At 28.6% G+C, this 114,337-nt stretch overlaps 23 protein-coding genes across 23 annotated transcripts; 10 read left to right on the top strand and 13 right to left on the bottom strand.

Annotated features, from left to right (window-relative positions):
• Positions 1–3,023: 3,023 nt before the first annotated feature.
• GO595_007326 (uncharacterized protein) lies at positions 3,024–3,800 on the bottom strand (the record flags this gene model as incomplete). Its single annotated transcript, XM_067920778.1, has 1 exon — positions 3,024–3,800. One exon carries the CDS (start codon positions 3,798–3,800, stop codon positions 3,024–3,026), a length of 777 nt encoding a protein of 258 aa, XP_067772845.1.
• Positions 3,801–4,701: 901 nt separating this feature from the next.
• On the bottom strand, positions 4,702–6,024 carry GO595_007325 (uncharacterized protein; the record flags this gene model as incomplete). The annotated part of the gene is made up of 1 exon (XM_067920777.1): positions 4,702–6,024. One exon carries the CDS (start codon positions 6,022–6,024, stop codon positions 4,702–4,704), a length of 1,323 nt encoding a protein of 440 aa, XP_067772844.1.
• A 4,067-nt stretch (positions 6,025–10,091) lies between these two features.
• GO595_007324 (uncharacterized protein) lies at positions 10,092–11,387 on the bottom strand (the record flags this gene model as incomplete). The annotated part of the gene is made up of 1 exon (XM_067920776.1): positions 10,092–11,387. The coding sequence occupies one exon, from the start codon at positions 11,385–11,387 to the stop codon at positions 10,092–10,094; it is 1,296 nt and encodes a 431-aa protein (XP_067772843.1).
• A 1,012-nt stretch (positions 11,388–12,399) lies between these two features.
• Positions 12,400–15,741, bottom strand: GO595_007323 (uncharacterized protein; the record flags this gene model as incomplete). Its single annotated transcript, XM_067920775.1, has 1 exon — positions 12,400–15,741. The coding sequence occupies one exon, from the start codon at positions 15,739–15,741 to the stop codon at positions 12,400–12,402; it is 3,342 nt and encodes a 1,113-aa protein (XP_067772842.1).
• Positions 15,742–17,231: 1,490 nt separating this feature from the next.
• On the top strand, positions 17,232–18,893 carry GO595_007322 (LIM homeobox transcription factor 1-alpha; the record flags this gene model as incomplete). Its single annotated transcript, XM_067920774.1, has 1 exon — positions 17,232–18,893. One exon carries the CDS (start codon positions 17,232–17,234, stop codon positions 18,891–18,893), a length of 1,662 nt encoding a protein of 553 aa, XP_067772841.1.
• Positions 18,894–19,049: 156 nt separating this feature from the next.
• On the top strand, positions 19,050–20,021 carry GO595_007321 (Serine/threonine protein phosphatase PP1 isozyme 3; the record flags this gene model as incomplete). Its single annotated transcript, XM_067920773.1, has 1 exon — positions 19,050–20,021. One exon carries the CDS (start codon positions 19,050–19,052, stop codon positions 20,019–20,021), a length of 972 nt encoding a protein of 323 aa, XP_067772840.1.
• A 9,100-nt stretch (positions 20,022–29,121) lies between these two features.
• GO595_007320 (CAMK family protein kinase) lies at positions 29,122–30,948 on the bottom strand (the record flags this gene model as incomplete). The annotated part of the gene is made up of 1 exon (XM_067920771.1): positions 29,122–30,948. One exon carries the CDS (start codon positions 30,946–30,948, stop codon positions 29,122–29,124), a length of 1,827 nt encoding a protein of 608 aa, XP_067772839.1.
• A 939-nt stretch (positions 30,949–31,887) lies between these two features.
• Positions 31,888–33,534, bottom strand: GO595_007319 (katanin p80 WD40 repeat-containing subunit B1; the record flags this gene model as incomplete). The annotated part of the gene is made up of 1 exon (XM_067920770.1): positions 31,888–33,534. One exon carries the CDS (start codon positions 33,532–33,534, stop codon positions 31,888–31,890), a length of 1,647 nt encoding a protein of 548 aa, XP_067772838.1.
• Positions 33,535–34,177: 643 nt separating this feature from the next.
• On the bottom strand, positions 34,178–35,395 carry GO595_007318 (diaminopimelate decarboxylase; the record flags this gene model as incomplete). The annotated part of the gene is made up of 1 exon (XM_067920769.1): positions 34,178–35,395. One exon carries the CDS (start codon positions 35,393–35,395, stop codon positions 34,178–34,180), a length of 1,218 nt encoding a protein of 405 aa, XP_067772837.1.
• Positions 35,396–35,950: 555 nt separating this feature from the next.
• Positions 35,951–37,003, top strand: GO595_007317 (uncharacterized protein; the record flags this gene model as incomplete). The annotated part of the gene is made up of 1 exon (XM_067920768.1): positions 35,951–37,003. One exon carries the CDS (start codon positions 35,951–35,953, stop codon positions 37,001–37,003), a length of 1,053 nt encoding a protein of 350 aa, XP_067772836.1.
• Positions 37,004–37,596: 593 nt separating this feature from the next.
• Positions 37,597–39,015, bottom strand: GO595_007316 (uncharacterized protein; the record flags this gene model as incomplete). The annotated part of the gene is made up of 1 exon (XM_067920767.1): positions 37,597–39,015. One exon carries the CDS (start codon positions 39,013–39,015, stop codon positions 37,597–37,599), a length of 1,419 nt encoding a protein of 472 aa, XP_067772835.1.
• A 1,677-nt stretch (positions 39,016–40,692) lies between these two features.
• Positions 40,693–43,354, top strand: GO595_007315 (talin 2; the record flags this gene model as incomplete). The annotated part of the gene is made up of 2 exons (XM_067920766.1): positions 40,693–43,039; positions 43,329–43,354. The coding sequence occupies 2 exons, from the start codon at positions 40,693–40,695 to the stop codon at positions 43,352–43,354; spliced, it is 2,373 nt and encodes a 790-aa protein (XP_067772834.1).
• Positions 43,355–51,772: 8,418 nt separating this feature from the next.
• On the top strand, positions 51,773–54,211 carry GO595_007314 (uncharacterized protein; the record flags this gene model as incomplete). The annotated part of the gene is made up of 1 exon (XM_067920765.1): positions 51,773–54,211. One exon carries the CDS (start codon positions 51,773–51,775, stop codon positions 54,209–54,211), a length of 2,439 nt encoding a protein of 812 aa, XP_067772833.1.
• Positions 54,212–59,005: 4,794 nt separating this feature from the next.
• Positions 59,006–59,704, top strand: GO595_007313 (uncharacterized protein; the record flags this gene model as incomplete). The annotated part of the gene is made up of 1 exon (XM_067920764.1): positions 59,006–59,704. The coding sequence occupies one exon, from the start codon at positions 59,006–59,008 to the stop codon at positions 59,702–59,704; it is 699 nt and encodes a 232-aa protein (XP_067772832.1).
• Positions 59,705–61,318: 1,614 nt separating this feature from the next.
• GO595_007312 (putative U2 snRNP auxiliary factor small subunit) lies at positions 61,319–61,987 on the top strand (the record flags this gene model as incomplete). Its single annotated transcript, XM_067920763.1, has 1 exon — positions 61,319–61,987. The coding sequence occupies one exon, from the start codon at positions 61,319–61,321 to the stop codon at positions 61,985–61,987; it is 669 nt and encodes a 222-aa protein (XP_067772831.1).
• A 6,787-nt stretch (positions 61,988–68,774) lies between these two features.
• On the bottom strand, positions 68,775–69,077 carry GO595_007311 (histone-lysine N-methyltransferase SETMAR-like protein; the record flags this gene model as incomplete). Its single annotated transcript, XM_067920762.1, has 1 exon — positions 68,775–69,077. The coding sequence occupies one exon, from the start codon at positions 69,075–69,077 to the stop codon at positions 68,775–68,777; it is 303 nt and encodes a 100-aa protein (XP_067772830.1).
• A 1,515-nt stretch (positions 69,078–70,592) lies between these two features.
• On the top strand, positions 70,593–71,570 carry GO595_007310 (uncharacterized protein; the record flags this gene model as incomplete). Its single annotated transcript, XM_067920760.1, has 1 exon — positions 70,593–71,570. One exon carries the CDS (start codon positions 70,593–70,595, stop codon positions 71,568–71,570), a length of 978 nt encoding a protein of 325 aa, XP_067772829.1.
• Positions 71,571–80,194: 8,624 nt separating this feature from the next.
• On the top strand, positions 80,195–81,970 carry GO595_007309 (Adenylate and Guanylate cyclase catalytic domain containing protein; the record flags this gene model as incomplete). The annotated part of the gene is made up of 1 exon (XM_067920759.1): positions 80,195–81,970. The coding sequence occupies one exon, from the start codon at positions 80,195–80,197 to the stop codon at positions 81,968–81,970; it is 1,776 nt and encodes a 591-aa protein (XP_067772828.1).
• Positions 81,971–83,708: 1,738 nt separating this feature from the next.
• GO595_007308 (TBC domain containing protein) lies at positions 83,709–85,400 on the bottom strand (the record flags this gene model as incomplete). The annotated part of the gene is made up of 1 exon (XM_067920758.1): positions 83,709–85,400. One exon carries the CDS (start codon positions 85,398–85,400, stop codon positions 83,709–83,711), a length of 1,692 nt encoding a protein of 563 aa, XP_067772827.1.
• A 2,139-nt stretch (positions 85,401–87,539) lies between these two features.
• Positions 87,540–90,002, bottom strand: GO595_007307 (Sec7 domain containing protein; the record flags this gene model as incomplete). The annotated part of the gene is made up of 1 exon (XM_067920757.1): positions 87,540–90,002. One exon carries the CDS (start codon positions 90,000–90,002, stop codon positions 87,540–87,542), a length of 2,463 nt encoding a protein of 820 aa, XP_067772826.1.
• Positions 90,003–90,055: 53 nt separating this feature from the next.
• On the bottom strand, positions 90,056–90,925 carry GO595_007306 (uncharacterized protein; the record flags this gene model as incomplete). The annotated part of the gene is made up of 1 exon (XM_067920756.1): positions 90,056–90,925. The coding sequence occupies one exon, from the start codon at positions 90,923–90,925 to the stop codon at positions 90,056–90,058; it is 870 nt and encodes a 289-aa protein (XP_067772825.1).
• A 1,304-nt stretch (positions 90,926–92,229) lies between these two features.
• GO595_007305 (uncharacterized protein) lies at positions 92,230–92,727 on the top strand (the record flags this gene model as incomplete). The annotated part of the gene is made up of 1 exon (XM_067920755.1): positions 92,230–92,727. The coding sequence occupies one exon, from the start codon at positions 92,230–92,232 to the stop codon at positions 92,725–92,727; it is 498 nt and encodes a 165-aa protein (XP_067772824.1).
• Positions 92,728–93,724: 997 nt separating this feature from the next.
• GO595_007304 (phospholipid-translocating P-type ATPase) lies at positions 93,725–100,504 on the bottom strand (the record flags this gene model as incomplete). Its single annotated transcript, XM_067920754.1, has 2 exons — positions 93,725–97,205; positions 98,037–100,504. The coding sequence occupies 2 exons, from the start codon at positions 100,502–100,504 to the stop codon at positions 93,725–93,727; spliced, it is 5,949 nt and encodes a 1,982-aa protein (XP_067772823.1).
• Positions 100,505–114,337: the final 13,833 nt, after the last annotated feature.

The raw sequence follows: 114,337 nt of genomic DNA, 5'->3' as shown, positions 1-114,337 counted from the left end.
AAACATATTTCAAATTATTAAAACATATTACAAATTATTAAAACATATTCCAAATTATTAAAACATATTCCAAATTATTAAAACATATCCAAAATTATTAAGACATATTCCAAATTATTGAAATGAATATATTTTGCATTAACATCAATTCCTTTATCTAAAAGTAATTTTACTATTTCTATATTATTATTTCTAACTGCTATATGAAGTGCTGTGTCAAATTATTAAAACATATTACAAATTATTAAAACATATTCCAAATTATTAAAATGGATAATTTTTGCATTAACATCAATTCCTTTTTGTTCTAAAATATGTTTCACAAGTTCAATATTTACTGATTCTGAAGCAAATGGCAAAATATCTTTTGGAACTTGATTATTATGAAGGAAGCATTTAACGAGATATAAATTTCCATTTCTTGCTGATTCGTTTATATTATCAGCATTAATATTAATTCCTTTTTCTGCCAAAAATGCTAAAATTTCATAATTATCCTTTTTAATACAAAAACTTACTAAATCATTTGTTTTATCTTCAGACATTTTCGGTATTGCTTGTGTTTTTTCTAATTTATTTTCATAAAGATATTTAAAGATATCATTTTGATGAAATTCAATTGCTGCTCCATATGCACCTTCAAATGATGAATGATTTTGCTCACATAAATGAATGATTTCTTCATTTCCACCTGCAACTGCGTATTTACCTGTGTTATTTACATTTGCATTATTCATAAGTAAATATTTAAAACATTTAACTGATGAAAAAAATGCTGCATAATCAATTAATGTAACATTTTCTTGGTTAATAAATGAACATCTTTCATAAATCGACGGTTCAATTATTTGATTGATATCAAAATTTGTTTGTGATGATATTTCTTGAAGTTTTTCTATTTCATCATTTCGAATTATTTTTGCAATTTCATTTGGATTAACTCCTTCTTTAATATATTTCTTATGAAGCTCCCAATCATTCTTCGAAAGTTCTTCATAATTTTCCAAAAAGTATTTTTCTATTGGATCATTTCCATTAGACCCAAATAAAAAATGGTTTTGGTTTTCTTCTTTTGGTTGATAATGAGCAAAATATTTTGATTTAATGTTTTTAGTTATATTTTTATCAATTAAATTTTGTTCAATCATTTGTTCGATTAAATAATATGATTCTTGTGTGTTTGCTGCAGATATACGTTTGATAAAAATTGGTATTAATTTAACTGTGTTTTGATTAATTTCTTCTTCTTTAGTTTGAAGTGTCTTTGAAAAACTTAAGTAAATATCAAATGCATACTTTTGTGATGAAAACGCATTATAAACGATGTTGCTTATAATAGTTTTAAATGTGTAGGGATAATTTGAATCAGATAATTCCAATATTTTTTTAATGGACGGCTGGAAGTTTTCTTCAGTTAAACCGAATATAGTTTTTTCAATCTCAATTAGGAATTTCAAGCAGGTTGGAAAATTATTCAAATTTTTATCTCCTGTGTTTATAGTATTATCATCAATAAGCATGTGCTTTAGCGAAATCATAGCTATAAAAAAAATGAAACAAACCACATATTGTAACGTTTTGGGGCCCCCCGTTCTATGAAAGAGGATAATTGGATTTGAGAGCAAAATTTTTATGCAATCGAAGAATAGAAAAAGTTCAAGCGCGAATAAGCTTTGTTAAAGCAAAAACTAAATCCCAGGTTAAAAAAAAAAGTTAATCTTCAATTAATTCATATAGTTCAAGAACCATAGGGTTTATAGTCAAATTTAAATAGTAGGACGAATAAAAATCACACAATTATCTTATATCGTATTCGATAACGAAATCGTCAATGAGAGGATATTGATCTATTCTAGGAGAATATGTAAAATTGATCATTATATATTATGAACTACAAATAATTTCTGTTGCCGATTATAAAATATTTGAAATCTGAATTAAAGACATGAATCAAAAAAAAGAAGAAATTTCTTGCTATAGAAACTGTGGTATTGACTCATATTCGGAGAAATAGAGAAATCAACATCATTACATAGAATGTCAAATAAATCGATAAATGTAATATATTTGAGATTTGAAAGCACATGAGTAATATGAGATAAAAGGAATCGATAAATGTATCTCAAGTCAGTATTTCAAAGATAATTCGCAAATTACATTTGTATAGATATTCATTCAATAAAATTGATCATTTTGCAGAAATAAATAAATTTTAAATAAATGCATCAAATAAATTCAATGATCATAAATCGTTTTTCTCGGAAAAAAATGTATCGTTTGTCCCAAGGTATTTAGGGAATATGTATCTACACAGAAACTATTTTATTGATTATAAATTATTAATCAGGTTAAATCAGTACATCATTAAGGTATTACGAAAATTATCATATCATTCATTTTTATATTATTAAATTCATAAATTCAAGAATTCATATAATTATTTGGAATAAATAACAAATCACGAATCTATGATGAAATATCAATATTTTAATTCCTTAACAACCCAAGAATTTAATAATTTGGCTGTTTACAAATTACAACCTTATATAAGAGCTGGTCAACAAATATATAGCAAAGTAAATCCAACACCAGCAAAACTCATGACAAATAAAGAAAATCCAAAACCAAATAAAGAAGGAATTCAAAATATATTTAATTCTCCTCAATATAAAGATGCTGCTAATAAAACAAGATTATTACAAACTAATTGCTATTTTTTATTATAGTTAAATGATTGAGATAGAAGTTGATTCTGTAATTAATGAAACTACTAATAATGATAACACAGTTATCGAGTAGCAGACAAGCTGCTCCGCTGCGCCAAAGAAACCTATTAAAAACTTAACTAAAGAAGAAAAAGATATTATAATAAATAATGCTAAACAAGGTAATGATAATAAGTATTACGATGTAGTCTTTTATAAGAATGGTTTTAAAAAAATCAAATAATCGCCAACTTTTTGAGCGCATTTCAATGATGGCCGATCAAATTCTCTTATCCAACATTTATTATAACAATTTCCTCAGTGACGACTTCTAAAGGAGTGATGATGAGGAATGAATTCATCTGACTCAGACGAATAATAATCGTCCGAATCGACCAAAATTCTACTTTCTGTTTCTCGTACAATTTTCTGCTTCTTTTCTTGGATTTTCTCTTCTTCAACCTCAAGTACAAACAATTCATGATATGGACGCGGCTGAAATGTTATCTTCGGAGCGTTTAAGTCGATTTTAGATTCTCTCTGTGCACGTGCAATTTCAATTTGAAGTAAACGCTCATCAACTTCATTCTTTTCTTGGATCTCTTCATTAATTTTTGGAATTACTACTTCTTCTTCATCTTCTTCTTCCTTTTCTTCAGCTTCTTCTTCGACTGGAAATGTAGCTGAAACAATAACAGTTTTCTGATTATTATCTCCAGAAATTATTGTTCGAGAGAATGAGCCCATTTCATTCGTTTCAGCTATGTCTTCAAGACTTTCTTTAGTTTTGTTTTGATTTTCATTTGTCTTTGCATCATCGAGTGAAGAAGCTTCTTCATGTGGAGTTTCTTCTGTTTTTTTTGTTTGTAAGTGTTTAATATGCTTAATAAGTATAGAAGTAAATTGCCCTGTTTTGCTGCCAAGTTTTAATGCCAAAGATTTTCCTAATGTTGGAATATCAATAACTTGATTTTGCAATTGTTTGCAAAATATTTCATATGCAAACTTATTTCCTAATTTTTTAACTATTTCGTTTTCTCCCCAAATCTTTAATGATTCTGATTCATCGGGGCTTAATTGGAAAACGAGACTCATCGACCCAGCCAGAAAACTTAACGGTCTTTTATAAACGGTCGTCACATCTCATATGTTTTTATAAAAATCTAATTTTTGATAAAAAATGAAACAATTAAATCATTAAATTCTAAAGAATTGTGCAATCCTTTCTTAAATATAATAGTTCTTTAAATTTATAATGTATATATTAAATTTGTGAATATTTATATACCAAGTTCTGTTTATTCAATTGGAAATCCATTTTTAGAATGTGCAAATTCCCAATTTATCAATGTTTTAGATGAAATTTTTGAATATTCGAATTATAAAATGGGAAAATTAAGGTATTTGCAATTCCTAGTAACTTCTATTATGGATGATGCATATGTAAGTTGTATTAATTTAGAAAGAATTTTTATTGGTGAAAATATTCATTATATTAATTCTTGTACATCACTAAAATGTATTCATTTTATTGGAGAAATTTCACCAGAAATACAAAATGATGCTTTTATTGATATAAATACAACAACAGTTATGATATTAGAAACTTATCAAAAAACATTTGTAAATTTGAATATTACTAAGGGAACAACACCTGACGAATGTTATCATTATGATTTTTATACATTAGTTGTAACTGTTTTTATATATGATTTAATAATTTGAAGTAGCACTTGGTATAGCATTTAGAAATAGCTTCAATGAAATTGTCAATTTGATCAGTGATTGCATAAAAATAAAGATTATCATATCGTAATAAAGGTGTGATAATATTACCAATGGCCAAAATCGAATCAAATAACAAGTGTAAAACGAAAGTGTTTAAACAAATTTTAGTACGTATACTCAAACACATGAAATGCCTCAAAATCTAAGTATTTTACATAAGAAACATATTTATATATATATATATATATATATATATATATATATATATTTACAAATCAAACAATTTTTTAAAGTCTGCTATTCTAAAATACTCATTTTCTTCACTTTCAGTCACTTCTTCTTCACCTCCACCACTATAAGATTTATATTTCATTCCGAATCTCCTTTTTAACAAATGCCAATATTGCCTCATTATTGCTTGCTCTGTTATCCCGAAAGCTCTCCCTAATGCGCATATTAACGCTCGTACGTCATTATTTACATTCGCCATTAATTTTTCATTTGTTGGTAATTTCACTTCTTTACCAAATCCGCGTGATACATCATTTATAATGCATTTAACTTCAATGTTTAGTGGCTCATTATCACTGAGTAGTGTTGAGATATCATTGTTCATATGTGGTAAACGTACATTCAGATTAGGAAATGCGGGATGGACATCAATAGTCTCCGAAAGTCGTTTTAATACATCTTTAAACATTGGAAATCCAAGTTTTTGAAACGTTGGATGAATCCAATCTGTTCCATCAAGTCGATAGATTATTGTCATCGCAAAAATAGAGAGAGATATTGGGATGGAAAACCCATAGCTATTAAGTTTAGTGGATGTATATAAAATTCGATTAGGATCAAGCGTTTTTTTAAGTGATGATGTAATGAGATTGGGATCTTGCGCTAAACTAATACAAAACTCGACAAAAGAACGTGCGGGTACACCAAGGATAGAAGCAATACGCCATAATGTAAGTCTGCAATTCGGTAGAGGATGCATGGATACTGAAATTGGATAGCCTTCATCTATGATAAGATTGTTGGTATTAATAATGGGGGCATGGAGAAGCTTTGATTCAGCTGGAGAAAGACGATCTGTAAAAGAAGACGGGAGAAATTCTAATGGATAATTATATGGAAGAAGACCATCACGAATCCACCTGATAAGGTCAAGACATGTAACAGGAAGACCAATATGGTTTATAGCACTAAGAAGAATTAGTAGTGTGAACTTGAATGAAATTTCCTTAATTGGTGGTTTAATTAAATAATAAAATTGTTGTAGGTAATGAAAAACTGTATCTGACAATGAAACATGTAAAATTTTCTCAGCAGATACAGTTTGACAAGCAAGGATTAATTGCATTGATTCATACAACACAACATAATTTGATCTATCTTCAATTTGCGAAGACTGAGAAATACGAAAAGACATGGATGTTTTTTCGTTCCCTGCTAAATTATCATATTCATCAAATGTATCTTGTATATCTTGGATTGCATGACAATTCATACATATGTAAGTTCCATCTTCTTGCCTTGAGACAGATTTACTGAAACAAAATTGGCATTCGATTTCATGTTTTTGTTTTTGGCTCATGAAACCTGGATTTTGTAAAGTATACAAACAAGAGTTTGAAAAGTGCTTCTCTTCACATTTTTATTGCCTCTATTTTTTTCTTTGAAAACATTTATAATCAAAAGATTGCTTTAATATGTACTACGAAAATGTCATGTTTTTTGTATTAATTCCCAATTTAAATTCTTCCAATTAATCAATTACATTTGGAACCAAAACATATTTTTTATGGAATCAATATGTGCAAACAATCACTATAATAGGATTTCAATTGCAAACAAACATGAAAGTTTTTGCTTAAATGTTGAACTTAATATGCATCATAAATCATGATTATTTTATATATTTAAAAAAAAATCGAATATAGTGCATAAAATATACAATGACATTGGTTAAATCTTGATAGTTTTGAGAGTTAAATTTAATATAAAATTACAACTAAAATGAAGATTTTTTCTTGTGGAATTAGAGAATTTATCGCTACAACATTTGAATACTTTATTTACCTGAACATAACGGCTAAACATAATGGGGGTTGGAAATTTTCTTCTGATTTATTCCATTACTTCATTATTTTTAAATCACATTGCATGTGATCAAAGCGACACACTTGTAATTTATAATCACACAATCATAGGACAAAGGGAATTTAATGGAACTTTTGTTAAATATCTACAGATTACAGAAGGCGTTGAAGAAATCGGGAAAAATGCCTTTTCTGGTTGGGGGTATTTAGTAGAAGCTTCTATTGGTGATTCAGTTAAAGTTCTTGGATTCTCGGGGTTTTTTGGATGTTTTGAATTACAAAAGGTTATTATTGGCAAAGGTTTAACAACCATTTCTGATTATGCATTTTATATGTGCACATCCTTACGTTCTATTACATTTCAAAACAATCAACTCCAGATAGTTGGAAATTCCACATTCAAATATTGTAGTCACCTTTCCAGTGTTCAATTTCCAGGCACACTTAAAGAGATTGGTGACAATTGTTTTGGTTTTTGTAGTAATTTTTCGTCAGTTAATATTGGAAAATCCCTAAACAAATTAGGCAATCATGCATTTTATCGCACACGCCTTAAAAGCGTTACATTACCAGACACACTTACCATTATACCAGAATATGGATTTTCATATTGTATTTATTTGGAAACGGTCACCTTAGGCAAGCATACCAAATCAATTGAAAAAGAATGTTTTTCAACCTGCAGTAAGCTAAATAGCATACTTTTACCAGATACTGTTGAAACATTATGTACATCATGTTTCCAATCATGTCGCTCATTAACCAATTTCACGATACCCAAACATGTTCACAACATTGGCACATTTGCATTTTATATGTGTGACAACATAATAAACATTACATTTCTCTGTACGAATGACACCACCATTGAATACTATTCATTTGGGTGGTGTAAAGCATTACAAAACTTAACGATACCGAAATCGATCAAAACCATTGGGAAGAATTCATTTTATTATTGCATCTCGATCGAGACGATCATAATCGAAAGTGAAATCAAGTCCATTTTCGATCGAACATTTTGTTATTGTCGTTCATTACGCGAGATCGAATTGCCCGACACGATTGAAGAGTTTGGCATTGATTCTTTTTCGGATTGTAACAAACTTCAAAGGATTACATTTCCTGCGAATGTTAAAACCATTTCTCGGAGTGCGTTTTTTAATTGTGCGTCATTAACTATTGTCACATTACCCAAATTACTTGAGAATGTACAAGAATATTCATTTGCATATTGTTATGAATTAAAACATCTTGAAATAAGTGATAACATTAAAGTAATATATGATTATGCGTTTGGTAATTGCGTATCACTTGAAACTTTAGAATTACCAAAGACATTAATAAGTATAAATGATATGGCGTTTTATTATTGTTTATCATTAAGAAGTATTAAATTTAATGATAACATTCAACAAATTGGAAAAAGAGCATTTTCAAATTGTATTTTATTGTTACATTTGTCACTACCAAACTCATTACAATCACTTGGAGACGAAGTATTTTATGGATGTTTAAACTTAAATGATGTTAAATTCGGTAATAACATTTCGTCAATTGGTACACGAGTTTTTAGTGTATGTCAAAACTTAACCAGAATTAACATTCCGAATAAAATCGATGCGATTCCAAATGGTTTTGTTTCGTATTGCATTAATCTTGAATACATTAACATTGGCGAAAACATTAAATTCATTGACGAAGATGCATTTAGTTACAGTGGAATTAAACAAATTAAAATACCGAAATCGATTAAAGAAATTGGATCAAATGTATTTATGAATTGCGTTAATTTAACAAATGTTTTGTTGGAAGAAGGTTTACAAGTTATATCAAATCAAACATTTTTACAATGCGTTTCATTAAAGGAATTAACAATACCAAACTCAGTTCATTATATTGGACAAGAAGCATTTGATCATTGTTCAAACTTAACAAATATTCAACTAAGTGATAACATAACGACAATTAGCTACTGTTTGTTTTATTATTGTCAGTCTTTACTGAGAATAACTTTGCCAAATGGGATTTGCGTGATCGGCGAATACGGATTTTCATATTGCATAGCCTTAAATGATATAAAGTTCGGTGAGAACGTAACTACCATTAATGGATTTGCTTTCTTTTTTTGTTCTAATTTGTATAATATAACTATTCCGAAATCAATTAAAATGATTGGTGAATTCGCATTCGGTTCTTGTAATAACTTAATAGTGTTTAACCATTATAATAACATCGAACGAATTAAAGGCTATTGTTTTTGTTCTTGTCGAAATTTGTCGAATTTTAATATTCCAAATTCTATTAGCGAAATAGAAACCGCCGTTTTCATATCGTGTTCTAACTTAAAGCATATTGAAATACCTGAAAATATTGTCAACATTATGGAATACGCTTTTTCGGGCTGCTTGACATTGAGCGATCTGACCATACCTCAGTCAATTAAGTCTATCGGCAAGTATTCGTTTTGTAATTGCAATTCAATGAGTACGATCATTTTCTACTCAAATAGTCTGACGATAAACGATAAGTCCTTCGAAAACTGTTACTCATTAAAATGTATATATTTTAATGGTACAGAAGAGCCTAAAATTTCAGTGAACGCATTTATTAATTGTTCCATACCGAAAGTATATGTTTTGGGTGAATATCAAGGGAATGTGTTTGGTGATTTTCCAGTAATGAAAGGTAAATCTGTCGATGAATGTTTGGACTTTGATCGCAAGAAAAAGAACATTGCGATTTATGCGCTTGTTGCTGTTTTTGGCGTGATAATTGTTGCGGGTTTGGTCGTTTTTATTGTTTTCATTTATAAGAGACATCAATCAAAAATGGACTATTTGTATAGTGAAGCATTGTTGGACGTGCTCAGACAATAATTGTTTTAGTAAATGTGTCGAAATATTTTGCTTTTTAATATAAGTAAAACATTTTAATAAAACAAATAAGAAATGATTTAATCTTTATTAAACTCCATATTGATTGTTATATGGATTATGTGGCAATGAGTTTTGGTAATTAGGCATATGATTTACATTATCTCGACAGCAAAAATAATATACGAATCCTATGGTGATTAAGAATATGACGCCAGCTGCAATACATCCAATTATTATTATGTGAATCTTCTCAAGTTTCCATCCTGGTTTAATAGTAATATCTTTTTTATTTTTCTTTTTATTGAGCTTCAAAGATAACATCCAAAGTATAACAAACATTTTTTTAAATTTATTTGTACTATATTTTATTTATCAATTTTTTTTAAAAGCATTTCTTCACAATGTAATTATATGAAAAAACAATAAATACATTAAAAGAAAAAACTTTGAAAAATTCAGAACATTTCCCTCATAAAGAATGTTTTCATACATTACATTCGCTTTTTCTTTGTATTTGCTGTAATTTTTTAGGTAATCGTTTCCATGTTCAAACAATTTTAAGAAATTAATTTTGTTGCATCAAAAAAAATGAATTAAAAAAATTGTTTACGAAGTTCATAAGTTAAAACTGTACTTAAGTTTTAATAACAAAAAATTGATTAAACATTTTTTACAAATCAAATTTAATTTCCTTGTTTTAACATATTTAGCTCATCCTCTAATACAAATATCGACCTCGCCAGCCCATTATTTTCATTTTGCGCAAGAGAAAAAAGTTTTTTCATGTTTTCCATCTGATCATTAGATTCACTTCTTTTCACCATTTTAGCAAGAAATTTCGCCTGTTCGATGACCTCTGACTTCCTTTCGACTTCTTCGGCTATCTTTTTATGCTGTTTATAAACTGACTCATATTCTTCAATAAGTTTTTGTCTTTCGATCCAATGCTGTTCTTGTGAGCTAATCAAGCGCTGCACATACGGTGATGTACTTCTTGACCTTGAGATGTCTGCAATTTTTTCCTGTATTGATTTTTTTAATTGATCAATTAATGCATTCTTCTTATTTGCTATAACATCGATTTCTATCTTCATTTGGCTAACGCCTTGAAGAATTTCTTCTGTTTGCTTTGATACTGACGAAACTTGTGATTTAATTTTCGTCAGATCTTCTTCTTTAGAATGAAGTTGAATGTCAGTTGTCTTATTTTCTTCCTGAAGTCTTTGCTCAGATTCAGAAAGCTTAGAGCTAATTGATTTATAACTATCTAAAAGAGATTCAACATCTTTTTCGAGGTTTTGTTTTTCGGACGATAGCTTGTCACTTTTTGAATGGAGAACGTTAATTTGATGTTCTAAATCTTCGAATTGTTTTTCTTTTGTTTCTATGGAATTAGTGATTTCTAATATGGACTTCTTACGATTAGTAATCCTTTGCGCTATTTTTTGAGTTTGTTTTTCAATCATTGATTTTTGATTCTCGAGTTCATTTGTTTTCATTGTGATAGATCCAAAAGATCCAATTTTCTTATAAATTTGTGAAGCTTTGGAAAGAAGCGCTTGCTTTCCTTTTATTGATTCATCAATTTGTTTAGATTCATTTCGAACTTTGACTAATATTTCGTCAAGTTTATGTATTGAATTATTATATTGTGTGGAAAGATCTGTAAGTTCTTTAAGATTCTTTTCCATTTTTATTAATCTTTTTTCATCCCAAGTTTTTGGCTGTGAAGAGTCGTTTTCTTGTTTTATTCTCCTTTCATATTTTAATATTTTTGTTTTGAGAAGAATAATTTCTTCCTGGAATTGTTTATCTTCTCGAGCCTTTAATGCTTGCATTTCGGTAATCTGTTGTTTTAAAATGTCAATTTGGAGATTTGATTGTTCATATCCTTGTATTTGAGCCTGCATTTCTTGTTTTTCTTCATGCATTTGAACATATTGTTTTTGGAGAATTGCATGCTCTTCTCTGCTAATCATTTGTACAGTTCTTCAAACCAAAATTCGTAGCAGAAAAGTGACAAAATTTAACCGGAAATTTTTGAATTCAAAATAATCGTTGTTTATACAAAAAGTGCATATCCAGGATGATGTTTTTTGCGATGTTCTTGTTCGCTCTAAAAAATTCTAGGCCTTTGAACATGTCAAAAGTCACTGTTAAAGCAAGTAATGATATATATGGTTGCGCTGATGACTGTTTTTCTAATTTTGAAAAGACAATTAGTATTGCATCTTTTAATCCATCAGAGTTTCTTGATACTTACGAATTGTGTATTGAAAGGTGTCTGAGATAGTGATTGAAAGTTTTTTTTCTTAGTATTGGAAAGTTTTAATAAATACTGTTTTAAATCACAAACTTGCATCTTATTTTCATCTTTGTTCTATTTTTTGAGTGTTTTCTAAATCCAATTATTATCATAAAATCATCTGCAATTGCAGATCATCATATGTCTGATCATAGAACAAATTTTTTAAAACATATAAAAAAGCGACAGACAGCATATCATTGATTGCTTTATTATTGTTTAGGTTGATATTTGAAATCAATGCTTTTCTCAAGACTTTTTGAATATGAACAGAGTCATTATTTTTTTCATTTATATGACAATGAAAAAATATTTGATCATAATTCATTAATAGTGTCGATTCTATTCATAATATATATTATGAATATGAACTTCGAAAATTCCATTACTTATTTCTTTTTTTAAAGATTTATGTAACCGGAACTTTTTCTGACATATTGAAACACAATCACCAACAAGCAATTACTATTAAACTTAAAAACAATTATTATTTTTCCCTTTAAAACAATTTTTTTATCCCTTCAAAACAATTATAATTAAATCCCTTAAAAACAATTTTTTTATCCCTTCAAAACAATTACAATTAAATCCCCTCAAAACAACAGTGAAGTAATTTACTTTAATGCATCAAAGCAAAGTGTTAATTTAATACAAATTAAAACAATTTTAAACTCTTAATTTTACTTTTAGAATTTATTAGGTGAAATCATTCCCAGCTCAGGCTGAGAATTTTCTTGGCACAACAACGATAGCGCATTTCTTCTTTCCTTCAACTTTGAAGACAGCATTTGCTTATAGTCGATCAATTCCATGGTCAAAGCTAAAGAGAACAGAAGTGTCTTCGGGGTCATTGTTTGTTGTTCCCAGAAAGGTGACACTGGGTAATTAATACCCTTTACTTGTGTCACGTGGTATAAACCATTCAAAGTTGGCTTTACGATCAAAATCAAATTTAAATGATCAGAATCGGAGCCATTCAAAAACTCCTTTTCAATCAACTCCTTATTCAAAATGAATTCTGTTTCATTAAACAAAACCTTAATTGGAGCGTGTAAATTCTTAATTTTCTCGAATGTTTCAGAATCGTCACATAAAGCTGGTGAGATGAACACTCCGAATCCTCCTAATATTGGGAATGATGGTATACTACTTCTTAATTTCGGCCAATTCATTAGTTCGGAATCTTCTTTCTTGATGCTAAACGGCTCCCCGATTTCCTTCAAAAACCGCAACATCAAAGGTGTCATTCTTTTTTGATGTGCTTCAGTATAATGATAACTTTTATCGATTGGTAACACGTGAATGACTTCGATAGGGAACAAGTAAGGCTTTTCATACTTTTCGAATTCACGTATTGATATTTCGATATTTTCCAAATTATTCTGAGGTCGAATATCGAATTTATTGTTTGATTCAAATAACCCAATTCTTGAAATGAAGTCTACAACACGTGATCGATTACGTTCAGGCTTATAATTGAAAGGTATGAAGAAGTTTTTGTTATCATTCCAATTGATCCATTTCGAATATTCTTTTGCATATAATTCTTTACATTTATTATCTGCGTTTTCTAATTCTTCATTTGTCATTTCATTAATATTTTCTTTATTTTCACCAAAGCAAACTAAGTCCACTTTCTCAAGTTTACTTGGCATATCCAAATCTGTTGGTTTAATTTCATCAGATAATTTTGGTTCTTCTAAAGTACCCATAGTATCTTCAGTTAATATCCAAGCAGATTTACCGAATTGTCCTCTTGATAATATATATGTTTCATCTTTATCTTTTTGTTCAATGAATGATATTAATAATGATCTCCCTACAGTAAAGTAATGTATTTCAGGGTTATTAATATTAAATTGTTTAATTATAAATTGTTCATTAATTTCATTCGATGAATTAAATTTATGTGTATAACGATCATTAAATGGTAAATGTAAATTTAATCTTGCTAACAATAATGATATTAATGAATGTATTTGTGAATTAAGTTTTGATGAAGATGCAGAATTCTTACGACTTGAACGTGGTGAAGATTCACATGATTGTAACTTTGAGAAGTCATTTGATGAAGGAGATTTCGAAGTAAATAATGGAGATGATAATTGGATCGATGAATGTTGTCTTGTTTTAGAACTTGAAGGATTTCGTTGACGTTTCTTTTCACTTACATTTTTATTAACAAATGAGATAAACTTAAATATCATTGGTATAGTTCCAGGCTCATTAAATAATGTCGAATCATTATCCAATATATTTAAGATCATTTGTAAACATGAATAGATAAGTTTTAATGGATCATAGACATCAAGGATACGACAATTTAAGATACAATTTAAGATTTGTTTGAAGATTTTCGTCTTTTTAATTTCATATGATATCTCTGGTATAAATCGTATTGAAGTACCAATGAAATCAATACATCCTGTAATGAATGCTGATGATATTTCTTGTTCAACTAATGATTGGAATGTTTGTAAGCTAAAGTATTCAGACATCTTCGATATGATTGGTAATTGATAATTAATTCCTCGACACATTAATATATATAATAATGGCTGTATGTTTATGTTTTGTAAGTTTTTGTATAACTTATCAAATAAATTCGTGTCATTAAAGGTATAATTAGTGACATTACTTAATGATATTTGAGTTTCTATGGATGAAACAAACATTGAGACAATCGAATAATTCTTTTCTTGTGATCGATTGTTATTAATTTCGATTAATGGTAAACTTTGGATAACCATTCGTGAGATCAATTGTAAAAATCGTCGATCGGAGCCATATAATGAGATACCATTAGATAGAAATGACTCAACGACTTCGGTATGTTGTGTGGTGTCATCAAAGAATAATGATAAACTTGAAATTAACTTCTTGAAAGTCTCTTCTGTGCCTGACTTGTCAAAGTTTGTCAACAATTTGATGATCGTGATCGCTCGAATTGACGCTGCTTTGTCAAAGCGCTTGTCTTGCATGGGCGCAAATGTTAATATCTTCCCAAATAACTCCATAAATGCTTTGCCAGAGAACTTGAGTAAAAATGAGTTCGATTTGATCTTAGAGACTTCAATGGCTATGTCTGTAACTTTGTCAATGGCTTTGTATAACTCTTCTGCGGACTCTGGATCTGCAAATGAGCGGCGGAATTCAAGTGATCGTAATGTGTTATAAAATAATATCGATACTGATCGATCAGATATAGTCTCGCCACCAGTGGAATAGATCCCCGTTTGGAATAGGTTGTCTGTAAATGGAAGCTTGTATAGGCGTTCACTGGTATATCGGAATAATGTACTTATCTCTTGACTCCAACATTGAATAAAGATTAGGTCATCAGACCATATCTTACTATGGGTGAGAAAGACTTCAAAGACATCTTTGAATTTGTCGTAGTTTTGAGTAAATGGGGATACTTGGATTGACAAAAAACAACATTTGATGGCTTGGGATTTAAGTTCTTCAAGACCCTTCTTGGAAAAAGAGGAACTAACAGTAATTAAGTGATGACAGATTCCAATAAGAACAAAAACTAGTGTTCGCCATGTATTCGTTTCAAGCATTGTACCACGTTCAGTAAATAACTTACGATAGCTATCAATGATGTCAGAAAGGATTTGATGAACTGGTCCTTCATTCTTAATGTTTGGTGTCGTTGTTAAATTAAATGGTGACGACAGTTGTTTGATAATACGAATCATATATTGGTTTTGTCTTTCAGCTGAACCAAATAATGAGGAATCTTCAAGCCATTTACGATATACTGAACTTGCATGACCAATATCTACATAATCTGTTTCTTCCAATGTCAAGGCAACGGCATAGAATTCCATAATTGTGTCGAGCCTTTTTTCAGTGGAAATATATGCTTCATCTTGCATTGATTCAAAACTTTTCATTATGACCCTTGTAGCCTCAGATATTATCTTTCTATCATATACAACTAATGAGTATTGCGATGTGTCAGGATCTACTAAATTTTCGTTGCAGATAGTTGGGAGGAGGAAGTTAAAGCCTTCGGTCATTATTGGCACTTCAAATTTGTCAGCAAACCGCTTCGTATCGTTCAAATATTTTTTGAAATAAATAAAGAGACGAAAACTCCTTTTAGGAACAAGATAAAATACTTTAATTTTAAATACAAATACTAAAGATGATAATAATGAAAATTTCATAAAATTTACTTCATCTGTACTGAAAATTATAAGTTAAATTAATTTTAATATAATAATGAAATTGAATGATATAAACAATATTGTATTAATCATGAACACAAAAAGTCTGATTTTTGAAATATTATGAGTCACTTTTTTGCTTGTTAGTAAACCTATATCGATGAAAATTATTCTACTCAAATATTGTATTGAAATGATCGCATTGAATTTATTGCGTGTATTTATTCCAAATTTCAGATGAAATCAAACAATTTTTCTCCTTAGAACTGATTATTATACTTGGAATGCTAATATACTTGAAGATAATATATTATGATCAATTCATTACGTATATGACCAATTTTATTAAATTATGTCTTTTTTTATCATCCTTTTGATAGTTTTTGAATTTTGGCCAAAATATTATGCTTGTGTTTACTATATGCATATTGGTAATCACTGCATTAATTAAAACACTAAGGAATATATAAATTACAACAAATTTGTTTTCTCCAAAATTTATAACTTTCTGCATGATTATAAGATTTTGAATGGTTTATTGATGATACAAAACTGAATTAATTTTCCTGAAAAATTAATAAATCTATCGTACAATTTTGAGGCAATTCAAAAGCACCGAAAAATTCTTCAGAAAAAGTGAGAAATCGAATATTATCACCATTTTACAACGATAATTCATGAATTGTGATAGAAATGATCGACCAATATTTGAAAAAACCGTTGTAATAATTTTATTTTTTTCCTAATTTTATTATGGTATTCATTTAAATAAGAAAAAATACGAGTCTCATTGGAACGCCTTTGACCTTTTCTTGTGAATACGCATAAATTCATTATGTGGCACTATTCACATTGAATTTTCTTCTAAGAAGACGGAACTTTATAACTAAGTTTACACTTATCAAAAAGCTATTTATAACACAACATATTCAGGTTTAGATAATAACACTTGCTTTTGCGTCATATTAGTATGCTTCAGCACTTTTCGGTATTTCGTTATGCATAGATTCGTGAAAGCAGAAAGTCTCAAAATCAAAGCTATTAGTAAAATCAACATTTATACTGATGTGAAGTAATTCAACTAATAGTGAGTAAGATATGTCCATGAGATTTTTAAATTTTTACATGTAATTGAATATCATCAAAATATAAAATTTTTTATTTTTCTAGTCCATGTTTTATATATCATAACTATATATTATTGTGATGATTGTTTTTATGTATTTTTTAAAAAATATATATATTTGCCTCAATATTTACATTTTAATTTAAATTTATTCAAAAGTTCAATTTTCAATTAAGACAATTTTGCTTGATGTACAACCGTCGCATCAAATCACATGGATTTAACATCTCAAAAGCTGCTGCCTGCAATCCCCGTGTGCCAGGACGTAATTATTGGTCATATTGTCACAAGTGATTTAGAAAATTCAAGTTCCATTGTTACACTTAATGGAGAATTTTTAATCATTGCAAAATTTAATGAGATTAATGTTAAAATCTTACGAATGAATTTATCAACATTACAATTAGCAGGTCCAGAGTTAAACATAAATATCAAAGCAGAACATTTAAAACTATATCATTATGGTGAAAACATATTAATTCTTTCATTTTCTCCAACTCCATTTTTAGGCATTCTTGATCAAGAAACATGGAAAATCGAAATATACTCGATCAAAACCAATGGAACCATCATCGGTGCGCATATTAATGAAATCAACGAAGAACTTTTACTCGTAACCAAAGCGGATGCGCTTGGAATCCAATCAATCTGCATCAACACCAAAATTTCCACATTCCATAACCTTCAAACCACGTATCACATCTCGACGATTTTCGCCACGTTTCAATACGACGAAACATTAATAATATACACGAAAGAGAAACCATTTCTACTATATGTTGACATAAAACATTGGGAAGTCTATGACGAATTTGAAAATCAAGACAAATTCCAAAACGAAATAAGCCGCATGAAAGAGGCGTTGTTCTTTGGCATTGATCAATCAGAAGTTCCTACGTTTATACTATTCCATGACTTCCCATTTAACCCGTATTCGGCGCTTCCATTGTTTCAGCCATTTGCGCTCAGTGTAATGGACAAAACGATTTACATCATCAAATGTTCGTTGTACAATGTATTGCCGATATATAACATATTCACTGACTTAACAAATGTGTATTACATTAATGAAGACAATGATAACTTCAGCTTGAGCACTGTTTTCTTTTACCCAATTAAACAGATTAATTCGCCGGAAATTATGACATTCTCATCAAGTAGTTTGATCGTAAAAATTCCTCCAATTCCTTATTCGCCATTCCTTCAGTCAGTTAAATTCATCGTAATAAATCAGACGCAGGATTCATTGAAATTATATAAATTAAATTGTGTCAAAATTCCGTCGTTACTCGAAATAAGAATTAGCGGTTCAACAAAGTATAAAATGTTCATAAGAATCGACAACGGATGTGGTACCACTGACTCAGAGCCTTTGTATTTCGAAACTCAGCCTGTAACAGTTCCATCAGAATGTACAAACTTCAAAGTGGACAAATTAGGCGATTGCGAATATGAGTTTTCTTGGAGTTTGCCTGCCGAGAATGGGGGATCTGATATTGATTCATTTATAATCGAAGGAATCAATTTTGACGGCGATGTTTTACACCTGTTTAATATCCCTGGCGACACTACCATTGGAGCTAAGGCGAAAATTATTGACAAATTTAAAAAATTTGTTATATATGCTGTAAATTCGGCTGGTAAAGGAACGCCTTCAATGGCTATTCCTAAGAAGAGAAACATGAACCCCGACGTCAGATTTATATGGACAATTCAACAAATCGATGAATTAAAGAAAATGTTCGAATTGAACTCAAAGCCAAGTAAACTCGAGAAAATGGAAATAGCAGAGAAGCTGAACGCTCCGTTAAAATCGGTTTCTTACTGGTTCCAAAATCACAGAGCAAAAAGTAAGAAAAAGGTGACACCATTGTGAAGACTTTGATCGTTTTCTTTATCGTTATATTGAGTGCAATATGATCGGTATATGTCACTTTTCAGGATGAAAAAGCAATATAATACATTCGCGGGCAAACCGCTGATCACATTCAAATAATTGAAGGGTGTTTGACGGTTAGCGAAACGCCAGTCGATGAACCAGCAAGACGGTTTTACCCTTTCGTCCGATGATAAGGCGACGGTGCAACTCATCTATAAGAAGCTCATCAGCAGCCGCGGACTGAAGCAATCCGAATCTGTTCCACTCACAGCGCAGGACTTGAGACTCATATGTACCTTAACGACACAAGCACTTCTTAAGGATCCAATGCTTCTACAAATACAAGCACCGATATGCGTCGTTGGTGATCTTCATGGTCAATTCAACGATTTATTACAATATTTGGAAAAAGGAGGAAACCCGGAAACAACGAAGTACTTATTCCTCGGCGACTACGTTGACCGTGGAGACCATTCTATTGAGACTGTGACCTTACTCTTCTGCATGAAACTTCTTTATCCACAAAATGTTTACTTACTTCGAGGTAACCATGAGACCGAAACAATCTCAGAACTTTACGGCTTCCTCGGAGAGTGCAAACTAAAGCACAACCGCGGAATCTGGAAGACATTTAATGAAGTATTCCGATATCTCCCATTAGCCGCAGTCATTAGTAGCCGTATCTTTTGCGTTCATGGAGGAATCTCTGGGCAAATGCAAAGTCTTGAAATGATTGAGGAGCTCCCACGGCCACTTGATATTCCTGAAAACGGATTTATCTCTGATTTGGTATGGGCGGATCCTTCTGCTGACTACAATGGCTTCCAGGAGTCTGAGCGTGGTACATCATATACATTTGGCGCTGATGTTGCAAATGATTTCCTCGACAAATATGACTTCGATTTGATATGTAGAGCACATCAGGTTGTCCCAGATGGTTACGAGTTCCCATTCTACCCACAGCAGACAGTGGTGACCGTCTTCTCAGCATCAAATTATTGTGGCGAATATGGAAATAAGGGGGCAATGCTAAAAATAGATGCAAAGCTTTCATGCTCTTTCGAGTTCGTAGAATCAGAAGGTGATACATTAGACGATACACACGACGAAAATGCGTTTTGTTGAGTTGATTAAATCACTAAATTATATTCGTTAATATTAACGGTCGATAGGGAATGTGATATGACAATGGGGTGCTCCGTGAACGTTAAACGATTGGGAAATATTTTAACGTTCGCCCCTTAACATGATCGAAATTTATATGCTAAAAGATGTTCTTTACAATATTGTAATGATTTACCAGAGAATCTACGTTCTGCCGACTGTAGCTATTTTGTTTGGTATAATTTTAAATTTAATTTTAGGATGATTGATACACTTTTCTTAAATATATTGAATGATGGAAGTAAAGTCTTATTTATATTTTAGAATAAGTGTAACTTGAAAGTTCATATGCTTATTTGAAGTTGAATTCGATGATAACATATTCATATCACTTTAATAACTTTTTGAGTTGTCGAATTTTATGACTTTTAAAATATCGACCTATAGTTCTTTGAATTTTGAGTGGTTTGATAGCAACGCTCAATTGAAAATTTATCATTTCACGTTCTACAACATGTTTGGTCGGCTCAAATACGCTTGTTTCGTACTGGCTGCAATGTCTACACCAGCATTATGTCTAATATCAAGTGATTCATGTAAGTTGATGTTTTGGAAAAAAATGGGGAATGATTCAAATATAACATCTGTTTCTTACGAAATTACAAACCTGTTTCTTCAAATTCCTCATGCTATAAATGATTGTAATATCATTTCCAGTCATTTTTATTCTCTGTATAAAGAAAGTCACCCTAATTTGCATTTGATATCATTATATACCTTTATATATATTAGAAGAATAAATGCTGATTCGGATTCTGATTTGTCAGTAGTTATTTTACAGAAACAGATTTATTTTGACATCAAATATGTTAATCAAGCGAAAATAATTTTCTTATTTTTTAACGATATCCTAACTTATTCCACATTAAAACTAGTTCAATCAATCCTAATATTTATTATGTTAATTTCTGTTTTATTTTTTATTAAAGCAAAATTTCATCAATCAAAATATGAAACATCAGATTTTAGAGGTTCTCAAAACGAAGAAACACTTCAACGCATATTTCTATGTTTTCTATTTGTGATTTATTCTGAACATTCATTCGAAACATTTGAGCAAACAACAAAAACCTATACCATAGCTACTCTTTATGAATATGATGATAGGGATTTGTTCAAGAGTCAAACATTATATCTTATAATTCAAGGAGATGTAGAACAAATTGGGTATGATGCTTTTTATCAATGGAATTCATTAATTTCTGTTACAATTAATTCAGCTTATATAATTGCCAATAATGCGTTTCGTTCTTGCGCATCATTAACAAATGTTAATATTCCATCAATAAGTACAATTCAAAATTATGTTTTTGCAGAATGTCCAAAATTAAAAAGTATTACATTTAGTGAAAGTATTGAAACTATTGGAGATTTTGCATTTCAATCATGTTCTTCTTTAACAAATATTTTAATTCCAAAAGAAGTTTCTTCTATTGGATCAGGTTGTTTTAAAGGATGTACAGATCTTCAAACAATCCAAGTTTCGAGCGAAAACATATATTATTCCAGTGGAAATGGAATTCTTTATAACAAAGATTGTACAACAATTGTTTGTTATCCAGCAGGAATTACTAGTGAAAAATTTGAAATATTAAATTCAGTCAAAATTATTGGAACATATGCATGTAGCTCATGTAAATTTACATCGATCACAATTCCAAAAACAATTACAACAATCCAAAATTTTGCATTCTCAGCATGTAATAATCTAAAAGAAGTTATTATAAGTGAAACTATTACTTCAATTGGAAGTTCTTCATTTCAAGATTGTACTAATTTAAAATGTTTTTATTATACAGGTCAAAAAACGCCATCATCAATTGGTACAAATGTGTTTACAAATACGCAAACTAAATACATTATGACATCTTATTTATATCAAGGAACAATGTTTGGTGAACTTAATGTATTAAAAGATATAGCAGTTGAAGGATGCAGTCAATATCCTTGGCCAACACATCCATTCACAGCATCGAATTCATTTACAAAAACATTTACTAAGTCGAATTCATTCACTGGCTCGAAATCATTTACACAATCAAATACTTTTACTCAATCGAATACTTTTACCAAATCAGACACATTTACAAAATCATGTTCATTTACTAAATCTAATACATTTTCTAAGTCAAACTCGTTTACAAATACATTTACGAATTCAAATTCATTCACAAAATCAATTACTTTCACACAATCAAATACATTTTCTGCATCCAGACAATTTGGTGAAACATTTGTTCAAACAATTTTATATTCACAATCAATTTCACTTACAATTATTCCAGAATCAACAATTCTTCAAACTATTACTATTTCTCTTATTGATTCAATATATTCATATGTTGAAACTAAATTTATTTATTACGAATATAAAGTTGTTGAATATTCAATGTATTTTTCGTATTATTCGGGTTTTTATACTATTCTCCAAAATGAAAATAGAACAGATTTGAATAATAATAAAATCAATAAAATTATAATTGGCGTTTGTGTTAGTATTGGAATAATCATTGTTGTTTTGATATGTGTTATCTTATTTGTTCGTTTTCGTAAAAGAAAACAAAGTTCAAGTGAAAAAGAACTTGAAGAAAAAGTGAATTATAATAATAATAATAATAATGAAATCATAATGGATAACTTCGCGAGCCTTTCTCATATCGAAGAAGATCCTTTTGCAAAAGATTTCGAGGAAAATACATTAAATATAAATATTTAAATCATTATTAATGATTTAAGTATGTGATTTATATTCTCATAAATTTGATTAATATATATATATATATATATATATATATATTTTAAGTTTAACTCAATATAAAATAAATAAAATATTAACTATTTGAGCTATTTATTAATATATTTCTATTTTTATTATATATGAACATCTAAATTATCTTCTTTGAAATCATCTGCAAATGGATCTTCTTTCATATTATTTGGTAAGAAGACAATCGAATAATTATTATTGTTTTCAGTATCATTAATAATATTTGTTTCTTCTTCATTAAGTTCTTTATCGGTTCGATGACGAATCAAAAATATAATAATGATGATCAAAATGATAATTACAACAACAATAACAATTCCAACAATAATATAAATATTTGTTTTATCATCATCTTTTTCATTATTATTTGTATCTTCTTCATTAATGATAAAATAATAATGAGAATAAATACTATAATATTTCGAATAAAATATAATTGAATATTCGTAATGAATAATTGACGTTTCAACATATTTTAACATTGAATTGATAATTGTGAATGAATATGATTGTGTAAAATATGAATTATATAAAGTCAATGTTTTAGTAATTGACAAAATATATGATAAGACAAATGAATGTGTTAAATTTATGTTTTTCATGTATGATTTTGTGTATGTGTTTGAATTAGTAAATGAATTACTTTGCGTATATGTAATTGATTTCGAAAATGTATTTGATTTACTATATGTATTACTTTGTGTGAATGAATTCGTTTTAGTAAATGTATTTGATAATGTATTCGATTCAGTAAATGTGTTTGATTTGGTGAATGTGTTTGATTCTGTAAATGAATTTGAACACGAAAATGTATTACTTTGTGAAAATGAATTAGATTTTGTAAATGAACACGAAAATGTATTACTTTGTGAAAATGAATTTGATTGTGTAAATGAATTCGAAAATGTGTTTGAATTTGAAAATGTATTTGATTGTGTAAATGTGAGTGTTGGTGGAAGACATTCATCAATTGTTGTTCCTTTTGAAACTTTTAATGTACCAAATGTATCACCATCATATGAATTAGAAGTCATAACTGAAGTTGCTGAAACATTTGTAAAAGCATTATTCAAAATATAAGGAGGAGTTTCTCCATAAAAATAAATACATTTCAGTGATGTACATTGATAAAATGCTTCCAATCCAATCATATTCACATTTTCTCCGATTATAATTGTCTCTAAGTTTTCACAATATTTGAAGACATTATCATACATAGTTGTAACAGAATCTGGAATAATGAATTTCGTAAATAGACACTTAGCGAATGCAGAATCTTTTATTGTTTGTACATTATTTCCCAATGAAATTGAAGTCAAATTAAGACAGTTATCGAATGCATGAGATTCAATTGAAGTTACTGAATTTGGAATTTGAAATGTTTTCGCATCATTTCCTGCTGGATAACTGATGAGCTTTGTAATTAAGTTATCATATAAAACACCATCATTTTCATTATTGGAGAAGTATCGATTTTGTTGAGAGATTTTGATAAATTTAATACTATAACATCGAAGGAATGGATTTAATGATATTGATGAAACTGTACTTGGAATTGTAATATCAACAAGATTATAACAATTTTGGAATATAAATGTTCCAAGTGATGTTAATCCTTCTTCTAGTACTACAGATTTCAGTCCGGTACATCTTAAGAAAGCATTTTGTTTTACTAAAGTAAGTGATTTTTTGAGAGTTAAACTTTCTATTTTTTCACAATATTGAAACGCAAAAAATCCAATGGTTGTTATGACTTCATTAAATGTAATTTCTTCTAATGAGGAACATGACGAAAACGCAGACGTACCAATTTCTTTAACTGTATCTCCAATTGATGCTGTGACTAAAAATATCCATGAATCAAATGCATATTCTGGAATTAATTCAATACCACTCGAAATGATAACATGTTCTGTTTTGTTTTGATATGTCTGTGTAAAATCATTCGAAGTAAGAATATTTAATGTATTAGAAAAAGGATCAAATGCTTGCATTGATGAGCCAAAAAACAAAACAAATATTATCAAAACAAAATTAACTTTTAAAATTTCTTTCTTTTTGTGATTTTTAAGATCAATAATATTTAACTTAATTAAACATAAAATAATTAAGCTCATTATAAAAAGATTTAAAATGAAAGAAAAATATGAATCAAAAAGTAAAAAATAGTATGCAACATTAAAAAATTGGAAATCCTTTCTATCGTTTGATGAAACCAAAGAAGAATAATTTGATAGTAAATAATTCTCGTTAATTTTTGAAACATTCCTTATAAGAAAATGATTTCTTTTTGGAAGATAAGTGAATAATGCAAAAATATCGTTTTCATAACGTTGGAGAACTGGCTTTATTTTGTTTGAAAGAATTTGAATATTTATGTTTTTTGAAATAATTTCTCTTGAGTTATAATTTACCATTTCTTCTCCATTAACATGTGAGTTACATGATACTAAATTAAGCATTTGGATAACTATCCAAAAGCATCCAAATGCCATAATGGATTTGAATTTTGTTTTCAGGACCTATCTAACCATCAGAAAAGTCAAACTCGGTGTTAAGAAACAACGTATAGAAAAAGAAGACCTTGACCAAACTATCACAGAAAATTGTCAACAACTTCTTTTTTTTTCTGAGAATAACGTTATTACCACAAAAATATTTCTGAGAGCAACATAAAGCAGTCAAAATATTTGTGTGCGATCACAGTGGTTTCTATGTTTATTTGGTCTTGAAAAAATCGTGCAATTCCTTTTTTGTCCAAAGCTTCTTATATTAGATTAGATTTAGGGAAATATTTTGGTATTCGTTAAAAAGTGAGTTGATATTAGATAATTTTCTTTATATATATGTAATATATGGAGTTCGGATCTCAATCAGTGAAAATATAACTTGTAATATATTACAATTTTTAACTATACATTTTTAGGCAAAATTAATTAAACAATTTATCCCTTTTGAAGTTATAAAATAATTTTTCTAAAAGTTTCGTAATTGAACATCATATAAAACTCGAACATTTTTATAATAAGTGAAATAAATGCTTTCTTTGGATGTCCATTTGCAAGCTTTAGTAACGAAGAAATGGATTATACGATATTTAAGAGACAGTACCTTCAAGAACTACAGATTTAAGATTGGTACATCCCCTGATCATTCTCTCCCATTATTGCAATAGGATTTTAACTTGAGACGCATCTTAATTTAGAGATGAAATGCTGTCGCGCCAATATTTGTTATGTTTAGCATCAACAAATGTTATTTCTTCTTATGATGAACATGAATAAAAACCAATAATTTTTAACTTAATTCATAAAAAGATTAAACTCACTGTAAAAACATTTAAAATGATAGAAAAAATTTAAAGAAATACATTGAATACCTTAAAATTTATAATGCATTTTAATTTTGAATAACTAATTATTTTCACTTTTTTGGTAAGAACTTTATAAATATCTTAATTGAAAATTACATAATATTTAATGTCAACGAACATGCGTCCAATTTATATCATATCATTTTAATATATAAGCAAAATAAAATTTCATTTCTTGAGTACTTTTAGACAAATATAATTCCATAAGTTATATTCGCAACAAAAAACAAAATTCGCATTTTCTTACATTTTTAATTATTTTCTAAAATATTTCCAAACAACCAAAACCATCAACACCAAAATGATCATTGCCATTATTGCGTTTCCTTTTCTTTGCAACTCCACGATCATTTTAATTTTTTCCGATTCCTTTTTCATATTTTTCCATTTTTTAATCACGTTTTCTATCACGTCGTTTGCTTCAGCTATTTCTCTTTTCGTGTTTTCGTTTTTAATTTTCTTTGCTTCTATTCCTCCTTCCACTTTTTTAATAATATGCAAGAACTCCATTTGTTTTTCGATCAATTTTGCAACATAATTCATTTGTTTTTTTGTTGATTCTTTAATTTTATTTATCATCGAATTCGGAACTTCGACGTGAGTATAAACACTATTAAATATATCATTAACGAAATTGTTTATATCTTTTAGCTCTTCGTTTTTGTTTTGATCGATTTTTATCTTTCCAAGTTTCTCATGAAAGTCTATTTCATGTGGAATCGGAATATTAACGCCGCACATGTTAAATGTCCCATATATGCTGCACTTGTTCGACATTGATTGGTTCCACATGTGTCGCAAAGTATAAAAGTCGAAATCGCCAATGGGCAACTTGTGAAAGATTTGATACGAATGAATGGACTCAACGAGATCGGGAAATGATCCAGATGAATTAGACAAAAAGTTTAAACTAACTAAAATGTATCGCAATGTGATTACGGTGGATGACAATATATGATATGTGGTAGAATCAATGATGTCTGAAGGGATCGGACGGTCAGGAAAAAAAGTTTTATGATAGTTGGAAATGGCATACTTCAGTTCAGAAAATGAAAAATATCGATTTTCTGATGACTCGGAAAGTTGATGAACTGACTTGTTACTGAACTCTTGGCATAGCTTTAAACAGTGCTCGTAGGATTGTTTCTCTTGAGGACTGTTGGTGTTGGTGAAATTAAACAACGATAAATAAAAAAATAAATTTGAAAATAATTGTGATAATGCAATGTCAATGGGTTGGGATTGGATGTTATACGTTTCAAAAAATTTGTTGCAATATAAATTATAGATTTCTTGTGATGAAAATATGGATTTGGTAAGTGAGGGAATAATCCCGATACAATTTAAAGCAACAATGGTGTGGAAACGGAAGGAACATGAATCCCAGTCATTTTCAGGGATTTTGATAAATAAGTCTGAAGAATTATTTTTTGAGAATGATTTATTATTCTTGATAATTTCGAGATTTTTCGGAACATGATTTTCCGTGGGTGAGGAAGTACAGGGAGGCGATGAAATGTTTTTGTATTCGATTGCAAAAACTGGATTTTCAGAGATTCTATCAAGTGAAGAAACTTTAACATACAAAGAGGAACTTTGTAACAAAGCAACCTGGGATGGATTTGCAAACTTTGTTTTATTCTTGCTTGGTTCAGGTGCAAAAAACACCTTTTTCATCATGTTTGCAATGTTAATAATATTGGGGTGCCCCATATACCTATTTGTTTGGAAGCATTTTAACGGTCGATTGAACCAACACATGTTGGTTCAAAAATATTTGCCCAAAATTGATCTTTTGTATATTTGCAGATCAATAAATAACTTGGGGTGACTCAACATGAAGAATGACAGCGCCATTTAATAGTTACTAACAGCATGTGGGGTCCACCATCTTCATCCTTTTCTCACTCCTCACCAACAAATACAAAGGCAACAAGTGAATTTGGGTTCGGAACAGCTGTTGCAAAATCCAATCCATTTTCAACTGCACTTCCAACCCCAAGTAACAGGACGCCTCAGTTTCCTTGGATTCCACGCTTCCAACAAGTGAATCCGATGCCAAACCAAAGCCAGCAACCACAAAAAGAAGACACAAGCAAAAAGAACTAAAAAGCATCCATAATATTCGTTTTTGGTGTAAGGTGACGTTTAAAAAAGTGAATGTTAAATTCAAAAAAAATTGAAAAACGTTTGAATTGAAAATGATCGGCGATGGATTCAAATCAATTCAACAAGCTTACACAATTTGGGTGACCACCAAAATTTTCTACACAGTTCGAAAACGAAATGACAGGGACTGAAGAAAAAAAAACTTCACAGAATCACAGCGGTGGGTACAAACTTGATCCTAACCAACAAAATAGGAAGATTATGCCATATTACTTGGAACATCGCTGTACAGTCAAATCAACTGATCAAGCGAGGTAATCCAAGGACTGGGTTAGCGAACAATAAGGTGTGATAAAAAATAAAAAAAAAAAACATAATATTGTAATCGAATATTAGATGCCAATCGGCATGCCTTTTTTTTTAAATTTAACTACAATATCCAACGTCCCTTGGCTTCTCTGTAATAGGTTATCAAGGTACGTGATTAAATTTTCCATATAAGGTATGTTTAGCATGGGATATGATTGTGGCTTATGGTGTGGCCTCATTGTATTGATTTTTTGATATAGGCTTTCAAAAGTAACTTTTTGGGAGTACGATAGAAACAGTTATCACAAAAATTGTGATTGAATTTAAGTGAATTTTGATCGTTTCATTCAAACTCATTGATTCGTTGAATAGTTATATAGCTTTAAAATTATTAATTTAATTTTTATTTTTTACAAAAAATTCTGAAAGATTTATCGAACCAAAATAACAGTATCAATTTTTTAGTAAAACAAAACACATATTAACAAATTCATACCAACAGTTTAATTTTCACTTATATTATCCGACAACACCAATTGTTGTATCAAAGGATAATAATCTCTTTCATGTTCGTTCACAAGAATTTTCTCAATTTCCTCTTTCATTTGCTCCTCATTCATTTCGCATGATTTCTCGGCCACAATTTTATAAACATCGGACAATTTCTCAAACCCTATACCCTTCTCAATGAACATTCTCACGAATTCGTTCTCATAATTCACGTCGTTATTCGAAGGAATTTGTAATTCCTTTCCTTTAAACATAAACTTCACTCTTTCCACGTTTTCATTTTCGTCTTCTGTTTCAACATTCTCTGGTGGATGCTCGACAATGTTTTGCGCATACGCAGCTAATGATACAAATTCGTCATCATTATCAATTGGAAAGATAACACTTCCAATTTGAATGTGATTGTTATCAACTGTTTGCTTCTTTGCTTCGTTACGTTTCCGGCGAATTAGCTTACGTAAGTCTTCAACTTCTTTGTCGCGTTGTTGCGTTATCGATTTACTTTTCGGTGTTTTCGGCTTCGTTTGTTGTTGTGGTTGTCCATCGACAACGTTTTGCGCTCTTTTTGTGTTCATGGCTTTGCGGAATGGTGACTCAAGTTGTTCGTACTTCTTCTTGCGCTCTTTTTCTTCGCGTTTGAGGTCTTCGAAGTGCTTCTTTCGTTCGGCTTCTTTTTGCTTTTGTTTCTCGAGAACGGCTTTTTGCTTGGCTTTGTTGACTTGGTCTTTCTCCATTTCGATTCGCCGCTTTTCTTCAACTGTTAATGGCTTACGTGGATAATTTTGATCTGTTGATGATGATTGTTGGGAGTGGAAACGTTTGGCATTACGTGAACTTTGAATAGTGTCCTTTGGCTTAGTTATGTTGGTCTTTGGCTTTTTGGTTGGGTTTAATTGAGCTTTTGATTTATTTGGGATATCATATTCTCGTGGTGTTTCACCACCTTTATAACCATGAAAAACAGAATGGCTAAACTCGATCTTTTGCATTGTAACACTTAATAAATTTTTGACTTTTTCATTAACAAAATCAATACTTAGAATTTGATTGATATTAGGTCGTTTTCGACTTTGCTTTTGTAAAAGTTGGTCAACTAGATTACGAAGTTTTGGAGAATATTGATTAGAAATTGGCGCTGGTTTGTTTCTAACAATCTTGATGATGAGACCGTTTAGGCAATTTGAGTCAAATGGATGCTTAAGCGTGCAGAGTTCGTACAGGATGCATCCTAGGGCCCAAATATCACTTTTTGCATTATACTCCATACCTTGACAAAGTTCTGGAGAAATATAGTAGGGTGTACCAATTGCTGTTTTTGCAAATTGTGATGTGTTATCGAGAATTTTGGAAACACCAAAATCACCAAGTTTAACCATTCCATTTTTCATAAGAAATACATTCTCTGCTTTCAAATCTCGATGTATGATTTTACGATCATGAATATGCTTGATGGCAAGACAAATTTGTACAAACCAATTTAATATCTGGGACTCTTCAAACGGTGCTGTTGCATTTTTGATCTTTTGTCCTAAATCTCCTCCATCAACATATTCCATCATTATGTATAATTTGTTATCCTCAATAAATGATCCTTTATATGCAACTATATTTGGATGGTGAAGGAGCGAAAGTATCTTTGTTTCTTTTTGAGTTTCTTCAATTTCCTTTGCTGTTCTATTAAGTAATGAAATTTCTTTTATAACAATCAATTGATCTGTTGCTTTTTCTTCACAGAGTTGAATCTTTCCATATGAGCCTTCTCCTATTAAGCTTTTTACTTCAAAATCATTTGAACTAAATTTTTTTTCTTCTTCTTCCATATAATGTAAACTTTTCAAAAGTCTTTTGAACGCAATTTAAACGGTTTCCAATGCAAATCACAAATTTTGAGGTTTTGGAACCAGCTACAAAATAGTTTAAAGCAAGAAAAAAGCTTTGTTTTTTCATATGGAAAAACGAATTTATTTAATTTTTTTTTTTATAAAAGATCTGTAATTGACTTATTGGATAAAACATTTTTGCTTTTTTTTCATTTCAAGGCCCTCGCCTGTAATGGTATTCACTTCTATAAAATACATTCCTATTTCCTCAGCTTTTTTTGAACCTTCTTCAAGTGATATTTGCCGTTCTTTTTTTGCAACTGTATTTCCGACTAAAAGTAAAACTTGAGGTTTTACGTCAAAAATTGAAGCAAATGACTCAACTTGATCAAAAGCTTCTCGGTTTGAAACATCATAAACAATGAGAACGACATGAGCTAAAATCTTGTACTTATATAAAGGTCTAAATTTTGGATTTCCTGAAGTATCTTGAACAACCACTCCTTCGCCAATGGGTGTATTTTGCATATGATAATATATCATTCCAATTGTAGGTTTAAGTTGCTCATCTGAATTTTTGCCTTCAGTAATCCAATAGCAAATTTGCGTTTTTCCAACGCCTGAATCACTCATTAATGCGATACGAAATATTGGGCTGCAATATTCGTCCATCGGAGGTGAACTATTTACATTACACACAAATATATAAAAACTGTTTATAGTTAAAAAGTGACACAATCCACCCTTAAAATGTTATAACATTTAACTCACTGCTTATAATAAAAAAAAAATATTTAAATATTATTAAACCCACTAAGTTATGTGAAATTTTTTGTAAAATTATTTCTGTTTTTATAATTTTTAATTTCATTTTGTTTTCGTAGACAACAGTTTATTAAATGAATTCGCATTAAAACACAAAATATCAAACCGAACATTTCATTTCAAAAACATTTTCCATTCGTCCAAGATTTCTGCTGCTGTTTGCGCGTTATTTGACTTTCCCGAAGCCACAGCTTTGAGCTTCGGCGCCACCTCTCTAAATGCCTCCACGAACGATTCGCATTTTTCTTTTCTTTCTTCCAATGCCACGTCGACACCAATTCTTCGTAGCGTTGTTCTTTGTGTTGCGTACACCAATTTGCCGAATCCTTGCAGCATTGCCTCTATAGTCTGCACGGCCAAATCTTGGTCGGCATCGAATATTTTCGACGCTATCTGCAACATCAGAACGGAGTGCTCAAGTTTTACTACCTCAGGTTTCAACCTCAAGATGCTCAAAACTTCACAGCCTAAATCGACGTTATTTAAAACATTTTGCATAAGACTAGTTAACCCAAATTGTTGTAACATCTCATTTATCCGCATTAAACGAGCATATTTATCATTGATTTGTGACATAAATGTCGATTTCGACTTTCGAAATTCGGTCGAAATCAAAACAGGATTCGAAGAATTATTATTATTGTTGTTGTTTGTAGAAGGACCGCTTTGCTTCTTACGGACAGACTGCACACGCGATTCTTTGTTGTTCGGAGTTTGCTTTCGAGTTTTTGGCGATTGAGCACGAAATTGTGAAATCGCTGATTGATCAATTAATCGAGGAGTGGTCGGACGTGAATGCTTTTTGGGCTCTGAGAGAGGACTTAAACTCTGTGTGCTCATGTGCGAAAATGGTTTTAAGTTGCTGAGACGCATTCGATGTATTAATGCGCAATCATGTCGAGAGGAGGCAATAGTTATGAGTTGTTCGTCAATGGAGACGTCGTGTGGCTTCTCAAGGCCAACAGTAAAGTGGTCAAAAAACTCTGGTGGATTCCATCCAACGATCTTAAGATAATCAGCAGATATGGAAAACGCAACGTTATGCGTTGGGGAGAAGGAAACAATGTCAACGGGCGCAGAATCAAGTGGAAATGATACTGGAATCTCTTTTTGTGCAATAAGATCATAGAATCTGATCGACCGATCAACACTAGAAGATATAAGAATTGGATCGGTTGGATGGAATTCAACGCACGTAACAGAGTCTGTGTGGCTGTCGAATTTAAAAAGTTGTTTCTGTGCTGAAAGATCGAAAACTCGAACTGTTTTATCATCACCACAAGTTGCTGCATAACGACCATCACTGGAAATTGAAACATGATTGGCTGGTCCATTATGAGCATTATAACTTTGAATTGGTCGTCGTTGCCCAGAACTAAGAATATGTAATTTTCCATCATAACCACAAGATAAAACTAATTTGGGATTTTGAGGATGAAAAGCAAGGCCAAGAACTGCTGATCTGTGGGCAGCCCAATTTGAAATACACCTAGATCCATTCAGATCAAAATGCATAACAGTTCCACCATTATTGCCACAAATTATTGATTCTTCTGTACTGTCAAATTTACAAACTGTGATGGGGCTTTGAAATGGCCCAAATGAAGCACGAGGATTATTACTTCCAATTGACCATAAATGAAGAAATCGATCATCACCGCCTGTAGCAAAAACTGAACCAGTTCGATGTCCAAGTGCCATTGCATTGATTTCACCTTCGTGGGCAATGACACTTTGGAGTTGATGAAGTTTTGGTCGCATTGATTTTGGGAAAATACGTTTATTGATAAAAAGTGACAATCATAAAAATCTAATCAGTTTAGAAACAAAAGAAAATTCTTGTAATAATCTGTTATATTGAAGCTAGAGCGATGCTCTAACAAATTAGATTTATTTCTATTACCAAACGAAGATAAATCAATTGGTTAAAATTTTAAACTCATCATGATGAGATCCCAAATTCAAATGTTTTATCTTCTTTTCCTATTGGATAACAAATAATATCTATGATATCTTCGTTATAAAGAATTCCATCATTTTCATAATAGGAATAATTTGTACATTGAACAAATGGGTTCTCGACATATGATATTATTCAATAAATCTGTTAAACAATACACATATTTAAACAATTTAAAATGTTTTTAATCTTTGATTGTTTAAATTTTTTCCATAAATTTGTCATAAAATAAATTATCCTTAATTATTCTTCTTATTCCAGTAAAATTAAAAATATGAAACTCCAAAAATTCCAAATGATAATATCAAAAAACTTTAGGAAACAACATCACTTTGTGAAAGATATTCATTTATTTTTACTAAATGGAAAAATTATCCAAACAAATTTATCATTTTATGAATATTCTCTTTCACTAAATATTATGCTCTTTATTTATAACATAATTTACTGTTTTATACATCCGTCCGAAGTTAGGAACAATTCCACTGGCTTTTCCTGTGAAGAAAACTGCATTGGCGATAGCACTGCTGCGTATGCTCCAGCATTTGTTATCCCAATAACATCTCCATATTCAAGATGAGGCATCAATATGTCCTCCGCCACAACATCTGCAGCTGTGCATAAGTTTCCTACTAAAGAAACTGTTTCAGAAGGTTTATCATCCTTCAACGTAAAGAACTGGAATGCATTGCTTGCAGTAAACAAAGGTTCTGTTCCAGCGGGATCATCCTCCGAAGCATACTTCTTTATTAGCTCTGCAATGGAGGGCCTAATAAAGCCATTTAAAGTATTTTTTATTATGATGAAGATTTTACCCATCGAAACTTTTCGATCCAAAACTTTCATAATATAATAACCACTTTTACATACAACATAACGACCAGTTTCAATGATTATTCGAGTGTTTGGATGTTTTTCTTTAAATTTCTTAAATTGAGGGTTGATTTCTGATGAAAGAATTGACAAGTCAAGTGAAGTATCATTCGATCGTTGGGGTACCCCAAAACCAGATCCTAAGTTTAGAAATGAAAGTCCGCCCGTAAGGCTTTCCCACTCTTCTGCAAGTAAAAGCATTCGAGTGTAATACTTAGAAAGAACATGTGGGTTTAATTCTTGGCTTTTGAGGTGAACATGTATGCCATTTATTTTTGTATTTTGTAGTGTGGTGTTCTTAATAAATGCAATAGCTTGATCTTCATCAATTCCAAACTTAGATAGATTACCACGGTCACTGTAAAATGTGAAATTGGGATTAAGACGAATTCCTATAGAAACTTGAATATTCATGCGTTTGGCGATCGATTCTATACGAAGGATTTCGTCAATACTATCAGCAATAAGAATTGATTTTGTGATGGTCTGCTCTATATCGGAAATTGTTTTACCTGGTGCAGAATAATATATCTTTTCTTTAGGAAGACCCACCTCACATGAAATTAGTACTTCTCCTTTGCTTGCTGCATCTGCCTCAAGCCCATGAGAAAAAACAGTGCTTAGCACATGAGGATTTGAATTACACTTAATTGAATAAAGAAAATCTATATCTGGAAAATTTTGTTTAATTCTATCAATGCTTTCTAGGATTTGTTTTTCGTTATATAGATAAAACGTATCAAATTTGCTTGCTTGTTCTAAGATGTGTTTGTTTAGTTCAGTCAGCATTGATTCTTCAGTTTATTTCTAGTTCTGACTATAGAAAAGTGTCATACCCCCAGTTTCAGAACTTCATGAAGGTGAAAGAAGCAAAGATTCAATTGGCGGTAATTGTGGTAATTACCCAGCAAATAATCTGAAATAGACAGTTGGTTATCAAGAAAACACTTCTAAATAAGCTTCAATTTTTCAAAAAAAAATTAATATATACTGGTATTCATAAATATAATTAAATCAAATATTTTCCTTTAAAAAACAAGATAAGTTTGCATAATTCTGTAAATTTATTCTTTCATCACAAAGCACAAAATGAATCATTTAATAATAACAAATTATTCTATCATTCTTTGATATTTATAGCTTCAATGGTTATGTTATAAAATGTGCATGTAGTGCTTTATTAATTAATTAAGAAATTTTCTGTAAGACCAATGGTCTGATTAAAGGTTTAGTGAGGATGATTTGTATGTTTTACATCATATTTGAATATTTTACATGTAGTGAAAAAATAGCGGTTATAAGACACTTTTGGGTCGGCATAGCCGTTATTGGGAATGGGCGCAAATGAACACAAATAGACAACAGCAACAGTCACGAAGATATCAATACAGATCACCCACACCCCAAGCCAATACACCAACTAATAGTATTGCTGAAATATCAACACTTACGGCGGCTCGTAATAAAATAGAAACCTTAATATATTACTCAAAAGCACGTAAGCAGCTTGTCCAGCTATATTCTGGCAGGCATTCTGATGAATGGTTTTTGATGTCTCTTATAAAGTGTTATCATATATTACTTGCTCATGAAGCTGGTATTTCATTTATATACAATATCCATATGAAAATTTCATATGAATGTGTTGTATGGAATCATGCATTACTCCAAAACGTTGAAAAGCTCATGCAATTTAATTCCGGCTGCAATCTTCTTTCGACGTTAGTTATCACATTTAAGCATCTTGACTATGCCGCTTCGTTACCCACTGTTATTATATCTGCTTTTCGAAACAATAATTCACGTGAGTATCCATTATTACTTAAAAACACCATCAAAGAATACAAAGAAAACGAACAAATTCTTTCGCCTTTATTAAAGTTTGATTGGAGAAGCAGTTCCTCATTATCATGTTTATATCTTAAATTGATCATTGACATTATACCAATTCATTTACTTACAGATATCTTTTCATCGATTGTTCCAAACTTTATATCACTTGCGAAGACTGACGAATTTGTTCACGGGTTATGTTCGATCATATCTAAGGTTAACACGGATGATTACGAAACGATTTATTACCAAATATTTTCGAATTTGGAGTTCTTCATCTTCAAAAGTCCGCAGTATTTACTTGTGTTGTCGTTGGCGGACTTCGGCACGTTCCAAAAGAGAAAAGAAATCTTAAGCGAATGCATCGAGACAAGTTACCAGAACATGTTGAACAGGCCAAAGCACTTCGACACATTGATCAAGCATTTGCTGTATTTGGTGCCCGCATTGGATAGAAAAGGATTCATGGACAACATCGTCGAAAAACTGAAGTATCAGTCGGATGCTATCGTAACACAGCAATTGTATTATGAAGCATTCGTGATGAATAAAAATTTTTCATAAAATTTGAATAATATTAAAAGGCGGCATCGGATTATTGAGAAAATTTTAAATATATTTATGTTATTTTAGACATCCCATTAATATAAATAATAAGATCATCAAAAAGGCTGAATTTATTCGCGTGTATTCAGAAATTAAAACGGGATGGAAAACTTTATGCTGTGAAACTTTCAAATGTTATAGATAAAAGTTAATCTTGTTCATGTTTTGAAAAGAAATTAAAATAAAGTGAATGGAGAAAGGTTTTGAGTTTTAAAATATGAATCCGATGATTTTTCTTTCATTTCTATCATTGAGAAACCTTTCTGCATCATTTTTTGAATTTATACATTAAGGAAAATATATATTTTATTTATGAAATTCAAAACAGAAAAAAAGTTTACTTAAGAAATCTAATTATCAGATCTCTGGTAGATCTCCTTACATTTCCCAGTGATCATTTTTCTTATAAATAAAATCTTTAAATTCTTGATCAACAACTTCAAAACATTTTTAAGCTAAAAATTGAAATCTTAAAGCCAAAACATAAAATTCTTACGGCGTAATTTTGATTGTAATAATGATTTCATGGTAAAAGATTTTTATACAAAATATTATTCTAATTTATCTGTAACCACATTTAGGGACTCCAATAGCGCCTCCAGTCCCGGAGGCAAGTTCTCCAAAACGCATCTTGGGTCGTTCTTATTTATTTCCACGAGTACTTCGACTCTTTTCTGTTTTTCTGATGCCTCTGCAATACTGTGTACCAAATTGTCCATTTCCTTATTTAGTTCATTAATTTCTTCATTTAGCAACTTAATTTCCGCTTGAACTTTTTCGCTTTCTTTATCGATTTTCAATTTTTCTTCTTTTTTAAATTCGATTTCTTCTTCGATAAGTTGTTGCTCAGCTTGACACTTATTAATTTGCGAAAGATATTGATCGAAATCTGCATTACTTTTTCGGAAATTTTCTTTTAGTTGTTTCTTTTCTTCTTTTACTGTTATAAGTTCAGCTTTAATCTTTTCGTACGCATCTTTTGTTTGATTATATTTGTCTGAATATAATTTCGTCATTTGTTCTTTTATGTTTTTCGCATATTTAACTTTCGATTCCAAATCATTTAACTCGGCTTTAAGATGTACATTCTTGCCAAGAAGTCGCTCGATTTGTTGTTCGAGATCAGTTCGATTTCGACGCGCAGATTCAAGTTCCGCTTCGATTCTTGAGTTTTGTGCTTTGATGACATTTAATGATTGGTTTGTAGGCGTAAGATCTTGTTGGGAATAAAAGTTTAAGACATCAGATTCTTCTTCAAGTAAACGCTTACTTCGTATACTGTCTTTTAGTTTGTCAATGAGAGATTTTCTTTCATTTCGAATGTCTTCAAGTTTGAGTGTTATTTTAGAGAGTTCATTTTGTTTAGCTTCACGTTGTGATTTCTTTTCTTTGATGTCATTATTTATGTTTTCTCTTTGAGTGCTGTGAAACAAATCTGCTTTTTGTTGATGTTCATATTGTAATTGATGCATGTGTATGGGATTAGCAACTTCTGCAAAAGCATTCTTAAGCACTTCGATATTGTTTGCCTCAGAAGCAACAGCTTTGTCATACACTTCTTCTGCTTTATTTTCGTCGATATCATCAATTTCTTTTTGCTTTTCTTGTGTTAATTGCTCAAGTTCTTTGATTTTTTTGTTGGTTTCTTCTTCATGCATTGCGCATGCACGTCTTAAACGTCGAATTGCTGCATCAACTGAAGTATCATTTGAATCCACTCCGGCACGATCACGAAGAAAACGAAGTTCTGCATCGAGAAAATATATCTGCTGTTGGAGGTTATGCACATATTCTTCAGCTAAAAGTTGAGCTTGAGGAGGATTTTGTGAATCTGTTTTATCTTGTTTCTGAGTAGTAGTCATTTTAATCCCACGTGTTGATAATCTTAAGTTTGTTGGCTTTGAACCTCTTAGTTTACATATGGGAACTGTTGATTGTTTAGTTCTTTCTTTTGTTCTTTGAGTTCTCATTTCTTATGTGTACGTTAATTAATACAGACCGTTTAACTATTAGTGATTATGAAGTTTTGTTGCTGTAAAACGAATTTTAAATAAAAAATGTGTATAACTTAATTCCTCATTAATATTACACTTGTTCCTAGGTTTATATCATTATGCATTATATCGATATGGATTCGAATCCAGCAATGCAAATTTGGTTCGAACTCAGCATCAAATAATGGGAGTTCTGTGTATTCGTTACGAGATAATTTAGAAACGATTAATTTTGGAGAAAAAGTTACAACGAATGGTGGTGGAGCATTTTCATACTGTTCAACATTCAAAAACATTATGATTCCAAATGCAGTTGTAACAAATGGAAACTATGCATTTGATGATGTTCTAATTTAACGATATGAACACTTGGATATGGAATAAGAGAAATTAGAAGTTCAGCATTTTCGGGTTGTTATAGTCTTCAATGCATCTATTATTATGGAGATAAAGAACCAGAAATTGGTTTTAGTGCATTTTTTAATGTTACAACAAGTGTTATCACATATTTAACATATATAGACAAACAATTTGGACACTTAGATGTTGTTAGCGAATCCACAGAAGGAATATGCAAACAACTTCCAACGATCAATTCCTTTCAAATCCGGGAGCACCATTCATCATACCCCAAAAAAATTTTTTATGATGTACAAATTAAAGATATATTTTGTTCATTATCTTCAAACATTTTAAAAACATTTCATATGGTTTTTTGATTTCTCAAAAAAATATATTTTAAAATTTATTACTTGGTTTTATTTTTTCCGTGATTTAATAATATAATTTCTAGGAGAATATAATCTCACAAAAGTAGCTATTCAAAAAATATTTTAAATATATTAAATCATTATCAAAAAAATTCATATATACTTTGATAAATTCTAATTGTATTTTTATATAATGTGCTTTCAAGCATGTCAATTTCAAAAATTCATTTGTTTATGTGTAACTTTTGTAATACACATTTTTCATTTAAAATTCGCGATTATATTTTGACCTCATTATTAAATGCAATCTTAGCTACATTAGTAGTATCACATGATGGATTTCAACAAATTTATACTAACATTGAATTCCTAAAAAGAGTACCAAAAGAATTAAAACAATCATCTGAGAAAAGATCGAAATGGTTATAATTATTAATACGAAGAGCATTTCATTTATGTTCACCTGATACAAGTGTTCTAATGGATTACATGTACAAACAGCTTGTTACAATTGAGCTGAACTTTACTTTTTTTACTAAATAAAAAACAATTATTTTATAATAACAACAAACTCTTTTTATATTTTTCAAATGAACTAATTTGCGATGCTCATATAAAAAAAATACATTTCAATAACTTTTCATCCAAAATTTTCACATTTAAACAAGTTATCACATTGATTATATCACAAAAACTTTCCACAATGTGTCATACGTAAATACTAATTTACCAATTATGCATTTTCAGTTTTGAGCTTTTGTTGACATTGCACAAAAAAACTTTTTGAAGTCAAAAATGACATGTTTGTTAAAACTGTGGTTTTTTTTTAATAGATTACACCAAACCGTTATTTTCTGGGAATTAAATCATCGAACTTAACTTGACAGAAAAATTGTTTTTGTCACTTTTGGTACAAAATTCCGAAAAAGTGAGACAACTTTAAATGTCTAGCTCGATTTCCCTGATCACATGCGACAATATTCATGGCAACAACGCCCAGGAATTTGAGTACCCAGACAAAATCAAAGGTTCTCAGCTCCTTTCACTTGCTCTACAAAATTTAAAAATACCTGAGAACAAAAATACAAAATTACTGATTCGAAAGAAAGACAAATCTTATAAATGGATAAACCCAGATAAAGACATATCACATTATCATCTTCATGATGGAATGGCTTTGTTTGTATTAAAAACAAACAATGCAATCACTGTTCTAACTTCTGATGGTTCTTCCAAGAAGTTAATTGTTGATATTTCCAAAACTGTCAAAGAATTAGTTTCATATATTGCTGAGAAACTTCGAATTGGAAATCCAATTGGATATTCTTTATTTACAATTTCACCCGAAGGTGAACATATTCCACTTAATCTTGATTTATCATTACCACAGCAATGCACCAACTATGATAAAGTATTTTTCAAAAGGCGTTATTTTGTATTCACCAAATCCCAAATATCTGATCGTGCCTCTGCATTATTAGCCTATAACGATGTTTCTGAGCATATTAAGAAGAACAACTTTCCCATTTCCGATGAGAAAAAAGCCGAGTTATGTTATTATTCATTGTATATAGTAGCTAATGATAGTGACGAAATTAGTGAGAATTCAATACCGCCAGATGTTCCAGAAAATGTCAAAGCTTTAGTTGTGGAATATCTGTCTTCACGAAAAGCGCCGACCAAAGAAGAAGCTATCGGGCAGTACCTAACGGTCGCCCATTCAATTCCGAATTTCGGCTGTGAAATCTTTAAATGTAAATATGCAGAAGGAGAAGATAAGAATTATATCCCATGTGAATTATATATTGGCCCAATTAAAATTGATTTATATAATGAATCCAAAGAAATTGTTTATTCGATACCATATTATCGATATGTTTCTGTACATAAATCGAAAGGCACAATCACAATTAAATTTTTATTACCTGATGGCCACGAACATAAATTAAAAATACATTTTAAGAATGCACAAACTATATATGCAATGATATCTACATATGCATCACTTGTAAAAGAATTTGGTGCCGAATTAATCACTGATGGATTTCTGAAAGAAGAAACATTAACAACAGAAGAAGTAGACATCACTAATTTTACATATTATTATACACTAACAACATTAGGGAAATATTTATATTATCCAGGAACATTAAATCCATATAAAACTAAAGTTTTACCACTTTTACCTAAGTTTGAACAAGAATTACCGAATGAAGTTGCAAATATTAAAGCGAATTGTGACAAAGATATGTTTGAACAAGATTCATTATTACATTTAATCTTTAATACTAATGAAATTATTACACGATCTACAAATATAACAAATGCAGAAAGAGACACAATTAATTCCGCATTATATATGATCTCTACTTCAAATATTACTGTTGGAAGTATTGAATTAATATTATCAAGTTTAAATATTTTAATAACATGTCAAAAACTTATTCGATCTGAAATTATGGTTAAAGTTGATTCGAAACGTAAAACTGTTATTGAGAATTGGGTTAATTTCTTAAAGAAATATCGTGAAACATTTCAAGATAGTCTTAAAGAACTTAAACAATGTCCAACAAATGGTACAATTTTATATAATACACAATTTCATTTAATACATCTTTTAGATGAAATGAAATCTTTAACAGCATTTGCTGAAAGTGTTATTCCATTATCACCAGGTTCATCATTTTTACCAGCGATTGAACATTTTACTACTCTTATTAAAGATACATTACGACCTTTAATACCACATGAGCCAGTTGATCGATTAAAACATATATTTGGATTTCATCAAACATTATTTTCAATTGCGATATTATTAACAGTAGGAAATACTGTTAAAAATGATCCGAAAATAGTTAATAATCAAGAATTAGTTGAGAAAATTAATACCGCATTAATATCATTAGGTAATGCATATTCAAATGCAAATGATTTACGTCAAAAGTTAACAATTCGACCATTTTCAATACCATTTTTTGATAAACTTAAGGAACAAACTATAGTTTTACAAAGGGCTGTTTTAGATTGTAAAGGAATCACTGAATTAATTACGTCAATTACATCAGATAAAACATTTCAACAAGCGTTAATCTTTTCTAAGAAGAAACTTGATCAATTTATTACATTATTAAATGATGTTCGAATAGAACCATTCCGTGATATCCCTTCTTCACAACAATTAAAAGCACTTCATGATTCACTTGTCGAAACTATAGTTAAGTTCTTAAATCATGATGTTAAATGGACAGATTCTAAATCACAAGAACTTTATGAACAAGTTAAAGGTCAAAGTATGCAATTAAAGACATTAATTACAATATTTAAACGAGCATTAAATAATCCGACACGATCAATCTTTATAGCGATTAACAAAACGCATAAAATATTAATAGAAGTAATGAAACATATTCGAGAATTATCAACAATATTACATGATGCTTCATTAATACATTATTTCTCAAATATCATTCGAATTATTGATGACTTATTATCAAATCATATAGCTTCATTTGATCAATTCCATAACTTATTAGAAGAATTATCTACAACAATTAAAAATATAGCATTATTAATCCCTAGTGATAAAGATAAAGAAACATTATTAAAAGATATGATATTTATATTAAGATCTCCATTCCCTGATCGACAAGTAGAAATATTTCAAGAAATGAAAAATATATTAATCGAAGCACAAAACATAGCAAAGAATGAATTGAATGAAGAAAAGTTTGTTAAAATTAAAGAAGCTTATGATTTAACTGATTTAATTATATTATGTATTAACCAATTACCTGAACATGATACTGTACAACCACCAACAATATCTATAATACCATTCTTTGCTGGTAAAGAAGTCAAAACTATGGTTGAAGATATTATACCACAAATTGAAGAAGTTTCACGTTTCTTTGATAATTTCTCATCAATACAATTATTCTCTAATCAAAAGAATATTTTAACTATTATGAAGTTTTGGCAAGCATATTTTAATCAATTATCTACATCACTTCAAGAGATTAAAGATAATGAATCACAAATATTATCAAAAATTAAAGAAATTGCAAGAAAGAAATATCAAATTACAATATTCTCTAAAATAGTTAGTCCATATTTAATTGAAACAACAACATTTACAAAACAACTTGAAACATTTTTCAATAATTGTGAAATGATTATTGATAAAATCATTAAACCTCATGTTGGAGAAAGTGATATCCAAATATTTGTTGAAACTATAAATCCAGTGATAACACAAGTTAATTCTATTGTATCACAAACATCAATTAAGAATCCAGATTTAGCATCTAAAATCAAATTATTACAAAAGACTATGGTAAATACTACATCTACTACATCGATTAATAAAGTTGAATCACAACAACAAAATGCAGATAATTTATATCAAATGGTACAAAATATTATACCACAAGTTAGAGAAGATTCATCAATGAAACCTTTATTAAATGTATTATCTGATTTCCAAAATAATTTAGGAGAATTTACTGATGTATCTGAAAATCATAATCGACAACGAAATAAATCACAATTAAACTCACAAACATTAGATTTACAAATAATTTTCGATAAGATTAAATCATTTGCTGATATATCAGAAGATGTAAAAGATATAATTCAAGATAAATTTGATATATTCTCTAAAAATACCGAATTAATGCCAACAATTTTAATTGCTGCTATAACATTAATTAATGCACATGAAAAGAAAAAATTTTATATTGATGAATTACGTACATTAGTTCAATCACAATTTAATAAAGAAGTTAAAAATGAACAATTCAAAATAATGACAATTGGATTTGCAGTCGCAGCAGGTGAAGCAACAATACAATTAAAGGATTTATTATCGAATTATAAACCAAATAATAATCAAAAAGAGTTATTCTATTTACAATATTTAAATAACGCATTAAATTCATTTAATCCACAAGTATTAATTGAATCTAAAAGTTTCCCATCAGTATCATTAAATTATAATCAAATGAAACAAATTCGTTGTTATTCATTATTATTATTAAAAGAAATTCAAGATGAAAATATTATAAATATTATTAAAAAGTTTAATGATTATATTGATGAAATTGATTTATCATTATCATTATATTTCTTTTCAAATGCTGAAACTATAATTAAAGAATATTTAAATCAAAATCCAAATGATGAAAATATTAAACAATCTTTAACATTCTTAGAAAACCCATCAATATTAATATCATCGAATTTCATTAACTTATGTTTTATAGCACGATATTTACAAGAAGTAGATACAACAGATCAAATGAAAGAATTCCAATTAATTATACAAGATTGGTTATGTCCATTAAGTGAATTTTCGGAAGCAAATTATCGAATGATGGCATTATCATTATTATTACAATCTAAAACAGAAATGGAAATTGTTTTAGAAACATTACAAAATGATACAATGAAAGTACCAATGTTATTACGGAGTCCAATGTCACATTTATCATTTGTTATAGCATTATCGAATTCAGTTGAAGAAAATATACAACAATTTATGGATAAGTTTAATCAAATATATCAAATTATTTATAATATTGATCAACAATTTTCTGTTTTATGTAAAGTTGAAATTGCGTATAAAGCAGATATTAAATTACAAGTATGGATACCTCAATTAGTATCAATATTAAATGAATTAATTCAAGAACTTGAAAATTATGAAGAACCTGATTATACACAAAAATTAGAATTTACTGAAACTAATAATAAACAACTTGAATTAGTTTTATCTACAATGGAAAACACTAAATATTATGACCAAACTAAAGAAGTAATTGATTATTTAAAGGATGATGATACTAAAATTAATAATGAATGTTCTAAATCATTTAATAGTTTTGTCGAAATGTTACCAACTTATACTACAATGCCAATTAATGAAATCGAAAATAAAATGGTTTCAAGTATTAATAATATAATAAATGAAGATAATAATAATAATAATAAAGAAGAAGATGTTAAAGAACAATTAATTAATCAATCTCCAACTATTTTGGCTTCGTTAGCTGGTGTTTTACCAACTATTGAAGAAGAATCTAAAGAACTTTTAGATATTTCATTAGTAAAAGTATTAAAATTAGTAGAAGATGCTACTAAAGAAGATTCGACTAAAGAATCAATCGATAAAGTTCATGATGAACTTAAAAAGATTTCTTCATTTATTGAAACACGATCATTAAACAATGAAGAAATTAAAGAGAAAACTAATGAAAAGACAATTGAATTAATTAATTTATTATCGACTGATAATAACAATGAAATTCATGACAAAATCATTGAACTTAAATCATTAGAAGCTACAACAAAAGAAAAGAAAGTTAATGATCAATTACTAAATGATATTTTACCAATTATTGAAGATATTAATACAAAAGAGAACATTAATAATGAAGAATCTAAATCGAAATTAATATCTTATGTAACAGAAGTATCGAATTCATTAACGAATTCTATCACAACTGTTAATGATACAAATTCATTATTAGACATTCGTACAGATAATAATTTCTATGCTCAAAACTTAACAGAAGAAAAAGATCCACGTCAATTATTATTAATATCTTCGAATGTTCAAATAATGACACAACATGCGATATTCCTTAATAAGAATCCACATATTGAATATTATAAAGAGTTTATTCATTTATCAAAAAATACAATAAAAATATTAAATAATTATCTAAAAGATCAATCAAATGGTAACTTACGATTATTTAGAAGATATGTAGATAACATTGGTGATATTGTAGATGACTTATCATTCATTAATGAAGAAAATGAAGATAATTCGAATATGATCAAATTACAGAAAAATGTTTTAGAGAAATTAATTAATATAATATTATACGTATCAATTATTAACGCAGGATTTTGTAACTCGAAACTTAAGGAATCATTTTTATTAACATTATCTCAAAATGTTCCACATCTTGATGAAGAAACATCAAAACTTTCAACAGAAGTAAATGAACTTTTGCAACATAATACAATGAAAAACTTAAATGAAAATATAAACAATTTAATAAATGAATTAAAGATCGAAATTTCCGAATATTTGGAAACTATTAAAGATTATGATATTAATGTTTTAATAGTAAAACAATATCCAATATATAAAACAATAAAGAAACTTTTGAAGGTTATAACGAAGACAACAGATATCGAATATTTGCCTTATGAACCAGAATTAGTAAATCAGCTTCCAACAAAGATACAAATTCCAAGATTAACTACAGAAGAAACAACTATTGACTCTAAGGAAACTTGTAATGTAACTTTAGACGTTATTCAAAACACTAAAAACATTATAAATGAATTCTTTAATAACATCCAAACATTAGACAACAATTCGATTGTCGAAAATAGTAAAGTTTTATATGAAAATGTTAATAATACATTAACAAATATACTAAAGACTTCATTATGTTCTGTTAACTTACAAAATAAATTGAACTTAACAAAAGAAGCAAATTCGTTATGTAATTATATGGATTTGTTAAATAAGGCATTAAAATCCAAATTCCAAGCGAATCCAAATTGGAACGAACAATTCAAAAACAGTTTTAATGAAATTATGAATATATTAAATAACGTTCTCCAATTGACAGGTGAAACTTTGACACTGATTGAAAACGAAGACGTATCGTTAAATGAATTGAGAGATAAAATATTTAACGTCTCCAAACCGTTACAAGAAAATATTGGATTGATTAATGATAAAATTAACTTAATTCAACAAATGGTACCTTCTGCTTCTAGAGAATTTACTTTAACTTTGTTGAATTTATGCGTTTCTGGCTCAACTACTTATGAGAATTTGTTGTTATATATGAAAGACCATATTAAAGAAATTAATGACATAGATAAAACTTTAGAAAAAGGTGAAAATATCATTGAATTCATGAAGGATTTGAATGAAAATATCAATGGCACAAAATTACCGAACGTTAACCAATTAATTGAATATTCGAAGAAAGTGAAGGAACTTTTTGAACGCGGTATTGAAAGTATTGAATTCGACGAAAAGAATTCTGAAGTCTCACAAATGAAAGAACAATTGAATATTATCAACGGCGGTTTTGTTAAATTGAATGAAACGATGGAAAAGTCAAAGGTCGCTTCACAGGCTTCTACACCAGCGAAGGGAATAAACTTAAATACTGCAAGAGAACATTTGATGAAGAGATTACAATTGGAATCTAGGGTGCACTTGTGTAGATGGAAAATGCAATATTTGGAAGAAAAAATGGAAAATCTTCTAAAAGATGCGGAAAAGACCCAGTAAAAATAGGTCATGAAACAATATGAATTTTTGTCTATTTTAACATTTAATTTCCAAGTGTGGAATTGAATTAAAAGTGGCGTTTGCTTTGATATTAATTGAGAAAACATTCATTTTATGAAATTAACGTGCAATTTTTGACATTTTATTTATCCGATGTCATCTCCTCTTCATTTTATTGGGTAATTTCTTGTTTTTAACGATCTTTTCATGAGTATACACACAAATAAAATAAACATGAAAATTTATTCAATTTGACCAGGGTGTGCATGAGTAACAAAAATACCCAGTAAAATTTACCATTTTTGCCATGACTATTCATAATAATAAACATGGATTTGGATATTTTTTTCTTTTAATAACATTTTTTTGTTGGAATTTTTTAAATTATATGCTTTACATTAAAATTCAATTTATGAATTGAAAAAACTAATTTCCAGAAAAATGATCAATGTTTATACTTTGGACTATAAAGTCATTGGAATGAATGAACTTTAGGAGAATCAAAGAGCCTTTCATTAAAAATATACTTTTATTTTCGTTCAAAAATCAATAAGAAAAACTGTCATACGGCATGAAATGTTATATTTCCCTAATTTAAAACATCAATCTCACATGTATATGATATTCTAAGCGAAATATAAAACATTCCTTGTCTAAGAAGGAAGGAAGAAACAAATTTCATTAAATAAGTACGTTACGAAAGACGAACGTTAAGATATTCAGTAAACGGTCACCTGAATTCCAAAATTTAATGACAAATTCCGCTGACATCCAAGAAATAATAAAAAATTTAAATTCAAAAGATCAAAAAATGAAAGTTGACGGAATGAGACAGTTAGTAACAAGATTTGCAAAACAGCAAGACAATTCACAAATTATTCCATCCATTACTAACTTTCAAACTGATGATAATATATCAATACATAGATTTATTAGAATTATTGGCGCTTCGAGCGCCACAACAAATTTATCATTAAATATTTACTTGATTAATTCAATTATATCTGACTTTGAAAATCCAAATTTACTTTTGAAAGCAAATGCAGTACGTAAAGCAGGAATAATGTGTAACAAAGAAAATTCAGTTCAATTAATTCCAATTATTGTTTCAGGATCTCAATCTTCAGATCCTTATATTCGTGAAACTTCAGCTCTTTCAATATTAAAATTACATAACAATGATCATACTTTAATTTCAAAATATAATCTTATTCCAATACTTCATAATCTTCTTAATGATCCAAATCCAAATGTAGTTCTAAATGCTATTTTCACAATGCAAGAAATAAATCGCACATATAAAACACAGTTAATTACTATCAACATTAAAACAGTAGATAATTTACTTAAAGTTATCGAAGATTTATCAGAATGGAAAATGATACATTTTCTTGATTTTATTCGCGACTTCTCTCCAAATGATCCAAGATTCGCCAAATCTGTTATCGAAAAAGTATTTCCACAACTTTTCCGTGTTAATCCAGGAATAATTACATCTGCTTTTTTCTGTTGTTACAAGATGTGTACCATTATAAATGACTCTCTTTTTTCAGCAGAGACCATCAAATCCATTCTTCATCAATTTCTTAGCTTACTTCGTTCGAAAAAAGAAGTTCAATTTACTGTTTTAAAAAACATCAAACTAATGCTTCCACAACTCCGTCAATATCTTCTTGAATATTTTCCCTTATTTTTGTGCCATAAAGATGATGCTGATTACATAAAAATCGAGAAACTCGATATCGTTATCGGCCTCACAACCGAAGAGAATTCAATTGAAATAATTTCAGAGCTTGAGTCGTACGTTAAGGACGGCTGTATTCAATTTGTACAGAAAAGCATTCAATGCATTGGCAAAATAGCACTTTTGTACGATAGCGTTGTCAAAAATTGCGTTGACTTAATTATAACTCTTATCCAAACAAAAGTAGACTACATTATCCAAGAATGTATAGTAGTAACAGTCAATATTTTCCGGAATTATCCAAGTCAATATGAAAACATCATACCAATTGTTTGTAAATTAATACATAATTTCTCCGATGCAAAAGCACGATCAGCAGTAATATGGATGATCGGAGAATATTCATATGCGATCCAAAACGTCGCAGAGTTGATTGATAGTTTGTTGTTACAAGAATTTGTTGATGATCCAGTTGAAGTTCAATTATCGATACTCACAGCGATTATAAAGTTTTATTTAGGAAACCCAACCAAAGGCAAACAAATGTTAAAACATGTTTTATATTTATCCATTTATGAACTAAGTTCACCAGATCTAAAAGATCGCGCGCAATTATACTTAAGTTTATTAACAGAGTCACGAAAGAAAGCGAAAGAAGTTATAATGTCATTGTTACCTCCATTCATACCAAACATATTAAAGAGCGCAAATCTTGACGTAAAGATTGAGCAGATGGGTACAATATCCACAATTCTCAATGACAAAAACAATTCTTTTCATTTACGAGATGAAAATGTTATTAATCCGATTGTATATACTGAAGAAAACAATATTTTATCAATTGTTTATAATGAAGACGAAAATGAAATTGACGAAAACTTAGAAAATATTCCGATTTTATATCAACAAAAAGATATAATTGAAATCAAAGGAATTTTAACAATTAAAAATTCGCAAAAACGATTAATGTATTTAACTATATGTAATAATAGTGATGAAACAATTGTTATTCATCAAATAACTTCGGAATGGAATGCTTTCGTTATTAATATTAATGAAGAAGAAATCAAAGCAAACGAAAAAAAGAATTTTTATGTTATTGTTAACGTTAATCAGAATTATAATGAACAAAAATTGTTCGAATATATTCCATTAAAATTATGTTTCGATGATGTAACTGATTATTTTTCGGTGCCGATTTCATTGCCATTTATTCTTTTGGATGATAATGAAAAAGGCGCTTTGATTGAGAAATCGAATTTCTTAAATTGTTTAAGTAAAATTCCACAGAACATTAAAGTGACCAAAAAATTAGCAAATGTTCTGTTGGAGGATTTGGAGAAAATATTCGAGAAAAATAATATTTACGCTGTGGCTTCCAATAATGGATGTGAATATTTCGTCTGTAAAACTATTTTCGGATCTGTTTTCGCTTTGGAAGTACAGAAGAGTACACAGGAGAAATGTTGCAACATCTGCATATGCTCGAATTCTGTGTATGAAATTTCTGGGTTTATTTCATTGGTGTCAAATGCGTTGTACATAGAGAAATAAATAATAAAAATAGCGGCATTGTGTTTATAAATAAATGTTGTTTTTATATAAATTTCTTTTGTTAGTAACAATAAAAAAATGATAATTTCAATAAGAAAATTTTTGATTTTATATAATGATGAATGAAAAAAACTTATTTCGTTATTATTTTAATTGCTGCTTCTACTTCAAATTTAAATTTTTGTTGTGCGTGAAATTTGAATTGTGTTCACCGGAGAACGTTAACAAAAACACGATTTTGTTGGAACATTACAAATGAGTGAACAGAACTTTCCAACTTTAGATTGGACTTACCCATCAAATAAAGAGAAAAATAATATATTATCATGGAGTCCAAGTGGATTATTGGCAATGGCTAATGGACCAATTTTATCTATTTTTTCACATAAATCAAAAAGTCTAGAACTACTTTTCACAACAAACCCATTAAACCAAGACATTACAACGCTCTCTTGGTGCATGGGTTTTGATAATGATGGACAAACGCCAATTCAACTTTTAATAACAACAAAATCTTTAGGTATTGTTTTTGATTTTTCTAAAAAACGTACTGTTGCAAGCTTTACAACATCTGACCGTTCTCTTATTTCATCAATATGGTCAACAATTTCAAGTGATAAATTTTTTATTGGAGATTCAAATAACAATGTTACATGTTTTCAAATTACAGACGAAAGTAGCTACAAAGTTTTGTGGTCAAGCGAGTTACATTTTTCACCAGACTTTTTCGCAATATCACCATTTGATTCAGATTCTCTATTAGTTGCAGCAAGCTTAGGCGATTTCAAAATTCTTTCAGCACAAACAGGTGGCACTATCAACCTTGGTGGCAAGTTTCCAATAAATGATAATCCACTTAAACAAGTCAGATATTATCCATTTCTCAATAACACACTTTTATTTGTTAGCTCGACAGGTGTTAACATTTATACACTCTCAGATAGAGCCCTTGTTAAAGTCATTGGTTCTGATATGGGTCATGAGCGTATTTTCGATATTGCATTTGACGAATCTAATGAAACAATTTTTGCTCTAATTCATGGTACACACTTTCGGAAGTATGAAGTCACAAGTAATGGCCTCATCAGGCGACATCATATCCAATATATTTCACATCCTAAAAGTAGTATTCGTTCTTATATCGTCCAATCTCACTACAAGAACAAAATTGCTGTTTTGTCTCTTGGTGGGTTTCTACAAATATTCGAATTTGTTGATCATGATATTGTTCCATGTTGTGTCCATAAAATGCTTCCTTCAAAACCACTAGACTTTGATGTATACAATAACTCGTTAATAACTGGATCAGTTTATGGTTATATTTCGATTACAAGAGATTCTCATATTTCTAATTTCTTTCATTTATATGAAGGAAGAATCGCACGCATTGTATGGCTGAATCAAGACAAGTTTGTAGCTATTGTTGTTGCTGCGAATAACGCCACTAAGGCTTTCTTCTATGACATTCCTTCGATGAAAGCATTTTCACTTCTTCGGTCTGCATTCAATTTCTATGAATCTTCAATTGACATAATTGTATCGAAAAACCGCAAATATTTTGCCATCGTCATCAGCGGTTATATCGTTCTTGTATTCAAAGACACAAATAATTTTGCTACAATACTTGAACAAACACAAGTATTAGCAACATTTTCAGATATATGTGAAGAAGAAATTATTATAATCACTTCTAAATGGGTTGGAAAGAAATATTTACTATCTCCTGATAATTCATCAGAAAGTTATCACTTATTAACAAAAGTCGATTTTAATATAATTAAAATTAATGAATATCCAACAGTCGTAAAAGCATTGAACGACCATTTAATATGCGGCACAAATCACGGAGACATAATCGTAATCGATTGGTCAGATAAAAACTTAACAATTCCTTTCTTAAAAAAGCAAATTTCGTCAATCGAAATTTACGAAAATAATATCTTCGTTGTCGACGTTGCGAACTCTGTCGGTTTGATCAAATTTGATAATGAGCGCTATAATGTTAAGTTCGTAAATGACGAAAAATGTTTAAAATCCATCAAATGGATAAACGGTCGCCAAATTTTGGCCAAGAAACCGTCACAACCGTCGTTAACGGTCTTGTCGGCCGATAGCCTCACGCCTCTTTCGAGGTCAAAAGAAATTAATGTTTTATCAAAGGAGGAATTCATGAAACAGCTTAAGGAAACAAGTAAAGACCTGTTCAGTATTTGTCAGCTTGCTTCTCATTCAGGTTATAATCTTTTGGCAATACTTTTAAGATCTTTATCACCGACTCGTTTCGCCCCTAATTGCTTCTGCGCGAACTTCACAGTTGATCGTATCCGTTCATTCTTGGATGTGATCAACGGAATGCTTGCATTAACCTCATCATCACATCAAGTCCTTCGAATTCGTAAAGCAAGGCTTGAAATACTTCTTGGCAACAACGAAAAGGCTATGAACCTATTCCTTGCCTCCCCACCCAACAGTTCGAACTATGTAATCGATGCGATCAAAGTTGCATATTTCAACACTAAAGACTCAGAACATGCAATAGCGCCATCTGTAGCAGCGCTTATTGACTCCAATAAGATATCCGACGCCACCGACATCCTAATAATCACAGAACAGTACAAAGAGGCTGCGAAACTTCTCACGACGACAGGAAATGTTGAAGAAGTGTTCGAAATTGCAAAGACGAAAATGGATGACAATGACATTGGCGCGATTCTGGACTCGCTCGTGCGAACGCTGCTCGCCGGCAACCATTTCCTGCAGGCGGCATCGATCATGGTCGCATGCAAAAAGATTAAAGAGGCGGCCGAGATAATGAGGAGCAACGGATTTGGCTTCGTGGCAGACGTACTGCAGTCGGTAAAGTGCACGCAAAAAGGAATAGAATTCGAATTTAATTAAAATGTTTTTTTTATGAATGAACTTCACTTAAATGAGAATAAAATATTATTAAAGTTTTAATGTGATTTTGCTTCGAATGAAATTGAACATTTAAATCAGCAGAGAAATTGTTAAAACCATTAAGAAATATCACATATGCAAAGTCAATTAGATCAATTGGATGTAATTAAAGACAAGTATAGTGATTTATGTACTCCATATATTTACACATTCATTTACGGAAATCTTGATCAAGACAATTTAGTGTATCATATGTACATTTGCAAATACAATTGTTCCTAAGATTACAAATGCTATTTCTATTGTGGATTGAACATTTTCTTATATTGAGACATTATTTATTTATTTATTTATTTACGTATATGTAATCATTGAATATTCATTAGATATATCATATCACACTAGATTTTACTCCATAATAAATCATAATGAATCAGATGATGATAAAAACAAAAAAAAAATTTTAATTGTTTTTTTTAGAAAAGCTTTAATAATTATTTATTTCATTTTAATAATGCTTTTTTATGTGATGAAAATATGATGATAAATTGAATCTGGTAAGATATTAAGTTAACCAAAAGAATTTTTAAATTCATTAAATTATAAAGCTTTTCGCACAATAAATAAAATATAAAACTATACATAGCAAATTTGCTTTATTATAATATCTAAAAAAATTCAAGACATAAAACATTAAACATTGTGTCCATCAGTAGTTTATTGCAAGTAAAAAGTTTCAACTAGATAAGCATATTGTTAAAATAAAATGTCTATTCCTGAAGTAATTGAACTATTTCAGGATAATTATTTTGTGAAGCAATCATAAGTGCTGTTTGTAATATTTTAAGCAATTTCCAAATCTTATTTATTAACGTCTAATAATTAAAAGAAATATTGAAACAAGCATATAAATGTCCTTAACATTAAGATCAATTCCTTTTTGCTTAATTAGTAATTTGATTATTTCAACATAGTTATTAGAAGATGCATAAAGTAAAGCTGTATAAAATTATTTAAATAATCTCCAAATATTCTTTTTAAACATAAAATTATTAAAATATATTTTGGAAATAAAAAAATAAATATCTTTAGCATTAATATCAATTTCCTCTTGTTCAAGAAGCAATTTAACAACTTCTGTATTACCATCAAATGATGCAATAATAATTGGTGTTCTAAATAATATAAATAATTTCCAAATTTTCTTTTAAAACATTAAATTATTGAATTAAATATTCTATAAAAATATTAAATATCTTTTGTATTAATATCAATTCCTTTTTGTTCAAGAAGTAATTTTACTATATCTGTACATGCATTTTTGGATGCGAAATAAAGTGCTGTTTCAAATAATATGTTTAATCACCAAATATTATTTTGAAATATTAAATTGTTTTAACAAGTTTTAAAATAATTTAACAAATATTTTTAGCATTTATATCAATTCCTTTTTCTTGAAGAAGCAATTTAACAATTTCATTAAAACCTTTTTCAGAAGCATTAATAAGGGCTGTATTACCAAATATTATCTTGAAATATAAAATCATTGTATCAAATTTTAAACATTAATCATATGCATCTTTAGCATTAATATCTATACCCTCTTTCTCAAGTAATAATTTTACTGTATCAGTATAACCTTTTTTAGAAGCTAAAATAAGTGGTGTGCAAAATTATTGATATAATTATCAAATATTATTTTGAAATATTAAAATAAAAAAATAAAAATAAAATTAAATAAATTTATATCTTTAGCATTGATATTGATTCCTTTTAATTCAAGTAAGAGTTTTATTATTTCGGTGTAACCTAGTTGAGATGCTAAAAGAATTGATGTTTCAAATATTACTTTGAAACATTAAAATATATAAATAAATTTTATATTTAATTAATAAATATCTTTATCATTCACATAAACTCTTTCATGTTCAAGAAGCAATTTAATTACATCAGTGTGACCTTTTTTAAGTGCTACCATAAATTCTTCACTAAATTATTAAAACAATTCTTAAATATTATTTATATATATCATTAATGATTTCAAGAAAACAACTTTAACATTTTTATCAATTCCTTCTTTCTCAATAAGAAGTTTTACTATATCTGCATAACCGTATAATGTTGCCCACATAAGTGGAGTTCTAAAATATTATAATAATTTCCAAATATTGTTTTCAAACATTGAAATATTTCAACAAAATTTATATCAAGCAAAAAAATGTTATCAACAACAATATCAATTCCTTTTTGTTCAAGAAGTAATTTCATTATTTCTCTATAACCTTTTTCAGATGCTAAAATAAGTGCTGTATCAAATAATTTAAACAATTTCCAAATATTATTTTGAAATATCAAATTATTAAAATAAATTTCAAATAAAACAAATTCATATCTTTAGTATTAATATCAATTCCTTTTTGTTCAAGAAGCATTTTAACTATTTCTGTATAACCATATCTAGATGCCCACATAAGTGCTGTCATAAATAATTTAAATAATTTCCAAATATTATTTTGATATATAAAATCATTAAAATAAATACTAAATAAAACAAATAAATTTCCTTAGTATTAATATCAATTCCTTCTTGCTTCAAAAGTAATTTAGCTATTTCAGTAAAACCATTAAATGCTGCCCATGAAAGTGCTGTTCTAAAATATTTTAATATTTTCCAAATATGATTTTGAAATAAAAATTAATTAAACTTATATAAATTTTTATGATTAATGTCAACTCCTTTCTTTTCAAGAAGCATTTTTACTATTTCAACATAATTGTTTTTAGATGCATACATAAGTGCTGTTTCAAATATTTTTTTTTATTTTCAAAAAATATTTTGAAATATAAAATTATTAAAAATAACATCAAATATAATACATCAAATATCTTTATCATTCACATTAACATTTTCTTGTTCAAGAATATATTTAACAAGTTCTAAATTTTGCGATATGATTGAGTTTAATAATATTTTATTTGGTATCAAATTATTCTGAAGAAAGTGTTTAACAAGATATATGTTACCATATAATGCTGCTTTATTAATAGAAGAATCACTTATACTAATAGCTTTTTTCTCTAAATATGTAAGAATTTCATAATTTCCACTACAGACACAATATATTTGTATTAGCTCATTATTAATTGTTTCAATTTTATTTTCATATATATAATCAAAGATTTCATTTCGATGGAATTTAATTGCTGCTTCATATGCACCACTAAATGAAGCATGATTTTGCTCACATAAATGAATGATCTCTAAATTACCACTCGCCACAGCATAACTGCCGGTATTTTTGATACGAGAACCATTTAATAACAAATATTTGAAACATTTAATGGATCCAAAAAATGCTGCATAATCAATTAATGAAATATAATGATTAATGTATGAACATCTTTCATAAAGTGATGGTTCAATAATTTGATTTAAATTAAAATAATTTTGATTTGATATTTCTTGAAGTTTTTCAATATCATCATTTCGAATTATTTTTGAAAGTTTATTAGGATTTACTCCTTCTTCGATTAATTGCTTATGAAGTTCCCAATCATTCTTTGAAAGCTTATAATTATTATTCATAAAAGTTTTACAAAATCGATCACTATTATAAAAATCTTTATATTCACTTTCAGGTTTACGATGCGCAAAATATTTTGATTGGATTATATTCACAATATTTGCATCAATTAAATTTAATTTTATCATGCTTTCTATGATATAATATGGTTCATCTTCTTCGATAATTTTCTTTGATATTAAGTAATTAGCAAAAATATCAATAATTTTTAAATTATTTTTGTTTTTTTCTTCCTCTTTCATTTGAAGAATTTCTAAATATTTTAAATTTGTATTGATTTCATAATACTTAGAATAAAATCTATAATAAACCAAATTACTTATAACAATATTAAATGAATATGGGAAATTTGAATCATATAATTCCATTGTCTGTTGAACTGATGTAGAAAGATTTTCCTCATTTAAATTAAAAATAATTTGTTCAAGTGATGTAAGTAAACTCATGTAAATAGAATCACACTTAGAATTTGTATTATCGTCTTGATCTGTGTTAATCATTTTAATCTTGTTAATAAATATTTCACATAACATTTCATACAGGACGATAAAGTACATTGGTACCCAAAATGTAAAAAATGAAAATGATCTTAATATTTTAGTAATGTTTGTTCATAAATTAAACAAATTTTCTCAAAAACATTACATTTTATTAATGTCAAAAATTAGTAACTGTTTACATTACTGAGAATAATTTTATTTATTGGAATAATTACATTTTTGAGATTTGGTTGTATCAGAAATTTCAATTTCGTAAATTATGCTGATAATTTAACGAAAAAAATTGAACAAATTTAAAAGTGATGCGTTGTCTTATCAAACTTAAACGATATTTGTCATTTTTATTTTTTCTGAAATATTTTTGTCAGATTTAAATGGAACCTGATCCATCTCTACTAAATGAGTTGAATTGTTTTCTAGAAAATGCACAAAGAATGAAAATTGAATTTAAGCATATGATGGAAGAGATTGACCAGTGTATAAATGAAATCAAATCATATAATTCAATTGAAGATACAAAAAGCAGAATGAATTCTCTTCTCAAAAGACAAGTTCACGAAGATGCTCAAGCCCTTCAGCAATCAACGCCCATACTTGAATTAATTACATTTCCAAAATTAACTTACAATCAACATATACCATTTTTTTATCAAACTTCATATCTGTATCATAGCAAATCAATCGTCTTAAAGTCATTTGCTAGAGCTAGAATGCCAGGGGAAATAACATTTATTGATTGTGGCTCTTTTACAAAAACAATTGTCATTGGCGGTGATGGATTTCTTAGAGGGTTCAACAAAGAAAATGGCTACTGTATTGGCGAATGGATTGTTACCAATCCTAGCTTTCGTAATTGCGTATATTGTGCTGTTCCTCATTATTATCATATTGTTTTTGGAACAGATGATGGGTTTGTTCGTTTCTTAAATACATCTACTTTTTCCGTAGAAGAAGAGTTTCCTGCTCATTCTGCTCCAGTTACAAAATTACTTTCTATAAATTTAAATACATTGCTTACGTATTCCGAACCGATTATTAAACTATGGAAAAAGGTTGTGAACGTATATGAATGCATAAATCAAATCGAGACAAAGCTGTTTGCTCCAATCGATGTTTTTTACATTCGTCAAGAGAACGTTAAATTTACCACAACAAATTCAATGGTTTACACGATAAAAGATGGAACATATGAACAAGATTCCCTCATAGAAGACCATATTATTCCTAAGCCACCACTTGACTACTCTATAAGAATTGAGGAAAAGGAAGTTGTAATTGAAGCCAAAAAAGATTCAATTCAGATACCAATTCCTTCAAATGTAACTGCATCTGATTGCCAAACAGACTGTTTTGGAATAGGATGCAATGAAGACTTCTTCTTTTGGACTATTAATGTTAAAATTGGATAGATTTGTTTGTATAAAACAATTTATTATTATTACTTTATTTGCAAATTATTATGAGTAAAATCAAATTGTTTTCTCTTTGTTAAATGAATTTGGAACAATGACCGAAATCAGGTTTAATAAATTAGTGAAAATATGAAATTTGCTGAGTGGCCAATCATGAAGAAAAACTACTAATGTGAAATCATTATCATAAAAAGAGCTTGTGATTAGGTGTCTCATATTAATGTTGCTCATGAGCATTTGAGAACATTTGTGAGAAGCATTGAGCTGATTTTTGTAGAGAGCACTGGTTTTGAGCTCTCCAACATTCTAAAAGGCAATTTTGCAACCTGATTGTGGAACTGAAAATCAAAACAAACATTCAATAATTGGATTCTGAAGGTAGATCTATAATATAGCATACCACATTTAATCACATCAAAATATAAATAAAGTAATATGGATGAATGAAGAAATTTAAATCTAATGATAAGTTTTAATATTAGAGAGGTAAAACATCGGAAAAATCAATTTTTCATATGAGTTTGAATAGTTTGTATCTTTAGACTTTCTGTCTTGAGTTGTTCATCTATTCCATTTCAGTTGTATTTTTTCGAACTGTAAAGCTGACTATTAGAAAAATTGAATGACAAAAGCAAAAAAAAGCACTTTTTGAATTGCCATTTTAACTTTTTAATAGCAGTTACGGTTTGTATTTAATTAGCGGGATTCAAAGGTTAAAATTTGTGTAAAGTTAAGAATGGTTGTATTCGCTTGGCTCCACTTTGATGAACCAGCCGAACGCCTTTTTACAAAATAAATATAACAAAATAACTCCCCACAGAAAGTGGTTTACACCCGAAGAAGATAAAATATTACTTGAGCTTGTTAATTGTGGCGAAAAAATTAATTGGGCAGAAATTGCATCAAAATTGCCTGAGCGTACCGCTCGTCAATGTCGCGATAGGTACAACAACACGCTTAAAAATCAGGTTGAAAAGAGACCTTGGACAAAAGAAGAAGATGACATTATCATATCTAAATTCCTTGAAATTGGTCCGAAGTGGGTTAAAATATCATCTTTTCTTAAAGGCAGGAGTGGAAATAATATAAAAAACCGTTGGCATAAGTATATAAATCGAGATAAAAAATATGTTCTTCCATCACACCTTGCGCAAGCATCCAGCAATCATCCCAAACCCAAAGCTCCAGAAATTGGCCCCATAAAAAATACAGAAAACACAGAAAATACAGAAAGTACAGAAAATGACATTTTTTATGGATACATGGATACAAATGATCCTTTTGACTATTTTTGTGTTGCGAACAACGGACCAAACCCCTTCAGTTTCTAAGTTTATTATGATAAATTAATAAAAAATATAATATTGATTTCATCAATTATTTCAAATTGAATAAAAGCTCATCTTTTCTTTAAAATCGGGAGATTCTCTCATATGTGTTTTTATACATGAGGTTGCGAGCTACTGCAGAAATTAATTTTCATTTAAAATTGTAACAGTTCGATATGATTATATTGAATACTTTATTTTCAAAATGAACCCCAACCATCCAAAAGTAAACTTGCACCTACAAAAAATCAAAGAATTAGAGGGACAATTAGAAGAGAACAGAATGCGTGGCATACTTAAGGCATACGAAAGAAATCAAAATCGCACAAATCCGACATGTGTATTATACGATAAATTTGGTGTATGTCCATATGGAGATTATTGTCCTTGCTATCATATCAAAACAGCATTTCCACGCATTTTAATTCTCCATCATTTATATCCAAATCCCGAAGTTTTTTATTGTTATTTAAATCAGCAAAATCCTAAGACAGAAGAAGAAAAGCAGCGTCTTTTTGATGCCTTTTATTATGATATCTATCTTGAATTGCGACAATTTGGTGAAATTACAGATATATTAGTTGCAGGAAATCTTCGTTCATTTCTGTCAGGAACAGTTTGGGTCAGTTTTGATGATGCAGATTCTGCTCTAGCTGCCCACATGAAGCTCAATGGGAGGTATTATGCCGGTCGAAAGATCAAGACATCTCTATGGGACAGCGTTCGCCTTAGCACCCTTATATGTAACCCACCGAACAAAAGATGCGACAAAGGGATAATGTGTGGCTACGTGCATCCGATTGAGCCTTCTCACGCGCTTCGAGTCAAATGCTTCAATCGAAACTCCAAAGTTTACCCAAGCAGAGAGTACGAGGAAACAAAGATATCAACGTCGCCGGAGGAGATAATGCTGAAAGGAGTCGAGCCAATCAAAACAGATACACATGAGTAAATGTTTGAAGATTTACATTTGTAATAAATGAGTGAACACATACAGTTAATTTGTTTGGTTTTATTAAATGCTTTTAACTGTATTATATATTAATAATGTTTTTATGCACAAAAAAATATGTATAAAAATACAATTTGTCATTTTTTGAACAATATCAGTAATATATGTCATATATTACTAACTTCTTATACATATAATTCCGTCCACATTAATAAACGAGATTTTCTGCATCATAAATGACAAAATTTAATATGTTTTTATCATTTCAGACTGTATGAATATGTAATCAATAAGATATTTTATATCTTAAAAAATTTTTGAACACAACAAGTTATATGAAAATATCATAATATAATAATTATAGAATTATACAAATGGATTAAAAAAAAATATTTTTCATATAAAATTTCATGAAATAATTATAATTGTCTATGTTTTACTTCATTTTTAAATTCTTAAAAACAACTTTATGTATTTTTATGCTTCGGGGATACTTGTTTTATACTAATACAAAAATAAAAAATTATTAATATTAAACATTTATTTCTGAACAAAATGTACCGATGAAGAGTGACGCATGCCCAAAAACTCATGCGATGATGGCTTTCTTCTTCTTTCCGGTGCCATCACCAACATTTCTGGCTTAAACACGAGTGCCTTTGGATGTAACAGTGGACCCATTTCCTTAATTTCCTTTTTCGCTGTTGTTTCAGTGAATACAATTGACAAAGAGTTTGCGAAATTAGCGTAAAATGCAACAGATTTTGATTTCCTATTACTTTTTCTCAATCTCTTTTTTACGCCTCTTACAGCCGTAATTTTCTTCATACTCTCAATCATATCATATTGTGTAGAATAAGGTATAATTTTTGGTGGTGTTTTCATGAACAAAAAATTCGTGACCGATAGGTACGATTTACAATCTGTTATCGTCGGTGAATTTCCCTCGTTATTTTTGATTAACAATTTTAACGATCGGTTAACGTCCTCCAGCGATCGTGCCCATTTACTAAAGTCTCCGATATTACAACTTGATACACTTGGTTGTTTCTTACAAATAATTTTAATAAATCCATTTGCTTCGGGACATTTAAAAATTGATCTTAATGCGCAATGATAAATTTTAGTCAATGAGAATAATAAGTTACTATTATTTTCTATTTTTATAAATATTTTTGTTGATATATTAAATATCGAATTCATTACTTGTGTTGAAGATTTGACGCACATATCAGAATAATAAGATAACACATTACATAATTCACTTTCAGTAGATTGTTCAAATACTACTTCGAAGCTTGGACAAGAAGGAAATGATTCAGGGAAATTAATTTTTATAGGTAAAGATAATAACATTAATTCATTAACTTTAAAGACAGATATTAACATATCAATGAATTGTTGAGTTTCTTTATTTGTTTCGATATGTGGAATTAAAGGACGAACAATTGGAATAATAAATTCACGTGGAAATCTTTTCACAGAGTTTATATTATTATATAGTTCGATAAAGAAAGGCGTTGCTTTTCTAATCGACTTGAAGAGAAGTTTCGAGTCGAGGAAAATTCGATGATATTTTAATGAGAAATTAAAATCAATTTTCGGATGTTTCATGAACAAATAAAATGTTTCGATAATGAATTCACATAACAATGAAGTTTCTTTAGAGTTCTTTTCGATATGATAAGAGACTATTTTCATGATATTATTTGGTAAGTTTTCATCAAAAGGGTTAAAGATATGATTATATACATGTAATGATATTAAACTTTTCTCTAATTCAGGACAACCGAATACCCATTTAAGTGCTTCATTACCCCAATCGATAACTATTTGCGAATCTTTACCTCCAAGTTTCATAATTATTTGATCAATGATTTTACGGAAATGTTGTTTAGGAATTGCAGGACCATGAATATTTACATCGATGTTATATACATTCCATATTAATTCAGCAAGTTGTTTACTTTTCTTATCACGATAAAGAATAACAAAATGTAAAATTTGTGGCATTTCTTTTAAGATATCTTTGAAATAATCTTTTAACATTGGGATGAAATTATAGACATAATTAACTTCTTGTTCAAATGATTGTTTCCGACATTGAGTAATATAATAATAATAAGAAAATGATAAATGTGTGAAAAGTCGTTTTGCTAAATCGATTGGATTTAATTTAGTATTTGCTGATATGAATTGTGCTTTAGTTTCAGGATTAATCCAACAATTGTTTATAAATACTGGTATAATATCATTATGATCAGGACTTTGTAATAATTCGATCCAGATATTAAATATATCAGAGAATAATTCGGGTTCTAATTTCTCAGTCACTTCCATTAAATTACTTAAGAATTGATATGGAGTGAAATAATTAAATTCTTTAAATATGTTTTGCGTACATTGTAAATTCATTGGTAATAAACGAATGTTTTTACACCAATGTAATAATATTATTAAAACATCTTTTACTAATGTATTATGAGGATTTTTTATTATGTTAAACGCTGCAGAAAAAACTGCTTCTGTAGCAAAAGGAAATAAATTCGAAGGAGTTTGATTTAAATCAATTAATTCATCTTTATTCATATAATCAGTATTTATTAAAAACTTATATAACTTTTCGATAAAAGATTTTGAGAATTGATTATTATTATGTAACGAATGTATTTCTAAACATATTAATAAATAACCAAAATTCGGAATAATTAAATTAGAATTATTATTAAAATTCGAACCTTTAATTATTGCATTTAAGATATATAATGAATAAACTGTTTGTTGAGTAAATACTCCATTTAAATATAACTTAAATAATGCTTCGAAATTATATTGTAATAAATTTGCCATTATGTTTTTCCCTTTCATTTCTATCTGTGAAAAATATATTAATGAAACATCATCTTCTAAAATCGCTTCTTTATATATAGTACCTTTATTAGATATCATTATTAAAGCTATTTCTACTTCATCACGTAATACTTGTAATGATTTAGATTCAGTTAATCCCCAATTTAATAAAAATCGAAAAATTGCACGTCTCGAATTAATTGGCCATGATTCTTCTGGTATTACACCAGTATAAGAACTAAATACTATTAACATAATATTACAATAATCTTGTATAAATGTTAAATTATGAAACAAATGAATTTCTTCATCTTTAGTCCAAGATTTAATACGGAAATTATTTAATTTAGTTTTAGTTATATAATAATGTAATGAGTTTAAAAAACTTACAAATCGTGGAATATTATGTTTAAAGAATTGCTTTTGTAATTCTGGTGTTTGTATTAATTTCGTTAATATATGTGTAGCTTCAGGTATATTTTCATTTGGTAAATCAGATAAAACATCAATCATTGCACCTAATAATGAAAAATGTAAATGTGATAATGCAGTAAATGCAATTCGTTGATTAACTTCATATCCAGATGTTAATAAAGAATGAAATGCATTACAAGCAAATCCTCGATTATCAATATAATTCGAATCAAATGGTTCGAATTGTTCGAAATTATCAATGAATTTACAGTCTAATATAAACGCTTTATAAAATTGTGAATTAATGACTAATATTAACATTCCAATTAATGAAGTTTTTGATTCTGATTTATCATCTAAACAAACTTTTAATATCAAATCTTTATATTTATCAAATCGACTTAATATTGGTGTATAATTGGAAAAAATTAATATGTTAAAAATCTCAGCTAATATATATAACCATAAATCATAAAAATGTGTTAAAATTGCTATTTCTAAAGGTATTTCACCTTGTGGAAATTTTTTTTGTTCAAAATTATTTATATTTATTATACTAAACAAACGAACTTTCACAATTCTTTCCAAGATTTTCTTTTTAGGTAAAATGATTGATATTAAACCTTTAGAGTTCAGTAACTCATTAATTTTAATTAAAATATTATAACTCAAATTTCTTGTATTTGGATATATTGAACTAAAACAACAAAAAGAATAAAATTCTAAATCATATAATAGTTCTATCGGCAAAGTTTCTTTTGTTATTTTTAATGAATAATATATTAATGATAATTTTGTTAAGAAACTTTCAGGCGCCATAATCTTCATTGATAATTTAATTATCACTTCCAAATAATTTTTAACATTTGGAAGTTTTGGTAAAATATTTCTACATATGTCATATGATGTTAAAGCAACGTTAGGATTATTATGATTACAAAGTTCGATGAGTAATTTCATTAATGAAACATTCGAAAAATCAGTTGGATCTAATACATATATTAAAGAAGGTATTAATTTCCCAATTAACGTGAAATTATTTTCATAATGTTCATTCTGAATATGATCAACTAAAAGTTCACTAAACTCATGAATATTCCATTCTTCTAATATCAACGAAATCTTTTGATCTGCTTCTCTTGAAGAAGATGTTAACATTAATTCGGGATCTTGGAAAAATATTAAATTTTGTTGTGTGATTTCTTTCTCACATTCATTTAAACATAATTTAACTTTTGGTTTTATCGCTAAGTTAAATTCTTGTTGTTGTTCTTTTGTAACTGGTTGAAATGCATTAGAAACAAAATCATCAGAATTAACTAATGGAATAATTCGTAACATGGTAATGAATCGTGGATCACTATTATTTAATTCAATGAATTTCGGTAATATGTTTTTAGTAAAATATTTAAAGTCAATCCCGGCTAAAATTACTAAAACTTTCTTAAACAAATTAGGTGAAACTGAAAAATCCGATTTTAAAAAAAACGTGTTCATAAATAATGATGTTAATGATCGTGGATCTTCTTGTGGAAATTCAATAACTGATTTAGATTTGATATAACTTAATTTGGATGCGCGTGGATTTCGACCCCATTCCCAAAAGAAACTACTGGGATCACTATTTCGTGCATGAAATAATACAAAAAAGTTAAAAATACTGTTTTCAAGATGTTGCTTGTCTGATGCATATGGTACAATTTTTGTGTGGAAAAAGCGGCTTAATTGGGATGCCCCTTTTGGAAGACGAAATAATAATAATAAACGTAAAGTTAAAACACCATCCGAAATATTCTTTTCTTTTTTTAAGGGACGGATTAATGCATAGATCTTTTGGAAGGTTTCTTCGGAATATGGAAGTGTTAAAATCATGGAACCAATTGATTCTAAAATTAAATTATTCACTGCTTTTTTCTTTATAAGTTGTTTAAAAGCTGTTATTATTTGGTCAAAAAATACTACGCCATACCCATTGTCACAATCAAAACGAATGAATCGATATAAAATAAAGGGTATTGTTAGATCATTTGTAGTTGCAAATAATGAAAAAATTTGTGAAACTGCAGGGAAATCAGTTTCTGAAAGGATGGAATAAATAACAGACCACTGACGGATAATTTTAATTCCAAGATTTGGTAAATAATGTTGAGATGTTGAAAAGTTATAACCAGCGCGTAAAACAAAACTAATAGATTTTCCAGGTCCACACTTAGCAACAATATGACATATTAAATCTGTAACAAAAAACATGGCAAAATAATAAAAAAGTAAAACGTGATGTCGATTTTGGGGATCAAAACTTGGAGACATGCCCTGTATTTCTGAAAAAGGAGTATTGCTGGAATCCTTAAGAAGACCTTTAATGATTTTTGATAAATATTGTAAAGCCTCATTACTTCCAAAGGCAAACATATCTGTAATTTCTGAAATCATTGTTATATAAAAAGATAACTTTCGTGGAAAATATTCAAAGATTGATTCAAGGATTTGATTATTTGAGATTTCGTTAGTATCTGATTTTTTCTCGAATTCTGCTAGTGCATAAATTACATGAAGGCCTGAATTTTCCACATATCGTGAGAATACTGCTGAAAAAATATTTGTTCTGTCTTCTTCTTCCATCCCCAGTATGCAAAATAGGGTGCCCTAATACGATGAAAGAATTTGATGTCACTTTTTCAATAAAATATAGAAACGGAATTCGATTTTTTACAAAGTTTTATTGCACATTCTTGAATTCGTACTAATACCACCTCTATTAATGTTACCAATTCTGCAGAACCACACACCGGTGTGTCGTTATTTTTGTTTCAAGTTTTTTTGATCGTCGATTTCGTTAGATTGGATGATGACTAAGTGCTATTAAGTGGTACAACCCAAAAAGGTATTGTCGAACGTATGTGCAATTAAGATGGCATAATTTGTATGGGTGGTCTACATGAATACAAACAAATTGCTGAAAATTGAAGAATGTGATCATGGCTATAGGCCATTCCACGCAAAGAACGCGGCGAGGTTAAGGTTTTAATCTTTTACATTCGCTTTTTGGGAAGATGTTGCGTTATCATTTCTTCGAGAATGATCTGTAAATTTTTTATTCTATATATAAATTTTAAAAATGCTTTTACAGCACCTTCGAGACGGCTACGAAAAAATTCAAAATGGTAACGAGAATTAGCAAAACTGCTGAAGTGATGATAAATCATCGAGGTTGCATGATATATCGAGCAGCTGTAGCTACATTAAAGAGCAGTAGACATAAAAGATTTTTATATATCTACGGTAGCTACATTAAAAGTGCTCTGCTTGCAATTAATTGCTACACCAAGAAACATTATTTTGTTAATGGAACTTTCGAAATCATTAGAATCAATCTCAATCTCAACGAAAAAAATTTCGATCAATCAGTTCAAGCAACAAATAATTTATTTGTAGGTAGGCTGACATATAGGGTGTCCGGAAAAATTTTAGTATCTTAATATCAGAAAATGCTACAAACAAAATTTTTATAGTAAAGTAAACTTTACTCAATGTAATCACCCCCATTATCAATACAGGCTTGGAGTCTCCTTTCCCATTCTCTAAAGACGGATTCAAGTTCATCTCTTGTGATCTTCTCCAATATTGACTTAATTGCCTCAAAAAGTTCATCTTCTGAGACAAACCCTGAACCTTTTAATTCATTTTTAACTTTACCAAAAAGATAAAAGTCTGATGGTGCTAAATCTGGCGAAAATGCTGGATGAGGGCATAAAGATAACCCATTTTTGATGGCAAACTTCTTGGTTTCCCTTGACCGATGAGGTGTCGCATTGTCCATATGCATCACAACTTTTCTTTTCGGCCGCCCTTCCTTTTGCTGAGGATTTGTTTTAACAATTTTCTTTAGAATAGATTCAGTAAAGTAAGACCTATTAAATTAATTACCATAAGGTAACATCTCAACTATTCTAAATCCCAAAGGAGACCAAAAAACCGTTAGCATTCTTTTTGGTGTTGAAATAATTCTTCTAGGTCTTGTAAAAGGTTTTTGATCAGGCTGGAGCCATTGAATTTCAAAATCTTCTGTAAAATAAAACCAGCTCCCATCACCTGTCAAGAAGAACTTCCAAGATTGGTGACGTGCCTGTTGAATAATTTCCAAAAGTTGTTTTGACTTATCAATACGTTGTAATTTTTGTTCATAAGAAAGTGTGTGGGGAACGAACCTTAAATGCTTCACAACAAATCCCATTTTGCGGAGATGATCATGGATTGTACTTTTTGGGATTTTTAAAGTTGTGCTCAATGTTCTGACACTGTGAAATGGCATTTGTACTAATTGATCACAAATTAAAGGGTCAATAAAATTATCTGTAGATAAACCGCTGCCAGTTTTTATTACCAGAATGTTTTGGCCTAATAATAATTTTCTACACCAATCTGTTATTGTGCTATAGTGAACATTATTTTCACCAAAGTTTTTACAACATTTTATATATATATCATTTGGCTTCAAATTTTTGCTGTACCAATATATGACGAGATGTTTCATATGATCACTCATTTTAAAAATGAAATTTTAAACGTATTTTAAAAATAAACGGATTTTGTATCATTTTTTTTACTATAACTCATGAACCAAATAAAAATAAGATCCAATATTTAAAATAAAATATCACATACATTTAATGTATTTATATTTAAAATTTTAGAAAATATTATTCAGCACAAACGCTGATACTAAAATTTATCCGGACACCCTATATAAATTTAACTATCTTGTTTCTAGACTTATCTATTCAGCTTTTATTTCTCAATCAAATAATGAAAATAAATATATATATTAAATATATATTAACTTCAAAAGAAAAAGAAGATGAAAAAGGTAAAAGCATTAGTGAAGCTGAAGCTAATCTTGTTCTAATATTTTGTGAATATTTACTGAGAATAGAAATGCAATCACATTTTCTTCTTGAAAGGATGATAGAAGAAGAAATACTTGAACCATCTTCAGTAAAGAACATGAACACATTATATTTTTCTAAATATAAAACAAAAGAAGAAATAAACAAATTAATGAACAAATTTTCAAGACCAAAACTCATTGGGGAATTCATCTCAGCACTTGATGAATTATCAAAAGATAATTGGAAGCTTCGTATGCAATATGTAAAAGAAGGAGTTAATCATGAACATGTTTCATTACTTGATTATCGTGCATTTTTGGCTCGATTAAATGTTTTAAATATTTAAGTTCTTTAAATCAAATCATGAAACTAATTTGTCACTTTTCTTTATCACCATTCCTTTGGTGGTTCGCATTACATTTGTAAAATATACAAAAGTGATCATCATTTCAATGTCAAGCGTATCCAAAAAGAAAATCCTCGCTAACATCAATTCTGTTGTCGAAAATGCAAGAAGCGAGGTAAAACACTATCGAAGAGAAATCAAACATTATCGAAAATTCATGAATAACCTTGAGTTGATTGTTGAACATGAAGTTCCAGAATTTTCTCCAAGGATGAAACAAATAACAGAAAGGTTTTATAGCTCCATAAACAGTGAAGAAAGGTTTATTGATGCTTATGAAAGAATGGCAGAAGATTTCAATGATATTGCAGCACGTTTCACAGTTCTTTATAGAGCTTCAATGGCATCAATCGAAGCCAGGAACCACTACAAAGAGCGGTGCACAAAGTATGAAAAGCAAAAGGAGGAAGTTCGCATTCTATCAGAAAAAGGATCTTCTAAAAGAATCAAAGCTGAAGCCGAACTTGCCAAAGACAAAGAAAAGAAAGCCAATGTACTTGCAGAAGCGATCAAGAAAGATGAAGAACTTCTTGTTATTCAAGACCGCTTTTCGAAATTCAAAAGCAGAAGACTTAAACACGCTTACACGTTCTTAGCCAAAGAGATGCGTGCCACAATGACTCAAATTCTTGAGGATAACAAAGCTATCAAAGCACTCTGTTCCGAAAATCCAATTGTTGCAACAATACCAGATCAATCACAAACAACAAATGAGCAACAAATGCAACCACAAGAACAACCCCCTCAATATGCAAGCTACCAACCACCACCCACTGAAGTATCAACGAATGCATACATTCCTCAACAAGAAACATATGCTCCACCTGAGCCACAACAAACATACATTCCACCGGAGCCACAACAAACATACATTCCGCCAACACAAACTTATACATCATTCGATCAACAAAATCCATACGATTTGAAACCAAATGAAACATACACTTCGTTAGAACCGCCAAGCCGGTCAAATGATGAAAGGCCCCCAGAAGAGAGCTACATGTTTGTACCAACTTTCGATTGAAGCAGGTAAAGCATTTAATTTAACGGTTTTACACAAAACGGCCATTTTATTAAGTAAACCAATCAAAACTATGTTATCGGTTATGTTAGCGATAATTTGACTTTGTGGCTTCATAATTAAGGAACTGACTGATTTTGGTGCTTAACAGCAAGAAACGATGTAATCCAACTCATCATAAAAATATATGAAAAGATAAAGTTTACTAATAATTCATCATAAAGATGTGTGGTTATAAAGTGCATATTTGCCAGTTGTTGCAATATTAACTGTTTCGTGAATAGAACACTGATGAAACGCATAATCTTCAATTTTAGTAAGTGATTTAGGTTAACACATCATTTATCAGAAAGAATTCCATCATCATTGGAATGTGAATACTGTTTGTTTTCATTTGATACTTTATAAATTTAAGATTTGGACAACAGGAAAATGTTTAAGTTCCAGTTGTGGTTCATTTGATCTACTTGATTTCTGATTCATGTTGAATAACATACATAAAATGCAAAACCTTCAATTCCAAAGTTCAAATGGCGTTTTAAAAATGCAGAAAATGATGAAAATCTAATTGCTCCAACGTTAATTGATGAGAATTTAATGCATCCCGCTAAAGAAAGCCAATAGCCATGTTAAGTGTTTCTGATTCTGGACTTTTATATAGTGTTTCGAATTCTAATGTCACAACTGAATCTGAAATAACAAATTTTGAACGGAGGCAAATCTGCGAAAGACGTTGATTTAAATCCAATAATGAAATGCTATATATTTGATCAAATTCACTCGAATGATTGATTTCATGTGTTCCTTCTGAAAATTTTTCAAATTTTCAAATTTGATTTAAACCACTCCTTAAGAAATTCAATTTAGATTTCAATTATACAGGGTATAGGAGCTTTTTGTCACACTGTGAAAATTAGGTAATTGTTCGACTAGAATACAAATTCGAATAAAGAATTTTTACAGTCTGCCAATTAGGAGACCGTTTATTTATGTTATTTTTTCTTTTGGAAATAAGAAATTTCAATTATTGCAAATTCTTTACGATATCGTTCAGATGAAGGTTGCTCCATTAGTTATAATCACACGTTATATTGTTTGACGAAATTATGGAAATTATTGCTTTAATTTATCAAATTGATTTTTATTCTTGCTTTTCAAAATCAATTCTTTTTATAACACTGATAGCTTATTCCAGCACCATGTTTATTCATCAGTTACACCTTAACATTTTAATTATTGATATGTACGAAAATCAAAAAGTCGTAATAAAACCCCTCACAGTGCATGTAGGAATCACAAATTCCCCTTCACATTACTAAAGTTAATATTAATATCTACATTTATATATTAACATTGCCTTTGTATCATTTAATTTATTTACCTGTAATGATGTAATAAGTTTGCTAGGCATTATAATCAGAGCTTTGAAAATAATTAATTTTTTTCTTTTTTTGAAATCTTTTATTTTATAAAATTTTTTGGCTGAAAATTACAATTTTGGTTTTAGCAGAAACATTTCTTATTCGGTGAATTTGTAATACGCAATTTGTTGCTTTCGCCACAGAATGTTCGCCACTTAGATATTTTGTGGTTGGCATTGTTCCATTTCCATTGAAATAAAGCGGTTTTTTTTGAGAGTTGACATCACCCAATTGAAAAAAGTTTTTTTTGAGAAGAAAGCATTCAAATTTATGATGTCAACGTTTCAAACTTCATTCTTTTTCATCTATTCTTATGCGATCCGATTTTTTTATATATTTTCTCTACAAAAGCAAAGATATATAAAATGGATTCAAATTTATAATTAATTTAAATATCAATATTTTATTATTTTAAGTAAAATGAAAATCAAAAAAAATCTTCACATTTACATGCTTCTAAAAACATTTTTCATTTGGTAATTTGTAAGAAACATCAACAATTCTTTTGTTTTACATTGTTTAACTTTTCCAAATCATCAATATCTAAAAAAAATTTAGAATCATTTCTAAATATTTTTTTAACAATAAAACACAATCAAAAGACTTGCTTCAAGCAGCTCTTGAAAAAATCATTTTTTTTGCATGAAATAATAGGATGAATCATCTAATAATTACAGTTTTTTCATTTCTTTGATAAAAGCCGTTTTTTATTCAAAGTGAAGTAATTCAATTCAAAACTGTTGTAAAGATCTAGGTCCCATGAAAACAGGCCGTCCGACTTTTCATATAAAAGCTCACTGGGTTTCATATGAAGGACCTAATGGAACAGAGTTTTACGAGTTAGCGCCTAATGGAAGACTAATTTTGATAAATGGAGAAATTAAACCAGCCAGATGTGAGCGGTACATAGAAAATTTTTTGGAGCTAAGCTCACCAACAGTGGTGGAAACAACAGACGTGCCTGGAGTACTTTCTGTACTTCCAACAAAAAATTTCAATTAACTGAATCCTAAGTAGTAGAACATTTTACTGACATACATTTATGCGCTTCATTCACGTGGCATTAATTTTTCATGGTGAGCAAAGACAAACAGAAGTCATTTTAATATAGCAATATGTGAAAAATATAATTTTTCAAAAAAAAAACATAAAGAAATACAGACATTGTGTTTAAAATAAATTTGTATTGATTTTTTGTTGTGTTTATTCAGGATTTATTTACAAAACGAAGGAAATGGTTTTCATGATTTCACCTTTCCCACTTTTTGATATAACTCATTAAATTTATTTAATATGTGAAATATATCAAAAAGTGGGTTTTACGACTTATCGAAGAAAATTTTGTATGTATACCTCCACTTTTTGAGCGCTTTACACGAAAGCCGATATTATAAACATTTAAAAAAGTCAATGGCAAAAAGTTCTTGGGGACGTTTATTTTCAGGCGCCGGTTAGTATTAATTTGTAAATATAAATTTTCGCAAATCGAAAAGTATTATACTACTTTACGGGATATTCAATATTTAATATTGTATCCAAATGCGCATGTTGAACATATTTTTTTAATTATATTGTTGAAGAAAAAACATAAAAAGGCGATAAATTGTACGTTAAGAAACAGTTTATTTAATGACACTGCAATGTCAAACCACAACTCCCCACTCGATTTGTCATTTGCCTAATGACGACACTACTAACATAAACACAGGAGAGAAAAAATTGAATAATTTATCAACATGCTTGAAATTCCTAATTGAGCTTGAGAAAACTATATTCAGTTTAACTGAAAAAAACTTCCAGGAATCCACTAATAAAGTCTTGGAATTATTCGATTCAAATTATCCCTACACATTTAAAACTATTATAAGCAACATCGTTTATAATGCATTTTCATCAAAAAAGCATGCATTTGATATTTACTTAAATCTTTTAAAAACACTTCAAACTAAAGAAGATGAAATTAATCAAAATATCCTTAAACTAATTTTAATTTTTATCAAACGTATATCTGCAGCAAACACACAAGAATCATATTATTTAATAGAGCAAATGATTGAACAAAATTTAATTGATAAAAATATAACTAAAAACATTAAATCAAAATATTTTGCTCATTATAAACCAAAAGAAGAAAACCTAATCTACCTGCGACTTGAGCTTAATGTATATGGTCAAATAGAAGAATACTTTTTGGAAAATTATGAAGAACTTTCGAAGAATGATTGGGAGCTTCATAAGAAATATATTAAAGAAGGAGTTAATCCAAATGAAATTGCGAAAATAATTCGAAATGATGAAATAGAAAAACTTCAAGAAATATCATCACAAACAAATTTTGATATTAATCAAATAATTGAACCATCACTTTATGAAAGATGTTCATTTATTAACCAAGAAAATGTTACATTAATTGATTATGCAGCATTTTTTTCATCAGTTAAATGTTTTAAATATTTACTTATGAATAATGCAAATGTAAATAACACAGGTAAATACGCAGTTGCAGGTGGAAATGAAGAAATCATTCATTTATGTGAGCAAAATCATTCATCATTTGAAGGTGCATATGGAGCAGCAATTGAATTTCATCAAAATGATATCTTTAAATATCTTTATGAAAATAAATTAGAAAAAACACAATCAATACCGAAAATGTCTGAAGATAAAACAAATGATTTAGTAAGTTTTTGTATTAAAAAGGATAATTATGAAATTTTAGCATTTTTGGCAGAAAAAGGAATTAATATTAATGCTGATAATATAAATGAATCAGCAAGAAATGGAAATTTATATCTCGTTAATTGTTTCCTTCAAAATAACCAAATTCCAAAAGATATTTTGCCATTTGCTTCAGAATCAGAAAATATTGAACTTGTGAAATATGTTTTAGAACAAAAAGGAATCGATGTTAATGCAAAAATTATCCATTTGAATAATTTTGGATATGTTTTAATCATTTGGAATATGTTTTAATCATTTAAAATATGTTTTAATAATTTAGAATATGTTTTAATAATTTGAAATATGTTTTAATAATTTTATATATGTTTTAATAATTTGGAATATGTTTTAATAATTTAAAATATGTTTTAATAATTTAAAACAGCACTTCATTTAGCAGTTGAAAATAATAATATAGAAATAGTAAAATTACTTTTAGATAAAGAAGGAATTGATGTTAATGCAACAAATATTCATTTGAATAATTTGGAATATGTTTTAATAATTTTATATATGTTTTAATAATTTGAAATATGTTTTAATAATTTGGAATATGTTTTTATAATTTTGTATATGTTTTAATAATTTTATATATGTTTTAATAATTTGAAATATGTTTCAATAATTTAGAAAATTTTTTAATAATTTGAAACAGCACTTCATATAGCAGTTGGAAATAATAATATAGAAATAGTAAAATTACTTTTAGATAAAGGAATTGATGTTAATGAGAAAAGTAATTGTTTGAATAATTTGGAATATGTTTTAATAATTTAGAATATGTTTTAATAATTTGGAATATGTTTTAACAATATTTTACCGCAATTCAAATTGCATATATGAGAGGTTACAAAGAAATAGTAATTTTACTTCTTGGAAAAAATATAAGGTCCAAATGAAAATTTTAATTCAGACTTCTCTTCTACAAACATCAAATCTTTATTTTCAATAAGAAATGGAAAAGAAGCATATTGCTAATAATATTAAAATCAACTCTAAGATCAAATATTTGCAATTAACAATAGAAAGAATTGTATTAAAACAAAAGTTGATATAAACATATGTTAATGATCAAAATCATAATATATACATGTTATAACAATTTACATATTAACAAATATATTCACAAAGCAAAATGGAAATACATAATACAATAATATTATAATGTGCATTATAAAAAAGTGTTGACAAAGATCATGTTGGATTTTTTATACTATTCGCTTTGTATTCATTGATTTTGATAATTATTTGTAAACCAGAAATCTTAAAAATTTTTTTATAAATATATTTGATCATTTTTGGTTTTATTGGTTACTTCATGTAATTAATTGAGATCTTTAAGAAAAATTTTTAATAATTCAAATTAATAACAAATTTAAATTTCATTTTGTGAACATCTTTTCATTTATCGTATAACATTTTTGAATTTCCTAATATTAATGTAAGAAGAGCTTTGTGGATGGACAAAGCTGATCAACAATCTTACAGTTTTGTTCTGAGGGTTGTTTATTTCCTTTTCAATTAATTCTGATTTTACCTCTGAAAAATTCAAAAAATCCGTTTTTTACCATAACCATGAAAAGCTTCCCATCTGTTGAGAGTACTCTCGATATGCAATCATGGGGGAGTAATAAAGCAGGTGAAATTGATTTTTCTACAGTCGAATCGAAACATTCAATCCTCGATGTTCCCTTTTATGTTACTTTTCTAAATAATTTACAAACATATTTCGCAAAAGTACTTTCATGTATTGTTGTACATCCAGCATTTGGTTACATATATGCTGTTTTCCTTGGTATTCAGCTTATTATTCCAGCTTATTTTAATAATTGTACTGATTTATGGCCAAGTGACAACTTTTTCAGCTTTATATTTAATGTACTTGCTTACCTTTGGGAAGGGCTTAATCCTTCTCTCCATTATTCCAGAATGATAGCTGCGTTTTGTATTGAGCTTCTTATTTTTATAGTTTTTATATATCTTTCAACGAGTGTATTAAAAATCCAGAAAAACAAAAGGATAGGGCGTGGAGAGTTATATTTTTCATTTTTTATATTTGATATTTTTATACCAATAATTCTTCCATATTTAGTTTCGACCCTACCAAATTGCATATATTCCCTTGTTAAAGGTCAAGACATTGCCCTTAGTATCGTATCATTAGTTTTAGGGATATTTATATCAGGTAGTAGTATCTTATTAATCTTATTTTTTGTGTCACCACGTGTAATTTTTTGGAATGTACCAATGCAAGAATGGTTATATGGGGCCAAAGCCATTTTTACATCATGTGCCATTCTTTGTTCTGTTTCTGGGATCTGTTCTGCTATTATACCCGGAAAAATTCGATGTATATTTCCATTAATATTATTAATCATGCATATTATTTTAGTTATATATTTATTTTTATTTTCACCATTAGCAAAACGAACAGTCAATTTAGTATTTTCAAGTTTACATTTAACAGCAGCTGTTGTTTGTTTATTACAATTCATTAATTTCTTATTACCAAATCCATTTAAACCAGAAGTACCAATTCTTGTATCAGTTTTTGTATTTATTGCATCATTTTTATTCTTTAGATTAATTAATAATCGATTTATGTTAAAGACATTAAATATTTTTGATCAATGTATGGATAATCCAATACAATCGGAAAGTATTTTAAATGATAACTTTAAGTCACCGATTAAATTAATTAGTGCAATGAGATCTACATTTGAATTATGTCATCCATACATATTTAAAATGGAAATATTTGATTGGGCAAATATTCGATTCCCTAATAATCAATATTTGTTATTATTTTATGCACGATTTTTATCAATGTTTCCATCGAATAATAGACAAATGATGTGGACAGTAGCATTAATTGCTAAAACTACAAACTTTAAACAAAAGTCTTCATATTTATATCAATTTCGAAATGTAGCACGTTCAAGACAAACTATTACATCTGAATATGTCATGGAACAAATCGAAGATATTAATGAACAAATGGAAGATTTCATGATATATATGCGAAGGTTTTGGGAAAATATATTACAAAATAATATATCGAATTTTTGGGAAGATATTCGGAAAGCACAAGATTATATTAATGAATTAGATAATGATTTTTATCAATTAAATCAAGAATATCCGAATGTTCGAGATGTCTTAAATTTACATTTGAAATATCAACAAATATTTAAACGTGATTATAATGAAATTAATGAAATTAAAAACAAAATCGATATGTTAGAAAAAGAACTTAGAACACAACCAGATTTTGCTATGTCGAATGCATTAGCTACATTTCCTATACTTTATACTATATTACAACAAGTAGACACTAAAAATAATACATTATCTTCTAAATTTGATACTAATTTAATGAAGAATAAAGATGATGATTTAGATGAATCGAATCAAAACTTAATGAAATCAATGCAAGAATTAATATCACATTCTAAACTTGGTAAAATTTATTATGGTATTATTATTACAATAATTACTGTAATTATATCAATTGGTTTATATGTATTATTTTATTATAATTTCAAAAATGGTTTTACTAATAAACTTGATACATCTATTAATTTCTTAACACAAATTCAAGAGTTCTTATTTGATGTTGCATTACTTACAAATGAAATTGATTTTTATCCACATTTTATGGAAGGTTATCCTATATATATTGATCCTAATGATGATAATATAATGAAAATTATAGCTCCTAATTTATATCCTGATCATATTGGTAAAATTAATTTCACAAAAGATTTTATAGTTTCACATATAGGTACAGTTCAAGATAAATTTAATTCATTAATAAATTCTTTATCAAGTTTAGATTTAAATGATGAAGCAGCACAAAGAGTTGTTTATTTATTTAATGATTATGAAGCTTATGAAGGAATGGCAGCAAAAACATTAATATCTAATATGTTAATGAATGTATTTGAAGTAATGAATTATAATTCGCCTCATGACTTTTTCTTTTCACCAGAGTTTACTATACTTTATACATATTTTCCAATTTTATTCCAAGTAATGTTAAATTGTTCAGAATATACTGTTGAATTTACTTCATATAATTATGAAAATAATTTACAAGATATTAATGAATATATGGCATTATGTGTAATATTAACTATAGTATTAGTATCATTACCATTTATTTATATTGTATATCATTTATCTTCACAATTTGATTCAGTAGCACAATCATTTATATCATTTCCTAATACTGAAATACGTAATGTAATTAATCAATTTGGTAGTGATGATAAAACTAATGATGATTTAACACATATTTCTAAATTTAATCATGGAGCTAATCAAAAGACTCATAATTATATTTTAATAATGATAATATTTTTGTTTTCATTTATTGGTATTTTGGTATGTACATTAATAATACATTATTATTCAATATTATTTACAAGTTCTGCAGTAACAGTAGGTAATTTAATATCAACGTTATATATGCCTTTTACTTTTATGTTAAATGGATTATATGCACTTGATCGATTATCACAAATAGATATATATCCATTATTAGATCAATCGCCTACTAATAGATCATATTTTTATCTTAATGCTAATACTTATTTACAATATTCAGTTTCATATTTCTCAAGTAGTGTATGGAGTGATATTGCAGGTATTAATATATTTTATCAAGCTACTGATGAACAATTAAAAATGTTTCCAACATTTGATGATGTTTTTTCACCAGATAATGCATTTTTATCTATTAAATCACCATTTGAAAACATTGCATCATCGAAATTCTCGGAAAGTATTGACTTAATATTAATGCAAGCATTAACATTCTTAGGTAATCATGCAGATGGTAAATTAAATCCAGTTACAGTTAATGATGAAGAATATTTATCATTAGTTTATTTAGATATATCATTTATGATGGAATATCGTATTAATCCATATATATATTTAGTTAAGAATTATACTAATGATGAAATCCAAAAATATGATTCGATTAATAATATCTTATTAATTGTAGCTATAGTTTGGAGTGTATTAACATGTATATTAATTATAATATATTATGTTTTACAAAGATTTAAAATGAATATGGGATTAAAGTTTTATTTATATTTTTCACCTGAACAAATTTCTCGTAATCAAAATGCTATTACATTAATCGAAACAGGCAAAAAAGTTAAAGAAAGATTAAGAAATGGTTATGGTAATGCAGAATTTATACTTAAGAAACTTAAGAAAGGTGTTGTCATCATTAACAAAGAATTTGTAATTGTTGATTATAATGATGCATTTATGAACTTATTCCAAAATTATGATAACTTCGATAAAATAGAAGGAATGTATATAAATGATTTAATAGTTCAAGAAGAAAATGATGATTCATGGGGAAAACTTTTGCAACATATTGATGAAGCATTAAATGGTAAACGATCACCGCAATTTACTGAAAACATTTCCATCAAAATGAAAACAGGTGAAACTGGACATTTCATTTGTAACATTTCTTGTCTAACACCAGATCGCGCTGCGAATGTTGATCATGAATATATGGACATAGAATCAATTGCAATTGTGTTTTCGGATTGTACTGAAATCTTCATGAGAAATAGAATACTTCAACATGAACAAGCGCAAATTACTGCAATGTTATCGAAAGTATTACCTGAGAAATTAATTAATAATTTAGAACAAGAAAATGATATAATTTCATTCATTGTTCAAAGTGTGACTATTGGTCAAATTTCAATTATTCCAAAAATTAATGATAATGAGAATTTTGATCCGTTTGTATTCTATGATAACGTATTTAATACTTTTGACGAAGAAATACAAAAATATGATTTACTTTGTAAATCAAATTCATTTAATCATACTTACACTTTCATCGGCGGTTTGTTCTCTGAAATTAATAAGCCCGATAGACACGCTGAAGAGTCAATTAGATTTTGTATCGATTTGTTGTCTCAAATTAAGAAGACCTCTGAAAAAGTGGGAATTGAATACGATCTGAAAATTGGGGTGCACACGGGGGGCCCCATTGTGGCAGGTGTAATGAGTTTCTCAAGACCATCTTTACAAGTTATTGGATCAGTAATGGATATGACATTACAAATGATGGTGACAGGTCATGTTAATAATATTCATATTACAAGAGCTGTATATGAATTGGTGTTCTCTGCTGGATTTAATGTACAGGAATTGGGTGAAACTAAAATTAGAGACGGAAAATCAATTCCAACTTATACTATTATCCCACAGACAATTTAAATGTCAATTATTTGACAACAATAGAATTTTAATTTGATTATAAAATGATACGCAATAATTTTTTGTTTTTATGATTCGTTTGTAGTTTATTGTGGCAATGGAATATTTTAATATATTATTTTTTGATTCTTTGCTTAAGAAATTTAATGTTTTAGTATTGACTACTTTATGTGTATCATTAACGTGCTTTTATTGTTTCGAAAAAAATGCCACCAAATGCCTCAAGAAATCGCAGAATTTATCCAATGGCAAATCAAATATAAAATGTTTAATATCAATGCAAAACATGTTTTTCTTCAATTTTTGATGTTTTATTATGATATTTGGTATTTATTTAAAAAAAATGAAACAGCACTTCATTGGGCATCACGCCATGGTTATACTGAAATCGTAAAAGCACTTCTTGCACAACCAGGAATTGATATTAATTCTGAAACTGATATATTTTGATATTAATTAAAAAATGTTATAATAATTTGGAGTTTTAGGATTATAATTGGAAATTATTTAAAATATTTAAAACGGCACTTATTAAAGCATCTGAAAATGGTCATACAGAAATAGTTCAATTACTTCTTGAACAAAAAGGAATTGATATTAATGCTAAAGATATTTATTTGTTTTATTTAGAATATATTTTAATAATTTGGAAATTCAAAATAATATTTAGAAATTATTTAAATTATAGTGGACAGCACTTATATCAGCATCTTTTAGCGGAAATACAGAAATAGTTCAATTACTTCTTGAACAAAAAGGAATTGATATTAATGCTAAAGATATTTATTTATTTTATTTTGTATTTATTTTAATCATTTTGGATTTCAAAATAATATTAGGAAATTATTTAAATTATTTCGGACAGCACTTATGTATGCATCTTATAAAGGTCGTATAGAAATAGTTAAATTACTTCTTGAACAAGAAGGAATTGATATTAATGCTAAAGATATTTATTTGTTTTATTTAAAATTTATTTTAATAATTTGATATTTCAAAATAATATTTGGAAATTATTTAAATTATTTTGGACAGCACTTATGAAAGCATCTAGAAATGGTTACAAAGAAATTGTTATATTACTTCTTGAACATGAAAAAATTGATATTAATGCTAAAAACATTATTTTATTTTATATGATATTTATTTTAATAATATAAAATTTCATGATAATATTTGGAAATTATTTAAAATATTTCAAACAGCACTTATCATAGCATCAGAAAAAGGTTATACAGAAATAGTTAAATTACTTCTTGAACAAGAAAAAATTGATGCAAAAGTTAAAGATATTTATTTGTTATATATATTTTTTATTTTAATAATTTAATATTTCAAAATAATATTTGGAAATTATTTAAAATATTTAAGACAGCACTTATGCATGCAATTGAAAACAACGAAATTGATGTAATTCATTTATTTATGAGTAAATCAGGAGAAGCTTGTACTGACATCAAAAAATATTATAAGTCATAACAAAGCACAACTGATATTTAATTTTTTAAAATAAACATTTTTTCATATTTGATTCTATACTTCATTCAAAAAATGCTTTTATATAAATTTATAATGAATTAATGAATTTTCCAATAATATACACATTATTATGATTGTACTTGAAAGTGAACAAGAGTGTCAATTCTTGGATCAAATCCTGAATAATCTACAAATTAGTAATAGAGTTAATTAAAACAAACACAAAGAGTTAAATCCAATGTTTACTAATTTCTTTATTTTATTCTTCCTCATTTTCATTTGTATATTTTATCATTAATTCATTGAAAATCTTTTTAGGTATATCCCTATGAGCTGCTTTTATAATCTTTTTCCAATTTTCCATTTTATTCGATTCTCCGATATTTTCCAACAATTTCAAAATTTCATTTCTTTCATCGATTTTCAAAATTTTCTTACGGTGAATCTTCAACACAATATACGCCACAGATACTAAAAACCTCAGTCCGTTCAACATAAATCCTTCCAATATCCTTATCAAGAATGTTCTTGATAAATGTACAGATTGGAAAGCAGTCAAAAACCATTTTTTAGTTACATCACATAAATCGATATCTTTTCCATCCAAATAATCCATAAGTTCATTATAATCTTTTCGAAGTAATTCTTTAAGTACATTATTTAATATTATAATTCTTCGTGACCCACACATGAAGAAATGTTTATATAATATTTTCGGATTATTTAAAATGCCAATCATAGAATAAAACGCATTTTCTTCATCCATATATTTAACAAATATGGATGCAACATATAATAACTCACAATAATAACACATCTCATGCTTGAAATATTGCATAACACTATACATAACATTACATAACGAATGCTTAAAGTCATCACTCATTTCTTGATAATTTAAAATGGGTAATGTGATCTCATTACAATCTTTTCGAATGTCAATATAACAGTCAAGTGACGGCATCAAAAGATAATCATTAATCGTCTTATTAGAATGCCTCTTCCGAATTGTTCCGTGAGAGAGAATAAGCCAAACATCACTTCGTACTTCGCCTGGGATTCCGCGGCGTACAAAGTGTCCGATTTTTTGCTTTTTGTGCGGATTCGTCTTGTACCGCTCCAGAACTCCCTCCCAGATCTCAAGAAGCGGCTGGTTCGGCGACTCGGCGCGATTAGTTGGCGGAGGAGGCGGAACTTCTGGCGGAGGAAGCGCGGCCATGATGGACTCGGGCGTGACAGTGCCGGGCGGCGGGGGCTGGACTTCTGGAGGAGGAAGCGAAGCCATGATTTCGTCGGCGGTCGGCTTGTGTTCTGATGGCGGAGGAGGCTGAGTTTCGGGTGGAGGAAGTGACGCCATGATTTCATCGGGAGACAATTTCGGTTCGGGTGGTGGAGGAGCAGTGGCAGGCGGTGGAATGCTGGCCATGATCTCGTCAGGGGATAGCTTTGGTTCGGGTGGTGGAGGCTGGATTTCGGGAGGTGGAAGTGATGCCATGATTTCATCGGGAGTAAGAGTGGCTGATTGGTTTTGTTGAGATGGAGGGCACTCATTGGGTGGGGGTGGAGGACTGTTGGGAGGTGGGAAAAATGCTAACACACGGGATGAATCTGAAGATGTACTGGAAGGGCGTGTGGGTGAAAGAAATTCGGGATTTATATTGGAAAATTGAACTTTGCTCTTTTTTTCACTGTTTTCATTGGCGGATTTGGAAGCATTATCTGACTTAATAGCTGAAGACGTGGAAGTTTCTTCCCAAAAGTCAGAGTCTGACTCATCAGATGAGAAAGGGGTTTCTTTGTCAACTTTGGAGTCTGTTGAAAGTTCTTCATATAAAGATGTGGCATCATCAAAAAATAATCGAGGTCGTTGAGGAACATCTGGAATTTGAGGTACAACAACGTCTACTTCGTTTTGGATATTGTTTTCATTTGTAGAATTATTTTCATCCATTTTTGGTGATAATTTTTTAGGTGTTTGAATTCAAAATTTGGGTTTGAATAAAACCGTAAAGATTAGGCAAAAAAGCTTTTGTTTTACACATCACCCCTCAGAAAAGTCAAAAGTGCTGTTGTAACAAGGACAAGAATTCCAAAAATCTTAATTAATAAATTTTATATCTTTTTGCTAATTATACATAACATTCATTATTAATGGATACCATAATAAGATGTTTTTGATATATTAATTATTAATGAAAATATTTCTGTTTTTTGGAATTACAGGTCTCTCACAAAATCGTCACTTTTTAACTTTCGCATTTAAGCGTTGATGTTAATGTCATAAAAAATAAATAGCCTCTTGCCATATTAAAATTCGAATGCAATAAAACATTGCTCAATGTTTATAATCAGTTTTTTATATGCATCCTTTGAAAATGTGCATCTTGTTCAGCGTCATTTCATTGGAACGTTTAGAATATTTACATTAAAAGTGTCATGTTTATAACGGCTTTTTACAAAAAGTGTCACTGTTTCGTATTGTTAGCAAATATTTAAACAATGCATTTTGTTTTTTGTTTAGAAACTTAAGAACATTAAAATCTATTGATTAAATAATGCTGAAATATTATTTATGAAGCTTAAAAGTCAATAAGTTTAATTACACATTTCTTAATATTGAGATGAGTTTCTGCAAACTTCTGTTTTGTAAGTTACATCTTTATAATAAATTCGTCAAATAAATCAAAAATTTATTATGAAAATCAAAGCACATCTTATGTTACTTAAGTTTTAAATACATAATTTTACAGGAAACAATCATTATAAAATTCAAACTGTTATTTCAAAAATAAAACATTAAATTAAGCATAAAAAACATTTTAATAAACATCTAAGAAATCAAAACCATAATTGAAATTTGCAAATTGTTCTTCATCACTTTGTGTAAATTCATAACCATCATCTGGTTGGAAGAAACCATTTGTTTCATCAAATTGTTCTTCTGTTTGTTGTGGAATATCATTTTCAAAGTATGAAGCGAATAATGCTTGACAATGATATGCTTCTTCTTTATTTATTCTACTTGTCCATTGTCTCATTTCAGCACAATTTCCTTTCATAAATGGAAACAATTTCACTAATTCTGTTCCATGTTTTGTTGTGATTGATGAATTTTTATATCCAAGATTTAAAAGCCCGCTGTTAATAGATGATTTGCATTTACCAATTAACTTAGATAAATTTCTATTACATATAGCTATTCCATCTGATATCCATATAATACCACAAACTAATGAACGAATAGCATCATTTCCATCATGTTGAAAAACATATTTTTTAATTGAATCAAGCATTATTTGAAAATGATTTTTCAATTTTTCTTTTGTTGCACGTGAGGACAATGGTTCAATTTCTTCTTTGAGTTTTATATAATCATTTTGTTCTTTTTCAGATAATAAACTCCAATAAGCTGGAAGATCTTCATTTTGAAATTGGTTTAACATTGATTCAAGTGAACTCAAAATCCTTTTTAATGCAATTTAAATCGATTTATATGAAAAAGTTATATCCAAGCATTTAATGACTTGTTGCTAATGTCAACCGTAATTTTGAATACTTTGCATTCAATATTTGACATAATTATAAAACGGTTATGACGCCAGGCGTCATCATCATCATGATTTGTTACATGTCGAAATGCCATAGAATTTCTTCTGTTTGAGTTACAGTTGCTGGCCGCCTCTATTAAAAAGTGAAAACAAAGTGAAATGAAGATCAAAGCATCAAAACCGACCAATTGGGATATTTATGATGAAAAAATATTTTTATTTTTCAAGCGTATATTACATATTAATTCTTAGAATGTGACAAATTTTGATAATTTAAACAACAAAACAAAAAAAAAAAAAAAAAAAGAAAAATAAAAATAAAAAAAAATCAAATACAAAATATTAATAATTAATATATTTAATTACATTAATTCCATGTTTATAAATAATATGAATATTAAAATTAATTAAATCAAAAAAAAATATTTTTTTATTAATTTGAAAATATATTTTCCACAACATCACAAACAAAAACATTTTTAATTAAAAAAAAATGCGAAAATATTATATATATATCGATCGTACTTTAATCAATATTATAATTATGCATCTGAGACGTTTTCAGCGTTGAATTCATCATTTGGGTTACCGTCCTGGAACGATGAAATAATCACTGATTTTCTCATTCTTATAAACCATTTCATACACGTATCATTATCTGTTGTTTTGAAGTAAACCTTTTTCACGTTTGGTATCATATTTGGAATACCTTTTTCGAAGCAAACATTTTGTATTTGTGATCCAGTTGTTGTTACCAAAATTACATTATCTGAACCTTTTTCCATAGTTACTTCAACTTCGGTCAATTGTATCATTCCTTGCGGCTGATCTTTACTTAGTTGTGAATCATCTTTGAAATAATACATACATGAATTCGCTAAGACGAAATATTTCTTCGAAAACTTTGTGAACTTTTTGGCCATTTTAACTTGTAAATAACCTTTAAGTGAAGGTGCTGATAATGCCATAAATTCATTTGATGAATTCGAGAATTTAAATGGATTCTCTTTAAGTGCATTATACATCTTCGTTAATTCTTCATCACTAATGTCGTCATTATTTAATGAGCCTTTAGTGTTCTTAATAAATTGTTGACATGTCATTCGTCGTTGAACATTCGGATTATGTAAATCAGAATTTAACATAATTAACGCAAATGATAATATGTATGGATTTTCATCATTATTAAACGCGCCTGGATTTTGTTCCATATAACATTGTGAAAATGCTTGCACAACGCGATCTATTTGTTGTGCTTCGCCTGGTAAATATAATGGTCCACTTAATGAACGACGCATCGCTTCAATGAAATCAGTCTTAAGATCAATAGCATTAAAGAACGCATGTAATATTTCGCCATTTTCTTTTCGTGATAAATAATCACCAATAACTTCTCCGACTAATCCTTCAACATGATGCATTAAATATGCAATCGATTCTGGTGATTCATCTTTATCAAAGAACTTACATAATTGGCCAATGTTCTTCTTAGGATTAGAATTAAATTGATATACAACTTCAATTTCAGCATCTTCTTTTTCGATTTCGCCATATATCTCTTCAAGACGTTCATCTGATTGCGTTTTACTTTTCTTCGTCGATATGATTTTGTTTTCGCCTGATGGGGGTTGCGATTGTGGTGGAAACATTGAAACTGAACGTGTATCGCGTTTAAGTTTCGACTTCGTCATGTCATCTTCATGACGTTGTTCAATGAATGATTGATGTGACTTAGAGTTCTTAATATTTCGTGCATTCTTCTTTTCATCATCAGCGGATACTTCTGCGGATGACGTATCAGATAAGCGAACTTTTCCGCCACGCTTAGGCGGACGCTTCTTGGAAAGCCTCTTCTCGGAGACACTGTCTTCTTCGCCTTTAGGTAATGGTGGCTTCTTGGCACGCTGCGACTTCTTGGATGTGGACTCTTCTTCATCACGGTTTTTGAAGGATTTGCTTTCTTCTTCGTTCTCAGAACTGTTCTTTTGTGACTTCTTGGATTTGGATTTGGAATTGGTCTTCTTGGGAGCTTTCTTAGCTTTGGGTTTGGAGTTGTCTTCGTTATCTTCTTCGTTGTCAGATGTCTTCTTCGGAGCTTTCTTTCCCTTAGGCTTAACTGCTTCTTCGTCATCTTCTTCAACCTTTTCTTTGGACTCGGACTTCTTTGGAGCCTTCTTTGGTTTTGGTTTAACCTTTTCTTCATTATCTTCGTCATCATCAGACGCCTTCTTTGGCGCTTTCTTTCCCTTCGGCTTAACTGCTTCTTCTTCTTTGGCTTCGGATTTCTTTGATGCTTTCTTTGGCTTCTTAACTTTTTCTTCGTTTTCTTCATCATCACCGTCAGATGTCTTCTTTGGTGCTTTCTTTCCTTTAGGCTTAGCTTCTTCATTATCTTCTTCTACTTTTTCTTTGGAGTCAGATTTCTTTGGTGCCTTCTTTGGCTTCTTAACTTTTTCTTCGTTTTCTTCCTCGACATTTTCTTTAGATTCGGACTTCTTTGGCGTCTTCTTTCCTTTCGGCTTAGCTTCTTCATTGTCCTCATTATCTGATGTCTTCTTCGGTGCCTTCTTTGGCTTCTTGACTTTTTCTTCGTTTTCTTCCTCGACATTTTCTTTAGATTCGGATTTCTTTGGCGTCTTCTTTCCTTTCGGCTTAGCTTCTTCATTGTCCTCATTATCTGATGTCTTCTTCGGTGCCTTCTTTGGCTTCTTAACTTTTTCTTCGTTTTCTTCCTCGACATTTTCTTTAGATTCGGACTTCTTTGGCGTCTTCTTTCCTTTCGGCTTAGCTTCTTCATTGTCCTCATTATCTGATGTCTTCTTCGGTGCCTTCTTTGGCTTCTTAACTTTTTCTTCGTTTTCTTCCTCGACATTTTCTTTAGATTCGGATTTCTTTGGCGTCTTCTTTCCTTTCGGCTTAGCTTCTTCATTGTCCTCATTATCTGATGTCTTCTTCGGTGCCTTCTTTGGCTTCTTAACTTTTTCTTCGTTTTCTTCCCTCGACATTTTCTTTAGATTCGGATTGCTTTGGCGTCTTCTTTCCTTTCGGCTTAGCTTCTTCATTGTCCCTCATTATCTGATGTCTTCTTCGGTGCCTTCTTTGGCTTCTTAACTTTTTCTTCGTTTTCTTCCTCGACATTTTCTTTAGATTCGGACTTCTTTGGCGTCTTCTTTCCTTTCGGCTTAGCTTCTTCATTGTCCTCATTGTCTGATGTCTTCTTAGATACCTTCTTTGGCTTAGATTTAGCTTTATCTTCGTTTTCTTCCTCTATCTTTTCTTTAGATTCGGACTTCTTCGGCGTCTTCTTTTCTTTCTTTTTAGCTTCTTCGTTATCAGCTTCCTTGGACTTCTTTGGAGTCTTTAATTTCTTCTTATCTTCTTCATCAGTTTCTGTGTCAGATGATTTCTTTGATTTGTATTTGGCTTCTTCGTCATCTTCATCAGCCTTTGCTTTGGAATCAGATTTCTTTGATTTAACTTCGATTTTGCCTTTTGAACTAGATTTGTCGAGTTTCTTTCCCTTTGGCTTGCTTTGTTCTTCATCAGAATCGGTTTCAGAGAAGTCGTCCTCTTCCATGTAAGAATCTTCGGATTCTTCTTCTTTTGCTTTGCCTTTTTTGGCTGCCTTTTTGTTACTGCCCTTGCCTTTTTGCTTTTTGTTAATTTGTTCACGGAAACCTGCACGATATGGAGGAAGAGGTAAATCATTATTTACACGAATTGGGGATATTACATTTTTTAGATATGTAGGTACAGGCGCACCTTTTTCATCTTCGGAACTTTCTGTTTCAGCTTGGGGAGTTGATGAAGGTGGTCGTACTGGTGGTGGTCGTGTTGGAGGAGGGCGCGCTGGTGGTGGACGCACTGGTGGTGGAGTTGCCTTTGGAGGAGCTTTCTTGTTTGTATTCGGTTGCTCTTGCTCGCTCATTCTTTAATAGAAAACCCTTTATCGGATAGAAGTCGATATTGAATCGAATCAATTCAAATATTGGTGGTTACCCAGTTGAATAAAATAACTTTTTCAAAAAATTAGAAAAAGATAAATTCTGGCGCCTCTATTTAGAGATAAATTTCGAGGCGATTTTTTGCAAAACATATACATTTTACGTCAACTCAGTCATAACAAAACGCTTGGTGAGTTCAATAATGGCGATGCAGGAATACATCAAAAAAATTTAACAATAACAAATTTTAATTAATTTATGATATAGAAAATAATTAAAATTCAAGCCATAATTTGTGCGTGCGGCTTCACCAGAGTGAATGTGCTTTTACTTTTCATTTGATTAAGTTATCCACGAGGATAATATCAATTAAGAGATACTTTCACCTTAAAAAAACATAGTGTATCTAATGATGGATTCTAATATCGGAAAAGCATTTTTGACTTTTTAAGGTTTTGGGAGGAAAGTTAAAACCAGTTTTTTTGCAATATGGGTGTCAGTTTTTTAAAAAAGCGATAGCCATTTTTAACTCAAACAAATTGCGGCAAAGTTTCTCAAAAAGCCAAAACTCGCTTTCAATTTACACCTCAAAAAAATAACCTCATCACATGTGACTTTTTTGCGTTTCAACAACAAAAATTTTCATCTAAACATGTTGTTTTAACTTTCTCAGTATGTGCGCTGAAGTTTTTTTTATGAGTCATTCAGAATTTGTTTCATCCTAAGGATAATAACTAAGATTACTATCAATTTTTTTCTTAAATATTTAAAACCATTAAATTCTGAGATAAAAAGTGCATTCAGCTTACTTGTTAAAAAATGCATTCAAAATTTTAATTTTCAAAAAAACTTGAATTTTTGATTTTGATAAATCCTCGATTTGAGTAAGAGTCAAATATGTTGGAAAACTAGTTAAATTAGCTTGCTAACTTTTGCAAAACTTTTTTTTGTGAAAGTTTTGATTCATGGAAATATTTAAACGTGCAAATTATCAGAAAAGTGACAAGTAATGCTTCTGGGAAAAGGCATAGAATCATTTCGCCAAGAAAAAGAGAAAAACATTGAACAAAAAGACTCTGGTGAAAGTAACTTTGAAAATATGCGCGAATTTTTTGCAACCATTTATGATGAATGGGAAAAATTATCAAATGATGAACAACAACAATATACCAACAAAACTCCAGATCCTTCTTCAAAAAACAGTAATTCCTCACTTCCCAAAAAAATCGCTTTTCCTTCTTTTGATTTTATAATTTCAAAGGATAAAAATAAATCAAATAATTTTGATATGAATTCTTCTTTAGAGTTTGGATCATTTACACCAAGCACCTCACCAGAGTGGCCGCAATCATTCAGCTTTGGGCGACAACCATCTGAAAATCACGATAATAATTTTTCGAGATCAAAATTAAAGAAAAAGTTCTTACGGCATGAAACCCATCACAAAAAAGCAAAGAAGGATCCTCCCCAAGATGACAATAAGCAAGGGTTAGAGAAAATAATTGAAAATGTGGTTCCTGATCTTGATGCAGAAGATGTTTCAAAACTGGTTAAAGAGCTCGAAAACACCACGTCGAACATAGTGAAGACAATGCCACCTCCATTTTATTATATTCCAGGATATTATTATGTTCCATGCATTGCGTGTGTTCCAACAACAAACACTAATGCAAATCCTCCATACAATCAAATGTGTAACCCCTATGGACAAATGTTTAGCCCTTATGGCCAAATGCCTTACCCTCAAATGATATTTCCTCCACAACAAAATATTTTTCCACGTTAAATAAAATCAGCATTTTTTCCATTTTTTATATCAAAATTAAAACGCGTTCTGTTTTGTACTGAATCATTAAAAATAGCATTAGTTTTATATGTAGAATATAAATTGAATTGCAATTTTCAAGACATGTTAATGCCTATTAGGTTGAATTATGATGATGAAATAATTCAAAATACATCATATGATAAAATGTACACAAAAACTCATTATTATTTAGCGTCTTTTCTTTTTTACAGGTTCGTTAATAAAATAAGAAAATATTGAGACCTTTATTGTAAGTCTATTCTTAACAATAGAAATTATCTCAAATATAGTAATATATCTTATAAGATTATTGTATACATTTCCCTTTATCAACCAAACAAATTGTTGCAAGCAGATAATGATTAACAAAATTTTAAATACAACATAAATATATGTAAAGTGGTTGCAGAAAGGTTTCCCAAACACCTCAGTTTTTGAATATAAATCCGATGATTTTTCATTCATTCGATTCTATCGTTGGGAAACCTTTCTGCAACCACTTTAGATTAAATTCTGGATGAAAAAATTTGAATAAAACCTAAAAATATTGATTACACATTTATAAATAGAATGAAGTATGAAACAGATTCATTCAAATATGATTACAAGGAATCCAAATAAAATTGAAAATGTGGCTGAATTCCTTTTCATTATTACAACCAGAAAAAAAAATTGTTTTTATTAAACTCTTTGCCGAGACTGCGTTTGTAGACATATTGGCATATACGCATATGCATATTGTGGAAACTGTTGTACATCATATAAAGGATAAAATGGATATACGGGCATTGGCATCCCGTATGTATATGTGACAACAAATGGGTAAGGAATATATACTATGGAAAGAGGAGAACATAAATTTTGTTGTATTGCATTTGTATTAACTTTTGCGAAATGTGATTTTTCATTTGGTGAAACATTTGACTTATAGAATGAATATGAAATAGGAGGAGAAGTGGTCAATTGCGGTGAAACCTTAATGGGATTTGTTGTTATTTTCTGTATCATTAATAATAATGCATGAAAATCCATTTGTTGGAGATGTTGTTGTTTTAGTTATTTTTGAATTATTGTTTGTATTATTATTTGTTCCAAATGATGTTATAGGTGGTGGTGCTACTGTTAATGGTTTATTTGTGTTATTATTATTTACAAATGATGTTATAGGTGGTGGTGCTACTGTTACTGGTTTATTTGTGTTATTATTATTTACAAATGATGTTATAGGTGGTGGTGCTACTGTTAATGGTTTATTTGTGTTATTATTATTTGTTACAAATGATGTTATAGGTGGTGGTGCTACTGTTAATGGTTTATTCGTGTTATTATTCGTATTATTATTATTTACAAATGATGTTATAGGTGGTGGTGCTACTGTTAATGGTTTATTTGTGTTATTATTATTTGTTACAAATGATGTTATAGGTGGTGGTGCTACTGTTAATGGTTTATTCGTGTTATTATTTGTGTTATTATTATTTGTTACAAATGATGTTATAGGTGGTGGTGCTACTGTTAATGGTTTATTCGTGTTATTATTTGTGTTATTATTATTTGTTACAAATGATGTTATAGGTGGTGGTGCTACTGTTAATGGTTTATTCGTGTTATTATTTGTGTTATTATTATTTGTTACAAATGATGTTATAGGTGGTGGTGCTACTGTTAATGGTTTATTCGTGTTATTATTCGTATTATTATTATTTACAAATGATGTTATAGGTGGTGGTGCTACTGTTAATGGTTTATTTGTGCTATTATTATTATTTACAAATGATGTTATAGGTGGTGGTGCTACTGTTAATGGTTTATTTGTGTTATTATTATTTGTTACATATGATGTTATAGGTGGCGGTGCTACTGTTAATGGTTTATTCGTGTTATTATTTGTGTTATTATTTGTTACAAATGATGTTATAGGTGGTGGTGCTACTGTTAATGGTTTATTCGTGTTATTATTTGTGTTATTATTATTTGTTACAAATGATGTTATAGGTGGTGGTGCTACTGTTAATGGTTTATTCGTGTTATTATTTGTGTTATTATTATTATTTACAAATGATGTTATAGGTGGTGGTGCTACTGTTAATGGTTTATTTGTGTTATTATTATTTGTTACATATGATGTTATAGGTGGCGGTGCTACTGTTAATGGTTTATTCGTGTTATTATTCGTGTTATTATTATTTGTTACAAATGATGTTATAGGTGGTGGTGCTACTGTTAATGGTTTATTCGTGTTATTATTCGTATTATTATTATTTACAAATGATGTTATAGGTGGTGGTGCTACTGTTACTGGTTTATTTGTGTTATTATTATTTACAAATGATGTTATAGGTGGTGGTGCTACTGTTAATGGTTTATTTGTGTTATTATTATTTGTTACAAATGATGTTATAGGTGGTGGTGCTACTGTTAATGGTTTATTCGTGTTATTATTTGTGTTATTATTATTTGTTACAAATGATGTTATAGGTGGTGGTGCTACTGTTAATGGTTTATTCGTGTTATTATTTGTGTTATTATTATTTGTTACAAATGATGTTATAGGTGGTGGTGCTACTGTTAATGGTTTATTCGTGTTATTATTTGTGTTATTATTATTTGTTACAAATGATGTTATAGGTGGTGGTGCTACTGTTAATGGTTTATTCGTGTTATTATTCGTATTATTATTATTTACAAATGATGTTATAGGTGGTGGTGCTACTGTTAATGGTTTATTCGTGTTATTATTCGTATTATTATTATTTACAAATGATGTTATAGGTGGTGGTGCTACTGTTAATGGTTTATTTGTGTTATTATTATTTGTTACAAATGATGTTATAGGTGGTGGTGCTACTGTTAATGGTTTATTCGTGTTATTATTTGTGTTATTATTATTTGTTACAAATGATGTTATAGGTGGTGGTGCTACTGTTAATGGTTTATTTGTGTTATTATTATTTGTTACAAATGATGTTATAGGTGGTGGTGCTACTGTTAATGGTTTATTCGTGTTATTATTTGTGTTATTATTATTATTTACAAATGATGTTATAGGTGGTGGTGCTACTGTTAATGGTTTATTCGTGTTATTATTTGTGTTATTATTATTATTTACAAATGATGTTATAGGTGGCGGTGCTACTGTTAATGGTTTATTCGTGTTATTATTATTTGTTACAAATGATGTTATAGGTGGTGGTGCTACTGTTAATGGTTTATTCGTGTTATTATTCGTATTATTATTATTTACAAATGATGTTATAGGTGGCGGTGCTACTGTTAATAATTTATTTGTGTTATTATTATTTGTTACAAATGATGTTATAGGTGGCGGTGCTACTGTTAATGGTTTATTCGTGTTATTATTTGTGTTATTATTATTTGTTACAAATGATGTTATAGGTGGTGGTGCTACTGTTAATGGTTTATTCGTGTTATTATTTGTGTTATTATTATTATTTACAAATGATGTTATAGGTGGTGGTGCTACTGTTAATGGTTTATTTGTGTTATTATTATTTGTTACAAATGATGTTATAGGTGGTGGTGCTACTGTTAATGGTTTATTCGTGTTATTATTTGTGTTATTATTATTTGTTACAAATGATGTTATAGGTGGTGGTGCTACTGTTAATGGTTTATTCGTGTTATTATTTGTGTTATTATTATTTACAAATGATGTTATAGGTGGTGGTGCTACTGTTAATGGTTTATTTGTGTTATTATTATTTGTTACATATGATGTTATAGGTGGCGGTGCTACTGTTAATGGTTTATTCGTGTTATTATTTGTGTTATTATTTGTTACAAATGATGTTATAGGTGGCGGTGCTACTGTTAATGGTTTATTCGTATTATTATTTGTGTTATTATTATTTTTTACAAATGATGTTATAGGTGGTGGTGCTACTGTTAATGGTTTATTCGTGTTATTATTTGTGTTATTATTATTTGTTACAAATGATGTTATAGGTGGCGGTGCTACTGTTAATGGTTTATTCGTGTTATTATTCGTATTATTATTATTATTTACAAATGATGTTATAGGTGGTGGTGCTACTGTTAATGGTTTATTCGTGTTATTATTATTATTTACAAATGATGTTATAGGTGGTGGTGCTACTGTTAATGGTTTATTTGTGTTATTATTATTTGTTACAAATGATGTTATAGGTGGTGGTGCTACTGTTAATGGTTTATTCGTGTTATTATTTGTGTTATTATTATTTGTTACAAATGATGTTATAGGTGGCGGTGCTACTGTTAATGGTTTATTCGTATTATTATTTGTGTTATTATTTGTTACAAATGATGTTATAGGTGGTGGTGCTACTGTTAATGGTTTATTCGTGTTATTATTTGTGTTATTATTATTTACAAATGATGTTATAGGTGGTGGTGCTACTGTTAATCGTTTGTTAGTATTATTGTTTGATGCAAATGATGAATTGAAAAATATTGTTCTACCAAAACCATTATCAATTGGTGATGTGTTTTTTCGTGCCGGATGATTGCTTTTATTATTCACTTTTTTCGAGTTTGGTGTAAGTTATTCGAAGAATTAATAAGGATCTTCCTAACTAATGCCACTTTTTGGATGATTATTATTAATTCAAAAAAATGAACTATCACAAATTTGTGCTCACAATTTCCAAAATTTTACAAAGAAGAATATATTTTCATAAATTAATGTAATCTATACACAATCATTTGTACTAATGTATTTACAATCATATTTTCATGAAACAGAACCCTTACTCTCTGATTCGTTGTTTAATTTTTTTTAAATTTAAATAACAACTTACATTTTATTAATTATTTAGAGAAGCAAAAGTGCCGAAGCTCCATCCAAATTTGAATTATTTGTTCTTAAACTAATTTCATTTGAAGGGTAACAACATTTTGAATAAATTTCATAACATATCAATGGTATATTTCCTACCAAAGTTATTATCAATACTTTCCACACGAACTCACCTGTTATCATGAAATTAACATCATAACCTTTTGGAATCACGAACACAGCCACCACATAAAACACGAAAGAAATTATTTCTGCAGCAATTGTTACTATATTAAAATGATTCAATTGAATTGCAATCAAAATCAATTCAATCAGCATCAAAGAAGTATAAGAAACAGATTGAATTCTTCGACTATCGACTCCAAGTTTAAACTTAAAAAGTTTAGTCACAAAGAAAATTATTATTAAACCATTATAAATACCAAGCCAAACCCAAATCAAAAATGTTTTCAAGGAGAAATATCTGCCTTTTTGACATTTTATATATAACTCAGGGAAAGATAATGCAGTATTTAAATCGACGAAATAATCAAAAACAAGACAAAACACAGGAAAACTCGTGAAAACAGTTGAGAATCCGACCATACTCCAATCATCATAAACCGGAGTTGGTATCGAATTAAAAAGAATGGAATAAATCGCTTGAACAATCGTCAACAAAATACTTCTATGAATAATAACTTGACTTAATCTTGACGAATGTCTATAACAATTCGATCCGTACCAAAACAACATCTTTTGCAAGTGCGAAAAGTTATTAATCGATACGTCAGCAGCTAAAGAAGCTTGTTTGCCTTCTTTACCTACAATGCCTATACCGATTGAAGCTGTTTGTATCATAGATACATCATTACCTCCATCGCCAATAGCACATGAAACTAAATCTTTATTTTGTTTCATGACCATTTTTACAACTTTCTCTTTCTGTGATGGAGAACAACGATTTATTACAATAGCAGATGAACGCATTGCTACTTTTATAAAGAAGTCAGGAACGACTTCAATATCTTGAAATTCTTTTCCTTCAATTACTAATGGTGGTACATAAGGACTATCGATATAACTTTGAAGTTCACTTAACGAATGTATTATTTTATAATCACAATCTCGTGAAAACAAACGTGATGATAATGCAATACATATTGCCGTTTCACATTTATCACCTGTTAACATCCATACTTTAATCTTTGCCGCTTTAAGTGCTTCAAGTGTTTCTGGAACTCCTTCTTGAAGTTTATCTTCAACACCTGTAACGCCTAATAATTCCATTGATTTCGATATCTTTTGGAAACTTTCTAAGATATTATTACTTCGATTAATGATCGAATGTGAAGCTTCTTTAAATTCTGTTAAAAATGTTTCGAGTTCTTCATCATTTAATTGCTTATATGCAAATACTAATGTTCGTAATCCATCTCGTGCAAGATTTCCTACAACTTCATCAAGCCATTCATTTGGTGGACACATTTTACTTACACTAACATCAGAACCTTTAATGAACAACAAATTTCCATATTTCGAATTATTTAAAACTATTCCCATATGACTCCAGACAGAAGAAAATGGTAATAATGCTAAAACGTTAAATCTTTCGATTGTTCCATCTTCAAGTTGAATCTCAATTAGATCATCAGTTCGATTTATAAGTTTGTATCCGATATTAGATACATGTTTAACTAATGCGATTTCATCTGGTGAAGAAGCTTGAAAACCTTCTTCAGTAACAGAGACATTATGACATAATGATAATGCTAAAAATGATAATGGACAAGGAGATACTTTAGTGTCTTTATCCGCAATTATATTATCATATTGAAGTTTCTTAAATTCCATTTCGTTTTGTGTTAATGTTCCTGTTTTATCAGTAAACAAAAAATGTATTCGACCTAATTCTTCTGCTAATGAAGAATTACGTAAAATCGCTCCTTCAATATCTTTATCTCTTTTAATTCTTAACACAAATACCATTTTAGCTAAATCCAAATTAACTCTCATAGAAATCGGTATTAAATATGAATATAATATCACATAACGTATAAATAAAACAATAAAATTGGATGAAAATCCATTAATAACAGTGGATATAAATGATAATAAAAATAATAATATAAATAATATTATGGAATACTTGTTCATGTCTTTTTCAATGTGATTACTTTTTATCGGTTGCGGTGACGCATTAAGTGATGACCTTGTTTCTGTACTTGTATATGTAACAACACCGATAATTTTACCACTAGCAACTACTGTATCACACCAAACTGTGGATTCAATGCCAATAGGATGATATGAGCCATCATAATACACTCGCCCTGAAAACTCATATATGTTTGGTTGTGGCTGCTCAACTTCAAAAATAATATTACCAAGATCAAATAGATTGGCGCAGTTTTGGGTAACCCCAAGTGATCGGCGTAGCTTCCAATCAGTTTCGCCATCAAGTTGATCTGTTTTAATGAATGCTGAGCCGACATCTTCGGAGGTTTTGAGGAGAATTAAATCGGCTGGAACCCTTTTGCCTGCTTCTACTTCAATTATATGTCCTACGCGAAGATCTTGAGACTTGATTTCAGTAGGCCCTTCTGAAGTGATTAAAGTATATTTCTGTGAATTAAGCTCATAATCACGTTTCATTACTTGTACTTCATCGCACATTTCTTTGATAAAGGAAATGACTAAAACAAAGAGTAAAGGTGAAACATACGAAAATAATAAACCAACTTGTAATGCTGGTATAAATTGTAATAAAGTTATTACTAGGTAAAAGAAGTTTGTAAAAAAACGAAATTGTTGGTAGAGGAATAATGGAATTAAGGTTAATATGGTGTATTTTTGATGAGATACTTTGTTGCTTCTGTATTTTTTTGTTGGAAGTAATGTAAAAACACGTGAGGCCATTTCTTCTTTGTCTGAATCAAACTTTTCAAAACTTCCGCTGTCTTCATCAAAACCTTCCATTCCAGAAAGACGAATTTTTCTAAAGTTTCTATAAAAAGTGTAAATCTGGGAACGGTTTTACTCGCTTTTCAAGGAAATCCTTTGGACATATAAAAGGTAGGATCCTACCTATAAAAATATTTTTTAAATTTTTAAACTTGATCTTCTCAAAAGGTATCGATCTTTTTGTTACATATTCTGAATTTATTGAGCTAGCAGTCATAAACCGCTCGGATGGGGGTTTTACTAAACTTCTATGCAAATTGATCGGCATGTGAATTGAGAAGGTTTGTTTGAAAAATAAACGGTTTATGGGGTCCCCCTATGATTCAGTTGATCCATGGAACCTGAACTAAATATATTGTGGATAAACTTTTTAAATTATATCCAAAAAACCATATCAACTTCATCATTTAATTATAACTTCTCCTTAAGCCCACGAAATTTTCATTCTTAAACCGAATAATGCTTCTATAACTGTTCGGTTATTAAAGAAATCTCAACCAAATATCGAATATCAAATACACCCACATTCTTCATCAATTGTAGATTTCGGTCTTTCATTTGTTTCGAATTTGATTTTATGTGCTTATAAAACAAAAAAAATAATATTAAATAATATTAATGATGATTCGGTTTTTGAACGATAGGGGATTTGAAAGGAAAAAAATGGCAACACCAAATTTTTACCATTTTCTCAAAAAATACGTTATTTATATCCGAAAAGTGTCTTGAATTTCTATGCTTTAATATTTTCCATGATCATTGTGGTGATGAAGGCAGCCAAATTTGGTAAGTGTTACTTGTGATATGTCAACAAATAAAATTGTTGAGATTTATTCATGAAAGCGTGATTTGTTATTTATTCCAAATAAGCATATCAAATCTTGATTTTCTTGAAATTAATTTATTAATTCAATGAAAAAATAAATGATATATCATATATGTAATAACTTTCAAAATACTTTAATGCTATACTTATTCGACATGGTTCATAATCAATAGTTAATAAAATATTTTCTGTTGAAGTACATATTCTTGTAAAATCTTGGTACATACGATACATTATTTTCTGTTTATTCTGAAAAAAACGATTTTTGATCATTGAATTTATCAATTGCATTTTTTTTTAAATTTTCGTATTTTCGATAAATGTTCAATCTAATTTGATAATTTTATGAACGAATTTAATTAGTGTATGTTTTTTAAATAACGAATATGAGTTACGGTTATCTATTCCTTTTATCTCATAATATATTACATTCTACAACTTAATATTTGTCATCCTATGTAATGATGTTAATTTCTCTATTTCTCCGATTATTAGTCAATACCACAGTTTCTAGCTAGCTATATTCATTAATATGAGCCAGCCTGACTATATATTTGTACTGCTGAATTTTTTTTATGCTTCATTCTTTCAGTCATGTTTTCCAAAAAAAAAAAAAAATTGAATAATTCAAAATTCATTAGTAAACTTTTTGAATTAAAATTCGTGATTTGAATATGCACGGTTTTTCTTAATTCAATGTTTCAATGCATGCATGTCGTTCACCTCACAAATTGGCTTTTTCGACGAAAAATTCAAGAATGACCATATAGTCATGATATAAAATATAAAAAAATCACTATTGACAGATGCCTCACTATTTATATTTGGTATTCCTGAATTTAAATATGATAAATCGATCATTTTTCATGAATAAAGGTAATAAGGATAAAGATATCAACTCGAAACCTATTAATTTAATAGTACTATTCGATCGATGTCTGATTCATTAACGACTCAGAAAATTAAACAAGAAAATACATCATGTGTTGTTTTTAACTTAATTATGATTGATATTTATCAAAATAAAATATGTAAAATATGATATAATTATGATGGATTTAACAAATAATATTGTAAAATATTATAAATTACTTCAAATTTCTCACATTCATGATGAAAAGACAAAAATATATTTAAATTAAATAAAAAACATTCGATAATGATAAAAATACGAAAACAAATAATCACAAGCTATTCATAGAAATATTCAATATCAAGGAAAAACGAGAAAAAATATAATCGAGAACAAAAAACAGATGAAAAATAATCTTATCCTATCTGCATTTTTCACTTCACCAGTTTATTGATCATTCGTAAAAATTTGTATAAAAAATATTCTTAAAAAATAATCAAATACTTTTATTCACAAATAAATAAAGACGAGCGCTACTTCACATAAAAAGTTGCGTTTGCATAAACCTTGGAGAAGTGTGTTTTTTTCATGTATTTTCACTTTTTCTCAAAAATTTCAATAAAAATGATACAAGATAATAGTTTAGAAAATAAACATATCTAACATACAATATTACTATATAGGAAATATTCCAAAATTCCCGAAAAAGTATGGTCGAAATCATATCGAATTTGGAAAGATTGAACAGTCAAAATTTCATAACGAGAGTATTTTTGCAATCTACTGCCGTTGAAAAAATATTGCAGGATTTGAAGTTTGAGGAACTCTCTGAGAACACTTATTAATATAATTATTATTCTTCGCATTTTTATTGATTTCTTATCTGAAAATTCTTTTTTTATTATTTTGAAACGACCGTTTAAATGTGAAATGAATGAGATCTCATTATCTTCTGAATTGTATTTTTCAAAAAAATCATATCTTTTTAATAATAATAATAACTGAAAATTATGATTTATTTAATATCATTTCCTTTGTATTCACGTAGTAATTTAACTATTTCTGTATAACCAAATTGAGATGCTCTCATAAGTGCTGTTTGAAATAATTTAAATAATTTCCAATTATTATTTGGAAATATTAAATTATTAAAATAAATATAAAATAAAACAAATAAATATTTTTAGCATTAATATCAATTCCTACTTGTTCAAGAAGTAATTTAACTATTTCTGTATAACCTTTATAAGATGCTCTAATAAGTGCTGTTTGAAATAATTTAAATAATTTCCAAATATTATTTTGAAATATCAAATTATTAAAAAAAATATTAAATAATACATATAAATATCTTTAGCATTAATATCAATTTCTTTTTGTTCAAGAAGTAATTTAACTATTTCTGTATGACCATTTTCAGATGCAATCATAAGTGCTGTCGAAAATAATTTAAATAATTTCCAAATATTATTTTGAAATATAAAATTATTGAAATAAATTTTAAATAAAACAAATAAATATCTTTAGCATTAATATCAATTCCTTCTTGTTCAAGAAGTAATTTAACTATTTCTGTATGACCATTAAAAGATGCATTCATAAGTGCTGTCCATAATATTTTAAATAATTTCCAAATATTATTTTGAAACATAAAATAATAAAAATAAATATTATTTTTAGCATTAATATCAATTCCTTCTTGTTCAAGAAGTAATTTAACTATTTCTGTACGACCATTAAAAGATGCATTCATAAGTGCTGTTTTAAATAATTTAAATAATTTCCAATTATTATTTTGAGATAAAAAATTATTAAAATAAATATTAAACAAAACAATTTAATGTCTTTATGATTTACATCAATTCCATGTTTTAAAAAGTATTTAATTAATTGTTCATGATTATACTTTGATGCCCATAAAAATGCTTTTTCAAAAAAATTAATGAAATTTTAAATAAATATTTATCACATAGAATTATGTAATTTAACATCGACATTCTCAATCTTAATTCCTTTTTGTTTGATGAGCCATTTCACTACTATAGGATTTCCATATCCAAGAAATTGGGAAAAAAGTTCTTTTTTAATCATTTTTCCTTCATAAAATATATGTATAAATGGAAGATTATGCAAACTTAATGCACCAGCTTGGAGTGAAAGATTTAATTTTGATAAACCTTCTTTCTCTAAAAAAGATAAAATTTCATAATTAATGTGTTTTAAGCATTGTATTCCTAATTCATTTAAATCTTTGCTAATGATTAAGTTTTTTCTTTCTTCAAATTTTTGATTTCTTTCATCATAAAAATAATAAAAAACGTCATTTCGATGAAATTGAATTGCTGTTTCTAATACATAGCTAATAGTCGAATTATTTTGTATGCATAAGTGAATAATTTCTAAATTTCCGCCTGCAATCGCATATTTTAATGTATTTTTAACATTTGATCCATTAATTAATAAAAACTTAAAACATTTAATTGACTTATAAAATGCACAAAAATCAATTAATGAAACATTTTTATGATTAACAAATGAATGTTTTTCATAATGTGATGGTTCAATTGTTTGATTGAAGTCAAATTTATTTTGCGTTGACATTTCTTGTAATTCTTCTAAATTATCATTTCGAAGAATCTCCAATATATGATTTTCTTTCTGATTTTCTTTGTTTTCTTTATTTATAATTTTTAAATAATAATAAAGATTTGAAGGTATCATTTTATGGTCGATCATTTCGTTAAGAAGACATTCTGATTCACTTGTATTTTTTAGGTAAAGATAAATGGTTAATACCTTAAGTAGTTTTGAAAAACTTATATTTTTTGTATTTGATAACAAGTTTAAAAATGAAATGTATAATTTTGCATCTTTATTTTGCGTAAAATAAGCCATATAAATACACTGAGTAATATAAAATTCATAGAGTAAAGGACAACTTGGTGGAACTTCTAATACTTTTGAAACTTTCTGAAAAATTAATTCGAGATTATTTTCATTTAATTCTAAAAACAACTTTTCAATTGCAAGAGCTTCATCAGGAACGAGTTGCAAAACTGATGGACTTGGTGGAGGAGGTGGAGGAGGAATGTCCATAAAAATTATAGAAACGATCATAAGTCACTCAATTTATCAAATGTCATTTATCAAAAAGTGAATTCAAAGTGTTGCGAATGAGGAAGAACTTCATCCCAGTAAACATACTGACCTCAATAAATACAAACCAAATATGATTCTCTATACTGTTATGTATGTTGCGAAGTTCACAAAGCCTATGAGCAATTGGCATTTTCCGGACATACTGGAATATCATAACATTTATCACTGCACATAGTCTTATTCATAGGTGAAATAGCTACCGTAGATTCAGTCTCGAATACTTGTTATTGTTTCTGCCTTTGAGATATGCATAGAGATCTACTTCTTTTCCCAAGAAATTCACTTCAAAACTATCTAAGAGACAAATGTTTGCAGGCACCAAAAGTGTATTTTCAGTATTTCCCTATTGAAAATTACAAAACTCCAATAATGAATAGTTTTTCAGATACTCTTAATCCATGGAATATTGAAGCACCAAAACGCACTAGCATTGCAGGCATATTTGAAACCAAATTCATTAATTACACGATTTTATTTTTAATTCTAACTATCTACATAATCATATATTTTTTAACCAAACATCTTAAAATTGACATCACATTAAGTGGAAGTAAGAATTCTCATTTTGTCATGTTTCTTTTTTTTGTTGAGTATTCTTTTCAATCTTTTGATGAAACATCTGGGAAACTTACTATCGAATCAAATGTAGACTTTAGCGACAACTACATGAGTCTGACTCAATATGTTGTGATTTCAGATCAAATAGCAAGCATCCCTAGCTTTGCTTTTGATGAATGGCCTTTATTAAGCATTGTTGGAATCGAAGCATGTACTTCAATTGGAATTTATGCTTTTGACAGCTGCTTAAACTTAGCTAATGTTATATTTGGTTCTAGCTTGGGATCAATTTCTAATAATGCATTTTCATATTGTAGTAAATTAGATAATATTTCATTTCCAGATACATTAACATCCATTGGAAATTCTGCATTTAAATATTGTACTTCATTAAAGAATATCACTATTTCAAGCTCAGTTACTTCAATTGGAACATACGCATTTGCATATTGCTATAATTTAACATTAATTCCATTTGATAAAATAGAAAAACTTGAAAATTATTTATTTGCACGTTGCTCTTCATTTGTAAGCATTATGATTCCTGACTCAGTTAAAATTATTGGAATATGTGCATTTGATTCATGTGAAAAATTGGAATCAGTAACATTTGGTAAAGGTGTGACAACAATTGATTATTTAGCATTTTATTATTGCGATTCATTGTATAATGTTACAATTACATCATACGTAACTAATATTGGAGTTAATCCATTTTGCTCATGTAAAGGTCTTCAATATATTAATGTTTCTGAAGATAATACTAATTTTTGTACATTAAATGGGGTTCTTTATGATCATGAAATAACGAAAATTATATGTTATCCAGCAGGAATTGAAAATGGATCATTTGTATTTCCTGAAACAGTTTTATCAATTGAAGATAAAGCATTTCAAGGGAATTATCATATATCTGAAATAACATTTCCTTCAACACTTAAATCAATTGGAACAGAAGCATTTTATTATTGTCATGGTATAAATTCTATAGAAATTCCAAGTTCAGTAGAATATATTGGTGATAATCCTTTTGCTGTTTGTAATAATCTTTCATATATTAATGTAATAATAGGTAATGAAAATAAATATTTTTCATATGATGGCGTTCTTTGTGATATCATAAATTATTCCATAATTTCTTATCCAATTGCAAAAACAGATAAAACATATTACATTCCTGAATTTATTACATCAATTGGTCCAAAAGCATTTGAAAGTTCTAAATTAACAAATGTTGATATTGCTAAAGTAGAATCAATTGGAGATGAAGCGTTTTATGACTGTGATCAATTACAATATATAATAATTCCAATCCATGTAGAATCAATTGGAGATGAAGCGTTTTATGAATGTTCTGCATTGGAATCAATTTCCATTGGAGAAAATGTAAATTTTATTGGTGATTACGCATTTTATCGATGCAATAGCCTTAATTGTATTTATTTTTATGGTGAAACATCACCAACTTTTGGCGGAGAATATGTTTTTTCAGGATCACCAAATGTTCTGGTGACAAACGGATATCAAAATAATACATTTGGTCAGTTAGGTATTTTTACTTCATCAGTAGAAGGATGTACCCCTCCACCAACATCAAAATTTACAGGGTCAAATACATATTCTCCAACATCTACATTTGATCCATCATCTACGTTTTATCCGTCGATGACATTTGATCCAACACTTACATTTCCTGCGACAAGTACATTCACTTCTTCAGATGCTTTTACTCATGCTCAAATGTCATCACATAATATTTCTGATGGTGTCACTATAAGTCAAAGTTATTCCCAAACATTAATTTATGTTATGACAGTCACACAAACAATAATTTCGTATTCATATTTAACTAATTCAGATACAATTTCTTTTAGCGTTACCACATACACACATTTTGTTTCATTATTTGTATTTTATGTTTATAAAGTTATTACATACACCACATTCTATAGTTATTATTTAGATTTCTATACTGTTTTTTATTTAAATGATAATTATGATTCAAATAATAATAAAATTTCATTAGAATTATTAATAGGAATCATTTGTGGTCCAATTCTTATAGTTTTAATAATTATTGGTACTCTTGGTTGTGTTGTTAAACATGCTAAAGATAAAAGTTCGTCATCGATGACATGTATTTATATGAATATGAAAAAACTCAAGTGGACAAAAGTAAAATGAATAATGCTACGAATGAAGAGCCGGAAACAATAACCGATTTTTCTGGTGTACAAACTTCACATATCGAAGAAGATCCGTTTGGAACAGATTTCTTAGATAAAGGATTCGTTAAAATATAATTTTTATTGAATTAGCATTTGTAGGTAATGCAATTTTTAATTTTTAATAAATATTTTTTTTCATGACAAAATTTAATTTTTTCTTAGATGAAAAACCTAAAGAAAAAAATTCTAATTAAGTTGTAAATATTCAATGATTTGTAAATGTTATTTATATTTGCTAACAGATGATTTATACCTTAACAATAAAATGAAAATTTTAATGAATTTACAATGAAGATTTTTTAAGTTAAAACCAACCAATTAAATTTATATATGTTGAATTTTAATGATTATGTTTACACTCTATAAGTACATGAACAAATTTGTAAAAGATGAAAATATTATTGAGAGTTAAAATGAATATCAAATAATTAATTAATTCTTTTTCTTTCAAAAACGCTGAAATTTCATCACTATTAATACTATAGTATTAATATATTAAACTCGACTTGCAATTTCCACTCATCGTATATAGGGATCATCCTACGATCTTGATATTATGAATATATAATATATATACATAGTTACATCTATTATTAATATAAATCTAGAAATAATATCATGATTAGCACGAGATAAATTTATTCTTTCATTCCAAAAAGTGACAATAATCGACTTTTGCATGGTTTATATCAAACGATAGCAACAACGATAAGTGACGATGGGAGCGAATTTGAATGATGGTGAATATTATCAAAATTTTACTATTTTCTAGAATATATACATTATTTATTTACATCATTGTAATATATTTGTCAACAGCCAAATTAAATGATTCTTAAGTTGTTAAGAAACAAAAATTTTATATTTTTTTTTCATAAAATCGTTATTTGTTATTCATTCCAAATAATTATATGAAATCTTGATTTTCTTGAATTTATGAATTTATTGAAAAAATGAATGATGTGATAATTTTCGTAATCTTTAATTGATGTACTTATTTAACCTGATTAATAATTTATAATCAATTAAATAGTTTCTGTATGAGTTCATTCTTGAAATATCTTGGCACAAACTAAATATTTTTTTCTGAACATTATAATTTTTGATCATTGAATTTATTTGATGATTTTTTTTATATATTTTTATTTGCCTATTTTAGCAAAATGTTCAATTATATTGAATAAATATCGATACAAATGCAATTTGCAAATTATCTTTAAAATACTGACTCGAGATACATTTATCGATTCCTTTTATCTCATATTACTCATGTGCTTTCGAATTTCAAATATATCACATTTTTCAATTTATTTGACATTCTATGTGATAATGTCGATTTTTCTGTTTTTTTCGAATATAATTCAATACCACGGTTTCTTGAGCAAGCTTTATTCTGATATTGTTATTTGGATACGATATGAGATGATTGAGTGATTTTTATTCGTACACTCATTCAAATTTGACTTCGAACCCCTTGAACATGTAATATGAAATACTTTTGGCATTGAATTCGATTTTTGCAAAAAGTAATTTAGGTATAACTTTCTGACCTATTTAAGAAGTTATCATATGTTCTGTTATAAATTATTGTAATAAATTCCAAATATTCGCGTAAATTCCACTATCTAATCTTATCATTAATTTTCATAAAATTTAACAATTTTCATAATTTACGCAATACAGATATTATTATAAATGTGAATTACTTTGGGTATATTTTTTTAAATATTATAATGATTTGTTTGATTATGTGATATAATTATATATTACTAAAAATTATAAAATACACTTATTGAATCACTTATACTTGTATTTTAATTTTCGTTATCTTTTAATAATTTGACATCAGATTTTATATATGTTTCAATTTTTCCATTAGAATATAATAATTTTGTCTAATTACTCGGATATTTATATATTTATAAAGAGATTTTTTTTCTAGAAATAGAGAAGCAGTTGATAGAAAAATCAATGACCAATGTATTCTCAATCCAAAAATATTTTTTATTGAGACAATCCTTTCTGTTTTAACGTGTCGTAGTATGAAAAGCTCTATACTTATTTTTTATTTCAATATATAAAACATAAAATATCATCATTTTTCTCAGTGCTTAACAACAAAAATCGTCTGCAAAATCACATTGTTGAATCAGTTTCAGAATATGAAAAATGTAAACTGTTAAAACCTTTTCAAAAAATATCTTTCCGGATGAGTCAAAATGAATATTTTTAAATATATTTATAAAAACAAAATCGAAAAACTAGATCAAAACAATCAACAACATTTATTAACATATTTAATTAAAAACAAAATTCCATTTAAAACTTAGGATATTATATAAGTAACACTCAAACATTATCTGATATTAAATTCCAAGAACAAATTTATCAATGTATTAATATTGGTAATTATGAAATTCTATCATTTTTAGAAGAAGAAATCAAATTCGATGAATATATAATTAATGTATCAGCGAAAACAGGTAATTTATTATTAATTTATATCTTGTCGAATATTTTCTTGAACATAATCAAATTCCGAAAAACATTTTAGTTTTCGCATCAGAATCAGGAAATATTGAACTTGTTCAATATATTATTAAACAAGAAGGGATTGATATTAATGCTAAAGATATTAATTTGTTTGTATTAAAATATATTTTAATGTTTTGATATTTCAAAATAATATTTGGAATTTTGTTAAATTATTTAGAACATCATTAATGATAGCATCTATAAAAGGTTATATAGGAATTGTTCAATTTCTTATAGAACAAGAAGGAATTAACTTTAAACTTAAAGATATTCATATGTATTATACAAAATTGATATTATAATTTTTGGGTTTAAAAAAGAAATTTAGAATTTAATTGTGATATTTGAAATACTGCAGTTTTAAATAGATATCTTGAAATAGTTAAGTTACTTCTTGAACAAAAAGGAATTAACATTAATGCTAAAGAAATTTACCCATTATTTACAATATTATTTATAATATTTTAAAATTCCAAAATAATATTTGGACATTATTTCAATGTGGCCGATATGTGTCCATATGGAAACTCCCCCATTCATAATGAGTCAAATTGTTACTCAAAAATTGAGAGATGAAAAACTTAATAGAATTCCTCACCCACCTTATTCACCAGATCTAAGCCCATGCGATTTTTGGAATGACAAAGGGAAACCTAAAGAGTGTGGGGATAAATTCAGAATAATATTTAGAAAGAATTCAGAAGAAGATTCAAAAAATGTAATTATATGCATATTCGAAGGTGTCACTTTTGAAGCTCTTCAAATGATGTTTGAAGCATTAATAAAAAGACTTGAATGGGTTATTAAGAATCATGGGAGTACTTCCGTAAATAAAAGTTAATTAAAAAAATATCTCTTATTGAAATATAAAATTATTGAAATAAATATTAAATAAAACATATAAATATCTTTAGCATTAATATCAATTCCTTTTTGCTTTAAAATGGAGGTAACAAGTTCAACATTTCCTGAAAATGAAGCAAAAACTAAAATATTTTCTGGAAGTTGATTATTTTTATGGAAATATTTTACAAGAAAAATATTTCCAATTTTTGCTGCTTTATTAATGATATTTTTATTAATTTTCATTCCTTCTTTTTCTAAATATGTAAAAATTTCATAATTAAAATATGAAACACATTTTTCTCCTAATTTTTTTAATTTATTAATATCCTCAATTTTATTTTCATAAAGATATTTAAAGATATCATTTCGATGAAATTTAATCCTTCAAAAGATGAACGATTTTGTTCACCTTCAAAAGATGAACGATTTTGTTCACATAAATTAATGATTTCTTCATTTCCACCTGCAACTGCATATTTACCTGTATTTTCTACACTTACACCATTCATAAGTAAATATTTAAAACATTTAACTGAACCAAAGAATGCTGCATAATCAATTAATGTAACATTATCTTCATTAATAAATGAACATCTTTCATAAAGTGATGGTTCAATTGTTTGATCAAAATCAAAATTTGTTTGTGATGATATATCTTGAAGTTTTTCTATTTCATCATTTCGAATTATTTTCGCAATTTCTCTTGGATTAACTCCTTCTTCAATTAATTGCTTATGAAGTGCAAAGTCATTTTGTGAAAGTTCTTCATAAGCAATATTTTCTTGATCAAATAAATATTTATATTCATTTGATTTATCTTGATTAATATGAACAAAAAATGGATTAAATGTATTTTTGATGAATTTTGATTCAAGTAAATTATGCTTAATCATGTAATTAAGTAAATAAAATGATTCTTGTGTGTTTTCTTTAAGTAGAAATTGAGAAAATAAATTTATTATTTTTGTGTTGATTTTATTATTTTCTTCATATTTTTCAATTTCTTGTAATAATCTCAAATATATATCAAAATTATTACTATCAATCAGAAGATATATATATATCATTCGGAATATAATGATATCATAAGATATTGGATATTCTTTACACAAAAAACTGTATTTCCTTCGTATCGTTCGCCGATGGACTCGTTCTGATGTTTATCAAAAACACAATTTTGGATTTTTATGAAGCAATCTGAGCTATAAACAGAGATATCACTTGATGATTTGCCATTGAAATGTGTCTGATCTTAGAAATAGAAAACAAATAAATACATCTAAGGAATTGTCATATGAAAAATAATTATCTTGAATAAGTAACAACTTCGCGATTCTTTGAATAAATTTTTAAAATATATTATGGCTAATGTTCAATCATAAAGAGTTCTCCTTTTTCTGTTTCAAAGTATTGGATCAAGTTAAAAATGACTTCTAAATTAACAAATTGTTGTAACAATTTGTGTGAAAACTAAAAATATTGAATTTCTCTGACCATATACTCACGAAAGCATTTAACACTATAAAAATGATTATCTCCTGTTTTATTTCCAGTTCTTTGATTGACTTTTTTTGATACAAATGAAACAAACGATATAAGACTCTATTATATGAAGTAATTTCTATATTATTAAGATACGAGATATTGATTGCAATATCTGTAAAACAATACTTAATAAATAATATTCAATATTTATTTAGAAATGATTTATTTCGTAAACAGCTTTAAGAGTTTTCTAATGTAAATCTCATTAGAGATTTCATTAATTAATATAACTGTATAAACATAATTCTAATTCTTAAATTAATTCAACCTGTTCAATTCTATTTTTTATCAAATTATTAATTCACAAAAAAAATTGAATGAATATCAATAACATCGCTCAAAGAGCATAAATTTTCTTTTTTTTTGGCGATAGTTGACTCCATCCTGTTTTTATTATTAGAAAATATATATGAAATTTCATATAGCTTATTTTAAATATCGAAATATTTTGATGTTATGATTTAAAACATTTTGTATTCACAAAATCGATTGTGTCATTTTATTCTCACATAAATTTTTATGCCAGCGACGATACATTTTACAACGCAATTTCAATTGAAATAACCGCAGCAGCTTAAAAGTGCCGTGGGTTTCTTCTGTTGGCCAACACTTATAAGTAAATTTTTATCAAAGTCGGTATTTTCTTAGGCCAATAGGTGTCTTTTGGCTTGTGCACGTTTGTACGTCGCAACGGTATACCGCTTCTGACGGGTGTTTTCTGGTCAGTGGGATTTTTTCCTTGTTTGGAACTGTATAATAAAAGTTTAACACAAAAAATCCTCAAGAATGTGGACAGTTAAAAATAAAAAAAGTTTGGTGTGTGCTCCAACAGAATTTATTTATAGTGAGCTGACCGCACAAAGGCACCACCAAATTTGGTTCATGATGATATCGTTATAGGGTACGCCAAATTTCCCTTTTCCTTAAGCCCGAAAATATACATGTAGGCTAGTACATATATGCATAATTATTTATTTAAAGCACTTACATCAATTTCTTTTGCAAATAAAAAGTTTGTTATTTTCGTTTATAATTTTCTGATATCTTTGTTGTAAAACAAGTTCATTCATTTCCAATAATAAGAAATTTCAACAAATAACAATTTAATTATGAAAAACAATTAAAGTTTATTAATTCTCTCTATCACCTTCTTAATCTGTACTTTTAATTCGTCATCATCAATATTTCCGAACGAATTTACGCAATCCAAAACGACCTGTTTCAAATGTGAATGCAGAACATCATACACAGCATCTTTTTGAGCCTTATTTGGAATTCCTTTTTCTAATTTATCTCCT

The sequence above is a fragment of the Histomonas meleagridis genome (assembly GCF_020186115.1).
Source record: "Histomonas meleagridis strain 2922-C6/04-10x chromosome Unknown contig_51, whole genome shotgun sequence".
Taxonomy (NCBI): Eukaryota; Parabasalia; order Tritrichomonadida; family Dientamoebidae; genus Histomonas; species Histomonas meleagridis.
This window is presented reverse-complemented; position numbering and strand designations above follow the sequence as displayed.